Genomic DNA, 144179 nt, shown 5'->3' on the forward strand with positions numbered 1-144179 from the left:
GAATAGGGCATAGGCCTTAGTACGTTGCATGAGACACGTTCAAGATGCCAAATCCCACGAAACGTCACGCTATAACAAACCGTATTGAGCCTTTTAGGCTGGGCTGGCCCAGCTGAGACTACATTTCCCAGAAGCACTCGTTACCAGCGCCCGTTTTCTATCCTGGGAAACTACGTCTCCCAGCATTCCCTGCGGAGTATTTATTTGCCTTGGCTCCGCGGGTTCTCACCCGTTAGGGGCACTTGCGGGAGGGCGGTTGGAAGCCTTGGCCGCCCCGCGTAGGCATGGCGGAGAGCGGCGACGGGCGCTCCTCCTCCAGCCCGCTCTCCGAGCCCGAATTTGAGCCCAGGCCTCGGCCGCCGCCCGGGCCGTTGCCGCCGCTCCCGCGCTTGGAGAAGCCGCTGCGCCAGGCCTTCTACAACACGGGCGCCCTGGTGCTGGCGGGGCTGTGCTGCGGGGCGGCCGTGCTGGTCTACTTCATCCTGGAGGCCTTCCTGCGGCCCCTGCTGTGGGCCGTGCTGTGCGGCACCTTCCTGCACCCCTTCAAGAGCTCCCTCACGTCGCTGGGCCGGGGCTGGCTGCGGCACCTCCGCCGCTCCCGCACGCCGGTCCTCTTCGCCGCCTTCTTGCTGCCGCTCTGTTTTGTCAACACGGCGGCCGAGGCGCTGGGCCGGCAGGTGGTCCGGCGCCGGCGCCTCCTCCTCCTCCTGGGCGCCGGAGGGCCCTCCTTGTACGGGGTCTACGCCGTGGGCACCTCCCTGGGCGTCCAGGTCGCGTTGGCCCAGGTCGCCCGCCTCATCTGCCAGGGGCTGGAGTACTTCAGCAGCCTTTGGGTGAGTGAGGGAGCGCCGCCGGTCCCTGGGAGGGGGTGGCGCGGAGAGTCTCTGAGCCCCACGAGCCGGGTGCCTCCCACGGCGTGCTGCAGGGTAGCCTGTGCCGGAGGGGTGCAGGCCTTTCCTGAACTCCCTTCCCCTTATTTCCTCAGGTGTCCTTAGGCAAGGAGGACGCGCCTGTCGCTCAGGGGCAGCCCAGACAATCCTCCTCCTGGTTTTTTACCAATTTTCCTCCCTGTCCACCCAACTTCGTCACCCCCAAGAGCCAGGCTGCCCCAGTCGAAGCAGTAGAAGACGAAAATGATGCTGATCCACCCTCGAGGAGGGTCTCTGCTGTTGTTGTTTCGCCTCTCGTCCTCGGTGCCCACCACTGTCTCACCCAGCAGTGCAGTGGGAGAGCGTGTCAGAGGGCAGGTGGGGTGGGTGAGCAGGCAAAAGACACGGATGCTAAGAAGTGAATATTTTCTTTTTGTCTCGGGCAGTGGGAGGGCCAAACCTCTCATGGCTTTACCGCCACCCCTTTGCCTTGTGCTCCTCTTTCTCTCCTCCTCACCTTGTGGCACTGTGGTTGCTCTTCACCCTCTGTTTAAAGCCGTATGGATTGAATCCCAGCACTTTCTGTGTGAAGCCATATTGTGTAGCTAATGCTGTGTTATAGGAGTAGAGAGGCAGCAGCATAGGAGGGAGGAAGAGAAGGTTACAGCATGGTGGAAGGGAACATGGGCATATGTCTTACACTGTGTCAAATCCTTGGTCCCTTTAGTCCTGTACTGTCAGCATTGTTCATAAGGGATTCATGAAGAATTTGCCATTAGCACTCTGTGGAGGGGTTGGGAACTGAACCTTCTGCTTGTAAAGCAGGTTCTCTTCTGCTGAGCTACAACCAATTCCCTAATGGGAGGGAGGTATACTGTTGTAGATGAGGTGAGAGAGGGGCTAGAAGAAAAGAGGTGAGGCTGTAACACTCTGCCTCCCCTAATATCTCCCCATTTTCCTTCTAAGCTTTCATTTCAAACTGCTGGACCAAAGTTTTTATTCTCACTGTTGCACTTCCTTCTTCTCTACTTCTGGGCTTTCTGTCTGGTATCTGACCCTGTCTTTCATCCCTTAAAAATCAATTATGTTTGTCTCTTTCAGCAGGATCTTTCGCCTTTTGTACAGGTGATCATTTGCTCTTGAGTGACGTTGTTCCTTCAAAACCATTTAACTTCCTTTAATTCTACACCTCTAGATGTCTATTTGATATCTTGTCATAGGGTCTGTGTGTCGCAAACTGATTTTCTCCTCTTGCTTCCCAAGCCTTCTGTCCTCCTATTATATGCTTTAGCCACTGATAAATAACTTACTCAACCATATTTTGTTTTGTTCCTCATATTCAAATGACTATTGCCATGTTGCTCATCTCTTTGGTAAAAGTAAAGTCTTTTTTCTGTTGCTTTGGCAAAAATTCTAGATGTAAACTAGTAGGCAGGCTACTGTTACCTTCTCTCTAGTCTTCTCTTATTTCACTTTGGTTCATTCATGTTCAGTATACAGTATCAGCATTCATTTTCCAAAATCATAATGTTTATCCCGCTGACAGATTAAAAGCAGCTAAAAATGATTAGTCCAATCTAAAAGCCAAATAACCTGATGTGCACACCACTAGCATCTTTAGTATGCATGCAGTGTTCCCATCTTCTAGATTTCTTTATCTTGGAGCAATAGTGGAAGCACAAGAGCCTTGTGGCACAGTAGTTAAACTGCAGTACTGTAATAAAGACTTGGCTCACGACCTGAGTTTGATCAGGTAGCCAGCTCAAGGCAGACTCAGCCTTCCGTTCTTGTGAGGTCAGTAAACTGAGTACCCAGTTTGGTGGGGGTGGAGCAATGTGTAGCCTGCATAAATAAATTGTAAACTGCTCAGCGAGAGTGTTAAGCACTGTGGGGCTGTATATACCACTAAGTAAGCAGCACACAAGTGCATGATGTGCAGTTTGTATACTGCTGTGGCTGTTGCCTTTAATGGCAATACAGCAATACAGTACTTGCCTTCAGAAGTGAATCTATGAGCTGCAGCATATTGTTGCCGTCATTCCTCTACCAGTAGCATTCACTGTTGCTAGTCAGTGGATATGTTATCCAATACTAGGTGGAAAACTACATTAAGTTTGCATATGAAGAGGCCCCTATGTATAGTGAAGTAGCAGATGAGGGTAAGGAGTTCATTGAACATTTCCACAATGTCCTAATTTGCTGCTATCAGGGAGTTTTATTTCTTTGTTTTCCATGGGGGAGAATTTAAAATGGCATCCCCTGTACCAGTAATGTGAACTAGTGTAGTACAGAATACTTCGGCTTCATTCTTTTTGATAAGTAGATCAGATCTTACTGTGTGATTCTGGGAAATGGGATGAGCAACTGATGGGTTCACATTACCCTGCTAAGTACTTGAAAATATGTGGCCACAGTATGGATGTGTGGCTATCTGCACAGTAAGTTCCTGTGTTTCAGTAGATGAGAGTATTTAAATTAGAGAATTTGATTTTGTAAAACAGTAATACACCAATTAGCACTTCCTAAAACATGGAGTGCTAACTGAAACAGTGGTCAATTGGGGCATTATAACATTATACTTCATTGGGATAGATGAAAATACAAATGAAAGTTTGAGCCATTTTCAAGAGGAGGAGGGAGAGTAGTGAAAGGAGAAATATAAAAGAGGGAATATGTGTGATGTGAGAGGGAAAAAGGGGATAAGAATGGAAAGAAGGAGCAAAGCAGCCACCACAGCTGCCCTAATGTACTTGGTGCCTTTGCTGATTCTACCACGTGGAGAGAAATGAGGGACTGAGACTGTAGAAGAGCTGCCTATGGCTGACCATTTGCTTGGCTGCCTGCTTGTGCAGTCGTGTTTGTATATGTGGATAGCATGCTTGTTTTTCCTGGAAGAATGTGGGTGAATAGGAGCTGGGGGTCGAGAAGGGGGAGAAAGAGAGGGCAGTTTGCACCAGTGAAAGAATGGCTGTCTGATTATCTGACTGACTGTTGAGAGGGCGGTGAAACACGTGATAATGGAGCAGTGCTAAACAGGGCAGTGTTAAGCAGGGTATTATTATTACTATATTTGTCTGAGTCTTGTAATTAGATTTTTTGAAAATGTAGCATTGAGAACAATGATACAAATGTTTAGCCAGCTTTTCTAGTCTAATCTGTGCTTGGGTTAGTCAGTCAGTCAGTCAGTCAGTCAGTCAGTCAGTCAGTCAGTCAGTCAGTCAGTTAGTTAGTTAGTTAGTTAGTTAGTCAGTCAGTTAGTTAGTTAATTCAATATTCTGTTATAAAAGAAATCATGTACAGATCCATCTGAATAAAAAGGTCCTTGCCTGCTGATAGAAATATAACATGGAGCAAGTCAGCCTAGCTTTCCTCAGTAAGGAGGAATTCAGGAGGATGGAAGCAGTATCTCCTGGAGACTTCAGTGCTTGGGCCAGTTTTTATGGAACAATACAGTCCTTCAGATTGCCTGGATCCAAGCTATGTATTACTTTACAGATCAAAATCAACAATTTGAACTGGATCTGGAAACAGTAAAGCTGCTACCTAGCCACTAAACCTGCTGAACAAGGGAGTTGTGTGTTCCCTGTAACCAGCCCTGTTCAGTAGTGTGGTAGCAGCACTTTAAGACCAACTGCAGTTCCTGAGGCAACTGCATTTAGACCATATTATATGAATACAAAGGGGGGATGTAGCTGAGGCATGAAAGTGTAACTGGTGTGCATACTTTAACTCTGAAGCACAATTGTGCCTACCACCAGAAATTAGTTGAGAACTGAATCTAGTAATAAACAAACTGTAAATCTAAATCTTCAGAGAGAATGTAACCCAATACAACACAGGTTGGATCCCTGTTCTCCAGCCTGCCATTTAACTAAGCGTCTGCTCTTACCTAGCTCATTACTGAGATTGAGCTGATTCAAAATAAGAACTGCTTCTTTGGATTAGATGGAACAGAGAGATAGGATTTGATGTTGTCAGCACATTGATAGCACTGAACTTCCAAACTCTATAAAACAGTCTGGTTCCCAATATAGATCATCCACCAAAGTGGATTGATATTTTTGTAAGATAGGAAGCTGGCACTATTTGGTCTTCTTCTTGTAACATTTGTCAGGCCCTCTTATTATTGATGTTGGTAGTATAACTGGAGAGGGCCCAAGCGTCTGCTGGTGCATATTACTTTGCTTAAAGGTAAAGGTTCCCCTTGACAATTTTGTCCAGTCGTGTTCGACTCTAGGGGGCGGTGCTCATCCCTGTTTCCAAGCCATAGAGCCAGCGTTTGTCCGAAGACAATCTTCCGTGGTCACATGGCCAGTGCGACTTAGACACGGAACGCTGTTACCTTCCTACCGAGGTGGTACCTATTTATCTACTTGCATGCTTTCGAACCACTAGGTTGGCGGGAGCTGGGACAAGTGACGGGCGCTCACTCCGTCGCGTGGATTCGATCTTATGACTGCTTGGTCTTCTGACCCTGCAGCACAGGTTTCTGCGGTTTAGCCCGCAGCACCACCACATCCCTGATATTACTTTGCTTAGTGCTCACCTAATCTTTTTTAAAAGGATTTTGTGTTGACTTGCCTTAATTGGAATACTTTGTTACATTTACAGCCCATATTTTTAGTTATCAAGATGCACTATTGTAGTTGTAACAGGAACCAACAGAAGACTTTCTGGAAGCTCCAGTCAATTCCTTATGCTTGCAGTGAACATTCATTTCTGGCAGAGTGCTGTTAGATTTTTCCTGAGTGGTACCTTTAGAAAATATCTGTTTAGATTGGTGATTTCTAAGGGATATTCAAAAGCAGATGGCGTGAATTTTCCCATTTTTGCGAATTGGGAGGAGTTATGGAAAGCATAACTTCTGAAAATCCTGCAATGTAGTGTACATTGGCCTTTGCCTCTCAGAGGTTTTCAACAACTTTGCAGTGCTATTCAGAGGTATTAGACTGCTTTTACTGGTTCAGGGTTGGGTTGAAGCTGAACATAGCTCATTATAATCCTGCATTGTTATTAATTCGTTGTTGTTTTTCATTTTGTAGTCTGAAAGAGTAGCTGTAGTACTGGAGTATAATTTGTCGTTATCTCACATTGGAGGGCTGAGCTGAAAGAGAGTAGCTTATAGGAGTCTTGCAACGTAGTATATTATTAATAAATATTTCAGGCTACATGCAGGACTAATTACATTGCTCTCTCAGACTTCCTGCAATGGAACAATGCACTGAGTTGGGTGCAGAAACCTCCTGCTTTGTTGGCTTGCATGCACATGGTTGGATGTTCACACCCCTTCCCACCTCTGTATGTAAAGGAGGACCCAAGTTAAGAGAAGACTCCTATCCTCTAAGCTAAGTTTTTTTTCAAATATGCTTTTTCAGCACCCTCAGCTGTAGGCTTGGATGATACATGGACATTGAGGACACATTGCAAAAAGTTGTTGTAAAGGGCCTCCACGTTACTTAATAAAATTGGAATAATTGGGATGGTCAACATTTTCCTTGCCCTCCATATGGGGTGGCCAGAGCCAGCATTCACCTATATCTCTGCTTCACATAAACACTATTTTACCTTGCCTGATCTTGAATACAGATGTACACACTGCTCTTACTGAATCATACTCGCACAAATCCTTTCTCCAAACTGAAAGACAGACTCACATACTGTTTTCCCAGCTACATTATTTGGTGTATAGACCAATGGTTCCCAACCTTGGGTTCCCAGGTGTTACTGGACTAAAACTCACAGAAACCTTCACCACTAGTTTTACAGGCCAGGATTTCTGATAGTTGTAGTCCAAGAACCCTTGGGACCTAAGGTTGGAAACTGCTAGTGTAGACCATGACCTGAAATAGAGATGGGTGTATTTGTATATGAATATCCCCACACAGCTGGACTTAACAAGGGGCCTGGCCCCTGTGGCCAGCCTGTCCACTCATGTGTCTGGCAGGGCGGTTGCCTTGCTTGTCCTTCCAATCGCTCCCGGATCTCCACTCTTCCTGCTCAGCTAGCAACTCAGCAACCATAGAGGGAGACTCATTCTCTGTCCCACTGCCTGGAGTAGCTAGCTGAGCAGGAAGAGAGCGGAACTCTGGGCGCGATTGGAAGGATGAACGAGGTCACCACTGCCGAGTGGGTGAGTGGATGGGCCAGCCACAGGGGCCAGCCCCTCGTTAAGTCCAGCTGTATGGAGATACTTGAATTTGAATACCCCCATCTCTAATCTGAACCTATGAGGCATGGCTGTTGGGGGTATCAGCTAGGGAAAAGGCCTTCTGTTCTGGAACATAAGCATTTATTTACATATAGCCAACACATCCCATATAACCTCTGTAAAGGATATATTGTATTAAAATGTAGGCTGTCGCTGTTATCTGAAACTAGAGAATATTTTACTCTTCTGTATGCAGACAAAGTTCTTATCATAACAGTTTGGTAAGGCTGCCAGGGTCTTGTTAAATGTATTTGGACTAGATGCAGCTGGGGTTGTCAGTTGTTCTCCAGCCCTAGACCTATTCTGACCTTGGTTTGCCAGGAATGAGCATTGATTGCCTTTTTCTCTTTTCCTATCAAGATATGGACCTTGATAGCAGGCTATCTCTTAACTGTATTATTCAAGTGGAATCCAAGCACTGAACATTATTTGAGAATAATCTCTGTTCCTGTCTGGATTATACTGCTTTTCCATTTGGGTGAGTGCATATTCATATCTACAAGATAGGTGGAGGTGGAAGAATATTATTTCTTGATTATTTAAATATGCTGGCATACTCATCTTACAGAAGTAACAGAAGTAAATGTGCAGTTTTCTAGAACTGAGTGGTTCTGTATTCATTCTCAGGGATAAACTAGACAGTACAATTAAAATGTATTTAGAGCCGGTGGTGCTTGAAACAGGGAGAGATGCCTATTTGTAATAATATGTGTTTCTGTTCTCCCAATGTGATTTGTTTTGTGATTATTCATTGAAAGTAAATTTGCAATTAATTTTCAAGTCTACCAAGAAGGCACATATCTCTCAGTCTATCATTTTGTTCAAGGAAGATGAACTAATTGCAAAGAAGATACATTTTCCTTAATATCTCTTTTGACCCTGAGTGGGACAATTGAATTATTAACATTTTCCTTAGCGAATATCTTGATTCCTGAAAGTCTTCAGTTTCACTGAAAATTCTATATTCTTTTCATATACAACAAATGATGATTCAGTGACAGTGAATCAGTGGTCTCTTTTGTTTGTTTGTTCTATGAAGTATTTTATACTGTGTAGAAGCAAACACATAGTGACATCCTGCATAGGAGAAGAATCCTCAGGAAAATGTGCAGTCTTTAATTTTTGTTCCATGGTTAGATTTCTGTGAATATCTCTGGCAAGCATTTGTTTCCAGATTATTCTGTTTGTTGTTTTTGTTGGTATTTTATACATATTATGTATCTTTTAAAATATAGCAGTTATTAAAGGAAGGACCACTTTCTTGCAGCATCTGCAGCGGGATCTTGGAGAATTCCAGTATTTTTGGTTATAGTTGTCTTAATGACTGTCGGTATGTTGTATGAGCAACCAAGTGGCAATGAGTCTTCAGGTAAGAAACAGGTAATGCTTTAGGAATGTTGCAAATCATTGGATATAACTATGTGCTATAACAGGGATGCACACATTTTTCACTCTTTACTATCTTTGGTAAGCATCATAATTTTCTGGACATGAGTTCAGATTCGGAAAGAACTGAAAACCTTTCCACTTGGCATAGTGTAAAGTTACTCCTGCAGAAGTTTTCAGGGATTTATGTCCAGGTAGTCTGCATTCCATGCCTGATTGTAGAATTGATTGTATAACTAGTAGCACTGAAAAACTGCTTACTGGATACAACTTCTACCTTGGTGCAAATTTCACAACATGTTGCACAACTTTATGTGGACAATATAGGATTTTGGTCAGTATCATTAAGTGGGCAAATCTATATGTCATAGTTTATCAGTGCTTGCAGTAAACCCATCTACAAAATATATGATGGTAGTTATCCATACCAGTTTGGAGGTCAGAAGGAACTGAAATAGCCAGTATTTTTGCCCTTTTTAAGAAGAAAAGGTTGACGTTACCTTTTTTAAAATAAGGAAATATTGATAGATAGTTTCTTGGTGTTTTGATGTTTGACTATAGTATTTCAGTAATAAAGCTTTCATTGAAATCTTCCTTGAAATTTTTGCTTCTTCTTGTATTCTAGTTAGCTTGAAGAATAGTTGAAATATGATTGATAACATAATCATAGAGTACCTCTGAGAAGAATATCAGTTCTTTTCTAAAAGAATGTGAAAGCTATTTTGAAATTGTGAGAATAATGCAGCTTCCAGTTATCATCCTTCTAGGAAAAGAGGCCAGATTTTACTATGCTGACACTGATGAGACTTTTGAAGCATTGTGCTGCTCCAGCTTTCCAACATTATGCTTGTACACACAGCTCTGAATTCTGTCCATTTAACTGAAATATAATACTGTATAGTACTCTGTTCAAGCATTGCAACCTTGAAGCATATAGAACTTGACATGTAGTGGGGAAGGGGGAGAATACGCAACTCGTGTCCCCCTGTGCTCCCATCCCACTCAGTAATCAGGCAGATCATTGCATGTTCATGGCAATGGCTTACAGCAGTGCTTGCAAGAACATTTTGTTGTATACACTTGCAGTACTGTATTTCTATGATTGGGAGCCTTTGGTTATCGGGGCTCCCAATTATGGAAATGCTGTCAGCGCGTTCAGTAGAACATGCATTCAAGCACCACTATATAGCTTCACTATGTAAAGTTATGCCTGACTTCCAGGTGGGTTTGGATTTGGGGGAAGAATTTACAGTAGGACTCCTTTATCCATATTGGGATTGGTTCCACAATATGGGCATAGTTCCTGAATACGATTTGTTTCATTGAAGAAAGCAGAAGCAAGAATCAATTACAGTGGTGCCTCGCTTGACAAGGATAATCCGTTCCAGCGAAATTGCTATAGAGCAAAATCCTCGTCAAGTGAAATAAAAAAGCCCATTGAAATGCATTGAAAACCGGTTCAGTGCGTTCCAATGGGCTAAATACCTCAGCGTCCAGCGAAGATCCTTCATAGGGCGGCCATTTTTGGGTGCCTGTGAAGCAAAAAATCCGTCCCAAAGCACAGCGGGGAGCCATTTTGAAACCCGACGATCAGCTGTTTTGATCGTCGTAATCCGCAGAATCAGTTCCCGAAGCAGGGAACCGATCATCGGGAAGTGAAAAAAACCCTTTGAAACATTATTTTGCGATCACAAAAATGATTGCAAAAACCTCTTTGTCAAGTGGATTCGTTAAACGGGGTAATCGTTAAGCAGGGCACCACTGTACTAATATGTTATGGAACTTCTGGACTTTTCTTTTAATCCCATCTTTATTTTTAGGAGCAGAATTTCCTGGGCAGATGGTTTCCATTGCAGTGTCTACAGTCGCAGTGGCACTGTCATTTACAGGGTATGAACCAAGCACTGAAGAACAACCATCAGAACCCTCAGGTGACTGAATGTTCCATAAGAATACTGGAAATGTTTCAATATAGTGTGCATCTTTTAGGCCGTTTTTCGAATTTCTCTTCTTATAATTATTCTGAACAGATATAAAACATTTAACAAATGGAGTAGCCTAGACTTGGGATAGCGTGCACTAGACAGTACAATTAATATATAATTCTATATATTCTATATAATACAAAATATATAATTCTAAGTTGTCATGTTCCATTAACAGTGATTCTTCAATGTGGTTCTCCATGAATCCACACTAGTGGGTTCAGACAGCGCCTGCGCTGGCCTCTCGGAATTTTCTAGAGCTGCAAGAGAAAAGTAACAATGTTTTAGGCTACCCTATACCGCGCATGTCTAGCCCGCCAACGGCTCAGTTCCATTTTTCCGCCAGTGAAGTTGGGACCTCTCGTTTAGAGCTTCGACCTTCTTAGTTCGTTTTTCTTGCGAACTAGTTTTTTTCTTCTATCTTACTTGGCTACCCTGACCTCGGAACGTTTTTGACCGACTCTTTTGCCTCTGGTGATTCTACGGTGGACTGTGAGTGATCCCTGCCCTAATTGATTGAGGCGGCCTCCCGCTGGGGCCTAATAGCCCTTTACGGGCTTCCCGCTGAGGCGCCACGCGCCTATCGGATTTCTTCAATTATCCCTTATTGGACTTCCTTGCTTGTTCCTTTCGACTCGGCTCTCTTCTTAGTCGATCGGATCCCCTACTACGGTCAGTTTTCCTCGTTCCTCTTAGTCTATGCCTCCCAAAGAAAAGCCATCTCCCAGGAGAGGACCTTTCCGCCTGTGCACCGCGTGTTCCAGGAAACTTCCCTTCCAGGACGGACATTCCCTCTGTTTGTACTGCCTGGGAGAATCACACGCGGTGTCCCACTGCAGGCATTGCAAGCAGTTTACCAAGGTCACTCTCAAGGCGCGCCAGCAACGCCTGAAGTATTTCTTGTGGAAACAGACCTTGTCCGCTTCCCAGCCTTCCCAAATGGAAGTGGCACCCTCTACCTCCTCCGTGCGCTCGGAAGTCAAAGTCGTCTCGGCGCCGGAGTCGTCTAAGGGAAAGGGACCCAAGCAGTCTTCGAAAGACAAGTCTAGGAAGAGAAAGACTCCATCTGTTCTTACCTCCGCATCGGTCTCCCTGTTTTCATCGGCCGAGCCCTCGGTTCCATCGGTGTCGGAGCATCTGAAAAAGAAAAAGGCATCGACAAAGTCAACATCGAGGGCTAGAGAGCTTACCCTCGTCGTTCCATCTTGCTCGACGTCACTTCCCTCACCAATACTTGAAGATTCCTCTCGGGACCGAGAGTCGGCGTCGGACTTGGCTCCCTCGTTACCTCCCCGTCAAGAGCCACCGTCCGTTGTCGAAAAGTCACCGACAACGAGCCACTTGGAGAAGATAGTGGCTGATTTGCCGGGTGTCCCTCGTAGCCCCATCTTAACCGGGCTAGGGACGGGATCCCGGTCTTCCACACCGGGATCCCCAGGCTCCAAGTCTCCGTCCACACCGGTGAGACCTGTTCAGCCTGTCGAGGCCCCCTCTCCTCGGCTTCCAGCATCCGAGTTAGAGGAGGAGCCTGCGCCTAAGAAGCCCCGACACCACCGCAAACGTAAACGCGGTTCTGGTGCCGATAGGCGCAAGAAACACAGACATCGGGACTACTCTTCCTCCGACTCCGATGACAGCAGAGATAGGAAGAGGTCCCGTCGTCGGCGTCGTAGGCGGGACTATTCTACTGAGTCCTCCTCCTCGACTTCGCGCGATCGGCGTCGGCGTCGGAAGAGGTCTCGATATACCTCCTCTTCCTCATCCTCGACATCGCCGCCCAGGAAAGGTCGACACCGCAAGCGTCCGATCGTTGGCGAGGATATCCCCTCGGCACCGACTAAGCCGACTGAGCCTCCGAGTCGACCCAAACCATCTCCTCCTCCGGTGCACCCAGCACCTGCACCTGTACCTCAGGCACCTCGACCCCGTAAACCTTCTAAGAACAAGGATACCAGCTCTCACCCTAGCATCCTCCAATCATCAGATGAGGATAGCCAAGACCTTCACACCTCTTCTGAGCAAGAGGATGACGACACTTCTGAGGCTTCTCTGGACTTGCCACCTCCAGGAGAACCCCTCGGTTCAGACGCAGCGGATATTCATCCCTCCTCCCCGTCTGAGGACTTTTCGTCTTACCCTCAGATGGTCTCGAGAATGGCCGCAGCGCTTAAGGTTTGTCACACCCAGCACCTGCACCTGTACCTCAGGCACCTCGACCCCGTAAACCTTCTAAGAACAAGGATACCAGCTCTCACCCTAGCATCCTCCAATCATCAGATGAGGATAGCCAAGACCTTCACACCTCTTCTGAGCAAGAGGATGACGACACTTCTGAGGCTTCTCTGGACTTGCCACCTCCAGGAGAACCCCTCGGTTCAGACGCAGCGGATATTCATCCCTCCTCCCCGTCTGAGGACTTTTCGTCTTACCCTCAGATGGTCTCGAGAATGGCCGCAGCGCTTAAGTTGGAGATAGAGAAATCTCCTTCACGTGCGGACGACCTGATTTTTGGGGACATCCATAAGGACAGGTCTCGTCCCGTCAGCCTCTCTTACGTGCCTGAGCTCATGGACCTTCTCAAGGAATACTGGGAGCATCCTGCTGATTCTCCCACTATGTCCAGGCATACTGAAAACATGTACCGCGTGCACGGGGATAACACCTCGTTCCTGTTGAAGCATCCAGCTCCCAATTCCTTGGTGGTGGAGTCTAGTGTTTCCAGGTTACCAGCTAAAGGTCATCCAACTCCAACCACTAAGGAGGGCAAGGACTTGGAAGTTTTAGGGAGGCGGCTCTATTCTATGACTACCTTTGCACTCAGAGCTCTCAATTACTTAGTAGCTATGGGTGCATACCAAAAACAACTATGGGAAAGAGTCCTGCCAGCCCTACAGGTAGCCCCAGAGGACATCAGGCAGACTTGTCTCAACGCCCATGCTGAGGCCTTAACTGTTTCCAAGCACCAACGCTTAGCTTCTCGCCATGTAGCTGATGCGAATGCGAGGAACTTAACGTCCATCATTACTTTAAGGAGGCACGCCTGGCTACGCTCGGCTAACATTGTTGAGGACATCAAGGCTAGAATCAAGAACTTGCCTTTTGATGCGTCAGGATTGTTTAATGGCTCTACTGATGAGAACCTTGAGAACTTACATAAGAGCAAAAAGACAGCAAAATCTTATGCGGTGCAGCAGCAATCTAGGACCCCCAAGTTTCAGTGGAGGCCTAGATCCCAGCAACAGACCTATCAGCAACCTGCCCCTTCAACTTACCGTTCGTTCCGCTCTCAAGCAGCCCCCCGTTCTTCTCAGGCTTCTTCGTCGGCTTCCAGCTTCAAGCCTCAGGCCTACAAGCGTCAGTCCTTTAAGCCTGGGGGAAAAAAGTCAAAGCAATATCTTTGACTCTCATCAACTCATCCAGCTCATCAGTCCACGCACAAGACTTTCTCCTTACCTTCCAAACTGGAGAATGATTACCCAAGACACCTGGGTCTTGAACATTATAAGCTCCGGCTACCGCCTGGAGTTTATAGAGTTACCTCCTCTAGGCTGGATCAAGCCTACCTCGTTCGATCCCATCCTAGAGGACGAGATTCTTACCCTTCTGAAGAAGCGGGCCATCCAGGTAGTTCCTCAACGAGACATCCTGAACGGGTTTTACTCCCGGTATTTCACTGTTCCGAAGAAGGACGGCGGTCTGCTCCCCATACTGGATCTGAGGGACCTCAATTCTTACCTCAGGCCTCGCCGCTTCAGGATGGTCACTTTAGAAGGGATTCTTCACCTGTTGAAGAAAGGAGACTGGTTTGTGGTGGTGGACCTCAAGGATGCCTACTTTCACGTTACGATACACCGAAAATACAGAAAGTACCTTCGTCTCATATTCAAGGACACAATATACCAGTTCGTGGCTCTCCCTTTCGGTCTCTCCTCGGCACCGAGGACCTTTACCAAATGTATGGCCCCAGTGGCAGCTTACCTGAGGTTGCAAGGCATCCAAATTTACCCGTACATCGACGATTGGCTCATCGTCTCCAGCACCAAAGACAGGGCATGCCAGGACACTTGTTATGTCCTCAACACTCTTCAAGCCCTAGGCCTATCCATCAATTGCGAGAAGTCTCGTCTAGAGCCCTCCCAAACGATGAATTACATAGGGGCACGTCTCGATGCGGTACAAGCTCGCATGTTTCTTCCCCTAGAGCGCATCCACAAGATCCGGAAGGCAGTTCACAAGTTCAAGCCACAACGGACAGTATCTGCCAGGCTAGCTCAACATCTACTTGGCCTCATGGCGTCGACAACGGCCACCTTGTCTCATGCGCGGTTGAAGATGCGCTCCCTGCAAATTTGGCTCCTCACCCTGTTCGATCCAGAGAGAGACGACCAAAGAAAGCGTCTCAGGGTCACACCAGAACTGGCGAGTCAGCTACAGTGGTGGACTTTCCTCCCCCATCTTTTGGTCGGCAGGCCTTTCAGGCCCATTCAACTTACCAGACAAGTCACAACAGATGCGAGCCCGGTGGGTTGGGGAGCCCACTGCGAGGGTCATCAGATCAATGCCCTCTGGTCTCCAGAAGAATCGTCGCTGCACATCAACCATTTGGAGATGTTGGCGGTCATAAAAGCCCTCAGGGCTTTTCTCCCCCTGGTGAAGGGCAGAGCCATACAACTAGTCACGGACAACACCACCACGATGTTCTATGTGAACAAACAGGGAGGCACAAGATCAAAGTCCCTTCTGTTCCTCACCGTTCAGCTTTGGGAGTGGTGCTACCAGCAGCACATCTTTCCGGTAGCCATTCACATTGCAACAACAGACAATCAGCTGGCGGACGACTTGAGTCGCCGCTCATCTCAGACCCACGAGTGGGAACTAGATCAGCAGGTGTTCCTCAAACTTTGCCGGATGTGGGGTCAACCTCTAGTAGACGTGTTTGCGACCCACAGCAACAAGAAGTGCCTGCAGTACGTTTCCCGGGCCGGGAGAGGAAAGGACTCCCTCGGGGATGCTTTTATGATTCCCTGGGACGTGGGACTAGTCTACCTATTTCCCCCACTGCCTCTTCTCCAGAGAACTATTATCAGAGCCTTGCGGATGAAAGCAGAGGCAATCCTAATCGCTCCTTGGTGGCCACGTCGACCGTGGTTTTCCACACTATTTCAGAGTGCCGTGGACAACGTGACATTACCATTGCATCCACATCTCCTCACTCTGGACGAAGGGAAGATTCTGCATCCCGACCTGGAAACCCTCCACTTGACAGCGTGGAGGATTTCCCATCACTAGTTGAAGTCATTGATAAAGCTCGTAAACCAGCAACAAAGTTGCTTTATCAATATAAATGGAGAAATTTTCTGAAGTTTGCTAGGGAACGCAACCTACAGTCGTCCCCAATGTCTTTGTCTACTCTCCTACTTTACCTCAGGCATCTTTTTGATTTTGGATTGTCCAAGTCTACTCTGAAGGTTTACACAGCAGCTATTGTGGCTTTTCAACCTCAGGGTTCTGAGTCATCCCGCTGGTTTTCGCACCCAACGCTTAAAGCCTTCCTCAAGGGTTTAAGCAACATGAGACCACCATTGAAGAAGCCAGTGCCACAATGGTCCTTGCAGACTGTCTTACACAGCCTCACCAGACCTCCCTTTGAGCCTATGACCTCCTGTGACCTTAAGTTCCTGTCATTCAAAACCTTGTTCCTAGTAGCCATCACTTCGGCTAGGAGGGCTAGTGAACTCGCAGCTTTGCGTGCAGATTCTCCCTATCTTCAATTCTACAAGGATAAAGTTGTTTTGCATCCTGATGTTTCCTTTCTTCCTAAGGTGGTTTCTGAGTTCCACGTTAACCAGCCTTTGGTTTTACCAACGTTGTTTCCTGAAGCAGTGACAGATGTTGAGCGCATGCTTCATTCTTTGGACGTTCGAAGGGCACTTGCCTATTATGTTTCAAGAACTAAAGATTTCAGGAAGTCTCCTAAGCTGTTTCTTTGCTTCTATGGTCAGCAAAAGGGTTCAGCTGCTTCGTCATCCTCTCTCTCTAGATGGTTGGTCTCCACTATTTCTTTGGCCTATGAACTACAACACAGACCTATTCCTGAGGGCCTTAAAGCCCATTCAACTAGGGCTGTGGCCACTTCTACAGCTTTACTACGAGGAGTCGATATTCAAGAAATTTGCAGATCGGCTACCTGGTCTAATGTGTCCACGTTTGTCACGCATTATAAGTTGGACCTTCGGGCCAAGAATGAGACCAAGTTTGGAAGGGCTGTCCTTACGTCATTGCTACAATGACGGCCCACCATCCAGTAAGTTTGCTTGCTAGTCACCCACTAGTGTGGATTCATGGAGAACCACGTTGAAGAAGGACAGGTTACTTACCTGTAAACATGGTTCTTCAAGTGGATTCTCCATGAATACACACGTCCCGCCCGGCCTCCCCACATGTCCGTCATTGGAATCGAGTCCCAACTCTTCTTTGTGGCGGGCATATGGAACTGAGCCGTTGGCGGGCTAGACATGCACGGTATAGGGTAGCCTAAAACATTGTTACTTTTCTCTTGCAGCTCTAGAAAATTCCGAGAGGCCAGCGCAGGCGCTGTCTGAACCCACTAGTGTGTATTCATGGAGAATCCACTTGAAGAACCATGTTTACAGGTAAGTAACCTGTCCTTTTAGAGAAATATAAAGCATGGTTATAGTTTGTTTTTTTGAGGTAAATTCAGCTTCATTTAAAACGACAGTGCCGAAGTTACTAATTGGAAGTTACTAATTGGAAGTTACTAATTTAATTCATTGTCAGTTAAATGAATGATTATAATTCTAGCAAAGCACATTGATAAGAATTATTTCGTTCTGAGCAAGCCTCTCCTTGAATTTGGTAGATCATTTTTCTTCAATCAGCATTCTGGATTCTGTTTGTGTTTATTTGGCAGTTTATGCCAGTGTAGTCTAGTGCAGGGATCCCCAGCCTTTTTCAGCCCGCGGACTGGCTGGGGAAGGCGGGGCACCTTGTGTGCATGCACAAATGACTATGCGCATGCTCTTGTGCTTACGAGTGCGTGCATGTTCAAAGGGCAGTGTGGCTCTTGTGCAGGTGGGCACTTGTGCGCATGCACAAACAGCAGCGCTTATGTGCATGGGCATGCACAAACAGTGGCGTAGCACTTGTGCGCATGCGCAAATCAGCTGTGCAGGGGTGAATGCGTGCTGGGGCGGGAGGTCTGTCTCCACGGCCCAGTCCGGCTCAGGCCACAGACTGGCACCAGGCTGCGGACCTGAGGTTGGGGACCTCTGGTCTAGTGGATAGAGAGAATGATTAGCATTCAAGAGACATGGGATCAAATCCTCATTCAGCCATGAAAACTTACTGTCGAGTGGCAATCGGTGGATTAAAATCAATGATTTAAAAAAAGTCAAAATATTGTTTAAAAATTATTTATGTAGGATTTTTATACATCAAATTTATTTTAATGCTTGTCGACAAAAAATCTATCTAAAGATATTTTTCTGTTTAATATCCATTACAGTTCAAAGGTTGTTCAGCATGAAATAGAGCTTAGTTATGTAGCATGAAACTGTATATTCTTACAATATTTACATTTTAAACTAATTCAATCAATCCAAGTTATCCAAGCTGAGATAACATGCATTTTTTCACAGTAACAATGGAATAAAATGAACAAAGTTTAGAAAAAGACCTTAATCCCATTGTTGTTCTGCAAATCTATGTGCAAATAATAAATACATTGATGTTTAACCAAATACAATAATATTTATGTTATATAATGTTAGTGTTTTAGTTAAATAAAACAATTTTAAGTAGTTCTTCAAATATGAGCGATTAACGTACAAAACTAAAATCTGTTCTGATAGAATTGCTTTACTAATATGACAGATTATTATTCTAAATATGAAATCTTGATCTGGTTGTAAATATTAAAGATTATAGCTAATAGCAAAAATGAGTCTTTACATTTAAAAATCCTGATTTAAATCAGTGGTTCTTAACCTTGGGTTACTCAGGTGTTTTTGAACTGCAACTCCCAGAAATCCCAGCCAGCACAGCTGGTGGTGAAGGTTTCTGGGAGTTGCAGTCCAAAAACACCTGAGTAACTCAAGGTTAAGAACCACTGATAAATCATACCTTACTGACTAGTGATTTAAATCTTGATTTAAATCAACTTTATTAAAATTAAATCCACCCTGGTGGCAATGTTAAAATCACTCCTTGAACATCTCGCATACCTGGGAAACTCTGTACAGGTCACTGTAAATTGGATTATAAAAGTGAAAAAAGAGAAAAACATGATAGCACCTTAAAAACTTCTATATTTTTTAATGTGAGCTTTCATGGACAATGGGGACGTGGTGGTGCTGTGGGTGAAACCGCAGAAGCCTCTGTGCTGCAGGGTCAGAAGACCAGCAGTTGTAAGATCAAATCCACGTGAGCTCCCATTGCTTGTCCCAGCTCCTGCCGACCTAGCAGTTCGAAAGCATGTAAATGCAAGTAGATAAATAGGTACCACCACGGTGGGAAGGTAACGACGTTCTGTTTCTAGTTGTGCTGGCCATGTGACCATGGAAACTATCTTTGGACAAATGCTGGCTCTATGGCTTGGAAACGGGTATGAGCACCACGTCCTAGAGTCGGACACGACTGGACTAAATGTCAAGGGGAACCTTTACCTTTACCTTCATGGACAAGTCTACTTCATCAGACATAAGAGAAGGAGAAATAAAATGGCAAATATTTATACATGGCATCAAGCGATAGCAGAGATTGCTTTTGGTTGGTGAGAAAGTCACTGGGTGATGATAGTATCTTTGATGTGCAGGTCTTTAGTAGAAGTATTTGAGCTATAAAGAATGTGAGAACTTCTGTCATAAATTAACAATGGTAGAATAATAATGGTAAAATAACAATGGTAGAATAAAATGAATGCTAATAGATGGGCCCTTTACAGTTGTTGATGAACTTTTCTACAAGTTGTTCTTTGTAATCAGATGGAATTATAAATTGGATGTGCCTTGATAGAATATAACATACATTGCCCAGTAATCTTAATATTTCACAGCATGTAGCTGAAAAATTCTGAGGTGTGAGAAAAGCTGCATATTATTTTTTAAATAAAACTCTCATGTTTCTCAGGTTTTATTTTCATTCTGAAACATTGATAGACACATATCTGAGATGTGACCATTTGGTAGATTTTAAATGAGTTATTTTAGATTATAATGCCAAACCATAGCTTGAAACTTCAAATGTGCATTAATATAACATACCTGTACAGAACATGGAAAAGAAAATAAGTCTGCCATGTTGGGATTTTTTCAAAATTTGAAGTAATAATATTCAAATCAAGCAGGCCCAAATTCATTCTCAGTGCAGTGCTGTCCATGTCTGTGCAGAACTAAACCTCACTGTGTTCACAGGAACTTTCTTCCATGTAAGTGGGAGTGGAATGAAGAGTAAGTCTTGGAAGTAACTGGCCCAGTAACAAGTGTAGAATTCATTTTGTATTTGTCTTAATCAACATTTATTATAGAACATAGCAGTTATATCCTGTTACATCAATTCTTACTGATCACAACCGTCCCAGCATTTTCTAGGTATAAAGTACAGTGGGGTCTTGACTTAAGAACGGCTCGAGTTAAGAACATTTTGACTTAAGAACCGCTCTGATAGGAAAATATTGACTTGACTTAAGTACTTAGATTTGAGTTAAGAACTGAAAAAAAACCACGTGGGAGGCAGGGAAAGTGCAAAATTTGAACTTTCAGTTAACTGTTGGCCAGTGAAAAGGGTGCCTGTCTGCTTCCTCACTCCTCCCAGCGTTTAGAGAGTGGATTGGGAGACAGTCTTCAGACTGCCTGGTACTGTACTGCCTGGACTGTATTTTCCCTGCCTTCCCTGAACCTTTCTTGACCTAAGAAAAAAAGAAACAAAATATCCCCCTCTAGTGGTCGAAGGCAGAATAGCAGCTTCCCATTAGTTTCTATGGACGGAAAAGAGCAGATACGGATCAAATGGTTTTCAATGCATTCCTATGGGAAATGCAGATTTGACTTGAGAACATTTTGACTTGAGAACCGCCTTCCAATACGGATTAAGTTCTCAAGTCAAGACCCCACTGTACTCAGAGGTGGTTTGATAGTGACTCCTTTTGGTTGTGGTCTGGGACAGTGCAGGTTGCCAAAGTGCACACAAGTGTCAGGGGCTGTTATCCCATCTAGCATGCATGTTCTAGATCAGTGGTTCTTAACCTGGGTAATATCGCCCCCTAGGGAGCGATTTTGTTTTTCAGGGGGGCAATGGAATGAAAAGGGGTGACGTGGGGGCAAAGGAACAGAAGGGGGGCGATATGGGGGCGATGGAGCGAGCCAAACCTGAGAAAGCAGCTGTAGCCACGGTACTGGCAGCAGTTCCGGGAGGCAGATTGAGAGCAGCTGGTGCTTGCAGTGGATCCAGTGCTGCCACTGCAGGGAGGGGGCAATGATAACTTCCTCAATGGCTCAAAGGGTGTTTCTTTCAAAAACATTAAGAACCACTGTTCTAGATGATCTTGGCTGGCACCTCTACTAGAAGGCACAGTGGGGAGTCAAACTCTCAGCCCTTAGCTCTGCATCCAGGCTGTGGACCTCACTGAGCTATACTACCTCTATAGTGCAACGTATTTATTTAATCATCAAGAAAAATCCAGTAAAATCAAGAATAATTGAATAAAATGGGGCTACTTGGATACAGGATCCATTTCCTGTGACTGTGGAGAAATCCAGTCAATGTAGCACGTGTGCATGCAATTCATGCCCCACAATATGTATCAAAAGAAGATTTAGCAAATAACGCCCAGAGACCTTCGGGTAGTGTGGGTGGCATATAAGTTAAATAAATAAATAAATAAATAAATAAATAAATAAATAAATAAATAAATAAATAAATAAATAAATAAATAAATAAATAAATAAATAAATAAATAAATAAATAAATAAATAAATAAATAAATAAATAAATAAAAATAAGTAGCCTGCTTCTGGTCAAAAATAGTCGAATTATCTTAGCATTTTTATTTGTTTTAAATTTTACCTATATTTCACATATGTCCATAATTTTAATTCATGCAACACTCTGAAAGAAAGAAAGAAAGAAAGAAAGAAAGAAAGAAAGAAAGAAAGAAAGAAAGAAAGAAAGAACATATGCAGTGGACCCTCGACTTACAGATAGCTCCACTTACAGACTTTTCAAGTTAGACTTCTCTGGCTGCAAAATTTAGGTTCGACTTGCAGCCAGAGAATCGACCTACAGACCGAAAAAAACCCAAACCAAAATGGAACAAAAACAGCTGCTTACAGATTAATCATTTTTCAATGCATTTTAGGTCAATGGAACCTCGGCCTACAAACTTTTCGACCTGCAGCCACCATTCCAATATGGATTAATTCTGTAAGTCAGAGGTCCACTGTAGAGCTTCATTTTGTCTGTATTTGTCGAGAATCTTTTAAATGGATAAAATTTGCTACTTAGATAAGACATTGCATGAACTTAAATTCGATGTAAGCTGAGTAAAAAACAAAACATCAATAGTAAAACAAAATCCCCACAGCTGTGGGCATTAGTAAGTCGGTTAAATTCGGGACTACATTCAAACAAGTTATCAGCACCTCCTCCATTGAGAGACTGTAGCTCTATGGTTCTTATAGTACGTCTGTTTACTTTAAAAAAAGATAAAAATAAAACTAAGCTGAACTAAAATAGAAAATGCCCTAACTTTGTTGGCTAAGGACTCAGACTTGTTCCTGGCACTGTACACCAGCAATCAGTTTCCTGCTCAAATAGTAATATGTGAATAAAACAACCTTTTAAAATCTTAAAACAGTGGAGAGCCTAACCTGTGCATCTGTTCTTGTTGGCTAGGAGATTGCTACTATTGATCCAGAGACTGCATACGGATCACACATGCCGCATTTGTTTATCCAGCCTCTCTGAACAGGTTCTCATGAATAGGGGTGTTAAACCGGGTTGCGTCTTTACCCCCACCCTGTGTAACCTGTACATCAATGATCTTGCTCCTTCCTTGTTGGAGGTTATTAGTCGTTGTCCTAGACTGGGTTCCCAGGCAGTTCCCATCCTATATGCTGACGATATGGTACTACTATCACATACTAAGATTGGCCTTAAATGTCTAACTGAAAACTGTGTTAACTATCTTTCCCATAACAAACTGTTAATTATGGCAAATCTAAACTAGTCATATTCAGTAAGAGCCGGAAGTCTCAATCTTGGATATTCCATTGGAAAACTATCCGGCAGGTAAAAGAATTTAAATACATAGGGCTTACATTTCACTATCGCAACTCATAGGCTAGACATTGCAAATCCATTATTGTAGCGTTCACCCTTATTATGTTAAGCAGTCATGCATATTCATGTTGCAGGCTAATGTTGCTAAGAGGCGGCGCCAAGAGATATGTAATAAAGAAGTGGAGCCAGAGAGTGAACACTCAGTGAGTCAGGAGGGAGAGAGAGTGGAGAGATAGAGTGTGATATTTGGGAGATCTGAGGTGTGATTAGAGTGAAGAGTGAATAAGAACTGTTATAACCAATAGAAGGTTGAGATTGATGATTAATAAACCTGTAGAAGTTACCTATGATTAATAATCAAACCTGTAATCAATAAACAAGTTTTATTTAAAAGACAGTGAAGTTTCGACCTTCATCTTCGTCCTTCCATAATTAATGTTGATTTAGTGATTAACTGGTGGCAGCGGGTAAAATAGGAGTATTGGTTTGCCTTCGTGTGCTCTGTGTTTGGGAAGTCAGGCAGGGGCACAAGGTGCGAACGCCACAATTATTAATTCGGTAAAGCTGACAGTGCAAGCAAAACTTTGTTTCTTTCACGTATGGGGCAGTACACCTATTCCTGCTGCCCTACGGGTGTTCAAAGACAAGGCTGTATGGCTTAGCGATCTAGCTGGATGCCTTTAACTCCTCGGTGGAAAGATTCAAGGCCACTTTTCTTTGCAATATCTTTGTTGTGCCTCATTGTGTGGCATATGCAGCTCTATGCCTGGAAACAGGTTTAATCAGATTGGGAACACAAACATGGCTGAGACACTTTAAATATTGGCAAAGAATACAGTGGAACGGCATTCGTACGTTGAAAAGTTCATAAGTCGAAACACCATCTCCCATTGAAATGCATGGGAATGGAATTAATCCATTCCAGCATTTCCAAAAATAAAAAATAAAAATAAAAATAAAAATACAACAGAGCAAGTCCCACACTGGGACTGCAAAAAACCCCCCCAAAAAACAGAAAAACAAAAACCAAATCCAAAAACAAAACAACACAACACAGCACAGAAACATAATCCCCCCAGTTCAAACCCACTCTCCAAAACCCACTCAGAACAGTTTTTGTAAAAGGAAAAAGGAGCACCTTACGTGTCCGAAGCCTGTGACTGCTGCCTCTGGGAGGCTTGAGCCTGGCCGGGTTTCTTTGGTCGCTCGCCTCCCAGCTTGCCCTCCACTTGCTCTGTGCCATCCTCTGTGGGCCGATGGTGGGAAATTCAAATGGTGTAGGGCGGCGAGAAGCAAGCAGGAGGTGAGCCGGGAGGTGAGCAGCCAAAGAAACCTGGCTGGCTCAAGCCTCCCGGTGCTACGCTGCCTCTGCTGCGGCCAGGGATGAGCAGCCAAGTGCCTGGCCAGCTCGAGCCTCCTGGTGCTCTGCTGTCTCCGCTGCAGCCGAGGGTGAGCAGCCAAGCATCCGGCCAGCTCGAGCCTCCTGGCGCTGGGTAACAGCTGCCTTCGATCGCAGTGGTGGGGACCCCCGGGAGGTCTCCCAGGGCTTCCCCGCTGCCATCAGAGTGGTCCCTTTTCCTAACTGTTGGGGAGAAAGAGCAGCCTCTTCACCACCAACGGTTTGAATGGAACAAAAAAAAGGTAGGGGAAATTTGAATTTCCCTCCCGTTCCCCCTGCCTTTTTTTCCGTTCATAGGGCGAGGCTCCGTTCGCAAGTCAATGCAAACTTTTGCGAACGGAGCCATTCGTAGGTCGAAGTGTTCATAGATAGGGACGTTTGTAAGTCGAGGCACTTTGTGGACATTGATGACCCCTTAATTATGGGTGTCTTGTCTAATGCTTTACATTCTCCCGGTTTAAAACTGTTCATACAAAAGGCACAAACCATGGGTATCTCCCTAGACCAGTCCCCAACCTTTTAAACTCCACAAACTAGTCGAGGAAGGCACATGTGCAATGGGCGGGGGGGTGCTCGGAGGCCCCTTGCACACTTGCGAAGGGGTGGGGGCACTCGCGTGCACGCACGAAGGAGCTGTGTGGGGGTGGGAGTGCATGCGGGGGGTGGGAGATCTGTCTCTGTGGCCCGGTCCGGCTCACGCCACAGAACAGGGGTTGGGGACCCCTCCCCTAGACCACCTAAGTGCTCTACCTTTTGCTCAGTCTTATAGACTGCTGAAAGAGAGACTCCTGGATATCAGGAGGCAACTTACTGTGGCAGCCCGCAAAGTATGCTTACCTTTAAATCTTACAATTGCCATTATATATTAATAAATCAGTCTTTTATCTACATCGCATAGAGAACCCACATGAATGGTGGACCTTCACCCTAGCCCAGTGGTGGCGAACCTTTTTGGGCTCGCGTGCCCAAACTTGGGGGGGACGAGCAGTGGGTGGTGTGCCGCAGCAGCGGAACCAGAAGTGGCAGCAGAAGGGGGAATCCCAGCACGGAGATGCCTGGAGACTCCACTCTGGATCCGCTGCCAGTGCCTGCTGCGCCAGATCTGCCTGTTGAAGTGCCAGCACCGCGGCTGCAGCTGCCTTCTCAGGTTTGGCTGTGCGGGGGGGGGAGTAGCGATCCAGCGACTTATGGCTTGCGTGTCTGCAAAAGGGCTCCGCGTGCCAGCTGTGGCATGTGTGCCATAGATTCGCCATAGCCAGATGTACTGTACTTCCATCCAATGTTTTATATGGTAGATTTAATTTGCAACCTCTGGAAACACGGCTCTGCCCTTGTAACTCCGGGTTCATAAAATCCCTGGAGCATATGTTTCTCTATTGTGCAGTGTACAATGCCATTCACTCTTCAAACCTGGAATCGGTCCTTGTTAGTCTTACCAGATGGGCAGAGAAGGCAATCTTGTACAATCTTCTGCTAGGTGTGAATAAAACTTACACCAGACAGATGGCCAAATGTATTAGTTTATTAATTCAGCAGCGTAGAACCCAATTTTTAACAAACTCACCTGTCTAATCTTATTGGATGCAGTTAATTATTCCTTTCTGTTTAAGTTACGGCTCAAGGACATTGGCTAGGTTTTACCTGGAAACTATCTGTACACTGCTATATTCACTGCATTGAGACTATTTGATCTGTTTCATATGGGGTTCTATCCCCCATTTATCTGAGGACTGCTGTTTGTTATACATTTTTATGTTATGTCATGTTAAAACAAAACTTATTTGTATGAAGAATGTATTCTTAGTAAGCTTTTTGCACACCATTGCAGTGCTGTTTTCAGAATACAGTTCTGTGTTTTGATGTTATCTCTATTTTGCAGAAGCGAGCATTTGAAGGTATGGGTATAGAGCTGTTTGTCTGGTTTCTTTTTTTTTTCTTTTTCTTTTTCTTTTTGCCTGTTCATTACTTCTGTTTCTAGATAGCGTGACAGCTGGAAGTGGGTCAATGTCCATAGTGATTTATAAATTCAGACATCATGCCAAGCTGTGGGTGGCAAACCCATGCCAATCTCTTTTTTTTACTGTAATCTCTTTTTCCCCCCTGATTGTAAACTATGGTTTGGTGTATTGTCTGGAGTAATGTCTGAACAGATACAAATAAATTGCTAATAGGAGAACACTAGTTTAATATTTTGGTGTACCTGGATTACACTAGGCTTTTTCAACAGAAATCTCCTGCATGTTGAGCCAACCTATACATTTAAATATTGAAGCAAATTCATTAAAATTATTCAGTGGGAAATAATATTAATTTTAAACTTTGATTTTTTTTCTGTATTAGGAAATGCTTATTTAAAATTTAGTTGTGGGTATGTGGGGAATGATAGTGGACTATTACAGACATCAACATTTGCATAAATTTTATATAAGACTGACAGTGAGCCTTCCAGAACGGCAATAATGCTAGAAATGTTTGTGATCAATGTCCTTCTGAACAGCAGTTCAAGTTCAAGTTTGCTAATACACCAGAAAATATTTGTTCTTGAATATGTAAAATATGACATTTTCACTCCTTTTAGGACCTGTAGAAAGTGACAACCCTTCTTCATCATCCTCATCCACTCCAAGTGGCAGACAGAAACTTGTGATTGGAACACTTCTTAAAAAGAAGAAAACCAGTGACATCTACTTTATCCTGCTTGGATGGGCCATTGTAATAGTGCAGATCTGGTCAAATCTCTGGATAATTCAGCTGCTGCCAATACCAATTGCAGGTTATTCACTATTTTCTTATATTGGAAGGTAGAACAGGTTCAGCTAGATGAAAGGCCCCAAACCAATAAGAACCTTGCAGAAGATGGATCAAATAAAACCAATCATATATTACTAGTACAGTGGAACCTCTACTTACGAACTTAATCCGTTTTGGAATGGTGGCCGTAAGTAGAAGCACCCTTTCCCATAGGAATGCATTGAAAATCGGTTAATCTGTTCCGGCCGAAGAAAAATCACTAAAAAAATAAAAAGAGCACAGCAAGCCCAGTCGGAAGGTGCTCCGTTGCTGAGGCTTTAAGAAAAAGACTCAAAAAACAAACACTAGAGCCACCTCCGTTGCTGAGGTTTAAGAAGGGGAAAAAAACTCCAGAGCCCTGCAGACACACACACACACTCACTCCTCCGAAGCAGAGCACAGAAACATACCCTCCCTGCAGACACACACACATACTCACTCCAAAGCAGAGCCACTAACAACATAGCACAGAAACACCAAAACCCACCTAGAACAGTTTTTTTAAAGAAGAAAACAGGAGCTTACCTCCCTGCAGACACACACACAGGCTCACTCCGAAGCAGGAGGCTCTCCCAAGCTTCCAACTGCGACACACACTATAACTGCCGAAAGAGCTACAGCACAAAGAAGCAGCCTCGGCACCACCTACAGTTAGAAATTTGAATTGCCTGCCTTTTCCCCTGCCTTTTTCTGTTCGTATCTTGAAGCTCCGTTTGCAAGTAGAAGCAAAATTTTGCGAACGGAGCTGTTGGTAAGTTGGATCGTTCGTAGGTAGGGACGTTCGTAAGTAGAGGTTCCACTGTATTATTCTTTGTTCCAGGTATGAAAGTGGGAAAGTGGAGAATCATTTTTCATATTTTGCTGTCAGACGTCTTGATGTATATTATATACCAAAATTATACAGTATATATTTTCAGTAGTTCTTAACCCCATTTGCACCCCCAGTTCACCATGGCACTTCGTTTTGTGGTTAAATTGTGGTCCTTTATCTTGTGGGCTATTTCATTCCCTGTTTGTCCTTAACACATACCACCACACCCTAGACTAAAAATCCTTGTTTAATATTTTCACTTCCCTTAGCGTGTGCATTACATTGTAGTCTAAACTTGGCTCTTTCATCACTGTCCACTGGAACATAGTGCTGGCCACCTTCTTTATTTATTTATATAAAATATTTCTACCTCCCCTTTCTCCTTAAAAGGGTGCAAAAAGTGACAAAAGAATAACTACAGTAAGACAGTTAAAAAAACACTAGTTGCTCCCAGTTCTGCATCTGATAACTGTCTCATACACTGTAAAACAATGGTAGGCAAATAACTAGGTGAAGTACTTCAGAGCATACTGGGAATAGATTCTGAACATATGCGCTTGAAATAGAAATTCATTGACTGTCAAGCTTTTGTATTGCAAAGAAGAAATATGTAGATTTCTTTCATACAAGAAGTCTGGACTAGCAAATCATATGATCAACAAGGACAGACTTGCATAATGAGCATACCTCATTGTTGTGCCTGGCAATCTGAATGAATCAACTTAAGCCTGCAGGGTAGAGTGGGGGGTGGGGGTGGGAGCTTAATTACATAGCCATGGCTTTCAGAAGGAAAATGGAATTCTGGAGATAACTCCATTCAGCAGAGAATAATGAATATTTTTCTGCTTTTGACAGAACCTCTTGTTTCATTTGTAAATCAGATAAGATTAAAACTAATCTTAAGCATGTATTTGCTATGTAGAAAACTTGTTCATAGCTTTTCTGCTGAAGAAAACTGAAGTTGGACTGAAACTTTGCAGCTGATGTCCCAAAGTTGTCTTCTTGAAAAAGGATAAATAACTCATTGAACTTTCACATGATAGGACCCTGAAAGATACATTTTGGAATTTAGATTACAGTGGTGCCTCACTTAGCGATGTTAATCCGTTCCGGAAAAAACATCGCTAAGTGATTTCATCGCTAAGCGATTTTAAAAAGCCCATAGGAACGTATTAAAACGCTTTTAATACGTTCCTATGGGCTAAAAACTTACTTTAAAGCAAATTTCCTCCATAGTGGCGGCCATTTTGGGTACCTCTACAGCGAGGCAAAACAGCGGCAGCCATTTTTTTGCAGTGGCCATTTTGGAACTGCCGATCAGCTGTTTAAAAAAGTTCGCTTTGCCATGATCGCTTCCCTGCGATCATCGCAAAGCGAATTTTAGCCATAGGGGCCATCACAAAGCGATCACTCTTGCAATGGCCAAAAGTCCATCGCAAAGCGATTTCATCGCTCAACAGAGCGATCGCTAAGCGAGGCACCACTGTATCTGTATTGAATGCCCTGACTTGCTAATTAAGTAAGACCTATGCATCTACTATTTTTAGTTTTTAAAAATCCTAGCAGTGCCTGATGTGAATATGCAGTGAAAAGTCAGGCTATATTGGAGAGAAAGCAGAGGTCTTCCCTTTTCAGACTCATCCTCCTGCATCCACCAGTAATCTGTAACTGTCATCCAACCATCAGAACCTGCATCAACTGACTCATTAGTAAAATTCAGATTCATTTATTACAGCTATTACTTGCCAAAGTAGACTTCGCCTAAAACTCACCGCTATGCAGAAATCCTCCATCCGGCCGCCATTTTTGCTGCCCGGTAAGCGAGGAAAGGGCGCGAAAACACGGCGTGCAGCCATTTTCCCCCCCGGTGGCCATTTTGGAACCGCCGATTAGCTGTTTTTAAAACATCACTGTGCGAAAATCGGTAAGCGAAACGCTTACCAATCATCGCAAAGCGATTTTTGTCCGTCTAAAACATCGCAATGCGATCGCTTTTGCGATCACAAATAACTCATCGCTATGCAGATTCATCGTTAAACGGGGCACTCATTAAGCAAGGCACCACTGTATTCTAATAAAGTTTAGCTAGTGCAGAAATATTTAAAATGTAAGTGTTTGTTTTTTATCAATGATTTCAAATATAATGGCCCAATTTCAACTCAAGCAGGCTGTTCCTTTGCCATGCTGTTTATACTTGGTGTGGAGATTTTGCATTGTCTAACACAATGCAGGAACGAAATGGGCTGCTGCTGTATGCGTGGAATGTTGCTCTCCATCCATCTTCTGCTAGCCTGTTACATTTCCATGCAGAGCAGTTGTGTAATTCCGACATCCAAGAGGGGAGCTGTTGAACAAAAGGAATGTTTCTTCCCTCTGCCCTTGTAAGAGATTTATGTACCCTTCGGAATATCTATATTGTTGTTTTTATTATGAATTATGTATAACTAGTCAGATGGCATACAGTACTACAAAAGTTATACCCTAGACCAGAGGGCTTGACCCTGACCGGGCCGTGAAGACAGACCTCCCACCAGCCCCCCTCCCCCGCACGCACTCAGAGCGGCGGGGGCGGGGGTAGCCAAGAGCCAGAGTCAGCAAATGGCTGGGTACTCCGGCTGGTCTCTTCCCAGCAGCGACAGCAGAGGGGGTGGGGGTGGGCAAGAGCCGGGAGGCAGCGAAGACAAACCTCCCCCCCACGCACTCCCTTCCCCAGAACTGCTTTGTGGGCACGCTTGCCAGCGCGAGTGCTCCCTCCCCCTTTCATGCAAGCGCCCCTGCGCGCAAAGCAACTGTGGGGAGGAAAGTGAGTGCAGGGGTGGGCAGGAGGTCTGCCTTTGTGGCAGCGGCGGCGGCGGCGGGTGAGTGGGTGTGGGCCAGAACCGGGTGTCAAGAGCATGGCCGGGTGCTCCGGCTGCTCTCTTCCCAGCAGCGACAGCGGGGGGGTGGGTGGGTTAGGACTGGGCAAGAGCCAGGAGGTTGCAAAGACAAACCTCCCCCTGCCCCCCCCGCATGTACTCCCCTCCCCAGAGCTGCTTTGCGGGCGCGCTTGCCAGCATGAGTGCTTCCTCCCTCTTTCATGCAAGAGCTCCGTGTGCGCAAAGTAGCCCTGGGGAGGGAAGTGTGTTCAGGGACCGGCAGGAGGTCTGCCTTTGCGGCCCGGCAGCGGGGGTGGGTGGGTAGGTGGGTGTCGGCCAGAGCCGGGAGGCAAGAGCATGGCCAGGTGCTCTGGATACTCTCCTCCCGGCAGCAGCAGAGGAGGGGGATGGGGTAGCCAAGAACCGAGAGGCAAGAGTATGGTCAGTGTTCCAGTGGCTCTCTTCCCAGGAGCAGCAGCGGATGGGGGTGGGCAACAGCCAGGAAATCATGAAGACAGACCTCCCCTGCTCCCTCCGCATGCACTCCCTTCCCCAGAGCTGCTTCCTTTCATGCAAGCGCCCCGCGTGCACAAAGCAGCTGTGGGGAGAGAAGTGAGTGCAGGGGCGGGCGGGAGGTCTGCCTTTGCAGCGGCAGCGGCGGCGGGTGGGTGGGGGTGGACCAGAGCCGGGAGGGAACAGCATGGCCGGGTGCTGCGGCTGCACTCTTCCCAGCAGCAACAGTGGAGGAGTGGGAGTGGGCAAGATCCAGGAGGTTGCAAAGACAGACCTCCCCTGCTCCCTCCGCATGCACTCCCTTCCCCAGAACTGCTTTGCGGGCACGCTTGCCAGCGCGAGCGCTTCCTCCCTCTTTCATGCAAGCGTCCCGCGCGCGCAAAGCAACTGGAGGGAGGAAAGTGAGTGCAGGGGCGGGCGGGAGGTCTGCCTTTGTGGCGGCGGGGACGGGTGAGTGGGTGTGGGCCAGAACCGGGAGGGAAGAGCATGGCCAGGTGCTCCGGCTGCTCTCTTCCCAGCAGCGACAGTGGAGGGGGTGGGAGTGGGCAAGATCCAGGAGGTTGCAAAGAGGAGAAGGAGGAGCCTAGGCAGCTGTCTGACAGGGGCGATATTGCTGTTGAGTAGTGCTGGTAGCTAGGCGCGCGCAGAGCGCGCACGTGGTTCTCCATGGTGAAGGCGGGGGAGGGGGTGACAGCGGCCTCGGCCTCAGTAATTGGCAGCGACTGATGTCGCGGGCACTGGAGGCGATGGGTGCGATCTTCCTGGTCCGCGCTCGGTGCCATGTCCCGGAGCTGCTGCACCCACCTCCTGTGGGATGTGAGGAAGTGGAGTTTGGGGCTGGAAGAGCCCGGGGAGAGAAGTGAGTGCAGGGGCGGGCGGGAGGTCTGCGTTGGCAGCGGCAGCGGCAGCGGGTGGGTGGGGGTGGACCAGAGCCGGGAGGGAAGAGCATGGCCGGGTGCTCCGGCTGCTCTCTTCCCAGCAGCAACAGCAGAGGGGTGTGGGTGTGGACAAGAGCCAGGAAGTCGCGGACAGACTTCCCCGTGCCCCCTCCGCATGCACTCCCTTCTCCAGAGCTGCTTTGTAGTGCACGCTTGCCAGCGCGAGCGCTCCCTCCCCCTTTCATGCAAGCGCCCCGCGCGCGCAAAGCAGCTGTGGGGAGGGAAGTGTGTACAGGGGCGGGCGGGAGGGGGAATGCGCGAGCGCAAGGGGCCGCCCCACCTCCCTCAGAGGCTCCCCCCGGTCCGCACTACAGAAAAGGTTGAGGAACACTGCCCTAGACTATATAAACTAACAAAACTGGATCCCGATATGTTAACAGGCAGGTGAAACATTAGGAAGAAAAACCTTCAGAACACGACCAAACAGCCCGAAAAACCTACAATAACCATCAGATCCTGGCCGTGAAAGCTTTCGAGAATACATCGAACGCTTCTACGGGGAGGAAACAGTCAAACAGACCCAGAGACTGGAAACACTCCAAAGCAAAAGAGCACACCTACTATGTTCCTTAACATTTCTACTACGCCGCGGAGACAAAAAACATACCAGCCATCCTCAGGACAATAAGGGCCTTTGTTTTCCCACAAGCTAGCCACATCTATGACCACCTGGAACATGCCCTCCTCCAAGAAAGAATCCACACAACCCACAAAAAACGACTCCACACGCAAAGAACTACTATTCCTACACCTCAATATCAGCCAAAAAATGAGAAGTCATGATCGGGACAAGATCGATAGTCTCTACTACAGAAAGCTGGAAAAAGACATGGTGGACCACATAGCCAGGCAAAAACAGAAATTCAACAAAAGAACACAGAGTTCTAACTCCTCTGAAAATGCCAGCCACAGAAACTGGTGAAACGTTAGGAAGAAAAACCTTCAGGACACGGCCAAACAGCCAGAAAAACACAAGAACCATCAGATCCCGGCTGTGAAAGCCTTCGAGAATACATTTATCCTGCTATCTTTATCAAGCAAAATATGCCAATTTGGACATCTAACAATCAATTTTTTTATTTATTTTTTTTTAAACATAAAATACATAAACCAAAATACAAATAGACTGTGTTCCCCACCACCATAGACAGGACCTCTTCCAAAAATCTTTTTCCTCCATCTATTCTTCTGCTTTTATTGTCCTCCAGAACTGCATTGATTCTTGATTTGGAGTTTTCCCTTTTCCTCTTGTTGGCACATATTCCAAAAATCTGCCCCATATATCATAAAATTATTCTTTTTCATCTCTCCTTTCTTAACCTTTTGGTTACAATTTAACTTACAATTTAAAGCTATATTCCATATTTCATTGTACCATTCGTCCATTCGAAATTCAGATTTTGATTTCTGTTGCCTGGTTATTATTAGTCTAGCTGCTGTTAATAAATCAATTCTTTAGTCATCTTATCATATTCCACATTCTCAAATATTGGTAACAAAGCAATCTCAGGATTAAGTTCTATATTTTTTCACATATGTCATTTAATTCTTTAAAGATTAGTTTCCAAAATCTTTGTACTTTTTCACATTCCCACCAGATATGAAAGTATGTTCCAATTTCCTTCTTACATTTCCAACAGACATTCAGATAACTAGCGTTAATTTTATTTAATTTTGTAGGTGTTAAATGCCATCTTAAGCTCATTTTTTAAAAAATTATTCTCACTGACATAAATCTTAAAAATCTCATTTTCCACATCTTCCTCCGTTCTTCCTCATTTATTCAATCAAATTTTAATTTTCTCCTATTTTAGTTTGTGATACATCTTCCTGCTCCAGTCCAATGGATTGCAGTTATGCATCATGCTGTTTCAAAAGCAGGAAAATTAATTTCATTTTCTCAGTTTTGCCAAAGACTTTCATATCCCCCAGAACTACCTGTTTAGGATTCAGAGGAACTGAAATCCCATTTCTTTCCTTGATCTTCACAGTTTTATGAACACATTGGCTTATTTGCAGGAAACTGTCAGAGTTTTATAATACACAATTAAGTTTTTTAGACTATTTAATAGGGAACGTTTTGGAACAAAATCTAATTCTGTTTTTTGGGGTTTGTTTATTACTTAATTTGTGATTTATTGAACTGTTTTTACTCAATCTTTAAACGTGCCCCTTTGCATTTGTTTCATGTGGCCACCAGAAAGCAGAACTTCCCAGTAAATTTCATTGGATTTAAATCTTGCACAATCATTGAATATCAGAGAGTATTTGCCATGATGAAATCTTACTGCTAAATTGGCAATGACACATTCTTCTTTAGGAGAAACATAGCTCTATGGTTGATCTATTAACTATAAACATTGAATAAAAACCATTCAAAAGGCATTAATTGAAGTGAAAGAGGCCTAAGTGAAAGAGGCCTTGAATGCCTATTGTCATTTTGATTTTGGTTGATTCATGGTAGATGAACAGTTCAGTGGATATATGCCTGCCTGAGACTAGCTCTGATGTTGGCAATACAGTATATTGGTCTCCAGATGCTGGTAATTGTCCATTCTTCTTTGATATAGTCAGTACACCCATTACTGAGAGGTTATCGGGGTGTAGTCATGCAGCATCCAGAGGTCTATAGATTGCTCAATCTACTCAAATTTGTTTAACTACTGACTATACCTTATTAAAACAATCAGTTGGAAAGATTTGAGATATGATATGTGTTCAGAAAGTCCTGGTTGTATGATCTTTGCTTCAGTTGGACTGAACCTTTTTTTTCAACAAGCAAGCAAACAAAATACAGGTGTTTTGGAGTACTGCAATGTTGCTACAGTAATTCCTTCCTTAATTGCTCTTTTTTTTAATGGTTACAGTGTGGGTTGTCAAAAAAATTGTGGTCCATTTTGGAGTAATTACATTCTTGGTGACTCACTGCAGCGGTTGGTGGCATGTCCTGGAGGACTTCGTGAGAGAGCGTCAGGAAGCTCTTGCCCCAAGGCCAATCAAGGGGCTTGGAAGAGTCATCCTAAAACTTGACAGTAAGGTATTTAAAGTTACTTTTTAAACTTCTCCAGTTTAAACTATTTCTGCTTAGAAATACAATTGTATCTACATTTGTGAATATATACTAGTGTTGAAATCCTGATGGTAATTAAACAGATAGGGTTCTGAGGTTATAGATAGTATTCTTGTGTTCTTACATTCTATGGTTAGATCCTAAGTTCTTATAAGTGGAATTTAGTGTTCCCTCCAAGGGAAGTAAGGAAGGGAGATGATTGCTCAGTGATTTTCTCTATGCATGCTGAAAACCTTCTGTGGAGAATTTGAATACCTTTTGGAATACTGCTGGAGGCTATGGAGGATCCAGGAAAAAGAAATAATTGGCAAAATCATCTCCCCAATTCTGCTATTGTGAGCCTTTACTTAGAGTTGTTTTTGTGAGAGGCATTTCCTGTTTGCAGAAGACGAGATCCAAATCAGTTTCTGTTTTCTATAATCAAGGAATAAAACTGAACCTTGGTAGGCCAGAGGTTGGTTGGTTGGTTGGTTGGTTGGTTTATTTATTCTATTTATACCCCACCTATCTAGTCAATACGACCACTCTAGGCGGCTTAACATGCCCCACAATATTGAATGATTTCTGCCCCACTGATCTCCAGTCCAAAAGTCTAACAAGTTCCACACCTTAGAATTGCAGAGCTGGAAGGGACCCTATGGATCGAGTTCAGCTACTGTTAAGGAGGAACAGTGGGGAATCGAGCTCCCAACCTCTGGCTTCACAGCCAGATATCTAAACCACCGAGCTGTCGTTTTCCTGTCTCAGACACCTCTCTTGAGACTAGTAGTTCTGAACATTTCCTATAATGTGTTGCACTCATCTATCAAAGAACCCACACCGTCCCACCATGAAAGAAAGAAAAAAAAACTCACTTTTCCAAGAAGGACATTTATGTTTACAGATTTTCTGTTACAATATTTAGCATTTGTGCTAATTTTTAAGTGCATTGAAATCGAAGTACTATTGTTGGAAGTAGACATAAAAAACCAAAAATAATTTCACTAGTAACTGAAAATTGTAATGGGAATAATTGAGTATAAATTTTACTTCTGTTATAGTGGTGAAACAGATGATAAATAAAAATCCAGTAGTATCATTGTTAATTATGTTATTGCTGTGGCTAAAGCATGACCAAACAAAAGTAACAGTCCCATTATGTTATATTATAAAATGCGCTATCTCGTGCATACTATTTCTGTGTCCTACCAGTAGTGCATGTACCATTTATTGAGAATCACTGCTCTACACCATTCTCAGGGCTTCACTCTCCTTTCTTCAGAAGGTGGGAAATAGTAATTAGAATGGCGGGCCTGTTAACCTTAATTGTGAAATATGCTATAGCAGACCATAAAAGAATGGGGAAAGATAAAAGATAGCTGCCATGCACAGGGCAGCATACATTTTGCTTGCTGTAGTACTTGGCTAGCCACTGCAGGTATAAAAGGCATTAGTGAAACATTTGTATTCTAATCTGATCTATGTTTGTAACATTTCTATGCTGCTGTTCAACTCAACATTTTCAGGGTGGTTTTCCATTAACTGATAAAATGCAATAGAAATTTTAGGGCTTACTCCATACACAATGTATCAGTTTGTGTACACACAAGTGCCATCTTTTGTATAGGTATTAAACAATGCAGGCGCAGCAAGGCCTGAGATCTGATGCAGTGCAGTTGAGAGCGTTTGAGAAAGTATGACAACTGATACTTGTTTTCACTTTAAATATTTATTTCTTCTTTATTTATTCATTATTTCGACCTTCTATACATCCCCATTAGTATTATCACTATGTGGTTTACATACAATAAAACCATACAAAAGCCCCCACCATGTAATAAATACTATAAAAATACAATAAACTACAACAAACACTTTGGCTAGCTAAAACCTACCTTTAAATAGAAACACAAAACCCATTTGATCATTTCAAGTCACTAGTAGAAGGTTGCTTTATATAATTCTCTCCTATTTAGTTTCCTAAAAACTATGAGGGATGGCCATGGTGAATCCCTGCAGGAAGCTCATTCCAAAGGGAAGAGGCCACTACTGGGAAAGCTTGGTTCCTAGTGTTGGCTTTTTTGGCCTCCATGGGTGTTACAATTCTTAATACCAAGGACTTGACATTTTCCAGTTATGTAGGAGCTCCTCAACCCAATCCAAAAGCTGTATCGAGGGATTTGAAGTCCTTCGGGGGGTTGGGGTGGGGGCAGTGCTTGACAGGATCACTTTTGAAGGAATCAGCAAAAGATGTGCCACTAGAGGTCAGCATGAAAACCCACATTCTCACTCTTAATTCCAAAACAATTTAATGAATTACTGTATTTAATGAACACACATCTAATGAATTAAACATTTCCCCACCGCATGTAGCAGCAGCAAATTCCTTTCCAAAATATCAAGGGTACTGGCAGCATTTTAGCTTCAGGATAAACTTTTGAAGGAATTGCTGTCATAGGCTTTAAAGGAAACAGAAAATTTTATTAAGTTTTGAATTGCTGTTTAGAACATCACGGAATCAATGAAGGGTTGCCTTTCCCAATGGACCTGAACAAAGTATATCAGTAGTTGATAGAGTATATGATGTGCCGGAGCAAACACTGAAGTGGGAAACAAAAATACGTCTATTTCCATCACTTGTAAATGTCCTGTGCCTGGCAAATTTTATCTAATCACTGTGAAATTTGGTACTGTGATAGACTCTTCAGGGTCATTACAAACACCACATTTCAAGTTATAAATTCAACAGAGATTTTATAATGAATAGATTTTGAGTCCTGTAATGATAAGAGGCCAGAATCTTGTTGGATGTTATTGCATGTACAAGGAGAGTCATGCAAATGGTGTCCCGTGTGTATAATAACATGTCTGTCAGACCTTTGTGGGCTGTTGATTGCATGCTTGGTTGTTGTGCAAAATGCAAAAATCATTCACACAATTGCCTTTGCACATTCACTAATATCCAACAGAATTCTGGCCAGATTTTTTGATTGTTTTTATTATTATTTTATCCCTCATGTCATATTGTACAGCTAGTCCGGCTAGAGAAATGAGGGAAGGAATTGGGAAACCACAGTAAACAACAGTAACAAAGAGAACAATTGTGATGTAAACATAATTTCCTTATGACTGACTCTTAATTAAAGAGAGGTCATAAACTTTTAAAAATATATTATTCAGACAACATCCCATCAAAGTTAAATATGAAACTAAACTATGCTCTTTGTAATCAGAAAAATGAAGAAAAAAGTATAGGAAAGATTGAATTTGTATTTATCTTGCACATGGCAGTGAAATATATTATGTATGGTGGTGTGTATTCCGATACTATATAGAAAGTGACAGCCATAACCTGAAACCCTAGGGATTTTCAGTACATGGCAGATGTGGTGGAAATAATGTTGTGAGAAATCATATTTATAGCATACATACATGACATTTACAATATGGTGGAAGTAGACTGTTTAAATCCTTTGAGAAGCTGCATCATTTCAGCAGTTTATTAGAGAGAGAACATTGAGTTTTGAAATGTATGAGTACACATAATAATGGTGGGCATAGAGGACTATGAAACTACCTACCAAAATACAAAAAAAAATATTCACACTGTAAACTGAAGCAAAAGTCAATCTATAACATTCTGGTTTTCCATTCCGGGGGGGCGTGCGTGCTCCACTGGCCACTGTCATTTGCACTTGTGTTTAAATCAACAGTGGAGGACGTTTTACAGGAAGGATCTTGGGGACACAGCTATTCTGCTCTGTAGTGAGGAACAGCAGGCCATAGTTATAAGGATAGAAATTCTCAAGATCCTGAGTTTGTCAAGGAGTATTCCATAATACTGGTGTACGAACATGGTAAAAATAGGGAGAAGAGAATGATAACAAAATGCTGGAGGAAAGGAGGTCAGTGCTAATTCTTTGCCAGAAAAAGTGTGGTTGTTTTGGGTCTGGTTTTTTTTTACACAAGCATTCACTCAGCATAGGAGTTCGTTATCAGAAGCAGTATTCATGTCCAAAGTAAGGAGAGCTTTTCCACAGGATGATGATGTGTTTTGAACCACATTGGTGTATTGCATGATATTTTCTTAAGTACCTTATGCGTTTTTCTTTTTCTGGCAAGAGCAGTCTCTGGTGTTTAAAAAGGTTTGAAAAGGTGCTTGATAAAGTTGCTTGAGTAGGAAGGAGGATTGCAAATACACCTTTGGCAAGTGTATTTACAAGACATCCTTTCATTTAATTCAGCATCAGTTGTTTTCTTGGCATAACTGTCTGCCTTGATTTCAGTACTCATCATGGCCTGGAATTACCAGTCCATCTTTAGCAACTATAACCTCCTTCCCTGAGAGTATAAAACATGATCTAAAAGGTTATCTTGGGTAACCATTCAGCAGTGGGTGAATCTGCTGCAGGTATGTGTCTGTCTGTATTCTCTGTAGCATATCATAGTATCAGCAACTCAGCAGCAGGAAGCAGGAAATCTTCAAGCATTGTGTGCTTCCTGCTGGTGGTGCCCTGATTTGTAGCTCCGTGTATCTCATTGGTCTGTAGGCGTATTCATTTATCTCCCCATCTCTGATAGCTCATTTTTTCAAATCAGAGCAAAATGTTTCCACCCTGATAAATGGAATCCTTTTAAAAATTATTTCCAGACAGTGCCTCCCACAATTTGTCCTCTGTATGTAAAATGTCTGCATCTGATTGATTAACATTAGACATCAAATTAGAGCTCAAGGACACTAGTGTCAATCAGCTGTGCTGTGGTCTTCTAAATACACCTTGCTTTCTTTCTGGTTAAATATTTATTTGTTTTAAAGTTTTCTATGCCACTTCTTTCCTACTGTGATGAGCCTTTGAGTCTGGAATGGTTTTATTTCATTCCTTGAACAATGTTGTGTGTTTTGTTTCACTACAATTGCATTCTCCAATAATCCTTCCCTGTCTTCTTGTCTTTTTCTCTTCTCTGTTTTCCCACTTTCCTTTCCCCAAGCTGTGGCATTGGCTTAATAAGAAGGTAAATAAGAAGTCAGTTTGTTTACAATTAATATATTTTTATACTCTTTTTCAGCATGAAGAGTGTTTGTTGTGTGTTTGGAGTGTAGTTTTCTTTTTTGTTTTGTTTTGCAACATAGCTTGATTTTTATTTTGTATCATACCTGTTCTAACATTCCAGGTCATGTTTTAAGCTACAGAAGGTCATTCAGTGCCATGTATTTCCTCTGGCACACGTTGTGTACCAGTTATTTAAATGTGAATGTGCCATTAGCTTCAGAGGAGATCACCAAGCTCCATGTAGCTTATGGTGGTAACCAATTACATAGATATGAAATATTTGTAAATATTAAGATAAAATAATGGCTGAAATCCATTAATAAATTGCAACTAGAGGAGGCCTATCAAATCAATGGGGGTGTGTGAGCCAACTCCTCTGTAGGTTTCATTGAGTCAATGGATCTGCTCTAATTGTGACTTACTACTGGATTTCAGCCAATATGACCCTCATATACAGGCTTCAGAACTATACTGTTATGCCTTTGATTATTTCCAGAAGTGTAAATAGGAATGCAGCATTGTGAAAGGAGAATTAAGACAGCAAGAGTAGGGTGTTCTGACTCTTTGTCTTCCTCTTGTTTTTTCCTCTACAGCTGCTTCCTTGTTCCTCATCTGCTTTTCCCCACTTGCCCAGAAAACATTCCTGACAAAGCAGGGAAGAGGGTTGCAGAGGAAAAGCAATGGCGAGGGAAACAGTCCCCTCCCCAAACTCACGACTCCTCTTTCACAGATATCCCTTGCCCTTCACTTGAGAATTCAATCCTGTAGTTGCATCCATCATCCCTGATTGGAAAAGGAGTGTTTCTAAAAGAGAACATGATGGTAAAGTTTTCTCACTGTTGCAGATGTCATTTAAAAATGCAGAATATGAACAGAATTACCTTAGGTTTCCATTGTTAGCTTCTAAACTATGTGGGTGTCAGACAGGGAAAAAAAGAGAGGGTAGAGTTTCAGTTCATAGAAGTTTTTCTTTTTGTGGTGGAGAAAGGTGTTAAAATTGTAACTTGTAACAGATAACTAAAAATTTCTGAAATTACGTAGGTGCAAGTTACACATCTTACTTTATGACACCACAGGCTTAAACCCCAAGCATTTTTAAGGCATTGAGATGGTCCATGTGACTATGGTTTCTTCTATTTCCTTTCATGTATAACTTTTCAGGATACTCTTCTCCATAGGTGGTTGATCTGTTTCTTCTGGTACTGACTCCCCAGATTTCTGGCAGTGGAAAGAAAATTCAGTTGACAGCTAAACTGTGTAAAGTTTAACATGCACTTCGGAATCAAGTTGAGCCAGTGCTGTAAAAAGTAACTAATGGGCAGTGAGTGGACTTTTTGTTGACTTCATAATTGCTGACTGCTAATCAGGAAACAATTGGGTATACAGTATACACTATTAGAAGGCATTTCCGGGAGGAGGCCATATCTTCTCTCCATGTAGCTCCCATACACCCTACATAGCTGCTCAGGATGGATGGAAAACTGCACAGAGGTGTTTCAGATGAGCTAGAGGGCTGTTGAGAAAGGAAGAGAAGGAGAATGTCTTGTTGCCAGTAGGTGAGCACTACATAAGGAAGGAAACCACCCCCTACTGGATCCACTGATGCAGGTTTTTCCATCTGTGCATGTTTTCAGTGTGGTCTTCACTGAAATAAGAACACATTTGTGTGTTTCCTTACATACATCTTGTGCAATGGTGTCCAAATATTCCATTGCAAAACAACACATTGAGAATATCTTGCTTTTTAAAAATGACAGTGGATTTATAATATGTTAAAAATGCTTATTTCTGAGCAAACTGGAGTTTTATTTCTGTGACAGATTAAAATTAAAACTTTCTGCTGATTGAAATACCTTAATTCAGGCATTTATGGTCTTGTGCCACATATGATCTCCTACCATTGAAGCAGATTCAATCTGCATCTCTTATGCAGCGGACTCTTTTAAAGGGCTAGCTGAAAATAAAGAGTTAGTACAATTTCAGAATGATTTGGCTTTAACAGGAACTTGATTTTATTCCAGCCAAATATACATTTTCAAATCATGACACATAGAAACTACTGCATGTTTTAGGCAAAATCACGACACATAGAAACTACTGCATGTTTTAGGCAATCAAAAGTATTTGCAATGAACTCTTTCCTAGCATAGATATGACATCTGTACCTGAGAAATGTACACCGAACTCCCTTGAATGTCTTGGCATTAGTAAATCACTAGAACTGCTATTAAGTATCAAGCTGGTTACTGTCTTTTTCTGTGTAAGCAGTGGACGCACCTTTTCAGTTCCAGTCCTTGTCCTCATCACCTGTGCCCAAGAATCTCTGAGACATCTTCTGTTACACACTTTCTAAGTTCCTTTGGAGAAATTAGATTTATTGCCGTAGCTCAGTTCCCTGAACGCATCTATAGAGTGCTAAGTGCACTGCACAGCAGTGTTTCTGTAGAGTTTTGTTAGGTCAAACACCCAGAAATTCATGGCTGTTGAAAAGTTTCAGCTAACCACATGTTAGGCTTATGACTAAGCCTGAACAGTAGAAAAGCCAAAAACAGAAACACAAAATACATAGATCAAATATTGGGCTCATGGTAAATGATGGCAATGTTTTAAAATATCCCAATCACCTGAAAAGTGTTTCATTGCAAACAAAAATCCATTTTTAAAAAAAAAAACTCTAGTTTATGAGTGTGAGTTCTTGTGCTTCTGTATTCATGATTCAAAGCACTGAGAAATGGCCTGATATTGTTGCATGATATTGTGCCTATGTTGCCTGCAGAAGAAAAGATGCCAAACTTTCCCTAGCAAAGGGCAGCCTGAAAGTAGGGATGACACCCATGTCAGCAGTCAGGCTGGTCTGCAGAATGCCCTCTTGTGCTTACTATCACAAAGAGAAGATCACAAAGAGACACTAAGCAGGAAAAAAAATCCCTGAACATAACTGCTTTTTTCATCATTTAACCACTTCTCACCCAAACACAAAGCAATTGTCAGAGTGATCATCAAATCCAGCCTGTAACCTCTGACTCTTCAGCAAGATACCTAAACCATTTAGCTATCCAGTAGTTCTCTCTGCATGTATATTCTCTCTCTGTCTATCTCACCGCACATGAAATATAGTAAATAAATCAGAATTGAAGTTATAATAATTTATTAAAATTTTATCTTTATAATTTATGTTGCACTTTAGCAGCAAATCCAGTATGTTTGTATCAAGTTATTAAAATTCCTTGTTAAAGAAAGATTTCACTGAATGTTAACCTGCTGTTTTCCTTTAATGACCTTCTGTGGCTTAAATGTTTTGTTTATCTAAAACAGAGATTAATTATGGCAACTTTTTGCAATTATTAAGAACAGAATTAGTTAACTGAAACTAAAACACTAATCTGAGGAACATTTCTAATGAGTTGGCAGGGGGAATCCAAACACTGGCTAAAAGATATAAATAGTGAACAAGGAAATAGTCTCTTATATATGAAATGTACAAATTTAGATGTAGGTACCAAGATCATCAGAATCATCAGTAAGCTGCAAGATTGTCTTTGAAAATAAGGCCAGAGGGGTAGTTCCTGCTAGTATCAACTTGAAAAACGGGGCAGTAGACATATACTTATCCTGATCTCTCAGTCATAGTAAGGGGAATGTATCTGTAGGATAAAATATCCTTCTTGCCTTCTACATTCCATATAAATTTCCACTATGACCTTAACCATGACTAAGGGTTATGTCCATACTGATTTTAAATGATAATGAATACTAACAAAGATTTGATGTTAATCAGAGTTTGAAACTGCTTATTCTTCCTTGTGCTCTGTGTGTGTCACACATATGCATCTTAACTTCTGCAAAGCCATGTTTCAGAACCTTTTAAGATGAAGAGGCGTTAATTTCTAGCTGAACTGATCAGAAGCATTATGTACTGCTCAGTCCTTAGTTGTACCCTGAAAATCATGAATATCTTCCAAAATCTTGGCCTAAATTGGAACAGAGACAAAATATGAGCAGCTAAGTATTAATGTGACACCGTTGTTTGCTTATGGTAAGATGGAGCGAATACACTATGAAATAACTCATTTCTTGGGTGACAAAATGTAGCCAATTGGTACCATTTAATCAACTTGTCTGAACCTGAGAAAACTCCACAGTGGAAGAATGAGCCTGCTAAGCAGCAGCAGAACACTTGAGTATTGGAGAGGGAGGGATGGATAGACAAAAGTCAACAACCCTTTGGAGGGTTACATGTTCTTCATCTCTGCACTACATCATGTTTTTGGGAGCAGGGGATGCTTTCTGAGACTGCTATGTACTCTTGAAGGGACAGACTCCACACATTGCTCCACAAGTCTTAAACTGCTACACAGTAGAACTGAGGAAGAATTCAATTCCAAGTGAAATTTTATACTCTCACACATAGTCACTGTCACTCTGTCTTGTCCTTGTTTTAGTACTTTCTACAACTTTTGCTTTTTTAAAAAAATTGCCCATTACACCAAAGTGCTGGTAGTGCGGTGATTGCTTTTTCAAAAGTGGAGGACAACTTACAATGACTGAGTTACATGACAACTTTCTTTTTTTAATTGTATAAAGTCTTGCTTGTGCAGGATGCTCTGCAAAAGGTCTCTTTCCAAGATAATGCACATTCCCTCTTGTCTGTATGTAATTAATGGTTGCTTCCTTGTCCAAGTACTCCAGTGAAAGCTTGGGTTTCTGAAGTGCAAACTTCAGAATATTCCTCCATATATTCTCCAGCTTTGTGACAGGGTCCTGAAACAAGTATATCTTCATGCTTCTCACTACCACAGTTTTCATGCCTGCACTCCCAGTTATTTGTCTCTGGGTTGAACATTTCTGGTGTAATCTTATCAATACCACCAAGCTGAGTGTTAAGGAAGGCAGCAAAGCTGTCTGGGTGTATTCCTAAGATCTATAGTCGTACACTAATTCAACAAAGAAATCAGTCAAGTAAGGCTACAGTTCTGTACAAACATGCTTAGGATTAAAAAGTACAAAGTATAAATGTACAATCAAAGATGCTAGTCAGTCACTTGGGATTTCATGAATGAATGAATGATGCCTTTACTGGTTTTTTAAAAATAACAATTTTGGAGACTAGATTTTATCCTGGCAAAGTAATATGCCTGAAGATATTTGAATAGAGGACAAAAACTGCCCCTATGACCTGAAGTGAATTTACAGAAGTTGCTGCACTGTGCTCCATATTTCTCTCCCCAAAAACAACTAAAGGTAAATGGCAAATGAAGGTCTTCATATGGTCATTGTTATAGTAAAAAACCTTCCTGTCTCCTTGCTGTAGCTTGTTTCCCCTTCCCCTGGCCACTGTGGCCTCCATTCATCAACTGAGCAAGAAAGAATAGAATTATCCTGACTGGCTTGCAGGTGCTCCTCCCTTCTTGTGTCAGGACTGTGCATGTGTGTGTACGCCTGCACACACATGCACACACTCCCTTTGCCTCCTTTGAGGAAGCTTATAAATTGATAGAAGTGAAAGGCGGTGATTTCGCATGAAATCTTGGCAGAGGAGGGAAAGTATAATGCTCCCTTTCCACTCACTAACCCATCTGAAGATGTCACACACACCCCTCTATGTGTTTAAGATGTTTAAAACACTTCCTTTTGGAAGCAACAACTGAGAAGCTACACCACATCCTCTTTCTGAAGTCTGTGGGCATAACAAATCTAGTAATACCACAACAGAAGAGTCTTTGGTATGTCAAAATGAAGAAGGATAACGGTAATATGTATTGGCAATATATTTTAAAATCGTTTTGTATTATGAAAAGTTTGTGGAGTCATTCAGTGTGTACATGAGTTGTGTTTAAATGCTGAGTGACTTCCTGTCAATTCTTAGGATGACCATTTTAAAGTATATTGTTTGCTAAACACTGAAGAATGTAGGAAATCAATGGTGTAACTTGTCCAGACAGGATGGATAAAAACCACTACATACAAGGAAATCAGGGATTCCAAATGTAGATGGTTGGTTGAGAGTGTTTGGGTGGAAATAAAAGGAGTAGAAAATAGTAGCAATATTACTGTGTCTGTTATAGACAGCCAAACCAAGTAAAAAACTTGGAGGATGCCTTCTGAGATCAGATTTCCAAAGTGAGACATACTGTAGTAGTTATGGGTGTTCTGTTGTGCAAATAAATTCTGCCACATCCCTGTTTAAAATTCTGACAAATTTTTAACAAATTTGTTACTCACCATTTCATCTCACACAAATAGAAGAGCAAGGGATGGGCAGCTATCTCAGAACTGGCCTTCATCAACAGGGAAGAATCAGTTCTTATTGTGAATGTTTTTGGCTTAGCTTTCATAATAAAAGAAAAGCTGTGTATTCAGCATTTTAGGAAACTGGATTTAAGAAGCTTAAAAAATACTGGGTGCAGCCTTGTAGGCAAGCCACTGAGTAAGGTGGAATATAAAATAGATAAAGACTGAAATGCCCAGGAACAAGAGAATTCAAAATAGATAAGAGTTCTTAAAAATGAATTGATATAAAGGCAAAATTGCAAACAGACAAGAAAAAAAATGAGAGGTCTAAAGAATTCAGAATGGCTTCAAGAGAGTTTTTCACTGAATTCCACTTTACAAAAGAGGTGCTTGAATGGGAAGTAATAGATCAAATGATGAAAGAAAGGAATTAGAGAACAAGACAGAATGACTACAAGCAACAGATAGCCCCTCTAAAGGAGTTCAGACCTTCAAAGTCTGATGAGCTGCACATCCCAGAGTGCTAAAGGAGTCTGCAAATGTAATCCCACAGTGCCTTCTGTAATTTTTCAAAATTCTTGGAAAACATAAAGTGCTGCAAGAGTGGAGGGAGTTGGCCCCCAGTAAAGTAATGACTAGTGACTAGAGATGAGGGTATTTGTATTTTTATACAAATACGAATATCCATGCACAGCTGGAGTTAACGAGGGTTAACGACTGTCCACTCACACGTATGTTGGCACCGGCAGCGCCTCCCTTCCAGTCATTCCGGAGCACTGCTCGGCTAGCCACTCGGCAGCCTTGCAGGGGAGACCTATTCTCCCTCTGCCAGGAGTGGCTAGATGACTGGGAAGAGAATGGCGATTGGAAGGATGAGCGGGGCCAGCAGCGGCAGTGGACATGTGAGTGGATGGGCCAGACCCTTGTTAACTCCAGCTGCGTGGGGATATTTGTATATAAATACCCTATCTCTACTACAGTGGGGTCTCTACTTAAGAACTTAATCCGTATTGGAAGGTGGTTCTCAAGTTGAAAAGTTCTTATGTTGAATCTGCATTTCCCATAGGAATGCATTGAAAACCATTTAATCCGTATCTGCTCTTTTCCGTCCATAGAAACAACAGTGGAACCTCTACTTAAGAACTTAATCCATTTTAGAATGGTGTTCTTAAGTTGAAACGTTCTTAAGTTGAAGCAAAATTTCCCATAGGAATGGACTGAAAACCAATTAATCCCTTCTGGCTGTTTTTTTGTTATGTAGAGGTGCGTTCGTACATTGAAGCATTAGTTCCCATAGGAACTAATGCAAAGCTGGTTAATACGTACTCTACCACTAGGGGGAGAATTTTTTTTTAACCTAAGATGACCTAAGGTTAAAAAAAGAGCAGGAAAGGTTTTTTTTCCTGTTCTTATCTTGGATTTCTGTTCTCAAGTAGAAGCAAAATTTAGCAAATGGAGCTGTTCTTAAGTTGGATTGTTCTTAAGTAGGGACGTTCTTAAGTAGAGACCCCACTGTAGTGACTTTTATATTGATGCTTGGAAAGGTTCTAGAACAAAGCATTTAAACATTAATCTGTTAACATTTGGAGAGGTGTGGGAGTGCTGTGATCAACAAAGTTAAGACAGATTTTTCAAGTCGCACCACACTTACTGCATCTCTGTTTTTCGTCTGACAGGTTAAGGGACTGCTGTAAATTTAGTATACAGTGGTGCCTCGCTTAACGAGCGCACCGTACAACGAAGAATCCGTATAGCAATCCCTTTTTGGGGATTGCTATACAGAGCTGCCCCAATCGCCGCACTCGCTTTGCGACGATTGGGGCGTCCGGCGGCCATTTTGGAGCCGCCGAACAGCTGATCGGCGGCTCCAAAATGGCCGCCGGATGACCCGAAATGCCCCCCGCAGCGTTTTCGCGACCACTGCGGACGACCCGAAATACCCCCCCGCAGCGTTTTCGCGACCTCGGTAAGCAAGGGGAGGGCGCGAAAACACTGATAGGGGGCCATTTCGGGTCATCCGGCGGCCATTTTGGAGCTGCCGATCAGCTGATCGGCGGCTCCAAAATGGCCGCCGGACCGCGAAAACATCGCTGGAGGGGTAAGTTTGGATGCTTATTGGAACACATTAAACTAAGTTTAATGCGTTCCAGTAGGCTTTCCTTGCCCCGTACAGCAGTGTTTTCGCATAGCGAAGGTTAATCCGGAACGGATTAACCTCGCTATGCGGGGCACCACTGTACTGTACTTTGTTCCTATCAAGGCTAGCAAGCGCTCCCACAGTGTTCTTTGTGGGAAGCTGGTGAAACATGAACCAAGGATGCTACTGTTGTGGATGAAACAGAGTTGTCTTTTGTGGCTTTAAAGGATGGAACAGATTGCCTTTGAAGAGGATACTCCCCTTTTCTAGGATGTTTTAAAGGACATGTTAAATGTTTTTCTATTAGGGATGCCGTAGTAGTTTTCCTGCATTGCCAGAGATCTGGGCAAAACGAGTCCCTTCTAAGTCTGTGATAATGCTTGTGAACTGTATTTCCATTCAATGTATACACTTTATTATTAGAAATAGAATTTTGAAGGTCCTATATGTTTATACTGCAATAAAAGCAGAATGATTTATAACTATGCCTATGGGTACTGCAGTAATTCCTTTTCTCATCTATTTAGCTTAAAACAAAGCCTTAAGGGTGATGTGTGGTTAGAACTGCTGATTTTAGGCCTGGTAAATGCCATTTTTTACAGTGAAGTTGTGCATACCTTTGATTGTAGAGTATATCTTGGGGATTATTTTGGTGCTGTATATTAATGACTAGATTATTAGAGTGACAAAGTGCTGTAGAGTTACTAAACTGTTATGCAAAGTCACTTGAGATCAGTAAAGTTCAGCTATCAAGTTGTTTACTAGCCAAGTTAGGGATTTAGCCAGTGATCAATTATTTTGATTAATTACACTTCAACTGTAGTAATAGTCCTTATACAGTGGGGTCTCTACTTAAGAACTTAATCCGTATTGGAAGGTGGTTCTCAAGTTGAAAAGTTCTTATGTTGAATCTGCATTTCCCATAGGAATGCATTGAAAACCATTTAATCCGTATCTGCTCTTTTCCGTCCATAGAAACAACAGTGGAACCTCTACTTAAGAACTTAATCCATTTTAGAATGGTGTTCTTAAGTTGAAACGTTCTTAAGTTGAAGCAAAATTTCCCATAGGAATGGACTGAAAACCAATTAATCCCTTCTGGCTGTTTTTTTGTTATGTAGAGGTGCGTTCGTACATTGAAGCATTAGTTCCCATAGGAACTAATGCAAAGCTGGTTAATACGTACTCTACCACTAGGGGGAGAATTTTTTTTTAACCTAAGATGACCTAAGGTTAAAAAAAGAGCAGGAAAGGTTTTTTTTCCTGTTCTTATCTTGGATTTCTGTTCTCAAGTAGAAGCAAAATTTAGCAAATGGAGCTGTTCTTAAGTTGGATTGTTCTTAAGTAGGGACGTTCTTAAGTAGAGACCCCACTGTACAATCTTCAAAGCTGAATTTACAAGCTCGTGAGGAGTGTTTTTTTAATTAATTTTTTTTGAGTTCTCATTTAGATTAGATTTTAAAATGCAGCTATAAGTTCTAGTTCATACCATAGCACCAAAGCACAGATATTGTTCTCTTTTTGCGTGCTAAGCTTCCACATACTTCTGTAAGTCTTTTATTTTTCTAGGTCATTTACACACTTAATTACAAAAAGTATTCTTTATACAAAGCCATGCAGCTTGTGGAATCCTATAAAATCAAAATAGTGATTCCTTGTTTAGAGGTAGAGTAGTGGCTGGTAAATGTACCAAGTGATGTTGACAAATGGATGAAAAACATCAGAATCCTGGCCATTTGCTCAAAATGTTGCTTCTGCTGACTGAAGAGAATTTGAAGACATACTGATTTTCAAAATTCTTTAGGCTTACCAAGGCACACATTTAGCTTATCACATGCCTTTCTTTCTGTGAACAGATAATGGACAGTTGCTTGTTGTGGGTTTTCCACGCTGTTTGGCCATGTTCTTAAGGTGTTTCTTCCTAACGTTTCACCAGTCTCTGTGGCTGGCATCTTCAGAGGATAGGAGTCAGAACTCTGTGCTCTGGTGCAGTTTGTTGGATAGTTAAGTATTTATAGCTTGTGGGATCAGCTTTTGCCCTTTTCAGGAGATTGGGTTATTATGGTGATCAGCATGTTTTTTGTTGTGGGTGTCTTGTTGTGATAAGGGGGAGAGATGATCTGTTACTGTGATTGATGGGTGTCATTAGCTGGTCTTTTGTGTGCAGTGATCACTGGTCCTTGCAAAAGATCATTGATCTTTTGCAGGCTGTATTTTTTTCAGTGCTGGGAGCTAGGCTTTTTAGACTTTCTTCTTTTTTGTTGAAGCTCTGCTGGTGTTTGTGGATTTTAGTGGCTTCCCTGTGCAGTCTAACATAATACTTGTTGGTGTTGTCCAGTACTACAGTATTTTGAAATAGAATTTTGTGTCCAGCTTGTTTCAGGGCATGTTCAGCTACTGCTGATTTTTCCGGTTCTTTTAGTCTGCAGTATCTCTCATGTTCTTTGATTCTGGTATGGATGTTGCGTTATGTAGTTCCAATATATACCAGGCTACAACTGCAAGGTATTCAGTATATTGCAGTGGTGAGGGGGTCCCTTTTGTCCTTGATGGTAACATTTGTTGTATTTTTGTGGTGGGCCTGAATACTGTTTGTACAGTAGGTTGTTTTTTCAAAAGTTTCCTCATGCGGTCCATGACCCATTTGATGTATGGCAGAAATACTTTTATTTGTGAGTGGCTGTTCTTCCTTTTCAGTTTGGTGTTGCTTTCTTGGTTTGGTGGCTCTTGTGATTTCATTCTTGGAATAGCCATTTGCCTGTAGGGCCAAATTCAAATGGTTGAGTTAGGTGCTGAGAAATTGAGCTTCACAGTTCCGATTTGCAGAGTCTACCAATGTTTTGATTATGCCTCTTTTTTGTTGTGGGTGGTGGTTGGAGTTTTTGTGTAGGTACCAGTCTGTGTGGGTGGGTTTTCTGTAGACCTTGTGTCCCAGTCGGAGGTCAGTTTTGCGTACGACCATGACATCTAAGAACTGGAGTTGGCCCTCTATTTCTTTTTCCATGATGAATTGTATATTTGGGTGGATGCTGTTGAGATGGTTCAGAAATTCTTCCAATTTTTCTTCACTGTGCAAAGGTGTCATCCACATATTGGAACCAGACTGTGGGTGCGAGGGGTGCCGAAGCCAGAGCCTGTTTTTCTAAATGTTCCATGTAGAAGTTTGCTATACAGTGGTGCCTTGACTTACGAACTTAATCTGTTCCGGAATGGTGTTCGTAAGTCAAAACGTTCGTAAGTCAAATCATCATTTCCCATAGGAATGCATTGAAACCTGATTAATTCGTTCTGGCTGTTTTTTGCAAAACTGGTTAATCAGTCCTCTATCACTAGGGGGAGAATTTTTTAAAAAACCTAAGATGACTTAGGTTTAAAAAGGACAGGAAAGGAGGGAGACACAGAGAGAGAAGACAATGGGGGAGGGAGAGAGTTTGGAGTCTAAAACACATGCTAAACCCACACATTTTACACCAACATACAGTGGACCCTCGACTTACAGACAGCTCGACTTACAGACTTTTCGAGTTACAGACTTCTCTGGCCGCAAAATTTAGATTCGACTTGCAGCCAGAGAATCGACTTACAGACCAGAAAAAACCCAAAATGGAACAAAAATAGAATAAAAACTGCCAGTTATGGGATTAATTGGTTTTCAATGCATTGTAGGTCAATGGAGATTCGACCTACAGACTTTTCGACTTGCAGCCACCGTTCCAATACGGATTAATTCCGTAAGTCCACTGTATGTTAAACCAAGCCAGTACAGACCCTTGCAGAAACTTTTCTGATTTGCAAGGGAAGCATGCAGGAACCATAGCAAAAGCACAGAAAACAAACGGAGCAGATCTGAAATGCAAAGAGAACGAAGCAAGAAAGCAATGGAAGCATGCAGGAACCATTGCAAAAGCACAGAAAACAAATGGAGCAGATCAAAAATGCAAAGAGAATGAAGCAAAAAAGCAAGGGAAGCATACAAGACACATCGAAAATGGGGCAAAACCCAAAAAACAAACACACCCCCAAGACCCATCACAGCACAGAAACATAACCCCCCCCAGCCGAAAACCACGCTGCAAAAATATCCAGAACAGCTTTTAAAAAGTATAAAGCAGCGCCTTACCTTAGCAGGCAACCTCCTTGCATTGCACACTCTCTAACTGCTGGGGCAAAAGAGCTACAAAGAAGCAGCCTCATTGCCACCTACAGTTAGCTATTTGAATTTCCCGCCCTTTTCCCCTGCCTTTTTGTGTTTGTATGTCAAAGCTCCGTTCGGAAGCCAAAGCAAAATTATGTGAACGGAGCTGTTCGTAACTCAAAATGTTCGTAGGTGAAGGCGTTCGTAAGTCAAGGCACCACTGTAACCGGGCTGAGGGGGCTCCCCATGGCCACTCCATCTGTCTGTTCATAGAACTCATTATCCCACTGAAAGTAGCTGGTCGTTAGGCAGTGTTGGAAAAGGGCCTTGATGTCTTCTGGAAAGATCTGCTGGATGAGTGTCAGAGTGTCCTTTATTGGTACCTTGGTGAATCGGGATACAATGTCAAAGCTGATCAACCCCGGGGTTGAGTTTTAGGGTGCTGATCTTGCTTATGAAATGTCCTGAGTCTTTGATGTAGGATGAGATAATGGATACCTGCTTATTCAGTGGAACAGGATGAAAAGAAATGATAAAATGATTAGAATCTGATAATGAAATGTTAAACTTCTAGGTGTTCTTCTGGGTGTTTGCTGAGTAGGAAAATCACTCTAGTCTTCTCATGCTACTTAAATGTAAATTATGTTGGCATTCAATCTTATGATCAATCTCTCTAGAAGTGAAGGTCTCAGAGAGCCCAAAATATTGTAAAACTCTTAGAGTAGCTAACTACCACAGGATTTTGATTTCTTAATACACCGTTGTTTTTTCTGCTCTTTTTGTTCTTCACAGATGATTGTGTGGTTGGAGAAAATGCTTGATAAAATCATTAGCATATTCATTATATTTGTGCTGGTGATAGGCACGCTCCTGCTAGCTCTGCTCCTCACAGCTAAGGTACAGTGTCCCATTAAACAGCATGATTTTTTATATCTGTAAAACTTACTCAGATCTACAGTGCTTAATAATTTGTTTCTGTGTACAACTAGAGTGTGTTGACCTGGCTGTTTGACTTAATCAATGTGATACTTTCTTTTAATATAAATAGGTGACTATATCCTACAGAAATATATCATTTAGTACAATGTAATTCCAAAACTAGAAATTATTGCTATTGAATTTTTGTCCATGGATAGGTAACTAAACTAATACAGCGTTACCTCAGTTTATGAATGCTTCAGTTTTAGGTAATTTTCAGTTTACAAACCGAAATCCATAGAAAATAATGCCCCAGTTTATGTTTTTCCCTTTTTTCCTGCTGTACAAAAGGGTTTCCCCAGGACACATTGCGCCTGGACGTTTCTAGCGCCACTCCCATTCCCAGTACAATACGTATTTTGGTTCATAAAATTTCCGCATTACGTAATGTCCTGGAGGATGCATTAATTTCGTAAACCGGAGTACACCTGTAAAAGCAACAAATTACCCTGTTTCCCGTAAAATAAGAACTTACCTGAAAATAAGCCCTAGTATGATTTTTCAGGATGCTCATAATATAAGTCCTACTCCAAAAATAAGCCCTAGTTAAGTGAAATCCCGCCCTCCACCATTGTGCAGCAACCAGAAGATAACATAGATGACATGACTGTATTTGAATAAATGTAAGTGGTTGTACATGACAAAAATAAAGCAACCCCTGAAAATAAGCCCTAATGCGCTTTTTGGAGCAAAAAATCAGGGAAGCAGGGTAGTTAGTTGAAGATAAGGGGCATAGATCAGTAAATCTTCATTACCATTATTAGTTATTTGTAAATTATCTAAATTTTTCATGCAACTACTGAACACTTCCCTAGAGAAGTCAGACCTGGATTTCAGACTCCTAATATGCTATTAGTGTGTAGGATTCAAGGGCTGATCTCCCAGCCAGGGTCCATCTCAAGGTGCACCATCCTTCTGACTGGAAATAGCCACATTTATGGTTCCATAATTGCCTGTTTGCATTTAAAAAGTGAAAGTAGTTGGTAGTCTGTATCATGTTTTAAGAGAAAACCATTCCTCCGAATACTTTCAGGAGCAGCAGCTTTTCCTTTTTTGAAAATTACATTTTCATCAGGAGTGTTCAAGAAGATTGTAGGACCGTGGAAATGTGCAGGGAGCTGCATGTTCCCTAGAAACTATAAGTTGCCTGCTACTAGACTTCTATAATACACTTTTTGTGGGGCTATCCTTGAAGGCAATTCAGCTTAGTTGGACAATTCAGAAATACAGTGGTGCCCCGCATAGCGAGGTTAATCCGTTCCGGATTAACCTTCGCTATGGGAAAACATCGTAAAATGGATCCAAAAAACCCATTGGAACTCATTAAACAAAGTTTAATGCGTTCCAAATGGGCCCAAAACTCACAGTTCTCCGATGTTTTCCCTTGTTCCGGCAGCCATCTTGGGTGTACCGGCGGCCATTTTGAGCGTCCCGACGGCCATTTTGGGTGTACCGGCGGCCATTTTTTGTGTTCCGGTGGCCATTTTTTGTGTTCCGGCGGCCATCTTGGGTGTACCGGTGGCCATTTTTTTGTGTTCTGGTGGCCATCTTGGTTGTACCGGCGGCCATTTTGAGAGTCCCGGCGGCCATCTTGGGTGTACCGGCACCCATTTTTTGTGTTCCGGTGGCCATTTTGGAACCGCTGAACAGCTGTTCCCCCATTGTAATGCGAGCATGCCCTCGCATTAGCGATGGGGAAATCCGCATCGCAATGCGGATTCATCGTTCAACGGTGCACTCGTTATACAAGGCACCACTGTATCAGTGGGGTTTTCCCATGGTGTCGAGGCATTGGTCCATATTAAATAATCATTTATTAACTTCACTGATTAATACTTCTTTCCTGATTCAATAAAAGCTTCTGCTTTTGATCTTTACTGTCCTCAAAGGGTTTTGGCCCAAGGACTACATACAAGCCAGTCTGAGATCTTTGTTCAATGATGAGCTTTCTTCTCCATGTTGTCCTGCAGAGTCTAATGTGAGTAGGCAGGCATGAGAGAAAAGACCTTCTCAATTTCAGCTGTGGAATAACCTTCTTAGAAAGAAGGGTGTGGTCCCATCCTTGCCCATTTTTCAGTAAAAATTTGTAAGCATTTAGAATAGAAAGTTAAATAAAGGCAAAACTGGGATAAAGGCAATATTGATGCTAATTTGGACTCCAAAGGGAGAGTATTCCACATACCAAATACTGCAATTCATAAAGTCTTCTCCAGCTTCTCCACATAGGATACTGTAGTTAATGGTGGAACACAGGAGAGACCCTCTTCCTCCTGTCCATAAGATCTTAATAAGTACAGTATGCAGGTATATATTGAGGAAGATACTCCCTCAGATACCAAAGCCTCAAGTTGTTTAGGAATTGGTAACCATCAGCACCCTATGGGTATTTGTCCTCTGTTTTGTTTTATTCTGTTAAATAGTTTTAATACGTTTTATTTTTATTGTCTGCACTACGCCTTAGTTTGCTAGATATGTGTGTGGCAGGATATAAATATATTAATAGATATATGAAATAAATAATAGTATTTTCTGTTCCAAGCTTTCTTTTTTGTTCTGTTTTAGTATGTTCTGAACATTATGCATAGAGTTTGCATTAATTTCATTTAGCTTTTCCTTAGGTGCACCATGAAAGTGTACATATGATTGAAGTCACAAGCAGCTTGATCAATGAAACAGTAGCCAATCATCCAGAATGGGCCAAGTAAGAATATTAAAATTAATGTGATAGAATTTTAAAAGAAAATTGCATTTATGGTAAGTGTAAATTGACAAAGAGGTTATGGCTCATCTTTAGCTTGAATGTAGCAGGTCCCTGTTTTGGAGAAGGGTGAGGGCTGATAATGTGCTGTGACTTTATGCCAGAATCCCTCATGCCAGCTGTTGCCACTGATTTCCAACCATGTTCATATCTGGACAGTTCTGAGTCACTGCTGGCTCTGTATCTTTTGAATAGCCTCACCCATGACCTCACCCATCACTTGGTCAACCAAAGTATGACTAAAATATTCTATACTGTCTGTCTATGGCTAAAAAGTTCTAACTGGGTACAATGAAGAGCAGACTTAGACAGCAATTTCAGGTCATACATACTGGTAAATAAACTGCAAAGAGAGATTCTTTGGTTTCTTCAGCTGCTTTTTTTGTCAGGAGGAGCCAGATGGAAGCAATTAAGCAGTAAATGCTAACTCTTAGTCATTCCCACAAAGCAGAATTCTTAGTAATTCTTGCTTATTATGATGTGTGAATTAGGCCATAGGGCAAACATATGAGTTTTGTTTTAAGTCATACAATTGTCTGATTTTTCTTGGGGCTTCATGATGGGCCTTGAGATACATTGTTATGATCACTAAAAAAGAAGAAAAAACTTACATAAAATCCAAAAACAGTGGTGGAGAGGACCTTCATCAACCACTAAAATTGTTGAATGAATATTTCAAACACCAGGCTTCACCCGAAGGCATGCAGAATCAAGTCCACGAGCAATAAGTGGGTACTGGTAGTTCGGCTGCTGCCCTGAGCTCTCTACCGCCTGAGGTGACTGTTTCATTCCGATTAATAGATGGGCTAGCCCAACCCCTAGCTCTGCAGTGCCCAGCCTGATGGAAAGACCTGCAGGATCTGAAAGTCTACTTGGTTTGGATGTTTTAGAGATGCGTATGAATAAAAGTAAGATCTTCTCTTGGCATTAGTTTATCTTACATTTATTAGATAGCTTACATTCACAAGACTTGAGGAGGCACAGGAAATTTATAGCTCTTACTGCAAAGTATTCACAGACCAGCATTGGTGCTTTTGAATTCTGAACATACTTTGGCTGATATCTTGTTGCTGAGCTCCATCTGGGGAACCTGAGGATATACAAGTGGTAGGGAAAACTGTTGAGGCAGAAGTGATATTTCTGAAGGATATCTGCAGGCATGTTGCACAGGAGTAGTGCTGTAAATTGCATCATCAATTGCTGAATCAGATTGCATGATGTGGCTTGCCTTGATGAAATGTCCCGCATGCCTCCACAGATCTAACTTTATGTTACTATGGGTAGAGAATTCTGCTGAACACAAAGGTTAGACTAAGATTCACTTTTGAGAAAAGAGTGAGAAGTGAGAAAAATAGCAGAACTGCTGAATATAACAATAGTAGTAATAATAATAATGATGATGAATTGTGTTCACTGTAGAAATATCATATTTCCCCTTGACCTATATTAGTCTGACATTGTTAACAAAGTGTACATGTACATATTATAGTTTGGTGGCCAGGAGTTTAAAAGAAACATGTTATTGGACAAAGGAACTTTGGGCTGATTTATCTTTAGCAGTAGCCCACCATGTTCAGCTTTAAAGCCACCTTTGAAACTGAAGAGACCTTTAAAACGTAGCTTGGGAATCTGCTGTTCAAAGAGAGTCATGCCCAGCCATATTTCTTTATCTCAGTAATTTGCTACATTACAAAGAATTTGCCATGTAACTGGAATGTTTTTTTTTAAACTAGCTGGCTTCCTGAAGCTCAGGTTATTCAGAAGGCTCTGAATTCTGCTGCTAATAATGTCTATCAATACGGTCGAGAATGGATAACACATAAGGTAAAGTAAAACTAGTCCTTGGATATTGCTCTTTTGATCATAGCTTTTTTCTCCTATTTTATTTTTTTTTAAATGCTTCTGTTATAGATATTAATATCTTTAAAAAATCAGGAATAAAAATTGAATTTGCAGTCTTTTCCATTATGGTCTTAAACCATGGTGACAACACAGCCTTTATGTAACTATGCTGTGGAAAGACTAGTTGCTCTTCCACCCGTATAACATCACACTTAGAAAAGAAAATATTAAAAAAATCCAGTGAAATAGGCAGATCAATTTTTTAAAATGATCATATAAGTAAAATAATGGGTCTAACCCAGAGAAATATCTTGAGGAAATGCCATGCTCCAGTGGAAGATATTCCTCTGGATTCGGACCCTCACCAAGATCCTGCTAGTTCACTATAAGTAGGCAAATGCAAAGCAAGCCTAGCCATGCTATTAGTTGGTAGGTGGCAAGCAGCAAAAGGGAAACTGTGCATGGTTTCTCAGAATAGCATTTTTACTTAAGGATTATGCTTTAAGTTAATTCACTTTAGGTTCCTGTCCACATAAAACAACATTGCTGGAACAAATTTTCACAACTTCTTTGTGAAATACAACAGTCACAGGAAAATATTTAGCATATTTGGGAACCTGAAGTAGTTCCCATTATATCTTTATAGAACTGATCCAATATCTTTTGATTCTGAGATAATATTAATGGCAGAAATCCTGTTGGTGTAACATACACTGCATAAGGCTGATAACAGCATCAGCAGTGGTGAATTTTTGAAAATTAAACATTTGCAACTTCCATCCCAAATTTCCTGAGGGACCTCCCCCATGCATTCACTTTCATGATTTATGAGCTGTGGAGGCCGCAGCATGAAAGGAGAAAGACTTTAGCAAAAATTGTCGCCCGTAGTATGAAATGAAGGCCATTTCAGTGGCATGCCTGTTCAGTTTTATCCTGCCTCGTGGACACAAGAGGATCCTCAAGGCAGCAAAAATAAAACAGAATTATCATGCTGCTTTCTTCGAATTCCTGAGATGGCAGGTTGTCACAGACAAGACAAAGATTAAGGAATACTGTTACTCAGTTGCTCCTTGGTTGTTACTTTTTTCATACCACCCTGAATGCACCCTGTCTTGTCTGATTTCAAGAAAATAAGCATTGGCGACGGGCCTGTAATTGCCAATATCGTCTGCTGCCAAATTCAGTTTCTTTCTTATGGGCCTAATGAGTGTCTCCTTGAGGACAAGGGGAACCCTGCCCTCAAGGAAAGACCGATTAATTATTGCTGTTGCCTATTCTGTTGTTATTGGCCTGGCTGCTTTTATTAGCCAGGCCGGACAAGGGTCAAGGGAGGAGGTGGTGGCACGACAGCGATCAAGTGCCTTGTCCACAATCTCTGGTGTCACCGGCTAAAAATGACCAGTTCTCTCTGGGCAAGGCAGAGTACTGGACATCTTTGCTTGACTCACTGTGCCCAAAAAAGGAGAAGGTTCCTGGTGGATGGCCTCCACTTTAGATTTTAAAAATGCTGCAAATTGGTCTGGTGAGATACTAGGGGGGAAGCCCACCACCTAGACCAATTCCGGAGAGGTTGTGAACTTTGCGGAAAAGTTCCGCCTGCTGATTTGAAGCTTCGCTCATCCGGTCAGCGAAGTGTGCTCGCCTAGCAGCCTTTACCTTAGTAAGGTAAAGGTTAGTCGCGACCCTGACAGCTACTTGATTCTGAACCGTCGAGTCTCTTCTCCACTTGCACTCTAGCCTTCTCCTAGTTTGCTTCATCACTCTCAGGTCCTGGTTAAACCAGGACGCAGACTGAGCTCTGCACTTGAGAGGCCATTGAGGAGCGATCGTGTCTATAGCCCTGGTGGAGGCAATAAACCATCTGTCAATCAGATGTTCAGATGTCACCACAGACTATTCTATGAAAAAGAAATAGGCTATAATTATTTTATCTAGAGGGACGTGGTGGCGCTGTGGGCTAAACCGCAGAAGCCTGTGCTGCAGGGTCAGAAGACCAAGCAGTCGTAAGATCGAATCCACGCGACGGAGTGAGCGCCCGTTGCTTGTCCCAGCTCCCGCCAACCTAGCGGTTCGAAAGAATGCAAATGCAAGTAGATAAATAGGTACCACCTCGGTGGGAAGGTAAACAGCGTTCCGTGTCTAAATCACATTGGCCATGTGACCATGGAAAGATTGTCTTCGGACAAACGCTGGCTCTATGGCTTGAAGAGCAGGATGAGCGCCGCCCCCTAGAGTTGGACACAACTGGACAAAAATTGTCAAGGGGAACCTTTACCTTATTTTATCTAGAGACACGTGGATAACTGCATGTCCTGTGTCCCTAAGACCTGGGCCTGGGCCCAGTTTCATGCGATCCCTTCAGTTACTTTATTTCCTTATAGAGCATAAGCTGCCTTGCTTAATGTGTGGTTGCTTTGGCCATAGTTTTATAAAAGGCAGAGGTGAAGTTCTGTTAAAAAAATAAACTTCCAGTTTTGAAAAGCAACAACAAAACTCACATGAGGTGAGGATGGAAAGTGAGATGCAGTCTGCAATGGCTCCTGAGAAGTCAACATAGATCCCTGAACTTATCAAAACCTTGACATGACTTGACTTTTTTGTGTAGCAAAACAAATTTGTTGCTAGAACAAACCATGGATCCAAACGAGTCCTTCTATGTAGCTTTTTGGATCTCCCCCCTCATTCCTTCTGTCCTCATGATCTTAAAGTTTGCTTGCCTTAGTTTTCCTTTTCTCTATGTTTTGGGCTCCTCTAGATTCAGAAGATGGTTCCCACTCTGGTGATCTTGACCTCTACCCCACCATATGTAGTGGCACCAGCTAACACCACCATCAGTAGCCACCCCGAGTAGACGTAGTAAAAATCGAAAAATAAATAAAATAAATAAAAATCTTCCCATTCTATTCATTTTTGTGTATTCCTTTCCAGTTGTTCTGGCAGAAAGCTTCATTTTGTTTGTTTGTTTGTTTTGTAGCTCCATAAAATATTAGGAGAAAAAGTGAACAACACCGCCGTGATTGAAAAACAAGTTCTGGAGCTCTGGGACAGACTATACCATACTTGGTTTGTGAAAGTGAGTATCTTAGGTATCCTGCCATTTTACAGATTCAAGGTGATTTTAATGTTAACAGTTTTATTGATAATAGTCATGGGACCTATTTAAAAAGAAAAGCCCCGTTTAGAGAGCTTGGGCAGATCTCACCATAAAAGACATTCAGGGTTTTTTTATTTTCTAATGTCATTGTATCTTCATGAGAGAAATTGGGTAAAAGATGTATGGGCTAAAGCAGGGAGGGCAAAATACGATCCTCCAGATACTCTTGGTCTGCATGTTTCTGTATTCCCTAATATTGCCTATACTGGATAAAGTGGTTGGAGTTGCAATCCAACAATATGTGGTGGGGGGGCTGCACTTTGCCCACACAGGGGATAAAGGTTCATTTCTGGTACATCAGTGAGCACAAATTGATTTTCAACAGCTCTTGTCTGATAACGTCTTAAGCAGAGTCAATATAGCAGAGTAAATCATAATATGTTTCTTATGTCTATACATATCCCCTTCTAAATAATCCCTAGGACATTCTAGTCTTGTTCAGTCATATGAAACTGTAGTGAACTGTATCATGTGGGGTGTTCTAATTCCAGCCCCCCTGTCACTGTCGTTGGCTCCCTATATACAGAGGATGATGAATCTGGAAAATGGAAGCCATTGCTATCCACAGGAGTCTATATGTAATTTGTAATTCTGAAAATAAAAGGTCCAAGCCCATGTGGAAATCCCACCTTGAAATAGAAGACCTCTCTCCATACTTGTCACTTTTGACATAGAGGAGGATGATGAAACCAGGGGTGGAGGGGAACACAACTAACATACTCCCCTCTGTGCATGATTATTCTACTTTGAATGACTTAACAGGAGTTTGTGAATAAAGGGTTAATGTTTCTCTCTCGTTTTATAGAATGTTACTCACTCAGGAAGACACAAAGGGCATAAATCACATCTAAATCGTCAGAACAGTTGGCCAGGTGATATGCTTGATTGGCAAGATGTTGCCTCCTTCGTTCATGAGAACATCGAAACATTTCTTTCGGTATGATGTTTTTTATAAGGGCTGACATCGTCTTGCTTAGCATAGTAAGTTGCACTAGAGTAGGCCTCTCCTTAGCTAATTTTGGCAATTTTGTTCCCCAAGTTTTTTAAAATGTTATCTAAAAACAGAGCCTATTCTATTGCATCCCTTGAGGTGCTCCATACATAATCCCTACGCTATTTTTCTGAAAATAGATTAAAACAAGTATATATTTACCATGATGACTCATTGAAAAAATGTTCAACCTAAAAAATTACTTGCTGAAGCAATGTAATAACAGTAGTGCATATTTTAGACTTCATTCCCTAATGATTTTGTTCCTGTGTATTTGAAATCAATTGTTATTTTTAGTTTGAATGAACTATTGTGGTTTCTTAGGCTTGATGCCCACTGTTTTAGGTTCTTATTTTAGATGGCTTCTGTTGAGAACATGTATCCACCTGAAGCAATATGTATTGAAAGCATTTTTACCTGTTTAGGATAGCTGGTGACTAGAGGTTAAATCTTTATTCTGTTTCAGATCCTGGAATCCCTCTGGATATTGATGAGTCACAATATGAGTCTTCTTTTCACCACAGTTACAACTTTAATGACAATAGTCTTCTACAGTGGTACTGCTTTGCTCAATTTTGTTCTTTCAATGGTGAGCATCTTTTCTTACTGTTGATGCTTTACAGCAATGGTTGCAAGCCTTGGATCCTCAAACCTCCTTGAACTAAATCTCCCAAAAACTTTCACCACTGAAAGGTTCTGATGGATTGCTTTGTGTTCCGGCATATATACCACATATTTTCACCAAGGGATATGTGCCTAAATTCATGCACTGGACTGCCATTTCCTCAGGACCATAAAAGTGCTGGGTTTTTAGAAGGTTCTTCCTTCCAGGCAGAAGGTGTTTTGTGAGAACTGGGTACTATTCAAGAACTTGAGGCTTGAATAAGGCACTCCCAGTATGGTCTTAAGTTTCCTCCTTATATTTTTATGTGTAGTCTTCTTTAATGACATTTTGAATGAGTTTTGAATTTGTTATGTTTCAATTATAGGAGCTGCATTGAAGGTTTTTGTGTGTGAAAATGGTGTGCAGATATGAATGGGAGACAGACTGTAAAAACAAAGACGAAATTCTGTATTGGTTCTTAGTCATAGTGCAAAGTGAGAACAGTGTTTGGCTGTCCCTATTTATAGGAGGGGGGCTTAGAGCATGTGTGGCGGCTTCTGAGGGACTTTTGGGGGACTATTTCTCCCTGTCTTGGACCTATTTCTCAAAGCCTGTAGTGCCCCACACCTTCCCACATTTTAGGGGGAAATGCTGCAAAACTGCAAAAGCAATTGCAGATTTCTGAAGAACAAAATTTGCCCATGAAATATAATCCCCCCCCCATCTTAGAATTTAAAAGCCAGTTGTTATGAACGGGACGTGACAACTTACCAATAGATATCAGCTGCATTTAATACAACAGGAGCTTTTCATTCTAGCCTGAATTATTTGTTAAATCATGTGAAACTGATTTGCATTCTTTTTTAAGATAATATTCTCTGTTCTTAATTTAAAATATAATATTCATTTGTTTCCTTCTTCCCTGTTTTGCAGGTGATTTTCCTGACCACATTGTTCTACCTTTTAAGTTCTAGTGATGAATACTACAAGCCAGTCAAGTGGGTGATCAACTTAACTCCTTTGTCACAACCTGGCCCTTCCTCAAATATAGTCAGCCAGTCTGTGGAGGAGGCCATAAGGTATACTATTTACTTTCTTGCTAGTTTTGAAAACCTGTATGTATGGTGAGAAGGGGTAAGCATTGAATGACTTCTGAAGAGTGTTTGTTCCATGAATTCACATTGGTCATTGAAACATTATGCTGACATAACTCCATTGGCATAAAATTTCAGCAGTGAATTGTTGCAGGTTAAGAAGTCAGCATAGGTGTTTGCTGTATCAACTGGTGTGTGAAAGTAAATAACTACATTGAGTTCTTGACTTGAGTCAAACTGCTGCTAAAATTTATGCCAACGGAGTCCAGCCAGCAGGCATAACTATCAGGATTCTGACCGTTAGTTATTGGAGAAGTCAAACAAAACCTGCAACCCTGTTCATTTGGTACAGATAGGCATTTGGTATTTTGAATTGTGCTTCTTGTTATCTGAACATACAGCACTCAGCGACATGTGTCCACAATACAACACTTTGGCTTTAAACTATTTTGCTTTTGGAGAAAAAGCCACTTTTGTTTACACCTGCCACTAGAAAGAGTTTTTCTTAATATTGTGTGTTTGCATTTGTCAGCTGTAAATCTTTCAAGGGCCCCAGCTTTGCTGAAAAACTTGAATTTGAAGCATAGGTTCTTAGTCTTGCAATCTGCAGACCCTAGGAATCCTGTAAAGAGTGCCTGAGAGGGACTTGATGTTAGCAGTGCATAGTGCTTTGTGAAAACTAGCATAGAGGATACTTGTGAACTAGAAGATGGAAATCAGTGAAGAAATGCGTAAAAACCTGGAAGAGATCAGAACAATCTCTAATATAATAACAGAGGATGTATGCCTCTCTGTCAGAGCCCTAGCTCCAAGGGCATGGCATCTAAACACATGAGGTTTAGCAAGAATACTAAGGGAACTGTAGAGATTTGCATGTCAAAGTATTTTTGTTTTTAAAACATCCATTAATAGTAAAGAAGTTACATTTAAATTTAATTACAATTAATGTTTGAAGTCTGCAGTGTTAACCATTAGTCGCTAAGGGTGGCAAACCTTTAGCACTCCAGATGATTTTGGATTACAACACCCACAGTCCTTTATTAGTGAGAATACAGCCTGAGGATTACAGAAGTTATAGTCCAAAGTCTCTGGAGGGCCACAGGTTCACCACCCTGTGGAACATCTTTCTGATGATCACAGAACTGACTGCACAGCTTGCAGTCAGCAGCTTTTGACACTGAGGAAGTCAGAGGGATACAATTTCCTCTTTCCCTTGCTTGGAGCAGTCCTCCCCTGCTAAGGGCCTGGATTACACAGACCCTTCCCTCAGGGAGTTGTAGGGCTGAGTGAACATGAGGGGGAGCATGCCTAGAAGTACAGACTACCATGGATTCCTTCAGGCAGGCCTGGCACAATATGTCATTAGTGACGGCTTTTTAACTTTGCTTGCAGGCTAAGCAGTAGTGTCTTAAACTGTGCAAGAACATAGCTAGTTTCATGTGTATATTGTCAGATAAAATGGTTTGCTACAATTCTTTACAGTTTTTTTTAAGAAGACACATTTGCTGACTTTCAAGAAATAATAAATCCAGTGAAGCTTTTATAAAATGCAGGCTACAGTATAGAAGTCTAGTAAATATAAGAAAAGTGAACAGTATTTGCTTTCTTGGCACTTCTGGGTGTTAAATATTGAACTCTCACGTGTGCTACATTTTTAACTACATGGCTAACCAAGATGTGTGGTATCAGTCCTCAGCTTTGAATAGTGTCTGTACCATCTGAAGCCTAGGCAAATTTACTACTTTCACATATGCTTGAGAGAAAAAGATCACAAGTGTTGGCAATATGTCTATTTTAATTTATGTCTATTTTAATGTGATTCATGGTCTTGCAGAAAGGGAAAGTAAGCTCTTAATTCTGCAAATTGTATATAGGTTATAGAGAGGAAATACTTTCATGCATGTTGATATGAAATGGGAAGTATGCATGGCTGCAGTGGGCATGTCCATACAAAAGAGTTTGCATGACCCACACAGGCAATGAAAAGGTTGCCCACCCATCACAGTTCAACTCATCCATGCTGTAGATTTATAGGATATGAGATCATTACATAGTCAGCATGAAAGGACAGCCTGCATCCTCATGGCATATAAACAGTATGTTTAGCTTTTTAACGTGGGCACTGTAGACTCCCCACTAGCCAAGCGAAAATAATGAAGGCAGTGCCTTACGTTGGAGAACCGCCAGAACCCAAATTTCTAAATGTGCTGCTCTTGTAAACATTTTCAGGAATCACATATTTGTCACTTAATGCTGTATATAAGAAATACATTATCTTTGTTAGTACTTAAAATAAGTTGTTAATACAGCATTTTGATAGTTTGGACTAAGTGCTGGATCAAAAAATACATTATTGGCTATTAATCATAGCTCTAAGCTTCCCTCTTTAAAACCTTAACTGTGATGGTTCAGATGACAACCATCCATCTTTATTGCCACTATGCAAAAAAAAAGTAGCTTTGATAATATTATTCTTAAAACTAGCTGAACGGTGCCTAACCTGTCTGGTTTTCTACATGACTTGAGCAGAGATCCTTGACTTTATGTATCTCTGAGTTGCATGCACACCTTTGCCTGAACCATTGTCTTTCCCCTAAGTGGCATGTTCTTCTCTTCCTGAATGCACCAGACCCTTCTTCCCTGAAGCTCCCATTCTGCTTGCTCTGGTGGGGATATTGCACATTACTAAGTTGCATGTTGTCACGGCCTCAGTGCAATTTAGTGTGTGCGATATTTTCACATGAGTGCATGCACACGGGTATGGCTGTGGCTGAATGTTTATTGCAGATTATATTTCTTGACTGAGATGAATGAGTTCTGGAGGAGCCCCACCCATGTCAATAATTTGGCTTTGAATTTGTTGGCCAAAGCTTCGGTTTTCATCAATGTTTTCTGTCTGAGAAACTTTTATTCCTTACCTCATTTTCGTCATCCATTATATAATAAACTGCTGTACTCAATGGGCTGAGTTGCCCCCTGATATTTTAACAAAAATCACATTTCTAAAACAATCTTACAGATTTTTGTGCTACACCAAACTTTCATATAGGTCCTAATTAGATTCAGATAAAATAGTATGTATTATTGAAATTAAGTTATAATTATTAGGCTGAAGTCATTAAATAAACTGTAAAGCATGATGATGGAAATGATAAGGTGATACATTCTTCTGAGAAAACCATTTATCTTCCAGCATATTAAAATTTTGAATGCATAATATGCTTAAGAAAACCGCTGTAAATGCTTGATATTATTAACATCAAATAATTGGACAAGTTAAATGATGTTGGTAATCTGCATGTTCCCAGGCTATGGTTTATTTAACAAGGGCCAGATTCCTGTTGCTCTGCAGAGTGTTATCCTCTGCCCATGTCTCGTGAGAATCACTGCCTCATTATTACACAAATGGAGACCACCCCTATTCAGATGAATGAGGCTTATGTTTGCATAAGGAGATAACTAGATACCTCCTTGCACCGGACCAGAAAATGTCAGTCTACTTGTGTAATTGGTTGTTGAACACATAGATCAAACAAATAGGATTCTGGCCAAGAGTAGGACCTAAAGCATTACAGTGGTGCCTTGCATAACGAGCGCACCGTTTAATGATGAATCCGCATAGCAATGCGGATTTTGTGATTGCTAATGCGATCGCATACCGATGTTTTATCGCATTGCGATAGGGGAACAGCTGTTCGGCAGTTCCAAAATGGCCACCGGAACACCCAAAATGGCCGCCAGAACACCCAAAATGGCCACCGGAACACCCAAAATGGCCACCGGAACACGGGGAAACATCGCAGAACGGTGAGTTTTGGGTCATTGCGTTCCAATGGGTTTCCCCGTTCCGTTTAGCGATGTTTCCCCATAGCGAAGGTTAATCCGGAACGGATTAACCTCGCTATGCGGAGCACCACTGTATTTCATTGTCTCGTGGTATGCTGTGTTTTATGTGTACCTATATTTATTTATTTATTTATTTATTTAATTTAATTTAATTTAATTTAATTTAATTTAATTTAATTTAAAACATTTTAACCCTCCCTTTCTCCCTAAAAAGTACCCAAGGCAGCTTACATCCTTGAAAGTCAATATGTAAAGTTGAAAACAATGAATGTACAATAGTGGTTTACATCATTAAAAACAATATTGTTGTTTAGTCATTAAGTCATATCCAACTCTTTGTGACCCCATGGACCAGAGCACGCCAGGCCCTCCTGTCTTCCATTGCCTCCCAGAGTTGTGTCAAATTCATGTTGGTAGCTTCGATGACACTGTCCAACCATCTCATCCTCTGTCGTCCCCTTCTCCTCTTGCCGTCACACTTTCCCAACATCAGGGTCTTTTCCAGGAAGTATTCTCTTCTCACGAGATGGCCAAAGTATTGGAGCCTCAGCTTCAGGATCTGTCCTTCCAGGGAGCACTCAGGGTTGATTTCCTTCAGAATGGATAGGTTTGTTTTCTTTGCAGTCCAGGGGACTCTCAAGAGCCTCCTCCAGCACCACGATTAAAAAGCATCAGTTCTTCAGCAATCAGCCTTCTTTATGGTCCAGCTCTCACTTCCATACGTCGCTACTGGAAAAACCACAGCTTTGATTATGCGGACCTTTGTCGGCAAGGTGATGTCTCTGCTTTTTAAGATGCTGTCTAGGTTTGTCATTGCTTTCCTCCCAAGAAGCAGGCATCTTTTAATTTTGTGGCTGCTGTCTCCATTTGCAGTGATCATGGAACCCAAGAAAGTGAAATCTGTCACTGCCTCCATATCTTCCCCTTCTATTTGCCAGGAGGTGATGGGATCAGTGGCCATGATCTTAGTTTTTTTGATGTGGAACTTCAGACCATTTTTTGTGCTCTCCTCTTTCACCCTTCTTAACGAGGTTCTTTAATTCCTCCTCACTTTCTACTATCAGAGTGGTATCATCTGCATATCTGAGGTTGTTGAGATTTCTTCCAGCAATCTTAATTCCGGCTTGGGATTCCTCCAGTCCAGCCTTTTGCATGATGTATTCTGCATATAAGTTAAATAAGCAGGGGGACATTATACAGCTTTGTCATACTCCTTTTCCAATTATGAACAAATCAATTGTTCCATATCCAGTTCTAACTATTGCTTCCTGTCCTACATATAGATTTCTCAGGAGATAGATAAGGTGGTCAGGCACACCCATTTCTTTAAGAACTTGCCATAGTTTGTTGTGGTTGACACAGTCAAAGGCTTTTGTGTAGTCAATGAAGCAGAAGTAGATGTTTCTCTTGAACTCTGGCTTTCTCCATAATCCAGCGCATGTTAGCAATTCGTCTCTAGTTCTTCTGCCCCTTTGAAATCCAACTTGTACTTCTGGGAGTTCCACATACTGCTGATGCCTACCTTGTAGGTTTTTGAGCATAACCTTGCTAGCGTGTGAAATGAGTGCAATTGTACGGTAGTTGGAGCATTCTTTGGCACTGCCCTTCTTTGGGATTGGGATGTAGACTGATCTTTCCCAATCCTCTGGCCACTGCTGAGTTTTCCAAACTTGCTAGCATATTGAGTGTAGCACCTTAACAGTGTCATCTTTTAAGATTTTAAATAGTTCCACTGGCCTTGTTTTTAGCCATGCTTTCTAAGGCCCACTTGACTTCACTCTCCAGGATGTCTGGCTCAAGGTCAGCAACCACACTATCTGGGTTGTCCGGGACATCCAGATCTTTCTGGTATAATTCCTCTGTTTATTCTTGCCACCTCTTCTCGATGTCTTCTCCTTCTGTGAGGTCCCTGCCATTTTTGTCCTTTATCGTGTCCATCTTTGCACAAAATGTTTCTTTAATATCTCCAATTTTCATCAACAGCTCTCTGGTTTTTCCCTTTCTATTCTTTTCCTCTCTTTCTTTCCACTGTTCATTTAAGAAGGCCCTCTTGTCTCTCCTTGCTATTCTTTGGAAGTCTGCGTTCAGTTTTCTGTAACCTTCCCTATCTCCCTTGCATTTTTTTCCCTTCTCTTCTCTGCTATTTGTAAGGCCTCGTTGGACAGCCTCTTTGCTTTTTTGCATTTCCTTTTCTTTTGGATGGTTTTTGTTGCTGCCTCCTGTACAATGTTATGAGCCTCCATCCATAGTTCTTCAGGCACTCTGTCCACCAAATTGAGTTCCTTAAATCTGTTCTTCACTTCCACTGTATATTCATAAGGGATTTGGTTTAGATTATACTGTCTATATTGTGTTAAAAACAATATTTAAAGCTAAAAACAGTGAGTATAAAGAGACAGCTTACAAAATTAAAAGATAATAAGGATGGAATGAGTATATATAAGACAATAAGTATGGAAATGCTAAAAAGGAACAAACAAATATCAGTCTGACAGATGGTGAACGCAAATAGTACTAAAGACCCAGTCAGAACGGCAATACATAACAATCCATCTAAAAGTTACTTAAATACAACAATATAACAGTCCAATTTTAAAGAAAAACCTCTTAGACAGCGAATCATTAAAAGAAAGCTTGCCTGAAGAGAAAGTTCTTTACCTCCTTTTGGAAGGACAGCAAAGATGGGGCCAGTCTGGCCTCCTGTGGGAGGGAGTTCCAACGTCTGGGAGCAGTGACAGAGAAGGCCGTCTCCTCTGTCCCAGTCAAATGCACCTGTGAAGGTGGTGGGACTGAGAGAAAGGCCTCACCTGATTATTTTAATACACGAGCCTGCTCATAGATTAAAACTAGCATTTTGAATTGTGCCTGGAAACTGACAAGAAGCCATTGGAGCTGCTGTAACGGAGGTTATGTGATCCCTGTAACGAGCCCCAGTGTTCTGGCCGCTGCATTTTGGACCTGACACTTCCATTGGTAGCCCCACATATAGAGCGAGTTACAATAATCCAGCTGGGAAGTAAATGGGATATATGTGACAGTGGCCAGAGCTTTCTAGCTGGCTAACTAGTTTTAATTGTGCAAATGCACTCCTGGCCACTGCCAAAACCTGGACATCCAGGCTCAGAGATTAATCCAGGAGCACCCTCAAGCTGTGAACCTGTGTTTTCAGGGGGAGTGTAACCCTATCCAGTACATACTGCATTGCTATTCCTTGATCTGCCTTTAATCTGACCAGAAGCACTTCTGTCCTGTCTGAATTAAGTTTCAGTTTATTCACCCTCATCCAGTCCATTGCTGGTGTCAAACACTGGTTTAGAGCAGAAATAGCTTCCTTGGATTTAGGTGGCAAGGAGAGGTAGAGTTGGGTGTCATTGGCGTCCTGGTGACACCGAACCCCAAAACTCTGGACAATCTCTCCCAATGGTTTCATGTAGATGTTAAATAACATAGGAGACAAAACAGAAGCCATTTACATCAAGTACGTTCTTATTCCCTATCCAGCTTTTTGAAGTTACAACAAGATCGGAATATATCTGAATAAAAACATTCTGGTTTCTCATGAATGTTTATACTTAAATCTTTTCTGAAACAGTATTGTAAAAGCGTTTCAGATAGCACTAACTGCTATCTGATTCAGACTCATTGAGAAGGTAAACTTGTATCTCAACTTTAATTCAGAAAACATTAGAAAAGGCTATATAGTCCTTACGTAAGACAAATGCAAGAGCAAGTGATACCTTCATTAGACCACTCAAAATTTGAACAGATCGCTTTCGACCTTAATCCTTCTTAGCTGTGCATGAAGATTTTCTGGATAGTGCATTTCAAAAAAACCAAGTCCCAAAAATTCATGGCAGATAATTGTGCCAGATCTGCTACTTCAAATGAGTTTTAAAAACAAACTGAGAACTGTCAGTGGGGGTGGGCCTCAAACTCCACCCCAGGAAGCAGTTGGCTAGTTTTCTCATCCCAGTTATTCAAACAAGGAACTGCCAAATGACCTGCATGTCTCCCCCCCCCCCGGGTCTCCTTTTGAAACTCAGTGTTCCTATTTGGCTGGGGAAAGGGTGATACAGAACTCTGGCAAAGCCCTTTAGAGAACTGAGATTAAAATTTATGCTACCCACTAGGACAGGGGTGGGCAATTAATTTCTATAAGGGGACCACATGGAAAATCTGAAGTGTGCTCGGGGTAAACCAACTTTACTTAAAAATAAAATGGAACAGTGATGTTATGATTGTTTTTATTTTAAACTTGTTAATCTTCACAAATACTAAGCAACTGATCAACTTTAGACAAAAAGCTATAAATGGTTTTGATGTTCAGAACTGTCCGTGGGCCAGACAGGAGTGGTTCGCGGGCCATATGTGGCCCTCAGGCCGCACTTTGCCCAGGTCTGCACTAGGAGAAACTAGTTGAAGTCAAATTAAAGTCAGATGGAATGTATCAGTAGAGCTTATCATTTTCTCTTCTCTCTAACCTGTCCTGGGGTGGAGGGGTTTCTGGACTTGGGAGTTGACTCCAGTTGTTTATTCCATCTCTACTTCCACTTTGCTCTCCAGTCATTGAGGAACTGATTACCTTTGTTTTGCAGACTCATTCCGTTTTTTCCACTGCTTCATTTTCCAGGACTAAAGAAAATAATGGTTTATTGTCAACTCTTTCATTTTAATTTCCTTTCTTCAAAAAAAAAGTCAGAATTTACTCACAATTTATAGGATCAACTGTGAGCCCTTTATGTAAGGGACTCTAATCCTACAGGTCACTTCAGACCAAGCCAATCTGTTCTTAATTCTATTTATGTGTCCTCTTCTGATTCTAGAAAACGATTCTTGACTTCTCTGATGCTAAACAAGTAGTATTTAGTAGCCCCCCATTTCTCCCAGCTATTTTAGACCAAGCCTGAAAGGCAAGGGTGGGCAAATGTAGTACTCCAGATAGTTTTGGGTCATAGCTGGTATCAGCCTAGATAGCATAGCCAGTGAGGAGGGACTGTGGAAGTGCAGCCCATAAACAATAATAATGAAATTAATGAAATGGAAAAAGAAAGAAAGAAAAAGAAAGAGCAAAAATACAGTGCGGCAATGAAACATAGCAGCATTTACATGCTATGAGCAACACAGCACCCCATTCTTATCCATCTCTCTCATTTAGCAGGAAGACATTTTCTAGGGCTGCTCACAGGCTTTGGAACCCCCTGCTAAGGGAGACTAAATTGATACTCTCCCTGCTGTCTCTGCTAATAGGCAAATACCTTTCTCTGCAGGTTTTTGACAACCGAATGAGCCACCTTCATTTATCTGTCCTTGAGTACTTGAAAAGCTCAATTCAACAGAGACATACTTCATAAAATTGAAACATGCCAACATTTTCTCAAACCCCAAAACAGAACCCAGTATTTTTTAATCAGTATGTTGATGTTGTACATCTTATTTCAGTGCATACAAGATAATTATTTTGAACTGTAAGCAATAAAATCTCAAAAAAAAATTAGTACAGTTTTGGCAGGACTGAAGTTTACATAAAAACACAATTGGGATCCATACAAAAACTGCACAGCAACTTTAGCTGTAAATACTTGGATAACAGAATATTGCCCATTTTTTCTATAGAAAAATCTTACCAGCACTGTGACTTCTCTGAATATTTGCTATGAGAATCTGTACTTGGGAATGCCAGAAGCCAAACTCATGGAAGGCTGCTCCCAAGTATTTATAGCTTGATACCTGATCTGTAGGATTCCCATTTATTTTCCATGTGCACTTAATCCTCCTCCTAGTGAAAACTAAAATATTTAAACATTCCTTGAATGAAGTGTCCTCAGAATTTGCCTTAAATTGATGCTAGTTAAAGATAGCAACACAGCATCATCAGTATAAAGGAGGATTGAAACTAGATAGGTAGTCAAATTAGGAACATGAATATCAGGTTTTGATAAACTTTTAAATATTAGGTTGATGTAGAAGTTAAACAGTGTAGGGGCTAAAATACACCCTTGTTTAAGTGCTTTAAAGGTGGGGATAGGTCTGGATAACAACCCTGCCCAGTTGCAAACATCAACTAAGCAATAGCAGGCATCTTTTGTTATTCTCAAATTTGTTCCAAATAGGTTTACCTCTAGAAATAATATTGAACAGTGACTTGAAACCCATAAAAGCCACAAAAAGGGCACCACCTTTTGAGTGAGGCATATTTTTCTACCAGATATTGAAGGATAAATTCCTGGTCTACAGTAAATTTTCCTATTCTGAATCATGCCAGTTCTGCCCCAATGTTTTCTGTGTGTAACCAACCTAGCAGTTTTCCAAGCAGATGACGCACATAAAGTTCGCTAATTGGAAGATAATTGGTGAGATCTTGTGATATAATATAATGATATACTGTATCTTGTCTCTCTTTTGAAGATAGATACACTAGATGATCACATCAGATATCTGGGATTTTCCCACTACATGAATGTGACCAAATAATTTAACAAAAATTTGAACCCACAAACTACCTTAATTTACCGTATTTTTCGCTCCATAAGACGCACCTTTCCATAAGACGCACCAATTTTTTAGGAGAAGAAAACAGGAAAATATAATCTGTTTTCTTCGCTCCATAAGACACACAGACTTTCCACCCCCCCTGTTTTGTGGGGAAAAAGTGCGTCTTATGGTGCAAAAAATACGGTAATCAGAGGGCTGACATCAACCTCCATAGCCTTACCTTACTTATGATTACCGACTAGATTTTTGATTGCAGAATCCAGGACTGGAGGCCAGACTGTTAACTCTGAAGAATGCACATGTCCAATTCTAAGAAACCTTTGCCTGCTTCTAAACCCCTGCCACTTCCTTGTCCCTCAAAAAAGTCTGCTTTGAAACTCTCATGCTAGGATTGAGATGAAGTGGGCACAGTAAATGCTGTCTGCAAGCTCCAGTGCCTCCATTTATTTATTTATTTATTTGATTTGATTTGATTTGATTTGATTTGATTTGATTTGATTTTTACCCTGCCCCTCTAGACAACGTCTACTCGGGGCGGCTTACATGAATTAAAACAGATCAAGAAAACATATCTAAAAATACAATTATTACAATTAATTCTAAATAACACATTTCCAAGATGGCAAGACTCAAGAAGAGGAGAAAAAAATTAACTTAATTGACTGGAGGGAAAGCCTGTTAGTTACTTCCATTAGTTCCAGAAGATTCCTCACATTTTTTTCTGATGAACTGTTAAACATAACTCTTCATATTTAAATTGCCTATCTGTCTTTTTATATAGCTTCCAGTGTGACCTTCAATTATAAAAGCCTAACCTAGATTTACAGCAGTTAATCTCTTAACATACGAGTTGTTGTTTACTTCATAGGTTTGTATTCCTGATCAAACCAACTATTCCTCCTTACTACTAAGGTATCAGAAATTTTATTACTAGACTAGATAAGTAATGGTTTGAGAATTTTTCTTACAAATCTTACAATATCAACATATTCCACCAGCAAAAGCCATATTAAAGTCTTCAGATAACAGGGACCAACTTAATTTCTGAGTAGCTATTGAATTATATATTTTGTACCAATTCAGATGATAAAACGATTCCTTTATTTCTTCCTATTAAAGTACAAACTAAAAATCACATGATCACTCTCTGTCATTTATTTAATATCAAAGGGAATAAAACTCAGGTCTGTGTGTTAAGAACCAGCAGTTGTAGTTTTATTCCAGATCATATATATGAAAGAGCATTATGTACCATTTAAAACATTTAAATCAAGGGTGGACAATCTCAGAAGGTTTGGGGGCCAGATTTTTGCCCCAGATCCCCTGCACACTGCAGAGTACCCAGAAATGACTGTTTACTACCATTATGGTTTATATCCACAGAGTGACATTTGTTTTTTGTCCTAGCCATGGCTCAATTAAAATAATGCAGGCACTGAAACAGAAGCAGCATGGTGTAGTGGCTGGACTGAGTTTGCAAAATCCACATTCTGATTCCCACTGAAGTGTAATTTGGAACTCATTTGGATAATCTTGAGTCAATTATTGTTGCTCAGGCTGACTAGACTCCCAAGTGTAGCGCAGCTATTATGCCACAAGGGCTCTGCTTCATTGCCATTAAAGCAGATAGATATAGATATACGGTAGATAAATTTATCTCAGCATTTACTTCTGTCATACTATCGTAGCACCATTGAGAGTGTCCTAACCTATGGCATTCTGTCATGGTTTGGGAGTAGCTCTGTAGCGGACAAAAAAGCTCTACAGAGAACCATTAAAATTGCCCAGAATATCATCGGGCTCCAGCTACCAACCCTGGATGACATCTTCACATCCTGCTGTCTAAGGAAATCACATAGCATCCTGAGAGACTCTTCCCATCCTGCTTATAACTTTTTTGAACTGTTACCATCTGGCAGAAGATATAGAACAATTAAGACTCGGACCACACGTTTTTTCAATAGTTTTTATCCCAGAGCTATAATTGCAATTAATAATGAGCTTAAAGACCACCAGTAGTGAATAATTAGTTGGACTGTGTTACTTGGCCTGCGGTGTAGATGTTTGTATTTTTAGTGGGGGACTTTTAGTGGGTGGGGAGTGTTTGGGAATTTTATGTGTGTGCATGTGTCTGGTCTCTGGGTGTCTGTGAATTTCGTTGTATGTATATATGCTTACAATGACAATAAATTATTATTATTATTATTATTATTATTATTATTATTATTATTATTATTATTATTATTATTATTATTATTATTATTATTATTATTATTATTATTATTATTATTATTAGATACAGATACAATGGTTAACCACTTCTAAGTACTCAGTACATAGAAAACCCCGAAAAGGATCACCATAAGTCAGAATGGACTTGATAGCACATAATATTTAATAGATACAGATACATGTGTACATCTTGTAAAGTGATAAGAGGGCTATAGTGTTCTTTACTTTAACCAATGAGAGCCAAATACAAACACTCAATAGAGCAGAGACCCAGAATGTCTTTCATATTCTTTCTTGTCATATGAGTACCTCATACCTGAAACTTCAGTTTTTAAGTATTCACTGTCTTCCAGTAATAGCAATAAAGTACAAAAATACAGCCCTCCTTCTCCACAAACATATCATATTCATTTTCCGAACAATATCTGGCCTACTAAATTATTTATTTGCAATTTCTAAGTCCACATTCCCCTACAGGCTTCTGTAGTATGGATTTTAATGATGCATAAAGCCAGAGAACAACACAGAATCATCAGTATATCCATTAAGTCACTTGCAAACGAAATACTACCTTTAACTTGATTCCCTATTATTTTGTACAATAAAATATGAGATAAGATATGAGCCTCGTGGCGCAGTGGTTAAAACGCTGTACTGCAGCTAAAACTGTGCTCACGACCTGGGGTTCAAATCCCAGGTAGCTGGCTCAAGGTTGACTCAGCCTTCCATCCTTCCGAGGTCGGTAAAATGAGTACCCAGCTTGCTGGGGGGGGGGCAATGTGTAGCCTGTATAATTAAATTGTAAACCGCCTGGAGAGTGCTTGTAGCGCTATGGGGCGGTATATAAGTCCAATAAATAAATAAATAAATACAATCTCATTAAGAATAGCTAGAGAGGTTTCTTAAGGAAGCAAAATGTGACATTAATCTGTTTTCTCCCTTATATATATCCAATTTTATCACATTTAATCTATCTCCCATATCATGTATCAATTTGCCCAGGTATTTTGTTATGTTATGTTTTGTACCATCTAGTTCCTTATTCCCATTGCTATTAAGTTATTTTTTTATATTCTTTCTCATCAGTATAGATTCTACTTTATCCACTCTTGGCTTGGGATTTTTTTTTATCTTCTAAACACAGGGAGTCACTTAATGGGTCTCTCACTTTGCAGTGCAGAAGTCAGAATAGGTAGTTAAGGACTTTTCACCAATCCCATCTCACCCACCATCATATACACCCCTATTCTGATATCCAGTCTTTTAGGGTAAATTTTGTAAAACAGATTGTTTACATATTGTTTCAATAGAAAAATATTCTGTGGAACATGGAAGTTTTAGCTTTGGCAAAGAAAGTTTTTTCTTCATTAAGAAGAAGCATCTAAAAACTTTAATGTTTAGAATACAATAGGATGGGGTTTACTTACAAAGGCACCATCTGCCCAAAGTAAGAATGAAACTACTATAGGACAGTTAGTTTGGAAAAGTTACATTTTTGTATTGTAACTCCCAGAATTCCCCAGCTAGCATTGTCAGAATAGCTGTAGGATTCTAGAAGTTGTAGTCCACATAATTAAACTTTTCCAAACTCTGCTATAGGAATATGTATCTAGATTAAATTTTCTAATGGTAAAAACATATTTTGAATCTAATAAATGAGGTGTACTTTAGTCGGACAAAGACTTTCCTTTTTAGTCAGGCTTCTGAGTAGTAAGTGGGAATCTAGGCAATGCATGTTTAATTTTGGTTTTAATCTTAATGTTTAATTGTTTTTAAATATAGTTTTTGTATAGTATCTTAAACCTGTTACTACCTTACAGTGTTGTTGTGAGCCACCTTGAGTCCCTTGTGAGGAGAAAGGTGGTATATTAAAAAAATACTTACTTATTCACTCCCTTACTTCCCTTGATATTAAAGACCAAGCAGTTTTTGATCTCCTAAATTATGTGTAAGAAAAAAATACAAATGAGCCCACACACGTTGGTTAATCTTCAGTTACATTGCTCGAAACTGTGATTAACTATGTGACTCTAACAGCCCCTTTCTAAAACTATCTCTCCCAATAGAAGTGGATGTGTGCACTTCATGTGTTGCTGTAGCATGCACCTCCATGTGCCCTGTAATTCAGTAGACATATGAAGGCAGCCTAGGGTTTCTCCTGCAAGTGAATTGTTCCTAGAATATTCTCCTCTCTTCGCTGCATGCACAGATGATTTCTCTGTCCCAGGCACAGATGATTTCACCAATCTTTGAATGAAACTTCCTTCTGCAATCAGAGCTGGAAAGTAGAGATCCCCAACCCATCTTTTCTCCCCCGTTGATGTCAGGTGCACTTAAGTGCAAATCTTGGGAGTCATAATTCTCTGGTAAATCAAATCTTGGGAGTCATACTGTAATTCTCTGGTAACATCTTCAAAATATACAAATTTGGTAGAGTCATTGCATGCATGTGTAGCATTTGTATAACATGCTAGAATGTTAAAGCTGTTTAACACAAATTGTCTTGTAATCCATACAACAAACTTGTAAGGTACATGAGTATTATGAGGAACAGCGTTCAATCTCCTGTTACCTATTATACTGCAGAGACTTTAATATGATATAGCAAAAATACTTGCACTGCTAGAAGGCTGTTTAATGGCAAACTGCCAAAATTCACAGATGCTAGTCCTTTGTAGGAATGTGTACACAAAAGGTCAGATATTAAAATATTAAAATAAATAAAGGCACCATGTATGTAATCTCACTGAAGTGCAAAGGATACAAATCAAGCGTCTGTCTCCCGCCACCCCCCAAGATTATATTGCATTATTTCAAGGTTAGATTTTTCAATTTTTATTTTAAAAGATAGTGATGAATTTGGGAAGATACTTCATCAAAGAGAATTTAACACCCTGATAGGATTGATGCTTAAGATTGACATTAGTGGTGTATATATTCTGTGTGATTAATATTTATCAAAGACTTAATGATAATTTGTGTGACAATCTGCTAAAATTATTATTAGCTAATGCTGAATTCAGTACAGTACAGTAATAGTATCTATCATTAACTTTTGAACTTCATTTTACTTTCCATCATACTTATACTATCAGTAGCGTATCGCCAGTACAGGAGTGGACAACATCCCTCTCCTCCATTGCAAATTTGATGGCGCTACCCTAAATGACAAGACATTTTTGTGGAGTAAAATAGAGCACATAGGGAATACAGGCTAGTAGAATTACATTCTTGAAAACAAGAAACATGACTCCAGTCTAAAGCATGTTGGCTGAAATCCTGTTGCACAGTTATGCAAAGAGAGAAACTTTTAGAAAATTGGAAGTATTTGTATCTACTTCAAATTGCCATATTAAGGAGATGTAAGCCACAGTTCGTCGTAATGCGGGGGTGTTGAGTCTCTCACTTTGCAGTGAGAGACCCCTAGGGGGGTGTTGGGCAGGGGATTGCCCTGTGGACCCACTGAAGGTGGTCACCTCAGTCTTTGTATATGATCATTTCCTTGAACCCCAAAAGCAAGTAGAATTTCTTCACCTTAGGCAGAATTTGTAGCACACAGCTTTGGTTCAACATATTTATTTGTAGCATCTCTTCAAGATGGGATTACCATGTGCCATAATGAGTAGATTTTATAATGACTTTCTTTGATTCTTGTAGAGGTGTATTTGATGCATCACTCAAAATGGCTGGGTTCTATGGACTGTACACCTGGCTGACCCATACAGTCTTTGGAATTAACATTGTCTTCATACCTTCAGGTGAGAACTAAGATGGTGATGAACTTTTTATTTTAAATAAATTATAATAAGTTTTGGCCCAAATCATGACTTATATAGTAATATAACACAATTATTATATATTTCAGTGGCAAATTAGCTTACATTCTTGCTCTAGGGCTTCATTAGATATACACTGGGGAATCAAACTCCCAGCCTCTGGTTACACAGCCAGATGTGTAAACCACTGAGCCATTCAGCAGTTCATACATCAAATTTCAAATATTCACATAGGTGTGATTTTAAACTTTTATACAGTGGTGCCTTGACTTACGAACTTAATCCGTATTGGAACAGTGTTCGTAAGTCAAAATGTTCAGTGCCATTTGCCATAGGAATGCATTGAAAACCAATTAATCCGTTCCGGCCGAAGAAAAAAATACCCCCCCAAAATAAAAACTGCAAGCCCCTGGGGCTGCAAAAAAACAAAACAATTCCCAAAATAAACAGAAACATAACCCCACCAGCCCAATCCCACCCTGCAAAATATTTTAAAAAATACAGTGGTGCCTCGCAAGACAAGTGCCCCGTTTAACGACGAAATCGCATTACGCCGAACTTTTTGCGATCGCAAAACGATGTTCCCTATGGGGTTTTTCCGCTTTGCGATGATCGGTTCCCTGCTTTGGGAACCAATTCTCGCAAAACAACGATTTTCGGCCAGCTGATCGGCGGCTTCAAAATGGCCGCCGGGTAAAAAAGTGGCTCCCTGCTCTTTTCTGGGACGGATTCCTCGCTGCACGGGCAGCGAAAATGGCCGCGCTATGGAGGATCTTCGCTGGACGGTGAGTTTCAAGTCCATAGGAACGCATTAATCGGGTTTTAATGCGTTTCTATGGGCTTTTTTATTTCTCATTATGACGTTTTTGTTCTACAGCGATTTCACTGGAACGAATTAACGTAATGCGAGGCACCACTGTAGTTTTAAACAAGCAAAAAGCAGCACCTTACCTCTGCTGCTGGGCCAGGGCTTCTCCACCGCCATGGAAGGCTTTCCCGGGGCTCGCCACAAGCGCCACCTTTCTCTGCTGCCATCTGCTGCCGGGCCAGGGCTTCCCCGCCGCCATGGGAAACCTCCCGGGGGTCCCCTGCCGCTGCCGATAGCCGCCTTTGGAGACCTCCCAGGGCTTCCTCGCCGCCATGGGAGACCTCCCGGGGATCCCCTGCCCCTGCCAATTGCCACCTTCAGAGGCCTTTCAGGGCTTCTCCGCCACCATGGGAGACCTCCCATGGGTCTCCCGCCAGCGGCGGCATGAAATATTACACTTTATGTAGATAGTCCTCAGGATTTAGGTGCGATCACATGTCGTGAAGAGATGCAATATTTTTGTATCCTGTTTCAAGTGCAATAACTGCACTGTTAAATTTTCCTTTCTAACTTCAAACTTTGTCTGCTCTTAGCACTGGCCGCAATACTTGGTGTTGTTCCATTTCTGGGAACGTACTGGGCAGCCATACCTGCAGTTCTGGATCTTTGGCTTGTACAAGGAGAAGGATGTAAAGCTGTGCTCCTCTTGGTTTGCCACCTGTTGCCAACATATTTTGTAGACACAGCAATCTATTCAGATATATCTGGGTGAGTATTTCTAAACAGCTCTCTTACCATACAGTATTTGGAAAATGCCTATAATGTACCAGATGATGGTGTTGCAGAGTCCAGAACATTTCAAATAGCCTTTTAAACAGAGGCATTGTGTTATGCAGCATTGTATCACTCTTTCTAGATAGCAACGGGTATGACGGTTAACCTTGTCCACACTATTGATAAACCACTTTCTTCCAGGTAGTGATGTGTTCAGGAGCTAACAGTTTCTCTAAACATTCGATTTGCTTGAAATCAAGTCATTACTTGAAGTTTAGCATGTGCAACCTGGAGATCAGGAACATCAAGACCTCCTTTTGCCCTTTGGTTAAATAGACTACAACATGATGTGGCAACGATTTTGGCATGTAGGGTGCCATTTCTGTAGCACACAAACCTCTAGGTATCTTAGTTATATCTACAACAGACGAGCTCAAGCTCTGCCCATATTCTGCGGTCTTATTTTTTTTATTCAATATTTATTGCCTCATAACCTTGATTAGAGAATCTGTTAGCAGTGGTTCACAACCTTGAGACCCCAGATATTTTTGGACTACAACTCCCAGAAATCCTGGCCAGCACAGATAGTGATAAAGGATCTGGGGACCCAAGACTAGGAACCACTGTGTTAGAGGCTTCCAGGCTGCCAGGAAAGAGAACAGATCTCTAGACCAGTGATGGTGAACCTATGGCACGCGTGCCACAGCTGACACACAGAGCCCTTTCTTGTGGCACGTGAGCCATAGGTCACTAGTCCATCCCCCGCGTGCGCCTCCTGCACAGCCAAACCTCTTCCGCCGCCACTTCTGGGTCCTCCAGGTCCATCGTCATGATTCCCCCTTATACTGCCACTTCCGGTTCCGGTCTTCCGGGTCTGGATCTGTTGCCACTGCTATCGCAGTGGTGGCCCGCCAGCCATTGTTCCCCCCCATTTTGGGCATGCGAGCCCAAAAAGCTTCGCCACCACTGCTCTAGACAGTTGCAAAAGGGAGCCACAATCTAAAAGTATGTTCCCTCACTGGTTAAATGAAAGATAGCTACTCCCATGAACATGCCAACAACTCTGTCTAGTCAGTTGACCTATGAGATTGGTATAAATTAGCTTTGTAAAGAAATAGAATCCAATGCTGCAGTGTTCCCGCTAAAGGCACATCAGTTGGATAGAATAGTAACTGACCAACTTTGTAATACAGTGGTGCCCCGCTTGACGACGATAATCCATTCTAGCAAAATCGCTGTAGAACAAAATTGTCGTCAAGCAGGGAAAAAAACCCATTGAAATGCATTAAAAACCGGTTAATGCGTTCCAATGGGTGAAATACCTCATCATCCAGCGAAGATGCTCCATAGGGCAGCCATTTTCCTGTGCCTGTAAAGCGAAAAATCAGTCCTGAAAACAGCAGGGAGCCATTTTGCACAGCGGGCGGCTGTTTTGAAACCCGACGATCAGCTGTTTTTAGATCGTCGTAAAGCGAAAAATCAGTTCCCGAAGCAGGGAACCAATCATCATCAAGCGTTTTTTTCCTATTTAACATTGTTTTGCGATTGCAAAAACAATTGCAAATACATCGTCATGAAGCGGATTCGTCATGGAACAGGGTAATCGTTAAACGGGACACCACTGTAATTTTTTTTTGACGTTCATCCATCTTCCATACCATGAATTCTGCATTGTTTAGTCATTTTGCCTTAATTCAGTCAAGTTGTCAGGCACCTCTCTGAGATTTCTTGTAATTCTGCAGATTTTCTTGTAATTCTACAATATTATTATCTACAATAATGTAAACAATACAAATTATTGTTCCATCCTTCAGAGCCATGGAGTCATTGTGTCCTTTGATCTGAAGTCTCTAACTATTCTACAGTTTGATCACACACTGCTTCCCCTTGCTTTTGCTTCTTGGGATTTGCTTGCTGTCACACAGCTCCAAAACTGGGCCAGGTTTCACTTGTCTTCCAATGTCATTCCTCATGCTCTTTACCTGATACTATATCTCATTTTAGGATCATCTTTTCATGTCCCTTGAACTTTGTTTGCTACATTGGACAATCAGAATGAAAGCTTTACCCCACTGGTAAAGCATCTGTTAGGTCCCAAGTTTACTGTACATCATGGTTAGTCTCCGGGCTATATATCTTCCCTTTTATTGTTTTAGAGGGCATTACACCTACCATATGAGTTGTTGGTGCCGGGTCTAGTGTTGTTGGTCAGTCAGGGAATATAGAAAGGTTTGAGAAGCTGTTACAAGACAAGATCTCAAGACAAGAGCAATGATAGCCATTTTCTTAAATCTTCTAGTCAGTTTTTTTGTTGGTTTCCCAACACACACACATGCATACAACCTTGCCTCAAGTCTCCTTGCTCCACTCTGAGTTTACTAGTTTCTTAATTGTAATCAGGATTTAAGAGGAAGCTATTTTGACCTGATTTTTCATGACTGTGGTGTCTGTAATAGTTACGAGTCTTCACTTGATCTTCCTGTCATTTTGTTCAGAAACTTCTCTTTTGGTTATTTGGAAAATGTGGTATATCCCATTGTTGCTGTAACCTAGATTACTGAAAATTACCTATGTCCACTGTATTTTTCTAAGTATCTGTAACTGACCCAGGAAGTAAGGTATTTTGTGTTCCCTTTACTCTGAAACAAGGTCACTTTAACCTCAATCTTATAGTGGTCACTCTATATCCCTTAGGACACTTCAAGAGCTGCAGCAGCCCACTATTTTCATGTTCTAAGAAAGTTTCTGGATACACATGACTGCTGAGGCACTCTGGGGAAATAGGAAATGATTTTCTGTGCACTGCCCTGGGAAGCCAGGTTGGCCCCATAGTTTTCATCTTTTCATTGACAGTCAAAGACCTCACTTTTTAGGCAGGGTTTTAAGTAACTTTGGGAAGTAGGGGCTGTTATGGATGCTATATATTCAGTATTTAGATGTTTATGGTTTTCAGATTTCTAATGGTAATTTTTAATATTGTTATTTATTTCATTGCTATTAATATATCATACTGTATTTTAAATTGTTTATTATGTTGTTTTAACTGATTGTGAGATGTCTTGAGTCCCCTATTTACTTTTTTTCTCTCCGATGAGGAGAAAGGTAGCATGTAAGTAAAACAGATAAATTAACGATGAAGAAACAATACTGGGCTGCTGCCAAAATGCTACGCTTTCTCTGAAGCAGCATTCCAGATGGAGAACAAAATATAAGAGAAGTTAGACTGGTTCCCTCCTTGATAACCTCTTGGCAACTAGGCAAACTGTACTTGCCCATATGGGTTTTTTATTGGCTTTTTAATGTGGTGTTTAATCTCTTTTTAAAGAGATAATTATAGCACTAAAGAATTCTGAGGAACAAGGAGCCTCACTAAGTGTTGTTCTGCAGCCTTGGAAAGGCATCATGGATGGTTAAGACAGACATTGTAGCACCCTAATTAGGTAAATTGTGTTTGCAGAGGAGGCCATCCATATCTGACAGGCCTTGCAGTAGCTGGTGGAGCATATTACCTGGGTGTAGAAGGAGCCATCATAGGACCCATACTCCTGTGTATACTTGTGGTTGCTTCTAATATCTACAGTGCGATGCTTGTGAGTCCAACAACCTCATTGCCCACACCATCACAAATGCCTTGGCCTTTGCAGATATATCGGTAAGTTACTATTGCAACTGGTACAGATTATTGCCACATATTAAAAAGTATCTCTTGGTGTGTGTATTTTGTCCATCCCCCCCCCCCAATTCCATGATGCATTGCATTGTCTTTAACAATAAGAAGAGGTAATCTTAAATTTGTATTACGACATTATTTTTTATTAGAGCAAGAAAACAATTTCTCTAATTTGGATTTTGCATTCAGAACACAGTCAAAGAGCCCGAAAAACCCACAACAACCATCAAAGGAAAATCTGTCATTGCCTCCATATCTTCCCCTTCTATTTGCCAGTGGTACCAGTGGCCGTGATCTTCAGGGTTTTTTATGTTGAGCTTCAGACCATTTTTTGCGCTCTTCTCTTTCACCCTCATTACGAGGTTCTTTAATTCCTCCTCACTTTCTGCCATCAGAGTGGTATCATCTGCATACCTGAGGTTGTTGCTATTTCTTCTGGCAATCTTAATTCTTGCTTGGGATTCATCCAGTCCAGCCTTTTGCATGATGTATTCTGCATATAAGTTAAATAAGCAGGAGGCACCCTATGGACATTTTAGGATATTTTTTTTTCACTACAGCTACCACAATTCACAGAATTCTGGCAGCTGTAGCCAAAAAAATTCAAGTCCTCAGAGGAGTTTCAGCACTCAAACCTGAGGTCAAGCATGTTCTTCTCTACAGCCATTGCACAGGCAGAGAGTGGATGGGACTTGCCAAACTCCATGGGAAATACAAGGAATTGTGAGACTACTCGTCTCCCTGCTCATTAGGCTTTGCACACAGTGGTTCTCAAAAAACTACCTACCAACCGCTCTCTCCCTTTGCTGTAGCTAGCTTCCTACAGGGGCAAAACCCAGATACATCTTCCTTCCAGCTGCAGAAGTTTTATGTCTCAAGTACCAAAACCACTAGGCTTGCCAGGGAAACTAGGAAGAAGCAGGGAACATATGGGAACTTCTCACCACAACAATTCTTTCACTTCTCTTCTTTCATCCTCGTTTTTCAACTGGCTGGCTGGTTTTAAAAGAGAGTGCTAAGACTCCCTGTTGGAATGCCAGTGTTGAATTTGTGCCCCAGCCCACAAATCTTTCATGCCCAGTATTGGGTTCTGTGCAAAGACTTTGTGTACTTACGAGGCAGAAAATTGAGGCACATAGAAATTACAGCAAAAGTAGAAATTGCCTTGGGAGGATAGTTTGTTCTCCAAAGTTGCTAGAAAAGTAAATGCATAAAGATAAACAAAAGCTCTGAAATGACTGTTTTTGTGCATCAGCTACTTGGAAAAGGATGAAGTATTTTTTGCAATAACTTGTAGGTACTCAGATGGAATAGTTATGTGCAAAATATAACTAGGAAAGTAAGTAAGAAAGTAGAAACACCAGAATGTCTAACTGATTGATGTTTCTTTCTTCCCTCATTGATTGTATTTCTTTCAAATAATTGCTAAATTACAACAATCTTTCACAAATATTTACCACTCTGAATCCTTTTTTCAAGCTAATTTGAAGTAAAATATTACAACCAGAAAGAAATCTAGGAGTATATGAAGTCAGTTTTAACAATCCAGATTAGATAGATAGATAAAACTTCATTACGGTCAAAGACCAGCCACGTATATTTGTCTTGATCTGAGAATATAAAAGACTGCAATTGATATTACATCACAGAATAATAATTAGTGGATTTTATGAGTCTTAAGTAACACTCATAATGGAATTTCTAATCTCTGCCACCCACCTTTTTCAGTTTGTTGCACCTTGTAGAAGTGGATAATCTGTAGCATTTTTTCTGTGTGTTCATAAATATGGTGTCCTTCATTTTTCTGAAAGAAACCTATCTTCCTTTGCAGGCCTTCTAGAGAAAGTCCTGAAGAACTGAAAATTGCTACAGAATGAAATACACAAGATTTATTCTGTTCTGGGGAAGGAACTCATATTTCTTTTGTGAGCATGAAGCTCAGGAGAGCAGTGGCCTTTGATCCTTTCTCCAGCTGTGCCTAAGGACAGCCTTTACTGATGCACTGAATCTTCTTTTAGGAGCATACTTGTTGATGCCATAGTTTATTATTTGTGATGCCTTTGCAAGTGGACCTATTGTTTGCTTATTGCACAAACCTCTGATGTGGGGGGTTCTTAATTTGCAAAACATTCCCCCAAAAACACACGCCAAATTTGAGTCATGTTTTGTTTATCTGAATCTTGGTTGTAGCCTGCTGAAATCATTATTTATATTTTTGGATGTGTAAATAATTAGATTTTAGAAGATAAAATTCCATAGCTTTTTCTCTTAGAATATTCTCTTTAAGTTGTATTCAGGCATTATTAATTTAAAGGAAATAAACACAGAGTGAGGGGGAGTGTGCTCACCCTATGTTTATTCTGTTCACATTAGCAATGCCTGAACATGACTAATGTCTGAAGGACATCCATATTTGTATACATATATTTGTAGACATTTAAGTCTAGCACCTGCTTAAAGCTGAATATAATTTCATGCTGCTCTTTATTGATTGTCACAATGCAATTTTATCATAATCTTTCAAATCAATGACACCATTACTATGTCAAGAACACATGCACAGAATTTGTCAGGATGCATTATTAGTAATGACTTCATAACAGACATATAGAAATGTATCCTTTATAGTTTGGGGAGGACTTTTAAAATGACTTTGTAACTTATTCTTTTCATCAAAACTCAGTTTTCAAAATTGCTATAGTGACATTTATGTGAAACCTCATTGCCCCCAAGTCAAAATGGTGTATTCAGAATACGGTTAGCAGATTTGCCAAGTTTTTCAATAATTTCCAGAAAATGTAGCATAACAGTGCATGATTGTAGGTGGAGAGTTTATGAATTATAAGACTTGAAATACATGCAACTGTCAGATTTAGCAGTACTTTATTGCAACTTTGAAAATCTTCATTTGTGACAAGCAGTCCATTGTTTCACCTTAGTAGCTTACAATGTAAATAAATAATTTTAATGACAGAACAAGATTTTTCAGCCTTGTCTTTTAATCAGACCTTGACTATATTGTGTTCATCCATTCAACAAAAAGGATTGAATATTTTCTTCAGATTGCAGTGCCTTGAGGTAGTTGTGTTTTCTGAACTTTTCAAATAAATAGGGGGAAAAAAATCCTCTGGTATGTTATTTGGCTCTCAGAATCCTGTGAGTGTTGATTTCGTTTTGTATTGATAATATTTATTATGGAAATGTTTCCAATACTTCCTGGTGGATTCAGTCATTATTATGTGCCCCAGTGGACTTCATAGGATCGGTGTGTTCTTTGATATTCGATTTTCTGGCAGACATAGCTAAATATTTTTAAGTCATATTTCAAGACAGAGTTCTCCTAAGGCAGTTTGCAACAACTATAAACTATGAGCTCACCACTGAAATAATACAACAAAATTTAAAATCACAAATTACTGATTTCTAATATTCCAGGAACCACAGACTGTACTTACACCAATTGCATTATTTAAAGAATAGCTCATTTGAAAACATTGGCAATCTATACATAAATGATCCAGTTGAACCATTTGAAACCAGTGTGATGTGACTGCTAAAATAGCTAATGCAATCCTCAGTTGGATTAATAGAAAGATGTAGTCCATATCACAGAAAGCATTAACTAGGCCATATTAGGTATACTGTGGTTACCAGCTTTTTAAAACATTAATTTTTGGGTGCCTTTAAATTTTTGAAAGACTGTTGTGCATCTTAAAGAGCAGACTTTTGTTGATCCAGAGATCAAGACTGGAATCAACAGGTATATATTGTCTGAAAGCAGCTTTCAGCTAAACCCTAAGAGGAACTTCCTGACAGTGAGAACTGCTCTACAGTGGAACAGATTGCCTTGGAGGATGGTGGTTATCTTCATTAGAGGTTTCTAAGTAGATGCTGAACTAGCCATCTCTTGGGGGTATTGCAGTTCCATCCTTTGTTGCAATGGCTGCTCTGAGCTGAATTAGATTCAATTAGGTTGAATTAGATTATCTCCAAAGTCCCTTCCAACGTTATGATTCATTGAATTATCCACTACAGCAACTAGAAGCTGTTTCCATCTCTAAATCAGTGTTCATGCCAGATGGGAATCCAAATAAACCTCATCCTGCAAGACCACCTGAGGTTGAGAAGTCACAATTATACACATCCCAACAACTTGCAGAGAGTAGAAACTAGGCAATAATTATTCCAAATCATAGGACTCAGGCTCATTTTCTTCAGAAGGGTCTAACTACCACTTCTGTCAAAGTCACATGACTGAGTCTTCCTTATTTAACATATTTCGGGTCTATATCTAGTCCAGCCCTAGCAGATTTCAGTAGCCAGGATGGACAAGGGTCTGGCAACATATGGGAGGCTTATTTTCCCAAGCAGTTTGTTCACATCACCAGGGTGACCAGACTGAAACATGTCCATAACAGTGCTCTGACTGCAGACACCTCTCTCAGGTCTGGGAATGGCACCCTTTTCCTCAAGAAGTGCTTGGACAGGGACCTGTCCTCATAGAGGGCTATTTCTTAAATCACATTCTCAACCTTTTTTTTTTTTTGTCTACAACCCCCCCAGGAGGTCTTCTCAGGTTCCCCCCCCCCCCGGTCAAACAAGGATACAACATGAATAGATAAACAGAAACTCATTTATTATTGAACATCAAGAAAGCATGAACATAGGTAAAAATCGAATAAATAAATAAAATAAATAAATAAAAACTTCTTAAAAATGTCATTAACCATCTATTAGGCCTAATGCAATCCTTGAGCTTGGTGCTTCTTTGCAAGTTTCATGTGCAATATCAGGCACAGACAATGACAGTTGGAAGTCACCTCTTGTCGCAATATCAATTCTGTTCTTGGATTTTGTCAGGGAAACTACCTTGCTGAATCCATTCTCAACCAAATATGTTGAAGGAAATGCAGTAAAAATGTTGGGCTTTCACCTACAGTGTTGGAAATTTGTTCTGCAAAACAGTCTTGATCCAAAACTCTTTTTGAGACTATTTGAACTGACAATGCACAGTTAAAACGCTCTGAAGATCACCCAAACTCTCCTGAATTTTTGCCTCAACTTGGGTACTTCAAATGGATTCAAAATCTAATCTGCGCTACTCAGGTTTAACAGTTTCTTAAGAAAAGAAATAGCGGTTTCCTTACTATGTGCAAGGTAACTGTTTTTGCCCTGTAAGGTCTTGTTTAATAAATTAACTTTCTGAAAAATATCTGCCAGATAAACTATGTCTGCCTTAGCATCAACAAGTTTTTCTTCCTTTTCTTTATCAGAAAGGCACTGAAGGCAGTTTCTCTTGGAAAGCCACCCACCTAATCTTGGTGTTCAGCACCAGCATATGGAAGTCTTCATTATTTTCTTCACACAGCTGCCGGAAAAGAATCCTGAAGGGCATGGGATTTGATTAAGTGCATGGCCTTTATGACAACTGAAAGCAAAGTTCTGAAGTGTCCTCCCAAATTTTTAGATACTACTTGCTCCCAGTGAATGATGTAAAGACAGACAGTACAGTGGAACCTCTACTTAAGAACTTAATCCGTTTTGGAATGGTGTTCTTAAGTTGAAACGTTCTTAAGTTGAAGCAAAATTTCCCATAGGAATGGACTGAAAACCAATTAATCCGTTCTGGCTGTTTTTTTGTTATGTAGAGGTGCGTTCGTACATTGAAGCATTAGTTCCCATAGGAACTAATGCAAAGCTGGTTAATACGTACTCTACCACTAGGGGGAGATTTTTTTTCAACCTAAGATGACCTAAGGTTAAAAAAAGAGCAGGAAAGGTTTTTTTTCCTGTTCTTATCTTGGATTTCTGTTCTCAAGTAGAAGCAAAATTTAGCAAATGGAGCTGTTCTTAAGTTGGATTGTTCTTAAGTAGGGACGTTCTTAAGTAGAGACCCCACTGTATAACCTTTTTTTAGATGGGCAGTGAATCCTCTGAATCAACCAGGCACAGAAACAGCTCCAACAGTTGCATGAGCAATTGTAGTCTCCATTGGAATATTGTTCTCAATCAGTAACTTTTGACTTCTTAAAAAATAGACAGTCTCTTATCATCCATTTTAATCTTCCTGGCAAACAATATCTCTTGCATCTGTTTGTTGCCATTCTAGAACCTCATGTAAGCCATCAGAAGAGTGTTGTTATCTTATAAAATAGTTTCATCTCATTGTAAAGAGAATTTCTTGGGTTGGACTGAACTGACCAATCTCTCTTCAATGTCATGTGCCATCTCATCGATTCTTCTGGCAACAGTGGAGTTGCTCAAAGGAATTGTTTCTTTGGCACTCCATGGCATCAGATATAATTATAGAGACTGAAGGCAGAATAAGCAGTTCACCAATGTTGTGAACATTTCCAGTTTTAGCTATCAATTTACTAATTTTGGATGATGCAACAAGAACCTTGTCTAATTTCTGTGACGTTTGAGTAAGAATTTGTTTCAGTGTTGGCCTTCTCTCAAAATTCTTTTGAAGGTTTTGAAGAAATCCAAGGGTTTATCTTTTCTTCTCTGGATGCAAGGTATCCAAATGTGTTTTTTTTTCAATTTGCTTTCATTTGAAAATAGTCATGCAATTCAAACACATAGACAAAGATGGGTTTTGTGGAGATGCAATGAAACCATATGGTAAGTATTCCACAGAATACTGCCAACATTATTGTTTTGCCAAAGAACTCATGGGTAAGAAAATAGGAAAAATTTAAAAAAATAATGGACAAATGCTGTATAATGTATACTTGTGTATAAGAAAAAATGTAGGTCTTAAAATTGATCCTGATAACCTTGATTGACTTATGCACCAGTGTATATGGTCTATCTGGTCACAGACTTGCTCTTAGAGCAAGCAATGAAACATGTTCAGCAGACCTCTTGCCCCTTAGAGGCAAGAGAGGCAGAAAGAGGCCCCTAAGAGAGAGTGCAACCCGCTCCCACCATCCCACCTTCTCTTGCCACTTTTCCCACCATGCTCTACTATTGGCTTTCTGACTCTGCTCACTCCACACACACACACACAAATAGAAACCGTTACATACGCACTCACCTGCATTTTCTGAGCTGCACACTGTGGTTTGCATCAACACGGACCTGTGTAGGTTGAAGCAAAGGACACTAGGTATGGAATGGAATGTTCCATTCTATTGCAGCAGCTTCAACTGTGTTAGGAGCAACACCAGCCTGGCAAGGATGTGCAGGCAGGGGAGGAACAGCCTCACCAGACCTAATGAGTTAAAAAAACCAAAACACAAGGACACAACAATGTAAAAAAGAAAAACTACCTTTCTTTTCTGCACCCCTCCTTTCTTCTCCAGCACAGTCAGTGAGTTAAGTTGCACATACACACACACACATTACAACACAAGAGAAGCAACTGGCAGCCAATTTGCTGTACACATGGCTGGCTTCCAATAAAAACAGGCAGGGTGCCTGCATCAGCAATCGCTGGGGAGGCAGCTGACAGAGCTGCCTCAGCAAGTTAGGCTGCAATCATGGCTAGTTTCCATTGAAAAATAAGCAGGGTGCCTGTTTCAGCAATTGCTGGGAAGGCAGAGTTGCCTCAAGTTAGGTTGCAATCATGGCTGACTTCCAATCAAAAACAGGCAGGGTGATTTGCTTCCAATGAAAAGAATGTCATAGTGCCTGCACCAACAACCACTGGTGAGGTAGCAGGCAGAGGTGCCTCTGTTCTGTTCTAAGAAAGCCATGAAAACAGCAGGGAGCTGGCCTCAGGCATCTTTATAATCAATTCAGTTATCAGCCCCCCAAAAAACCCTTGGAGCTCCCTTTCTCAAAAATTGCAAACTGTGACCCCCTTCAAATGTGCCAGGGCCCTCTTGAGAATGGTTGCCTTGAATAAATAAGCAATGCAAAGTGGATCTGCACACCACACAGTTTACTGGCTGACTAGTCTACATGAATCCCAACAGCCATGGCAGATTGCTACCATGTTCTTCTAGGAAATCTGCGAACCTGTGAACGCTCTTCTTTTAACTGCCTTCGTAGCACATAATAAATAAAGAGTTTATTAGTTCAGCCAAGCACCCTAGCAGACCACTACTTATGGATGGTGTTTTGCCTTAGTGGGTCAATAGTTGTGCAGGCCACGGAAAAAAATTACCCAGAAGGAAATATGGTTTGTGATGTGATGTCTGGTTTTGAAATCGGAATAGATGATTCAAGGAACAGAAACTTAGAAAAAAGAAGAAAATGTCTGGGTTGATGTTTTGGAGCGCCACACAGAAATATCTGTGAGAGTATAGCAGATCACCACCTCTCATGTCATTAGTTTCCCATCCCCCCCCTCTCTCACACACACACACACACACTGTACAACTAAAGCTTGGCTTCACAATTTCTGGAGCTCATTATTAGTCAATTAGTCATTTGTCAATTTTGAGGGGGGAATATAGGAACTACTGAGCTCTGGACTTTTTTTCACCTTTTCTTTCTTTCTTTCTTTCTTTCTTTCTTTCTTTCTTTCTTTCTTTCTTTCTTTCTTTCTTTCTTTCTTTCTTTCTTTCTTTCTTTCTTTCTTTCTTTCTTTGGCTTCAGGCCCACAGATCCTTCAGTACAGATTATTTACTGATGGTGGCCCGTAATGATGGTAAGCTGCCCATCTGGTGACCTGCGCCATAGCAAAAGTCTTTGGTGACCCATTAACATAAAGCAGATTAATATTTTGCCATCATAATGTTGTCCTAAAAGGCCCATCTGAGGTTGGCCCTTGAAATGAATCCCCATCATGATTTGAATACTTCTGTGTTGTATGATATGGCTCTAAATTGAGGGAAACTATTTTAACCTCTCTGTTGCACCGTAATTGCCAACTTCATTTCAAGATAAATAAGAAGGAGCTATTTCGCTTACCATACCACAACTACAAGACGTATGGATTCCAGAACACCCTACAGCTGTCAACTGAGAGGGCCTCTAGTTTGAATGGCTTCTTCAGTGACAATATGGAACTACCAACCCTGGATGACATCTTCACATCCCGCTGTCTGAGGAAGTCACACAGCATCCTGAGAGACTCTTCCCATCCTGCTTATAACTTTTTTGAACTGTTACCGTCTGGCAGAAGATATAGAACAATTAAGACTCGGACCACACGTTTTCTGAATAGTTTTTATCCCAGAGCTATAATTGCAATTAATAATGAGCTTAAAGACCACCAGTAGTGAATAATTAGTTGGACTGTGTTACTTGGCCTGCGGTGTAGATGTTTGTATTTTTAGTGGGGGACTTTTAGTGGGTGCGGAGTGTTTGGGGAATTTTATGTGTGTGCATGTGTCTGGTTTCTGGGTGTCTGTGAATTTCATTGTATGGGTATACTGTGTATATACTTACAATGACAATAAATTATTATTATTATTATTATTATTATTATTATTATTATTATTATTATTATTATTATTATTATTATTATTATAGGGACCAATGTTGTGACTGGGTATAAGCAGAATGGTGTACTGTGTGTAGAAGAACTTGGGAAAGTTACTTTCTGATATCACAACACCCAGAATCCCCTAGCTAGGATCCCTCTGACCATCCTGTTGGAGAGAATCTGGGAAATAATGCAATGGCTTCAACCTCTGCTCCAAACTAAAAAGACTTCCATTCTTCAGCTAAATGAACTAATGGTCTGACATCATATAGGCAGGTGGTCTATCGTGTTATTTTACATTCTGTGCCCAGGCAACACAAAGTGAGGGCCACAGGAAGACAGGAAAAGGAAAAGGAAATAGCTGCATTCTGACCTGCTTAAAATGATGGAAATAGAACAAATATGCATAAACTGTCATTTTATCTAATCCACAATTTAAATTAATTTCTGTGATTTATTTTGATTGTAAAGGTGGGAAAGATGTTGTACGGGACACTGAAGTCCTGTTGACAACCACTTACACTAATTTCAGCTTTCCATTTGGCTTCTGCACGTGCAGATGTGCATGTGGATATGCATGTATGTTTGTGTGCATTAAGAAGCTGAAAATGCAGCAAATACCATGATAGAAGGAACATTGTAACAAAATATGTCCAATAGTTTCCACTTCTTTACAAGAACGCATGTGAACCCCATGTTATCTCCCTTCCGAAACATGCAGAAGGGAGGATACTAAATTGAGCTAAGGTAGATGCTTTACTGATTTAGGGAATTAATAAATTAGCTAGGTAGTTTCCTGGCACAGACATTGGATCTCAGAGTATATGTATTAACAAGGCTTAAATCCATAGGTCTGTAATTTCTGCCTTTTTTATTTTGACAAAAAATGTCTGTGCATCAGTGGTACAAACCCCGTGAGGGGAAAGAAAAGCTTTAGCCAGAAATGTATTCTACGTATACGAGTATGTTTAGCTTTGATAGAAACTGAGCTTGTCTCAAGGCCCCATGCTCCATTAGAAACGCAAGGTGCAATTGTACCTATAGCTCTCAAGGACTTGGTTTGTAAAATTTTAGACAAGCCCAAATAACCATTAAGTACACAGCTGGAACCCATATAACCCCCCAGCTAGAGTTTCGGCTACAAATAAATACTTGAATGGCTAAGGGGATATGTTGTTGTCCTTTGTTTAATGGGTCAAGCAACTTGTCAATCTTGAGCTGTTTAGGAGTCTGTCTGTCCTTGAATGCTTGAGCTTAACCTAGAGTGCTTTTTGCTATAATTTAGAGCTGCAATTGTTTAATGGAAGCTAACAGTTCCAAATACGTTTTCAGCCTACCAAGTGATAGGTTGTCATTGCTATAATCTCTGCTCTCAAAATAGAATAGCCACAGAGGAAAACAAAATACAATGAATTCATCATATGAGAAAAATCAGGGGAGAAATGGGAGGCAGCTGCTAGCCTGATTCCATCTTGGCTCTTCCAACATGTGCTCATCAAGGAGACGTTAGTATCTTCTGTCCTGAACTGCTGGTGTGTTTGAACTTGTGATTTTGACGTGCTATGCTTAATTGTTGTGTCATGAATCCAGATGTTGTTAAAACCAGTATGCAAAATCTATGGGAATCAGAGAAAAAACTGTGATATGTGAACATGAATAACAGTCAGTAGAACTAGCCTGTCACCACAGAGAGTATCTGCTAACATGTCAATGCATTCTTTTTGTTCCTCTTCTTATTGGAGGAAGAACTTGTGGTTGTTTTGATTTTGGATGCAACACACCATTGTTTAGAAATGCCACATCCAAACAGTCTCTGATTTTTCCAGCAATAAACCAAAACTGACAGACATTTACAGAAAAACAACAACCAAATACAAAAACCAAAAGGAGAATTAATCTGAGTAGCAAAGTATAGACTTTCTTCTATTTCACCAATGTATTTTAGCTCTCTCTAAAATTTGGGGGGCCTAGCCCAGGGGAACTTTATGATGAGATTTCTGTCACAGTTTCAAGGAAAAATAACCATCCAGAGTTTTTCAGCCAGTAATTTATTTGACTTTGAGTGATCAACTGTAACAATCTGTATCTTTAATTCTAATTTGTCAGTATATGATCAACACATTGTAGGTTTCTGCATTTTAATTGCTTTATGGTTGCTTAAAAGGTAAAGGTAAAGGTTCCCCTTGACAATTTTTGTCCAGTCGTGTCCGACTCTAGGGGGCGGCGCTCATCCCCGTTTCCAAGCCATAGAGCCAGCGTTTTTTCCAAAGACAATCTTCCATGGTCACATGGCCAGTGCGACTTAGACACGGAACGCTGTTACCTTCCCACCGAGGTGGTCCCTATTTATCTACTTGCATTTGCATGCTTTCGAACCGCTAGGTTGGCGGGAGCTGGGACAAGTGACGGGCGCTCACTCCATCACTTGGATTCAATCTTACGACTGCTTGGTCTTCTGACCCTGCAGCACAGGCTTCTGCGGTTTAGCCCGCAGTGCCACCACGTCCCTTACTTATGGTTGCTTTGTCTTTATTTATTTATTTTATTAGTTCTTTATAATTCTTTCAGTCCAAGAAATTCTTAACATCCTGTAATTAAATGCACATTTCAAATGTTTCTTTTTTATAGCAGTGTGTGTTGAATTCCCAATTCTGTGACACACAAAAGAACCAAAAATACATTGTGCTGAATAATATGCCCTCTCAGAGCCACCTCATCATCACTTTAAAGTTTGTAATGCATATATTCTTTATCTTAAAGAAGTTGCTCTGAGCCATCCCTGTTCTTGCATTTTATTATGGGGCTGTGATTCCACTGTTCATTCAACCAAATTCAAAGGTACATACACACACTGTATAGGGGTAATACTGTTATAATAAAATAATTATGTAATGCCAAATCCCTGTTCACTAAAGTTCACTATCCCTGTTCACTAAAGTACCGGTAAAGGACACCCTGACACTCATCCAGCAGATATTCCCAGAAGACATCAAGGCCCTCTTCCAGCACTGCCTTACAACCAGCTATTTCCAGTGGGATAATGAATTCTACGAACAGACAGATGGAGTGGCCATGGGCAGCCCCCTCAGCCCGGTCATAGCAAATTTCTACATGGAGCATTTTGAGAAACTTGCCCTGGCTTCGGCACCCCTCGCACCCACAGTGTGGTTCCGATATGTGGATGACACCTGTACAATCTGGAGTCATGGAGAAGAAAAACTGGAAGAATTTCTCAACCATCTCAACAGCATCCACCCTAATATACAATTCACCATGGAAAAAGAAACAGAGGGCCAGCTCCCGTTCCTAGATGTCATGGTCCTACACAAAACTGACCTCCGACTGGGACACAAGGTCTACAGAAAACCCACCCACACAGACAGGTACCTACACAAAAACTCCAACCACCACCCACGGCAAAAAAGAGGCATAATCAAAACACTGGTAGACCATGCAAATCAGAACTGTGAACCTCAGTTTCTCAACACTGAACTCGACCACCTGAATTGGGCCCTCCAGGCAAATGGCTACTCCTATAGGGACAAGGTGCGGAAGGAGCTGGACGAGATGCTTAGGGAGAACATAATCGTCCCCTCTTCTAGTCCTTGGTCCTCTCCGATAGTCCTGGTGGACAAGCCTGATGGGAGCATTAGATTTTGTGTAGATTACCGGAAATTAAACCGCGTAACCACTCCTGATGCCTACCCAATGCCCAGGCTAGACAACCTGATTGAAACCATAGGGGGTTGTCGGTTCATTTCATCGTTGGACCTAGTAAAGGGTTACTGGCAATTAAGGATTGATCCCAGGGATCAGGAAAAGACCGCATTTTGCAGCCCTTTCGGTCTATATGAGTTTAGAGTCCTTAGTTTTGGTCTCAGAAATGCACCAGCCACATTCCAAAGGCTGATGGACCAGACCTTAGCAGGGCTCAGTGACTTTACTGTGGCCTACATTGACGATATAGGGATCTTCAGCAATACCTGGGAAGATCACCTGAAACACCTGGAGATAGTGCTGCAGAGGTTAAGTGCAGCAGGGCTAACAGTAAAGGCAAGCAAGTGTCAGCTGGGTAGCCCAGAAATAAAATACTTGGGTCACATAGTAGGGGGAGGAGTGATCAAACCCCTAGAGGCCAAGATAGAAGCCGTTCGTGATTGGCCCAGACCCAACACCAAGAAAAAAGTCAAATCATTTCTTGGGTTGGTGGGCTACTACAGAAAGTTCATCCCGAGGTTTAGCAAGATGGCGACTCCGCTGACCGATCTGACGCGGAAGAAGACTGATGACCGCATCCCGTGGACCAGCGACTGTGAGGAGGCGTTCCAGAGGTTGAAGGAGGCGCTCATCCATTATCCAGTGCTGCGTGCTCCCGACTTCGACCGGGAGTTCATCATCTACACCGATGCGTCTAACAGCGGGGTAGGAGCAGTTCTTTGCCAGGAGGATGAAAATGGTGACCAGCATCCAGTGTCCTACCTGAGTAGGAAACTCCAGAAAGGTGAGAGACATTTGGCAACCGTGGAAAAGGAGTGCCTGGCCATAGTATACGCGATTCAGAAGGCCAAACCTTACATCTGGGGAAGACATTTTGTTCTGTGCACTGACCACTCACCACTGCAGTGGTTAAAGACAATGAAAACCCATAATAGTAAACTTATGAGGTGGGCTTTAAACCTGCAAGATTTTGACTTTGAAGTGAAGGTGGTCAGAGGGTCAATGAACTGTGTTGCTGACGCCTTGTCAAGAAGACCCGACGAGTGAAGACGGCGAAGAAACCATGGACTATGTATATTTTGGTGACCAAAAGTTAAATGTACCTGGTTATTGAACAGGCTTGGTTTGTATTAATAAAGGTAACTTGATGTATTGCAAATATTAATGTTTAAATGCATAAGTGATATGTTTGACCTAGAGTGAGTAAGTATGGGTTATGGGATTGTGTTATAATGTATAACTGTTTATGTGTTTTGATCCTGGTTGTTTTTTTGGAGAAAAGCACTTTAGCTTTTCCCCCGCAAAACAACTTATAAAGAGGGGAGGTGTCACATACAGCACTGATGGTACCTGTCTGTCATGGGTTTGGAGGGAAAGTTCCATCCTATGGGGAGTGGAAGGCGGGACATCAGGGGGGAGGAGCTGTACTGTATATATATTTGGAGCTGGTGTGGAGAAGGGGAGTAGGAGTCTGTGTGTCAGACTGGGTACATCTGTTCGTCAGATAGTACATACCTGATAGGTTCAGGTTTCTATCTAGGTAGCCAGAACTGATAGGTTCAGGGTCTGTGCGTTACCTTAAAGTGTTCCGTGAGAACCAATCTGCTGTATGTGTATGTTTGGGACTATACCAAGTTCCAGTTTCCTATTTACCTGATCCTTTTATTTACCCCATTTGTTGTTTCAATAAACCTTGTTCTTTTGTTTATTAAAATCCATTCCTGGTCTGTGTGACTCCTTATAGGGAATGGTTGGTGGCAGCATAACTACAGGGTGGGATACTCCAGTAGGTCTGGGGTTGCCACAGGTACCTACACAAAAACTCCAACCACCACCCACGGCAAAAAAGAGGCATAATCAAAACACTGGTAGACCATGCAAATCGGAACTGTGAACCTCAGTTTCTCAACATTGAACTTGACCACCTGAATTGGGCCCTACAGGCAAATGGCTACTCCAAAAATGAAATCACAAGAGCCATCAAACCAAGAAAACAACACCAAACTGAAGAAGAAAAACAGCCACCCACAAACAAAGTATTTCTGCCATACATCAAAGGGGTCACAGACCGCATGGGGAAACTTCTGGAAAAACACAACTTACAAACAGTATTCAAGCCCACCACAAAAATACAACAAATGTTACGGTCAGCAAAGGACAGAAGGGACCCCCTCACCACTGCAGGAGTATACCGGATACCTTGCAGTTGTGGCCAGGTATACATTGGAACCACAAAATGAAGCATCCACACCAGAATCAAAGAACATGAGAGACACTGCAGACTAAAACAACCAGAAAAATCTGCAGTAGCTGAACATGCCCTAAAACAAACTGGACATGAAATTCTATTTCAAAATACTGAAAGACTGGACAACACCAGCAATCATTACGTCAGACTGCACAGGGAAGCCATTGAAATCCACAAGCATCAACAAAACTTCAACCGGAAGGAGGAAAGTCTGAAACTCAACAAAACCTGGCTCCCAGCTCTCAAAAACACAGAGTGCAAAAGGTCAACGAACTCCACCCAGCCACAAGGTCAGGGGATTACTACACACAAAACACCAGCTAATGAGACCCATCAACCGCAGGAACAGATAATCTCCCCTCCTTATCAAAACAATACAGCCACAACAAAACATACTAACCATCTCCTGATAGGACAATAGCCTTCTCACAAACAAGCCTTCTCACAGCCATAAATACTCCACTCTCAAGCCTTACCCAGAGCACAATTTGCTGTCCTCTGAAGATGCCGGCCGCAGAGACTGGCGAAACGTTAGGAAGAACCACCTTCAGAACACGGCCAAGAAGCCCGAAAAACCCACAACAACCATAATGCCAAATCATTTTAATCACAACATTGTTGTGGTTGTGCGAATAAAGTGGAAAGAAGATGCATATTGCCTTGCATATACAGTGGTGCCCAACATGACGACGATAATCCGTCCCATTGAAATAGCTGTTTAGCGAAATCGTTGTCATGCAAAAATCCTTTCCTCATTGGAATGCATTGAAACCCAGTTTAATGCATTCCAATGGGGAAAATGCCTTGTCGTCCAGTGAAGATCGCCCATAGGGAAGCCATTTTGCGAGCGCTGATCAGCTGTACAAATGGGTGCCCTGTGAAGCATGGGTCGAGAAAACAGAGGGCAGCCATTTTGTGGAGCCAACAATCAGCGGAAAAAATCGTCGTCTTGCGAACAAACAGTTCACGAAGCACGGACCTAATCCAACATCCAGCGAAAATCCCCCATTGGAACGACTGTTTTGTGAATCACTATAGCGATCACAAAAAGTCATAGTTATGCGGATTCGTCGTTTAGCGGGGTCGTTATCTTGCGAGGTACCACTGTAACAAAAATGATCATGTTGTAGTTGGAGTTCTAATTGTTCCTTTATATCCTGTCTTTCTACAAAATACTCAGAGGTTGCCAAATCAATTCCATGAACTCAGTGGTCTGAAATATTGGCATGAACACCCATGCAAAATTTAGACAAGGGAACAAGACTTTCCTACAGTTGGCCTTAGAAATCTTCACAATTTCCCCATTGTTTTCATTAATGTTTCCCCCACTCTCCAAGGAGAATTCTCCTTAAATTTAGTCTATTACCACCTACATATATGCTCATTAAAATCCCATTGTGTTTAACAGGTATTTTATGTTCCTATTGAACTCAATGAATGAATTCTAATTAGAAATACTTGTTAAATACTTTGGCTGGGTTGTAACTGAAAAGTTTGATCCTTTCTCCCACCCACCCACTCCCATTTTGTCAACAACTTGCACTATTATCAAGCAAAACTATTTAGCATATGATCATTTTAAGAATTAAATTATATAGCCATATCAGTGATGAAAAATGCATTCATATATGTCATTTATTATATATAACTACTTTGAAGCAGCAAGTTAATGTGGTTATGGATGCTTAACATGAATTACCTCTTTGCAGAGTAGACTTTAACAAAATAGGCAATTTCCCATCTTTTTGAACTGGTTTCCAAGAGAGGTTTCAGAGCAAAAAAAAATTACCATTTGAGTTATTTTGACCAAACTCCAGGAGGCAGTGGAAGACAGGAGGGCCTGGCATGCTCTGGTCCATGGGGTCACAAAGAGTTGGACATGACTTAACGACTAAACAACAGACATAGAAGCAAAGCTTGAGGTTGGACAATACCTTTTACTGATCACTAAATGTTACAAATAAGGAACTTCCAAGTTCTTCCCTCTGTAAACAAACGTCTGACCAAGAGAATAAAGGATGAAAAATGAGACCTCTGTCACCTCAATCACATGTGGAATAGCTGTCTGGTTCCATGAGTCAAGGGTACTACTTCTAATCAAGTTTTTAACTGCTTGGCTTAGCTCCATTTTTACACTATCTGTAAATCCCATCTTACTTGTAACTTTTTAGTGATCCAATGGTATAAAAAGACCCCTTGGGCAGAGCGCCTTTGCCCATGCGGAATGGAGCAGATCGAAACAACTGAACATATCCTGTTGTGGTGTACATATTACAAGGATGTACGTGAAGAACTTGTTTCCCCTTTGACTGGCCGATTTTCCTGCTGTACAGAGCAACAATGTATGCATGTGCTGCTGTCTGATTCCAATCCTATGTTTACATATAGTGTTGCCAAATTCTTTACTGCTGCTATGGGCATTAGAAAAAGGATCCTAAAAGTGGATGGGCCTCCGTAGTCAGAGCATGGTTTGATAGACATTTTGGAATTGCTTCTGGGGATATGTATTGACACTGTTGTTGTTTACCTGAGAACCAACTATTACTTTGCATTTGATCCCAATATTTTTGTATATTTCTGTATATTTATATATTTTAGATGTTTTATTTGTGGCTGGTCTTTTGATCGTAATAATGTTCTATCTATCTATCTATCTATCTATCTATCTATCTATCTATCTATCTATCTATCTATCTATCTATCTATCTATCTGTCTGTCTGTCTGTCTGTCTGTCTGTCTGTCTGTCTGTCTGTCTGTCTGTCAGTCCGTCCGTCCGTCCGTCCGTCCGTCCGTCCGTCCGTCCGTCCGTCCGTCCGTCCGTCCGTCCGTCCATCTACTTGTAACTTTTTAGTGATCCAACAAAGGTACTGATCAACTAAGAGAGAATGGTAAAATCAGATCTCCCTGCAGACTCTCAGTGCCCCCTTATTATCAGTGCACTTTTATCTCTACCACAACAAAACAGTCAAAACATGATGTAAGTAACAATTTATGAGATTTCTGCTTGGATGAAAACAACCAAAGCTTCAAGTAATGTGTGTGAGAGAGGGGGAGAGGGAGCCAAAGAATCAGAGAGGTCTAGTAAGATTAACAAAAAATGGTGGAGACATCACATTCCTAGGTTGTCCCTCAGTTTTACCAAAGCAAAATGTTTTTGGAGAAAATTGGAGTGTCTGCATCAGTGAAGTGTCTGAGGTAAAGAACAGACAGTTTTCACACAAGTAGTATGATACCTCAAGAGATTTCCACACATCCCTAACAAAAATTCCTTTGATCAATCCTGTTTGTCTTGTGTTCCCTTTTCATAATTGTCTCACAACCAGATGCCAGCTAGTTATGGATAGATTTCCAGGGTGGGAATGTATTTAGAAGCAGAATGCCCTGTTAGATCAACATTGGATGCCTCGGCAGTACAGTTTTTCCCGTGATTAACAATCTGAACCGGATCTGTCAAGGAAGATCTGCTTCCTAAACTGTTCATTTCCACTGCTGGAACAGTTTGTTACAGAATTTTGGACATCAGTATGCCACAGGAATCAGAATGTTGGAAATACTTAACAGTTTTAATAACAAGCAGCTACTACTCTTTCTCTACGATTTCATACAGGGAGGAGAGGACAATGGTTGGAATCAAAGCAATCAAGATCCATTGACGTGTGACTAAATTTATCCAGCCACAGACGGCTTTGGAAAACTCCACTCCACCTTCTGCCTCACTTAAAAACTAGTCTAGACACAACATCAGTAAAAGGACTAATGAAAACTATTCTGCACAAGCCAGGAGATTAACCCAATGGGTTTCTTGGCTTTTCTGTAATACCACATCTTATAGTACTGTGAACAGTAGCAGGAATATCAGCCGTTGCAGGTACTCAAAATTAGGCAGTGAAATAACTCTTTGAAATCTCAAGGTTGGCATCTTTGGGCCCCTAAGAAAAAAAAGAATCCTGATTTCTTCATGTGTGTGTGAACAAAGTTTGAGTATGGAAGAGAAATAAGAAAGAGAGAGAAAGATGAGAGTGAGCCGTCCCCTCAAATAGATGTCTGCTTAGTGGAGGGAGGAAAAGGGAAAGAGGAGGAGGAGATAACTCTACCTATGTGGGAGGAGGATATAAAAGATCAGAGGAGAGGGGGAGTTTTCAATATATCCAGGGGAGAGAGAAGGAAAGAGGAGAAAAGGAGAGAGAGAGAAAAAAAGGTGAACAGATATATGAAAGAGTGTGCAGATTATTAGAAGATTTCTCTAATTTGAAGGTAGGAAGATTACTACCTGACCCCGATTTGTCAAAGGGAAAGGGGACATTGACAGCGGCACTAGAATGGACAGGGACCAGGTCACTTGAGGAAGGTGATCTGACCAGCCCAATCCTTCAGCCAACCACCACCGGAGGGAACAGAGTGCTCCAATGAGGAAACCCACCAACTGGGAACATTTTGGACTAGCCCCTCAGTGAACCTTGCCAATTTACAGATGCAGTTCTCATCTTCACACTTTGGACAATTGCCAGATCTCACTTATTATGAACCCATAGAAGTTGTAGTGGAATCACCAAATGTTAAACCAAATAAATTTCAAAAGAGGCTCAGTTGTCATTTCCCGCCAAAAGAGAGGAGCTGCTTCAAATTTCTAATGAACCCAATCACATTGGGAAAGTTGTGTTTTGGACTAAAATGCCCCAAATTCCCTTGTCAAGTTGTTTCTTTAAAACTGTAGTCCTAAAAAGTAACTTGTCTAACATTTGAGAAAAAGATTCTCCTCATATTCACAAATATTCTATTAAAAGGAAGCAAATTGCATTTTAGTTTTTCAAAATGTCTTTGCCCCTAAGACACTGAAACTGACACAATAGTCCTCCTACAGAAACCCACTGGTTCTGTAGATTTTTACAGAAGCAAAAGGTTTGGATTTTGAACACCACAAATCATCATCACTTGAGAAGTGCCAATAATTTGAGGTGTTTAAAATCCACACCTGCTGCTTCCTTGCTGTCCTAAACTTCATGCAGAAATGATAAATTTATTTATTCATGAATAGCTATGAAAGCAATTCCACATGGAACCACAGGAATCCTTGCAACATACCTGTGAAATAGATAGACCAGTATGTCCTGCTACTGCAGATGGGGGATTAGGGTGAGCGATCATGATTTGCCTAGATCCATCTAGTGAGAGGCTGGAGAATTCTTAGGAAAACAGTATTCATTAATAGTCTGAGTTCTACACTGGTGGAATGCAATGTGGTTCGGGGATGTGGTCATGAATTCCATTCACTTTCAGGAAATTGTCTGACCAGTTGGACTCCTCTCTTGACCATTAGGGGGGGAAAAAGCCTATCAGCCATCCTGTATCCCAAATACCATATTATAGGCTGCTTTTCCCCTTTGGTGAAATTACAGGCACATTTTCATCAAGTGCTTATTTAAAAAACCAAATAGATTAAATGGGTAATAACAGAGGTCCCAGGTGATAACAGTTTATACTCAGCTCACCAAGCTGCCACTTTGTCTTCCAATATGATTAACAACAACAACGACAAAAAGTAAAAGGGGCTCACTGAGAAAATGACTCAATGACCTAATGTGAATTTATTACAAACCTTGGGGAATTCTTGTTCCATGTAAAATACTTTCAGTTAGTTTGAAATATGCTGGAGATTTAATTGAAAAGTGATGTCTGGAACTCTCTGTACCCAATTAAGTTACAATAAATTCTAACCTTTTAAGAACAAATAGCTCTGGAGAACTTGTGCTATAAGTCCTCAGATCTTGAATGCAGCTATTTGGTTATGGTTTCAGCCTCCGGGCATACCTGTTAGAAGTAAGAGGAGAGTGGAGAAACAGCATTCATTAACTAAGGTGTCTGAGAAGCTAATAATGAACAGTGAGGCACAGATTTAAAGGGCAAAGTGGTAGTGTTAATAAGCTAATCGCTTGGTGATAATGCCTTAGTACAGTTTGTTAGGACACAGAACCACGTCATGACAGAACTGTACTGTCCCATATATAATAGTTCTTGCAGACAGTGCAAATTGTTCACCCCCTCTTGGTAACAAAGCTGCTTCTCTTTAGGAAATTATCCAAAAATTTTTAAAAAAACAAAATAAATCCACTTTCCTACTGGCAATTCTCTTTAAGGGATTCATTTTGGTTTGTATGAGTTTTAATTGAGCTCTCTACCAGTTCTGGGGCATATATATGGGAAGGAATTGTAATGAGGACCTAGCAATAAGGTGATAGGGTGAACTAGTGCTAATCTCATATACGCAAGAATTAAAAAAAAAAATCAAAGGATGATAAGGCGAAAGAATGCAGGGGCATATTTCCCTGAACCCCAACTGCCTATGCCACCAAAACACCACCTACAGATACACATCATGTCTTTACAAGAACATATCACAACAATCTGCATGGGGGGAAAGGCCATTTGAATTGTTCTGGCTTGAAGAAGTAGAAGCCTCCCATGACAGCGGAAAAAAGGCTACGTTGAGAACAAAAAGGGCTGAACCAGTTCAAATCAGTCTTTGCATCATGTGGTCTGTAGGAAATATGTCAAATTTAGTTGTTTTATAAATGGAAGAAATCCCACAGCATTTGCTCATGTAGTCACAGCTTCAGATAAGAAGCAGAAAAATACCCCTTCTCCCCAAATTAGAAATGTTTCCACCCCCTGCTGCTTCTCTCTGTGTGTCCAGTTTTAAAGGTGAGTAGTTGATTTAGGGACGGAGTTCCATTCTCTCATTTACTTTCTTTCCTCCTTCCCTCACACCACAAACACATACAGACCCAGAGAGCTCAGCATTTAGGAAACACAGGCTTATGCTTGTGCCCCTCTGCTTCCAGTAAGGAGGCACTCAAAAAGGAACCAAAGGACGAGGAGTCAGGCTGGAGGCAATCTGAGCTTGAGAAAGGCAGCAGCCCACTTAGCCCAGAAGCCCAGCCTGCACGTCACCGGAACAAACTATCAACTGGCATATTTGTTGACTTTCTAACAGGGCACCACAGGCATAACCTTGACTGGGTATAACTGGGCTGAGATGAATTGACCCTTGATTTTTGAGATGCGTTGACTCTTAAGAAGTGTTGCATAATGTAGTGCAGTTTTGACTGGGCTATATTTTAATTCAATAAAATGGCCTTTTTAAAATATATGCTGCTGTTTGTTTTTCTCATATTCGGTAGTCCTGGACTCCCTTTTTTTATTTCTGAATATGACTGATGGTACAAGCAATTGGTTTTAATTTTGAGGGAACAGAATCATTGTTTCTATACTTCTAATCATGACATTTTTGACATGTATATTTGTTTTAACCATATCAGGTTTAACTGGTGGTCCACACAGGTGGCAAAAAGCTGTAGAAGCCAATGCAACTGGTTTTTCACAGTCCTACACTGTTAAAAAGGGTCATGGTTTGAATTATGCATCTCATTCCTGCCATTTCTCCCTGAAGCTCCTTCAGTCTCTTCCTGAGACAGAGAACTCACATTCTTTGTGGGTAATTGTCATGTCTCATGGCCAGTCTGTAGAAAATCCCCCTATGGGGACAGGTGAGAAAGTAGCAGTGATATTAACTCAACATCACTGGAGTGGAGGCAGATCAGCTCAGCAAAGATGTCGCCCCTCCAGTATTACTTATGGTTATGACCCAGTCTGTTTGTAATTAAAATCTGGCATGCACTACACCAGCTGCATTATTTCCTCCTCTTGCTCTAAAGTATTCTGTTGTTGTTATGTGGCACCAAGTTGCTTCTCATTTATGGCAACTCTATAAATTAGTGACCTCCAATAGGTCCTGTTGTTAATAGCCCTGGTCAGCTCTTGTAAATTAAAACCAATGGATTTCTTTATTGAATCAATCTATCTCATGTTCAGTTTTCCGCTTTTCCTAATGTTTTCTATTTTCCACAGTATTATTGTCTTCTCCAGCAAACCTTTTCTCCACATAATAAGCCCCTCAAAATCATAGCTTCAGTTTAGCCCATTTCCCTTCTAGAGTGGGGGTCAGGCTTGATTTGATCTAGCACCCCCTTATTTGTCTTTTTGTTAGCCTGTAGTAAACAACCCTGCATTTTGAATGAACTTTTTTTTCTTGTCAGCCTTTCTCACTGCCAGCTTTTATATCAGCATGTATTAAGTTGGCATCCCATACGATGGATGATTTGACCTTGGTCTCCAGTATCACATCCTTACAGCTGAGGATTTTTTCTAGTTCCATTATAGCTATCCTTTTTTCAGTTCCTTCTATAATCTTCCTCAGTTATTATTTTCAAGTTATTGCTGCTTTCTGCCAATGGCATGTACAGAAAAGATTGGATGTCTGTGCATGTTCCTTTCTTTTTTCCTGACCGTTGGCTGCTATAATCTCTTGCACTGCCTGGATGTTATCCATGCAAAGGCGTACCTGTCCCCTTCCCCAGGCTACCCAGACTCAAAGGATTCAGCGGGCGGAATGGGCACCAAGAATAGCATCTGGGTCCAATCAGGGAAGCAATTTGTTTCTTCGAAGGTTGAGGCCCATGTGTAGAAGGAAGAAGCCAATAGTTCACTACTGCATTGTCTTTCTGCGCACTTATTGGCCCACTTCTGGAATAGTCCACTCCAAATAACAATTTATTCTGTTAATAAGCTCATGTGCAGAGTATTGACTCCTATTTCCTGTGACCCAGTGGAAACCCAAAATGCATCATCTACGTGCAGTTGTTTCTAACTCAATCATCTCATTACTGTTCTTTCAACCATTCATTTCATATACATTAATTAAAAATATGGCCGGATTCCTATCACAGTAGGACTCCCTTATTCACGGGATCAATATGCCACTGATCCACAGTCTGATTATATTAAAAATATTAAAAGAAAAAAAATCCAGAAAAAACTGTTTTACATGTCTTACCAGAACCAGCTGTTGGAGCTTGCTATGAATACTTGTTAGTGAAGAATACATAGCAGGTCTGGTAATGCATGTAAAAATTGTTTGTTTGTTTGTTTGTTTGTTTATATACCGCCCATCTGGCAGTCAAGGCCACTCTGAGCAGTTTAAAACAAGTAACATAAAACAACAAAGTAGCAAAATAGCAAATAACAGCATAAATACATTAAGGGTGCAAATCAAAAGTCATAAAAGGCAGTGAGGATAAAATTACAATACAATAAATACAATTAAAAGCATAGAAAAATATAAAAACATGGAGCATAGCAGTATGATAGATGTTATATTATCAGGCACTACTGTATCAGGGCGTTGTTTGTTCATGGAAGGCCTGTCTAAATAGCCAGGTTTTAGTAGCTTTTGGAATTTTTTTCCTTTTGCCATTTTTAATATATAATGTTTGTTATTATCCACGGTTTTCAGTATCCACAGGGGCTTGGAACCAATCCCAAGTGGATATGGGGGTCCTACTGTACATATCTTATACTGGCATAACTCCAACACTGCAAATTCCAGCAGCAAGTTGTTTCCAGTTAAGACATCAGAATTTGTTTTTCCTGTTGCGTGCCAAGTCATGTTGTATGACAAGAAAAGCAAGTGCCAACTTCTTGACCCTTGGCAGTTCACTAGCTGAAATGTATGCCTTTGAAGTTACATTGGTGGGTTTAAATAACAAGATTCCAGTCTGCACTTGGCTGCTCATCCTCTTTTTAAGAACTTGACTGCTGACAGAACATTCTCTACATGACAAAGATAGAAATGTGTAGGTACCCGTTCACCAAATCAACAGGTTACCCACCTGTAATTGTAGTTTTTAGAGTGGACCTCTGTGATTCACACCCTGGGTAATCCACGTGTGTGCGGAGCCTCATTGGAAAATTCTAAAGCTTCTGCGGTAGCAAAAACACATTAAGGCCCCTCCCCCCTCGTATAAGTACCTTGGTGCCAAGGCTCACCTTTCAGTTGTGTCAAGTGCCGCTAAATTAAGCAGAATGGTGTGACAGTGGGGAGGACGGGAGGGTTGTGTGAATCATAGAGGTTCACTTGAAGAACTACAATTACAGGTGGGTAATCTGTTATTTTTCTTCATGGTCTCTGTGAATCACACCCTGGGTGACTAAAAAGCTGTCTTACCCGGAGGCAGGGTGTCTCGCCAAGGTAGAGGCTAGAACAGCACATCCAAAGGCTGCATCAGACTTCTGCCGGAGATCAAGTCTATAATGCTGGATGAAAGTGGACAGCTGTGCCCAGGTGGCAGAGGCACAGACATCTGGAAGAGGTACACTGCGTAGGAATGCCATAAAGATCACCATTGCTCTGATGGAATGAGGGCAAATCACCTTTGGGACTGGTTTTCGTGCCAGCCTATACGTGAGGTGAATGGTTGAAGTGACCCATCTAGATATAGTTTGAGATGTCACTTGGTAACCTTTAGTAGGTAGCTGGCGACTTATGAAAAGTCAAGGTGAATGTCTGAAAGGTTGGGTGCGTTGGACGTAAAAGGCAAGAGCTCGCCTAATGTCTAAGGTGTGGAGGATTCTTTCTTGAGTTGTGGACTGTGATGGGAAGAAGGAAGGAAGGATAAATGGCTGAGAGAGATGGCATTGAGATACGAATTTGGGGAAGAAAGAAATATCCATGGATAGTGTGACTTTGTCTGGAAAAAATGTAAATAAGGATAGCTGTGACATAAGGCTGCTAAATCACTAACTCGTCAAGCTGAGGTGATGGCGACAAGGAAAACTGTTTTAAAGTTAAGTAGGCATAAATCAGTTGAAGCTAAAGGTTTGAAAGGAGCTTTAGTAAATTGCTGCAGTAGTAGTGTTAGTGACCATTGCGGGGAAGGCGGGTGGGTATCTGGGTAGATATGAGATAGACCTTTAAGAAAACGTTTCAATGTTGGATGCTTGAAGAAATTGGCTGCCAGAGAGTTACGCGGCTGATCAGAAACTATGGCAGAGAAGTAAACTATCAAGGAAGAGAAGGAAAGGCCGCTAGACTTGAGATGAAGCAAAAATGTAGAACAGTAGCAAGTGATGGGTTGATAGAAGGCAATGAAGAAGCTTCAGTGAAAGATTTGAATCTGTTCCATTTATACAGGCAATCCTTTCTAGTGGAGGGCTTCTTTGATTGATGGAGGATGTTCATTAGTGAGGCAGAATCCTCCACATTGGCAGGCACAGAACAGATAAGTCTGGGTGGAGTACTTGGGAGTTGTTCTGCGTGAGGAGGTGGGGCAGGCAAGGGAGGTGGTGAATGTCTGATGAGAAATTGTGAAGACCTGGAAACCAGGGTTGTCTCAGCCACCAAGGACTATAACGATGGCATCAGGTTTGTCTTGTTGTAGGCAAACCACAACCTTGTGGAGAAGCGGGAATGGCGGAAAAAGGGTCTTGGGCCATCGGCTGACGAATGCATCTCCTTGGGAGTGTTTGCCAATGCTGGCTCGGGAGCAGTATCGTTTGCACTTCCAATTCACACGGGAGGCGAAGAGGTTGAGAATTGGTCTGCCCCATCATTCACATAGGTGAAGAAAAACTGATTGGTCTGGCTCCCATTCATGAGCTTGAGAGTTTGTGCAGCTGAGTAGATCGGCCAAGTTGTTGTCATGGCCGGCAATGTGTAAAGATGTGAGGCAGATATGATGTGCTAGACACCACTCCCAGAGGTTAACTGCTAAATAGAGGAGACTTGGAGAGTGGGTGCCACCTTGTTTCAGAATATAGTACATCGCTGTGGTGTTGTCGGTGGCAATTTGTTCCATCTTGCCAGCGAGGAGATTTCTGAAAGCTTTGAAAGCTTTTATAACTGCCAACAGTTCTAATTCGTTGATGTGAAGCAATTTCTCTCTGGAAGACCACTTGGCAAGGATTTTGAGAGATTTGCAGTGAGCTCCCCATCCTGTGAGGCTGGTGTCAGTGGTGACCTCTATTTGTGGTTGTGGTTGCCGGAACAGCCACCCAACTGATAGGTTGGGAGGAAAACGCCACCACTGAAGTTGGGAGGCGAGTTCTGGGGTGACCCTTAAAAGAGTGTGAGGAGGGTCTGTGAATGGGTCAAAGAGGGCATGAAATCACGACTGAAGAGATCTCATCTTGAGACATACATGCTGCTCTACTGAAGTCATAAAACCATGGTGCCAAGTACATGTTGTACAGTCAAGGCAGGTACCATAGCATGAGGGGTGAAAACTTGAAGTAATGGGATGAGATTTTCTCTCTTGTCTGGAGGAAGAAAGACACCAGTTCGTGTGGAATCTATGCATGTGCCTATATAATAAATAATCTTTGTAGGTTTCAAATTTGATTTTTGTTTGTTGACAGCGAGACAGAGATTGTGAAGGAGGGTAAGGGTGAAGTGAGTGTCTCGTTGGGCCTTGCGACGGGAATGAGCTACGAGGAGCCAATCATCAATATATGGAAATATGAGAATGTTTTGCAATCTGAGGTAGCAGCTACCGATGCCATGCACTTGGTGAATACCTTTGGAGCTGTTGCAAGGCCGAAAGGAAGCCTTTTGAATTGGTAGGCTTGTGATCCTAGCTGATACTGAAGGAATTTTCTGTGTGAGGGATGTATGGAAATATGGAAGTATGTGTCTTTGAGATCTATGACAGTGAACCAGTCATTTTTGCGGAGTAAAAGGAAAACTGATTCGAGGATAACCATACGGAACTTTGTGGTAATGATGTATTTGTTTAACTCCATAAGTCTAATAGCTAGAGAGAAAACCTTTGTTGTGCTGTGAGATGGGTTGTATGGCATCTCTGAGGAGGAAATTTTTTATTTCCTCTTGTAGGGTTGGAGATGGTGGAGTGATGACGTGTGCTGCTGGAGGAAGTTGGGAGAAATGGATGTGGTAGCTGTCACGGATGATGGACAGTACACATGCTTCTGTAGTGATGAATTCCCAGACAGGTAGATGTTTCCGGAGGGCAGGATGGGTGGTGTGCAATCTCAGTCTTGGGAGCGTCACACGTGATGTTTGGGCTTGCGGTCATTGAGCCTAGTAATGAGTCATTGGCGAGGGTTTATTTCTATGATTTCTGAAATAGGGTGTATAAGATGTTTGTTTTGGAGGATCATGTTGGAATTTTTGATATGCGTTGTATGGTTATCTCCACTGATTTTGTTGGGGGCATTATGAGTATGACGGATAAACTCCCCAACGTCCAGCTGCTGATCTTTTCTTTTGCACATTTTCCAAAATATAATCAGTTTCAGCATTAAAGAGGCCTGTCCCGTTTAATGGAAGGTCTTTGATATGTGCACGGGCATCCTCAACCAGGCCAGCTGTCCTTAGCCAAGAGAAACATTGTAAGGCTACTGAAGTGCCCATTGACTTTGCTGTGTTGTCTACCAGATGCCTAGCAGAAAGTATCTGTTGTCTGGCAACTGAAAGACCTTGTTGAAAGGTATGGGTGAGTACTTTTTTATCTTCTGGTAAAGATTTGACAAAGGTTGACATACTGTCCCAAAGGAAATGTTGATATGCACCTATGGCTCCCTGGTAGTTAGTGATGCTAATGGTAAACGCTGCTGATTAATAAAGCCATCTTCCCATTGATTCAGTCCTTCTATTGTCTTTATTTGGTGGCATGAGGGTTTGTCGATGTCAAGATGTGGATTGTGAGGCTTCTACAAAAATAGAGTGTGGAGCTGGTTGTTTTTGAAGAAATAGAGCTCCAAGATCATGGGCTCTGTAGAGGTTATCAATTTGTTTAGACATGGTATGGGAAGAGGCTGGCTTTGTCCAGGATCATTGAGTTGTGCTGAGTAGAGACAGAAGCATTGAGATGTGTACTGGGGTAGTTGTATCTTTAGAGATTGGGTTGTATAGATGATTGGCTGGTTCTGTTGAAGGATGATTTGGAGATTGAGAGACTTAGCCATACAGATCACAAGTTGGGCGTAAGTTTGGAAGTCTTCTGCCAGTGATGATGAGTCAGCATCAACAAGGTCAGATTCCGGTGAGTAAGTAATACTGATGGCGTCTGAGGTCTAGATCCATGATCGAAATAACCAGGATCACATCGGGAGTCGATAGATTGTTGATTGACTTCAGTGTCGATAGGTTGAGTGTCATAGTATTGACATTTTTGGCGCGATGTAGATGGAGCCGGCATGTCCATGGGCATTTGTCGGTGTCGAGGATTTTCAATACTGAGAGATGTCATCTGAGTGTCCATGGACATTGTTTGATATGGTTGCACGTCGGTGTCGAACTCAGGGTCATAGTGATGTCGAGTTCAATGGCTTGGTTCTATCAGGTGATGGAAATTTTGCTTCGATAGAGGGACATGACGAGTGTCCATGGACCAGGATGGATATAGAGGATCATCAATATCAGAGCCTGTGTCTCAGTAATGTCAAAACGGAGGTTGTTGGCGAGCTGGTTAAGCAGTGGAGTATATAGACTCTGGAGTTGCTGAGCGAGAGGAATAATTTCCCTCCTCTGGATTAGCGGTAAAATATCGGGAGGCTGGAGCTGTAAAAACCTCGCGTGTAGAAGAAAATTGCTCAACCGCCCGGATCTTTTAGATACCAGGTAGGGAGCAGGTTGGAGTCCATGTGAGTCATGTTGATATGGCCGTTTCAAGAGTGATGGCTGTCGAGATCGAAGCCCGCCATGAGAAGGTATGACCGAGCTGGATAGAGCAACTGGCTGATTGACAGTTGCAGTTTGTCCAGTTGAGCACTGGTCAGGACAAACGGCAACCCGATGAGAGTGCTGAACACAGGTCTGAGCCACGCGTGATGAAATGGATGGCTCCAGGGACTGTTGGGGCCGATGTCTCTGAGGAGGTCATGGTGAACAATCAGATGTTACCGAATAAGGTATGGTCTCTAGTTGTTGTTCGGAGTTGACCCTGTCAGGTGAAGCAATTACGGAAGGGTTGCTCAAAAGAAGAGAGTGTTGAGGACTGGGGAGAGAAGATGTTAATCGATCAACTTTGTCATACCATTCCGGTGATTGGGAGCAGGGTTAATGAGTGGGGATTCCGTCATCATCAGAAGGCGAACCAATAGAGATCGATTCAGCTGTTGAAGCTGCTGAGAGAAGAGTGCAGCTTTAGATTTATGCTGTCAAGGTTTTTAGGTGGAGAGGGCTCCGGGACCAAAGAGGCTTCGATGGACATTTGACATTTAGCAGAGGGCTTCAATATCGAGCATTTTGGTATCGAGCACTTCGATTTATGGGTTTTTGAATTTTTAGATGAAGTCAATGGAGCATCGGAGGATGGTGTGGTCAATTGACGTTGTTTTGAGGCTTCAGAAAGAGCCTTCTCTGTTGCTTTGGTTTGTGAGGTGGCCTTACAAGGAGATTGGGCCATTTTGGTTGGTTGAAAGGATTGTTCCCAAAGACAGAGTTTTAATCTGGATAAGCAAGAACGGAGGACTCAGTGTTTGAAGTTCTTAAAATGCTGACAAGAGGACATCTGGTGTGCCTCTTCCAAGCAAAGAAAACACTTGGTGTGGCTGTTGGAAAGTGGTATTTTGTTATCAGAAACCACACAGTGTTTAAATGGGCCCAAAGGGGCCATGAATAGGAGAAAAATTATTTGAGGGGAAAAAATGATGATTGGGGGGGGGGGTGCGGCCAGAGGCCAAGCGAAGCAGAAAGGAAAAAAATCTCTGATGATAATGAATTTGATCTAAAAATTTACAGGAAAAAAGATTGATAACGGAATCAAGAATAAACTCTCTTTCTCTTTTACTCACAGAAGCAGAACTATGAGGCTCTCAATGCGGCAGTTGAAAGAAACTGAAAAGGGAGCCTTGGCACCAAGGCACTTATACAAGGGGGGGGGGTATTCTAATGTGTTTTTGCTACCACAGAAGCTCTAGAACTTCCCAATGAGACTTCGCGCAGGCACAGCTCACCCAGGATGTGTTTCACAGAGGCCACAAAGAAGTTACTTAGCCATTGACACTGTGGTTTGCAATCTACCTTCGATGCTGCCACTAGATCACAAAGTAGCTCTCTAATCTATCTGACTGGTGCTATGGTGGCCTTGACATACCTGACCTGCTATAAAGCAGCAATGACAATTTTATTACTGCAACATCATATTAGCTACATTTTTATGATAGGAGCAATTTATTCACATTATGAACACATTCCTATTTATCCAACACCCATATTTTCTAACTTATTCTCTGTGGAACTGATGAAGTGTCCTTGCCATTTGAAATCACTACCTTGGCAACATTTTTCTGAATTATTTCTGAAACACATGAATGAAAAACTTCAGTGGTTTTGATCTGCTTTATCCCAGCTATTATTGGCTGAAAAAGTCATTCTAAAATATTTACATGCCCTGGAATGCAACATTTGTGTATATAAGGGGATGGGGGCTGTGACCACAGGGATACTAAAAAACCAATTTTCCTGAAAAAGAGAATGGATAAATACCTGAAAAAATATCTCCACAAAATGCCTCCCAAATGCAATAAAATACCATTTAAAGATAAATTTTGATATTAGATAATGTTACCTATACAATGAAGAGACTGAAATTGACCAGTTCTATGAAGACTTACAATACCTTCTAGAACTGACATCAAAGAAAGATGTTCTCTCATTATAGGGGACTGGAATGCTAAAGTAGGGAGTCAAGAAATAAAAGGAACAACAGGAAAGTTTGGCCTTGGAGTTCAAAGTGAGAACAAGTTGGTCATCACAAACACTTTTTTCCAACAACACAAGAGGCGACTCTACACATGGACATCACCAGATGGTCAATACCGAAATCAGAGTGATTATATTCTCTGTGGCCAAAGATGGAGAAGCTCTATACAGTCAGCAAAAACAAGACCTGGAGCTGATTGTGGTTCTGATCATCAGCTACTTGTAACAAAAGCTTGAACTGAAGAAAGTAGGAAAAACTACTGGGCCAGTCAGGTATAAGGTAAATGTCATGGTTCCCCTTGACATTTAGTCCAGTTGTGTCCGACTCAAGGGAACGGTGCTCACCCGCGTCTCCAAGCTGTAGAGCCAGCGTTTGTCCGTGGACAGTTTCCGTGGTCACGTGGCCAGCGTGACTAGACACGGAATGCCGTTACCTTCCCACTGAGGTGATACCTATTTATCTACTTGGATTTACATGCTTTCGAACTGCTAGGTTGGCAGGAGCTGGGACAAGCGATGGGAGCTCACTCCGTTGTGTGGATTCAATCTTACGACTGCTGGTCTTCTGACCTTGCAGCACAGTGGCTTCTGCAGTTTAACCAGCAGCACCACCACGTCCTTCTGCCAAGGTATAATCTAAACCAAATCCTTTATGAATACACAGTGGAAGTGAGGAACAGATTTAAGAAACTAAATTTGGTTGTCAGAGTGCCTGAAGAACTTTGGATGGAGGCTCATTTCAATGTACAGGAGACAGCAACAAAAACCATCCCAAAGAAAAGGAAATGCAAGAAAGCAAAGTGGCTGTCCAATGAGGCCTTACAATTAACAGAGAAGAGAAGGGAAACAAAATGCAAGGGAGATAGGGAAGGTTACAGAAAACTGAACACAGACTTCCAAAGAATAGCAAGGAGAGACAAGAGGGCCTTCTTAAATGAATAGTGCAAAGATATAGAGGAAAAGAATAGAAAGGAAAAAGAACAGAGATCTGCTGATGAAAATTGGAGATATTAAAGAAACATTTTGTGCAAAGATGGACATTATAAAGGACAAAAATGGTAGGGACCTAAAAGAAGCAGAAGACATCAAGAAGAAGTGGCAAGAATACAAAGAAGAGTTATATCACAAAGATTTGGATATCCCAGACAACCCAGATAGTATGGTTGTTGACCTTGAGCCAGACATCCTGGCGAGTGAAGTCAAGTGGGCCTTAGAAAGCATGGCTAACAGCAAGGCTAGTGGAAGGGATGGCATTCCAGTGGAGCTATTTAAAATCTTAAAAGATGATGCTGTTAAGGTGCTACACTCTATGTGCCAGCAAGTTTGGAAAACTCAGCAGTGGCCAGAGGATTGGAAAAGATCATTCTACATCCCGATCCCAAAGAAGGGCAGTGCCAAAGAATGCTCCAACTACTGTACCATACAATTGCACTCATTTCACATGCTAGCAAGGTTATGCTCAAAATCCTCCAAGTTAGGCTTCAGCAGTATGTGGACCAAGAACTCCCAGAAGTACAAGCTGGATTTCGAAGGGGCAGAGACCAAATTGCTAACAAGCGCTGGATTATGGAGAAAGCCAGTTTAAGAAAAACATCTACTTCTGCTTCATTGACTATGCAAAAGCCTTTGACTGTGTCGACCACAACAAACTATGGCAAGTTCTTAAAGAAATGGGAGTGCCTGGCCTCCTGAGAAATCTGAGAATTCATGCAAAAGGCTGGACTGGAGGAATCCAAAACCGGAATTAAGATTGCCGGAAGAATTATCAACAACCTCTGATATGCAGAAGATACCACTCTGATGGCAGAAAGTGAGGAGGAATTAAAGAACCTCTTAATGAGGATGAAAGAAGAGAGTGCAAAAAATGGTTTGAAACTCAACATCAAAAAAACCGAAGATCATGGCCTCTGGTCCCATCACCTCCTGGCAAATAGAAGGGGAAGATACGGACACAGTGACAGATTTTACTTTCTTGAACTCCATGATCACTGCAGATGGTGACAATAACCACGAAATTAAAAGACGCCTGCTTCTGGGGAGAAAACGATGACAAACCTAGACAGCATCTAAAAAAGCAGAAACATCACCTTGCTGACAAAGGTGGGCATAGTCAAAGCTATGGTTTTTCCATTAGCGATGTATGGAAGTGGGAGCTGGACCATAAAGAAGGCTGACCACCAAAGAATTGATGCTTTTGAATTGTGGTGCTAGAGGAGGCTCTTAAGAGGCCCCTGGACTGCCAGGAGAACAAACCTATCCAATTTGAAGGAAATCAACTCTGAGTGCTCACTGGAAGGACAGATCCTGAAGCTGAAGCTCTAATACTTTGGCCATCTCATGAGAAGAGAAGACTCCCTGGAAAAGACCCTGATGTTGGGAAGTGTGGGGGCAAGAGGAGAAGGGGACGACAGAGTACAAGATGGTTGTACAGTGTCACCAAAGCTACCAGCATGAATTTCACCAAAGTTTGGGATGCAGTGGAAGACAGGAGGGCCTGGCGTGCTCTGGTACATGGGGTCACGAAGAGTCAGACACGACTTAATGACTAAACAACAACAACAACAGCAACCTATACAGTTGCTTCATTCCTGCTTATTACATTGGATTTGAAATTTTCATTTTCCTTCAGTGTGACTCATTACAGAGTGAGTATAGATAGATTGCTTGTAACTAATTACTAGTGTTTCCCAATCTGCAAGACTAGGGCATCTGTGCTGCTTCCTCTGTTGGATCCTTGAACATTTCAGCCACTTTTCCTGTGCCTGGAGGAGGAAGGGGTGGAAACTGCTGGTGGATTAATGCCCTATGCTGCAGCTTCCTCTTCTTTGCTGCTGCATCCTGATCTGAGTTGGTCACTCTTGCAAGTATGGGTCCTTTGCACCATGGGAAGGGGGAGTAGTAGCAACAATATGACAACAATGCCACCGACAGTAACCTCTCTCTCTCTCTCTCTCTCTCTCTCTTTTTAAACTTAGAAATGAAGGAGGAAATGAAACCAGAGTCTGCCTTGCATCTCCAGGAGTGGGCAAAACCCAAACCTGCCCTCAACTAATCACTGATACCCAATGTGGCATAGTAGATAAGAGCAATGAACTAGGCTGCAAGAGATTTGCGTTTGAATCCCTGCTCAGCCATGGAATTTCACTAGTGGGGGTGGAATGGGTAAGATTATTTTTAAGTACCTCAGTTATTTGAAAGCCCTGTTAGAGTCACTGTAATTTGGTTTTGACTTGATGGCACATAACACATAAAATCAAGGGAAAACCTGCACTGTACGGACTGCTAAGCTTCTCTCTCTAGTTCTGAGTCTGTGCAGAGTCCACCCCAATATGAATCAAAGTGGAGGGCAGTGCAGGTCCAAATCCAGCCCAATTTGGTCCATGCATCTGAGTTTATGCCTGGAGTAATTTGGATCCCGTTCTTTTAATGTTGGGGCAGCAGCCTTTCCTACAGCAACACTGGACACATCTCCAACAAGCAAATGTAGAGCTTGGGATCCGGAGCTGTCGACCAGCATTTGAAACCTCTATCCTACTACTGCAAATGTTAGCTGTACTTTAGACAGGTTTTTCTTTTTCTTTTTTCTTTTTTTCTTTTTCTTTTTGAAGTGAGAGGGCAAGGCATAAAAGAATCAGGATGCTTCACTGCAGCCATAGTTTAATATCCTCCTGCTGCCACAAGACTCACACCCGCTTTAATTCCCAAGTGCATGAGCCATGGCTGTGTGGTTCAATGAAGCAAGTAACACATCGGAGCTATCTTTGCTTGACCTTCCTTCCCAAGTGAATGGGCCAGTCACGCCAGGTTCTCATCATCCTGAGATGAAATGACTTTGAAAAATGACAAATCCATGATTTTGCATTGTGAACATGATGACGCTTTTAAAGTCGTGGTGGTGCAATCATGTTAACTAATGTTCATTCATGTTAACGCACCAGAGCTGCTACCCAAGAAGCTATGGAACAGTGAAGGAAATCCCAGATTGTCTGGACATGCAGAAAATTAATCAGGAGCAGTGGATTGCTATGGCCAAATGGATGGGAAGTTACACATCCCGTTGAAGGAGTAAACATGAATTGGACCAAATTCAGAGTGTTAGTATCATCCACTTCTCCATTGTGGGCAAAGATATTACTCTCGGAGGTCTGCAGTGGGAACCAACAACACTCTAGATCAGCCTCTCAGGCAACTGGGGCTTTATGGGGGTGAGACAATACCTGCTTTTGATGCTTAAACAATCAAACAGCTCTAGATTGGGACAGGGAGATAATGATTGGGAGGGCATCTCTTAGCACCAAAATGTGTCAGCTAGGGGTCTGCAGGTAAATATGTGTGCTTGGGACAAGGGGAAGGAAGAATTTGCCCAAGTGAATTATGGAGGGAAGGAGAACAGAAACAGGTTTCACCTCAGCTAAAATCCTGTGAAGATTCAGTTGTTTGAGTTCTCCTGTCTAAATTATAAATGTGGCACCATCCTCCAAGTCTTGCTTCTTTATTTGTGGTCTCTGTTGTGCCACTGCTGCAAAAACGCATAATAATCTGATGCAGAAATTCACTATTACATGGTTTGATATGCAAATTTGTTCAGATCACCATTCCAATTCATAATATAAATCAACCATCTTCCCCCACATGTGCTGTATCTTGGAATGTTAAATTGGAATTTGCAAATATGATGCCAAAATTCAGCAACTGAGGCAGAGATAGTCAATTAAATATAGTTTCCCATGAACCAGTTAACTCTCACCAATTGTTGTGAACTAGGTGATCAAATCTTCTACGGGAGCAGATTTTTTTCTGTGTTAGTCAAAGAAGTTTTGTAGGCCATCCTGAGAGACATATTCCCCCTTCACCAAAGTGAAGCTGCAGAGTAGCCAAAACCATCACCTTTATTTAAGCAAAGGAAGCAAGAAAGGCTTCAAGCTCTTCTACCCATCTCTAATGGTTTTTTAAAAATTAATATGTTGTTGCTCCTTTATCGGTCTAAGTAGCAGGTACTGGAATGTTGTTCCAGTGGATATTTTGTGGTTGGGTGCATCACTCTCCTCTAGTCAGCTGGAACAGGTAAATTTCATTGGACTATCCTACCTGGAAGTTGCCATTCCGAGCTGTTTTTCCTCAGATCAGTTTTCTGCCTGGAGCAGGTACTGGAATGTTATACCTGTGAATGGTTTGTGGCTGGCTGTATTCCAGTCTTCTAGTCATAGATGTGTCGTGAATTTGGTTGGGTTTTCCTACTTGGAAGTTGCTGTTCTGGGCCACTGTTTTCCGTTCTGGCATGTTTGGAAGTAATAAAGGGTTAATGGGAGAGTAATGTTCATTGGGTTTGAGGTCTAAAATGTTGTTCTGATGTTTGTCCATGACATTCCGCTATTCTTAGCATCAGTACAGTATCTATTAAGAAGTCCCTGTTCCATTCCCTTATGGCTTTTACATAATCTCCTCCTTTAGGACGCTCAAAATCTGTAGCCTCAGATGGTTACCTCATTCCACCTAATGGTAGGGCTGAGCTGGGTGGGGCTTTTTGTTTAAGCAAAGCAAAGTGTGCTGCTTATATACTGCCCCATAGAGCTTCAAGCACACTCTGGGTGGTTTACAAGTTCATTATGCAGGCTACACATTGCCCCCCCCCCAGCGAGCTGGGTCCTCATTTTACCGACCTCGGAAGGATAGAAGGCTGAGTCAACCTTGAGCTGCTACCTGGGATTGCACTCCAGGTTGTGAGCACAGTTTTGGCTGCAGTACAGTGGTTTAACCACTGTGCCACGAGTGAAATGAAATTTAAGCACCACAGAAATAGTTTTTCAGTTTGAGTTACTTCTCTTCACTAATTCATGCAAAGCTTGATATGTGATTGCTGCCCCCTACTTCCAGATGTAATAGCCTCTCCCTTTTTCTCTCTCGGTGTGTTGGAACAGGACAGCAACTCGATCTCCAAATGGCTCTCCCCTACAACTGAAGCTGTGGGATGTCTCGAGATGAAACCAAATGCCAAATCCCAGTGACACACTGTTGGCACTAATGGTTAAGCGTGATAATATGAGGTAAAAGAAATCCCCACACCCCATACATATATTCAGCAAGCTGATTCAAAATGGAATCAAGAGGAATTCACCCATTACTAGCTGAAACATTTAGCATATGTCTGTACTTGTCTGCATTACATTTTGGTCTTTTTTTGTATTTTCTGGTTTAATTCACAACAGAATTTTGCATGCATTTATTAATATAAAAACATAACACAGAGTCACCATTTATTAATTACAAGAAATGCTGCGTATAAGGTCAGAAAAAGTTTAGGATTTATGTAGATAGAAAATTTTATAGAATAGATCAGGAAGGAGAATGAATAAGAAAAGAAATGGCTAACTAAATAGAAAGAATGATGGTTTTGTAGGTAAGTGAAGATAAGCCCAGGTCCATTGATTTTGATCTACTTATTAAATGCTGCTACCTTTGTACCCTAGAAGTTTCAGATATCGTCCATTATTGCTGCTGTATCTGTAACTGATTAATGTTGCTTCAAATCAATATCAAAATTCTCCTTTGAAAAATAATTGGTTGTGGCCTAGCTTAGGCATATGGATTTTGTTAAGAGATATTGTATCTTTCCAGTTTGGAAGCATTTTGAATTTACTTTTTTAAATGAAATATCTATATTGAAGAAACCTAAACCAAGGCTGATTTAATCCAAAGTATCTCAAAATAGCTGCTGTGAAGAAACCACAGAATGTGTGTGTGTGTGTGTGTGTGTGTGTGTGTGTGTGTGTGTGTGTGTGTGTGTGTGTGTGTGTGTGTGTGTGTGTGTGTGTGTGTGTGTGTGTGTGTGTGTGTGTGTGTGTGTGTGTGTGTGTGTGTGTGTGTGTGATGGAACTCTATCCATAAGTACAGTAGGATTTCTCTCATTTTCTGATATTCAGATTGAATTTTAGAAATATGAACCCCATGAAATTTAAGCACCACAGAAAATCTACATAAACTGTAAAGTGTCTTTGGAGATTTCATGCAAAATACCTATGAGATACTGCAGGAAGCCCAATTATTTTCTATTAAATTAAGGCAAAACTAGATCTGATGCATGAGATGGGCTTCTGTGCTAAAATCCATGCCCTGAATCAGCATCCAGAGTATTAGACATTTCACTATAGCAGACCCACGAGGGTTGATCTCTAGGTCACTGTATCTGCTGCCCCTTAAGCACCCCACCAACGCTACTGCCACCACTGACATCCCAACTTCAGGAACATGAAACTACCTGGACACAAGTGTGGCATTATATTGGTCAATACAGCACTGTCACTGGCTGGATAGATCCGTGGTTTAGGTCAGAGGTTGAAAGTTCAATTCCCCACTAAGCTTCTTGGTCGAAGAACCAGCCTGAGTAGCCATGGACAAGCTGCATAGTCTGTGGAAGACCCCAGAAGAAGGGAATGATAAACCACGTCTGAGTACTCTCTACCTAGAAAATAATGGAAAGGCTTGCCATAAGTCGGAACTGACAGTGCACAATTATTAGTAATGACAGCACTGTCCAGAAAGCTCTTTTGCAAGTGTGAGGAGAAATGTGGTGGTTGCTGCAATAACAAGTGGCTGAGCACTGCTTACCTCCCACTAACATTGAGGGCCTCCTCCCCTGAGCCCCCAAGATTCTAGAGCCAATCCTGAAGAAATATTGCAAACTCTTCAGTGAAACATTACAGGACTATCTACAGCAGGGGTAATCAACCCCCAGTCCATGGCCCGGTGCCGGACCATGGATTAGCTGGAACTGGGCCGCGGACACAGATCTCCGCCCCCCCTCATGAGGGTGTGTGTTGCGCTTGCTGGTGGGCGTGTGGCCTTCATGCTAACCCTTTCCCCAGTGCCCCTTGCAGGACAGCAGCACCCCTTCCCTGGGGGAAAGCCACCATGGGGCAGCCAGCCTGGGAAGTGCCCGGATGCACGGCTTTGCTTCTTTGCTTGCTTGCTCGCTCCCCACCCTCCCTCTCCAGGGAGCAGCCAGCTAACAAGCAGCCACTCTCCCCACCCCCTTGCCTGCCTGTGTCCTCCTTCATCTGCAAGAAGCCAGGACGTGGAGCTACTTACGGGGGGGGGCAGCAGGAGAGACGGCAATAGCTAAAGCCAAAAGGGGGAGAGAGATGGAGCTACTTTGCAACTCTTGCCTCCCGGAGGCAGTGCTTACTCCGTGCACCCAGCCGGCCTGTCTGCAAAGTTGCTCCATCTCTCTCCCCCCCTTCTGGCTTCAGCTATTGCTCTCTCTCCCACCCCCTCCCCACAAGTAGCTCCACATCCTGGCTTCTTGCACATGAAGGAGGACACAGGTAGGCAAGGGCGGCGGGGGGGGGAGAGCAGCTGCTTGTTAGCCGGCTGCTCCCTGGAGAGGGATGGTGGGGAGCGAGTGAGCAAAAAATCAAAGCCATGCATCGGGGCACTTCCCAGGCTGGCTGCCCCACGGCAGCTTCCCCATAGGGAAGGGGCACTGGGGAAAGCGTTAGCATGAAGGCCACACACCCACCTGCAAGCGTAACACATCCACCAGCAAGCATGACACGCCCATCAGTAAGCGGGGGTGCCCCACCCCCCCAACCAGTCCGTGCATGGAGCACACACACCCCAAATGGTCTGTGGACCGAAAACGGTTGGGGACCGCTGATCTACAGGGTTTTCTTTGCTTGCAAACTAAAGTGGGAAGAGTTCCCTACAAGTAGAAAGTTTCAAAACTTTTTACCTGCAGGGAAGTCTTCCAGCTTCAATTTTGCATAAGCCAGAAAATACCCATCTTTTTGCTAATAACTGAATTATTAGACGAGAACTCTTCATTAAACATTGCATGCTGCAAACCAAATTATTTGCCCAGCTGTCCTACTGTGAGTGAAAACCAGAACTTAATGAAAAAGATTGTTTTCCCCTTTAGCGACTGGTACCGGTCAAATTAAAAGTGTCCCCCCCCCCCCCATCTATAAACAGACGGAGCATGACTCACTCCCCCATCTGTTTCCCTTTTATGGATTGTTAGCACATGAATCTGTGACTGTTTTAGATTCTATATTTGTCAACGCAGCCTAATTTCACTTGACCTTTACGTTTATAAGACTGAAGAAATATGTAAGGTGAAACCTTTTATGGGAAGAATGGCTCTTGGTGAGAACGTGAATGCTTTCAAGCTTTATTCTGCCATGAGATCAGCCTGTTCTTAAAGCAGGTGGCACAATGCTGTTTCTCCACACAGACAACTGTGCAAGGCATCAACCTAAACTACTATTGTGTTTTAACTTAAAATACATTACATGTGTGCATTCATGTACACTTGTCCATGGCTGAAAATTACAACATCTATGTATGAATATAATATGTATTATAAATGAAGCACATGGAGCTATCATATCAGATACCTAACAACAACCAGGGCTAAAGGGGCTGATGAGAGGGGTAGTAAATTTCCCTACCTAAAGCATACATAGATTTGCACATATTAAACAGAGTAGCTAACAGAGAATTAAGATAAACTACTTGAGTTAGCAAGACAAAGCAAGAAGTGAAGAGGGACAAAGGCCAGGAGTCATCAACAAGAAACCTAAACCATTCACAACCAGTTTTACAACCGGCAATTGCTAATACATTTGCAAGTGACCCTTTCCAGGGTTTTCGAGCTAGAGTATACACAGGTTTACCGTTCCCTTCTTCAGGGAACACCCTGGAACTGTGCAGCTTTCCCATGACTACACAGGGCTGGCTTTTCTCACAGGAGGCACGGGGGGGGGGATCAAATTCTAGATACCTAAACCATTGAGCTATCCAGCCAGCTATTGGCAATTAACGTCTCAATTTAACAACAAAATTAAAGAAGAGCTGAATGAGATAATTAATTATATAACTTTGGTGAGCTGCTGCTTATATACCACACTTCAAGCACTCTCTGGGCAGTTTACAAGTTAATTATGCAGGCGACACATTGCCCCTGTTCTCACACAATTCTTCTACACAAGTATTGTGATCGGTGAACTGTGATGAAATCTTGCTTCAGACTGTCTACTAGAGCCTGTCAGTGCACAAAAGACCACCTTCCTTCCTTCCTTCCTTCCTTCCTTCCTTCCTTCCTTCCTTCCTTCCTTCCTTGCTTCTCCTCCCAGTTACATCACCTTGATATTTTCCTTATTTGATCCTACAGGTCTACTTTTTCACGCCTATTGTAAACATCCAAATGGGGAACAAATTCATTGTACTGTATTGTGCAGGACCTGTCTCTCTTTGAGACAGATGTATATGGCAACTTCTCCTTTGTGAGAATGTGGTTTTCTTAGAGAGCCAGATAGATCTGGTTGGAAGAAGCTGGTTTACTTTATACAGTGAGTCTTAGATGCTATGTTTCTTTATTTCTTTATATGGTGGGATTAAAAATTATCTTGAAGTTGCTCAGTAAAGATATGCTTTCTTTTCCTGACACTGAAGTCTATGTGTTGATATGTTTCATAAAACAGGGAAATTTCCAAAATGGGGAGGGGAGGAACCACTTCATTTTAAATCAAAAGGTTTAAGAGGTATACCTCAGAAACCTAGGAAATTCAGGTGCAGATAAATATTCCCCATCCTCACACAAAATACAGGGACATAGACGTACCCCTTTTGTAATGTCTATCTTAAATAAACACTACATCATAATCCCACTCATCTGCATGTGGGGGAAGGATGCCTTATGGTTCTTAATGGCTTTAGTGTCCTAGACAATATTATTGTTTTTTTTTTCCCTTTGGGGGAATCAAGATTGGAGCTCATCCTTTGTATTTATCTGGGTGGAAATTAAGGTACAAAAAGAGTGTGTCAATGGTTTCATGTTCTGAGTGAAGATGACAGAAGATTAGTCTGCCATCTACATTTCCTTGTTTTGGGAGATTATGGCTTCAACTATAACTTTTTGCTTTAAATCAAAGAGATCCTCCCCCTTATCTGGGAACAGAAATCCTATGATGCAGAAATGTCAACAAAAACCATCTAGGGGCTGACTCACAAACAAGGAAAGACAGAGCCTTTGGGGATTTCTGATTAGGATAAAAGACAAGTGAGTGATTAATTTGGGATAGGCCATGTCATTAGGGCTAAACAAGATCTAGTGATGCATGACTGCTGAGAACGGCCAGAGGAGTAAAAGTAGCAGCAGGAAGACAAAACTTAACATCTTGCTGGCCAAGAATTCATGGGCCTGTGTAGAACTAAAGACAAATCAAACACAAGTTAATGTTAAGTCTACTTCATCAGATTAATTAAGATGTTTCAACTCATTACTCTTAAACTGGGTTTGGATTTTCTGGCTCTCCAGTTATTAAATTATGACAAAGTCTAAATATGCACACTTCCTTGAGGTAAATTTGGCAGAAATTTGGTGAAACATAGTTCTCAGTGGAAATATATCAGATTGCACTGAAGTCAAATAGCACTGGTAAGACAAAAACAGCATGTTAGTAAAAAATATTTGAGAGAGTAGGCTTCTGCAGGGACGTGGTGGTGCTGTGGGCTAAACTGCAGAAGCCTGTGCTGCAGGGTCAGAAGACCAAGCAGTCGTAAGATCGAATCCACGCGACGGAGTGAGCGCCCGTCGCTTGTCCCAGCTCCCGCCAACCTAGCGGTTCGAAAGCATGCAAATGCAAGTAGATAAATAGGGACCACTTCGGTGGGAAGGTAACAGCGTTCCATGTCTAAGTCGCACTGGCCATGTGACCACGGAAAGATTGTCTTCGGACAAACGCTGGCTCTATGGCTTGAAGAGCGGGATGAGCGCCGCCCCCTAGAGTCGGACACGACTGGACAAAAATTGTCAAGGGGAACCTTTACCTTTACCTAGGCTTCTGCAGCTGTTTTAAAATTATATTGATGGTAAAGCTATCAAAGAAAATTTACAAAATACAGACTTTTGTTAATCTAATAAATTACAAACTGATCTATTAGCATTTTCTGTCATGTCATCCACTCTGGTCCTGAGTTCCCCTTTCATGTATGAGGGGGGAATCACTCTACCTGTGCTTTTGCTGAAGATGGGAGACAAACTCCACAAGCACATTACCTCACATTACGACATTAATTTATATAGTGGTGGAGCTCAGAAGCTGCTGAGACACCCTTGACACCCTTGATTTGATAAAAGGCACTCCTTACTTTTAGGTTTGCGGCCACAGACGCTGAAGCTACCTTTAAATTTTTAGATAGATTAGGCATCCTAGAGACTATGGTAACGTGCTCTGTATAGACGACTTGGAACAGCATCCAGGGTGGCTGAGAAGGCCAATTCCAGAGTGACAATCCCTTCCACACTGAAGACAAATACAATCTGTCCCCTGTCCAGCTCCCTGGTTTTGCTGCTTTCGTGACTGCCTTTTTGCCTCGGCCTGCTGGACAAGGGTCTCTTCAAATTGGAAGAGGCCGTGATGCACCGCCTGCCTCCAGGCTGAACGCTCAGATGTCAGGGTTTCCCTGAGCTATCTTATGTATGTAAGATACTGCCATGTTCCACATCAGACTATTTGCTGATCTAATAAAGTATGCCACCATATTTATTGCATTACAGGGTGGATTTGGGATACCACATACCATTTGTGTCCTGCTCATGTAAGACTGCTTCTGGATCCAGCCTACTTTATTGAATTAAGATGTGATTAAGTGTTGATTACCCCCAAGAATATCCAATCACAAGTGTCCTCAGGCAAATGCACATTTATTAAAAGTCAAATTGTGTCACATTTTAGCCCACTAAAATGTTTATCTCTTTGGAATTTTCCGTGAGAAGTGCAGGAGGCTGAATTTTATGTGTGCATTATATTTTTTTTAATGTGAGGTACCATGTCACTGGCTGAAAACACAGACACACTCACAATCAAATCATAGGCAAATAGTATATCTTTCTATCCACACACCTCCTTTTCTTTTCAAAGACACCCTAGGACCTCCCTGTTACACTCTTGCCATGTGTCTTTGATTATTATCTCCCTGTTTGAAATTGCATTTATCAGAAGTTGCAGGATTATAGATCAAGTAAGTCAATTCAGGACACTTTGGGAACAATTTCTTCTTATTCCATGAGGTTTGGGTCACCATAGCGTAATGGAAAATGGATGACAGGAAAGACAGAGAGGGGAGAAACCAGGTAAAATTCCATGCCCCCTCCTGAGACATGTAATAAATCACATCAATATTCTTTTTTGCTTTTAAGAAAATTCCTTTTTCCCCCCTCTCAGATAATCCGATGTTCACCTTGACATTCAATGATACTGCTAGAAGAGTGGAAAGGTAATTGCTTTTAAAAAAAAATCAGGAAAGGGTAAGATCTTTCTTTTTTAAAAGATCAGTTGTGGTATCTTTTTTTTTACAAGAGAGATTGGCACAGTTGCAAAAAGCTGAAGCGAAAGGACTCTACCGGTCATTGTGAAAGACAAGAAGGCTAATTTCCTTCTCTAGAGGGATTCTTCATGAGAACATAAAATGATATGGTGCTAACAAAGAGAGGAGGGATCTCTGAAATGGAGACGGAGTAAGGAATCAAGGAAGAGTTTAAGCCCAGTAAATCATAAGAAGCATTTCATCAAATAGTTCAGAAAGACTTAAATTCTAAGGTAGTTTTCCTACTGACATCTGTAACTGATAATCTAACCAGAATTCTTTCTGGCTCCTATTAAACCAAAGCCACAGTGGCAATCTTTAAAAAAAAAATCACAGATGAAACTGAGGTTTGAAAGCTCCTAATTAACATCCCAGAAACCCAGAAACCATTTCAGAGCAATCCAAGACAGAAGAGTCATCGCTTGTTGGTGTATGGTTACATAAGCAAACCAAAGACATGGCTAGAGCTTTCCTCTTTTTTTTCACTCTGTCTTTGAAGTTACTTAGAAAAATAATTTAAAATATGAAAGAAGAAGGGATGATATCTGGCAAATATGGCCTAGGCTTTATAACCCAAACTGTAAAATATGCAGCCAAATCCAACACATTTTTTACTGGGAAAGCTCACTATAGATTCACTGGTTTCCTCATTTTTCCCAGATTCACTGGGGTTTACCCTAAGTAAGCAAGCATAACATTACAGTCCTAGTTTTGAAAACTGGGCATACACTGAAAGTCTGAGGCTCAGGCCCAAAGGAGATTTCCGGACTGTCACTGTGATACAGTGAGTGAGATCTGCAGGAGGAAGTATGCCCCTGTTTCAGTGCTGGTCCAGCCCCACCAGAGCTCCCGATGCTCAGATTCTGTGGTTATCAGCGTATAAGATGCTGATTCCGTATCTAGGAGCCATGTACTCTTGAGAGGAAAAGTCTGTTTATTCTAACAAAGCTTGCCTCAATTTGCACTTGGCAAACTATCATTCTTGTGTCTTGTAATCAGTCAACTGAAAGACAGCACAGATTCCTTTGCATGCCTGATCTCTCTGGCTCATAGATGGATGGACAGTATTATAGGAGGAGGAAATACGTCGTTGCTCTAGAGTGGTATCTGACCCTAAAATGGTGAGATTGGATGATGAAAAGAGAAACTGAACAGGATTAGAGCCTGATGGAACAGGGCAGAATCTCTTGGTACCTTCCAGGTGGTGGGGAGAAATGGACAACCCCAAATAAGGAAATCCTAACTGAAAGAATCTGAAGAAAACCAGGCACTTTTGGATTTACTGAAAAGGCTGCTACCTGGCTGACCCCAAAACTAATGAGGGACTTCCCCAGAAAAAACTAATTAAACCTGGACATTTCCCCCACAAACGTCACTAGCTGACACTAATTAATATTATCTGAATTTCAGTAAGTTTTAAAATTCCTGATTGAGGTGACATCTTGAGTTTAGGCACCCTAAGTGTAAACAAGAGCAAAGAATTTAAGGAATTTAACATCCCTGTTTTTTCTAGAAGTTCCTGGTATGGTGTAGTGCAGTGGTCACCAACCTTGGGCCTCCAGGTGTTCTTGGACTACAACTCCCAGAAGCCTTCACCACCACCTCTGCTGGCCAAGATTTCTGGGAGTTGAAGTCCAAGAACATCTGGAAGCCCAAGGTTGGGGACCACTGGTGTAGTGGATAGAATGATGGACTATGAGACCTGGGTTCAAATCTACAGTCAGACATGGAAACTCCTTGGAGAGGGATGGAACTGATAAGTTTTACCTCATTTCTCTGTGTTTTAATTACCTCAAAAGCCCTATTATGGTCACCAGAAGATGGTGGCAGCTAGACAGTATAAAACACACCAAAGCTTTTTCTAGAAACTATGAAGAAAGGATAACGTCCAAACTCTCTATTAATGTGGATGTACATGCCCTGAGAGTGCAAAAGCTACTGTGTGCACGTTGCTGGTAGCCAGTCTTCTGGAGAAGTGAAAAAACTTTGGAAGAGAACAATATGGCACACACCTGACTTCAAATAAAGGAAATATGATTTTCCCTTTAAAAATATGTACAGCTATCTTTACTCTTAAAGAAATTAGTCTAAAACATCTATTTTACACACAGAGAAAATAGAGTACATATAAACAATTCTATACTGGGAAGATTGCTCTTGCTGAAAAGAAAGAAGGTGGTGGCAGATGATGATTTGCCTTAGCAATTACAGCAAATTCCACACAATTTCAGCTAAATTACTACATTTTGATAAAAAAAATATTCAGTTGTAATGCCAAGGATGCAGCTTCCAGGATATTAAAATTAAGTTTAAGATATTTTTTTCTATAAATAGCACACATATTCAACAGGCTATCCTGCACCTTATTGATTATTCTCTTACAAATTATTTCAGTACCTTATAAAGCTCCTTTTATCATTTCAAACCCTCTGAGACTCAAACCTGGAGAGTCATGGCTTAAATCTTTAGACTGGCTGGATTCAGATTTTCATATGAGAGCAGTACTGTACCTTTATCTTTAAAAAAAAAACCTACGAACGTTTATTTCAAGCTTAGGCAGGGGTAGGTGGATTGTTATAGTGTAGCAAAAATAGCAAAGATTATGCAATCCTTTCCCCCCCTCAATTAATTATCTAGGCATTTCCCCTCATTTTGTTTCATAATCTATATAGCATGCACAATTGCTAAACTATGGCCCTTTCCTAACTTGAAAAGGTTAACACTTGGGATTCACATCTGTGTGTTTCACAGAAAAGCATTGTCAGAATCACTCTATATTGCTCTGCAAATTTCCATCATCCATTCATTGCATGATCTCAGGCAGGGAGGGGTGTGCATGTTGCAAGGGTGTAGTGCAACATCACAATCTATTGCTTTTCCATTAACAGTCATGGCATGGATAATTGGCTGAGATTTCCCTTGTGAGTAAAGTATGGAATGGAATTTCAGTACAATGTCGTGCTTGGATGCCTTTTTCTCCAGAGAGGGCAATACCAAACTGTTATCTAGAGTGTTGTGCAGGAGTCCTAAACAAAGGCCAAATGACTTCTTAAAGTCTAGTGCAGCTGGGGATTCAGAAATTCAGGGAACAAGTGTGGCAAAGGCAGTCCAAGATCAAATGCAAATCAATATTTCAAAGGCAAGTCTCAATCAAGCGACCAGAGAGAGTTCAGAAAACAGGAGGGATAAAAGACAGTCCAAAATTGCAGATAGGAGTTCTGTCTAAGAGAAAGCTGGGCACGGTGAAGTGGAAATAGCAATGTTGTTCCACTGCCAGAACCTAATACTTTCTCGGCTGTATTCTCTTCAGAGCTTCTGGAAGAGGTCCTCCCCATTAGAAGAACCTTCTTCTTAATGAGTCCTTTGCTCACAAGATCTTTTGGTGTGGCCAAACATTTCTCCTGAATGTGAGGATCTTGGTCTGACTATGTAGGCACTAATACTCTTGGCAGTGCAGTGGCAATTTCCTCCTGGTCTCTGAAGCAGATGTCTGAGGTGTATATGTGTGTGTAAATGCTCTCTGCTGTTCACCCCAAAAGATTGGGTTCCTCATGGGCCTCTGGCAGCAATATGTCTGCAGGTTTGTCACATGCTGGAGGATCCAGGTCCTCCACTGAGGTAGCATCTTCTAGTGAGAAGACACTGAGGTAGCATCTTCTTGTGGGAGGATAATGTTTGCCACCAGGATTTCTCCTAATTTAGGGCTCTTTTAAAAATATGGCAAATATAAAAAGAAAAGCCTTGAAGAGTAACAAATTTATTTCAGTGTTAGCTTTCATTTACAACCTACATCTACATTTGTTATATAAAGTGCACATTTATCCCTTAGTACAGCTCCATCAGTAGTAGTGGAAATTGCTTCCAAGTAGAAGTGAGCAAAAACAAAACAAAAGGCATAAAACATGTTTTAAATTGTACCAACTAGTGGTCAAGAAGTAAAGGTTTCATAGTAAAGGATATTGTGCACAGAGAACACAAGAAATAAATCCAGTTATTGTTTTATCTCACTGGCGTGCCCACATATGTTTATTACTTCATGGCAGCTTGGTTGCTGTCATCATTGCTTGGTGTCCACAATAAATTCATTGCACTGTGTGTTATTAATAGGAATACATGAACAGGTTGCATAATCCTCCCCAACAGGCCATAACATCACAAAGGAGTGCTTTCTCATTCCCTTTAGTGGCCAAGTTCTGAAATTTTACCTTGGAGATATTTATAAAAATATAAAAGATACAACTAGATAATACTTCCACTGCCTTTGGGATTGATAACAACATGGCACAAACACTGAAAATGTTACATCAAAATGCATCTAAAATGACTTAAATGCCCTCACCTAAGTTAAGTGCAAGTCATTACACTTGAAAAAGAATTTTGTAACTACATTCCTTCTTATCCCCAAAGTAACCAATCACTTGTAATTTCCAAGTTCTGCTTTGCCTCATTTTGGGGCTTTGAAGGAGTGGGCAGGTGGGTTCAAAGTTTAGCAACTGGATGAGGAAGGCAAGCACAGGTTGTGGGCTTCGGCTGTTGACTCAAATGCTTCATCCTGCAAAATGCTGTGTTTCCTAGTGAGCATACACATAAATAGGGTCAGGCTATTGGTCTGCAAACACAGACATCATTATTTGATAACAAATTGCACTCAGATAAACAAGTATTCTTTGATATTTGTTGGAACATCTCTCCCAAAAATCAGCCTCTTATGTCACTCCTTCGTTGATGGAAGCCAGAAAGGCAACAATTACGAGTTGGGCTTTCTCAGAATACCCCCCACTTTATGGAATAAATTACCAGTTGAGGTGCACCAGGCGCCATCCTTCTTAGTATTCAAGACATTAAGAGTTATATAAGGCAGCCTTTAAGGATATCTTACCCTCAAATGATATTAATTTTAACGTTTCAGTTGCAGGTTTCTGTTAGATTACTGCAGTCAAGTTAATTATCTCACTATTATCTCACTATTTTGATTATGTTTTTATATATTTTATGGGAATGGAGTGGGTGGGGGTTGTGGGGGATTTCCTTCTTTGTACACCCAGCATAGTGTGCATTCACTACTCAGGCAGTATATTAAACCAACTAATCAATCACTCAATTACTCAATCAATCTTACTTGGTGCCTGCTATACTTGCACTATACAATAACTATCAGCATCTCTGTTTCTCAGTAAGTATATTTACTCTGCAAAACTCTCATTATAGCCATTGGAACAATTCTAGCACATGTTGTTCCAAAAGAAAAAAATATTTCCATGCTTGAAAAATATAGTACTGCCCATCTTCCAGGATTTGCTGAAGAAGAAGAAAACGTTTCAGCTGTCCACTTACACAGCTGACTTGGGTCGTTGCCATAACTTGGACAGAGTTTATTTTCCTTTTCAGCATGAAATGTAGTCTAGTCTTCTTTCTCCAGCCAGGAAAGCATCCAAATCTCACCAAAACAGAGACATGATGCCCACTTCTAAAGCCTCATCTTTTCTCTGGAACTGGAATATTTCCACTGAAAAGGACAAGATATGTTATTTCTGGAAAACAACATGACTTTGTCGGCAGTGAAAGAGGAACTTATTTTTGTTAAATGCTGTCTTAAAAATTAGTGTCTGCAGTACACAATGCAAGTTATCCAGCTGTTATGCGGACAGCCAGTGAGAAGAGTTTACTGAACAGACTGAGCTGTGGTCCAAAAAGTCCAGAATTCAAATTTTGATTTTACCATACATTTACTCATTTGATTTCCCTCTGTTTCTGTGTATCTGGCACTGACAGGGCTAGGAGGGGCTCCAGCATGAGGTGATCCAGTGGCACCTTTGGGCTTCCTCCTTTATTCACTTATGCAGTAGCACTGCTTCTCTGATTAATGGCAGGAGTTAATCACAAATGTTTCCTCAGAATGTCACCAACATAGGATCACACTGGACTGGAGCTGTGCACTAGTTACTTGATCTCTGTTTGAATACCGACATGTAGGTTGGGATCTGATTCAGTCTGTGTCCTCTGAGAGATCATCTGACTAATTTTCACATCTGTGCATTTCTGAATATCTAGGACCCTCACCCCCCCCCTTCACTGGAATAGTAGAACACAAATGGCTACAATTTTGGGGGCTGTTACCCAGTGCCGTGAATTTTGGGGTCCTGGTATACTATAAACAAGGCATTCAGCATCTCTTATTGCAGACACACTGTTTTTCAGATGTAGGTGCCAGCCACCTTCAACATATGATTCTTTCCTTCCTCTTCTTCCTTTCTCCCCTCCTTTTTTAAAAGTACTGCTACTGCTAACTGCTCAATCGTGTCAATTCAGGAACAGTGTCCTTTGTAGATAGTTAAGTTGCCTGGAAGATCCTACATTATGCTGGATGATAGTACAGTACATCTTCATCTAGCAATCTCCTTCCTGCTATTTTTATATGAACATGTATTGTATTGTATATGTGGTATCTGTGTTGTATTTCTTGAAATCTGACTGTGGTACAATTGCACCAACAAGAAACCAAAGTTGATGGGGCAGGGAGAAGACAGGCTCTGACAGACAAAGATGAGGTACTGAACTAAATACTCAAAACCTGTGCAAGAATGCAAGCACTGCACTTGTGCACGTACACACACAGGCTATTAGGGTTTTTTAAAATGAGAGAATGTGCAAATGCAATAGATTAGGTTAGGGTTAGGTACAGTATTATGGTATTCATGCTATACACACAAAATACTGGTACTGTTCCTCACCTAAAATTTAAACCAAATGCTATGAAAAGTGGCTGCAACGACGTCACTCAGAGGCCCTCCCTGGTGCCACAATGATTGGAATGTGCAGGATAAGTCCCTGGGTTTTGTGTGTGTCTGTGTGTGTCTGTGTGTGTCTGTGTGTGAAGGTATCAGTTTCCATGTCTGTTGGCTGCTTTTGTGTCTTCCTGATAAAGGATTGTTTTCTCTACCTCCTTCCCTGTTTTTCATCATATTACACTTTTTAAAAAGACATTTTAAAAATGTGTGCATTCCAGATTTTCTTTGAACAATTTGTGAGGTTGCTGATGCACACCTTGAGTAGCCTGGGGCTCTTTGCTCTAATTTGTGGTAGACTCCAACTGGCACAAATTGCCCAATTTCAGTAAGTGTTTCAGTATTTGTTGAATTCAATGCACAGCCCTGCTCTGAATTATGCTGTGAAGTTCAGATGATGGCTGTCAGGCTGCCCAGTCCTGAGTGCCAAAACTAATTGAAGAAGCAACTGAGGAAGGTATTAGTGATATATTTTCTTGGACTATTGGGGACCTTGCAGGTTTCTGACAAAGTTACATGACGATGCTATGCCTAGTACTGATTTTCAGAGGAAGCTTTGGTGTTCCGTAGACATCTTTCAGTAATTCCAAAATGCAATCAATTCTTGGGAAATAGTTTGTGCTCCATTATCAGTCTCCTTTTAGAACCAGGACTTGAAAGTGAGTCTTAAGTGTGCTGAACTCTCAATTTCTTTTGGGCAACAGTAATGCATTATACAAACAAAATGTGTGGCCCAGAATTTCCTGCATGCAGGAGTTCAGCAGAAGATTTTCAACGAATATATAGCAATTAGGAAATTTTTCCCAAAGATAAAAATGTTGAAAACTATTGCAAAAATTACAGAAACTGGTCACTTGAACATTCATAAAATATTTGATTGTTTAATATCGTACTAAGTAGACAGAGGTTTCATATAGTTAACTGGACTAATAGCCACTGAAAAAATCCACTTAGGCTCTCTGTATTTATTTATGTATTTAAAACACTTATTACTCAATCTCTAGCAAAAAAGACTCCTGAAAAGTAAGGGGGGGAAACAGTTCTTGCTCTCAACTTTATCTATTAGGTAAAAGTGATGGGAATGGAAGAGAGAAAATAGCAAATTCACTTGCCAGTTCTTAAAATTACAGAATTCTTTCAAGAAGTAGTTTATGGATCTCTAGTTCAGTGGTAAAGGAGCCAAAAAGAGCCAGTTTTTTTAGCAGAGCTGATGGAATCATCCTTCTTTTCTTCTCCAGTGGCTTCATGGAATAGCATTGCATGACAGTTGAGAGGGGAAAGTTGCTTTCAGCAAGACACAGAGAAGTTGAAACAGTGCATATAATTTGTACTCCTAATTCTAAGCAAACCCTTAGCCCTGGGCAGAAAAAGGATGAAGGCATACTCAATCTTTTGGAAGAATATGGCCATAGCTTTATGACAGACAGCATATTCTATTCTATTATCTGGGTCTCAAGTGGAACAGATGATGCCTTCACCTCTGGGATTTCAACAAACATTGAGGGGGCAAGTCTGTACCTGTTGCCACTGCTCCTGGAACTGACTCACTGCTTGTAACTGCTGTCTCTCACAAAAAACTGTTATAGAATTATTACAGGAAAATGTGTTTGTGAACAGTAATGCAGCCATATGCATACAGAAACACCAAAAACATGATACATGGAAGGTGGAAGGGAAGACTGTTAAGGAAGAGAGTGCCTGTGGCCAGTAGGTGTCTCTGTCTAAATACTAAAGCAGGTGGACTACAATGATGCCTGCTTCCCTTAAGCACACCTGCCTTGGCCCTGCCTCCCCAACCCTGCCAGCCAAGAAAAAGTCCTTAGATGTGGTGCCAAGGCAGCTGCTTCAGTGTCCAACTCAAATGTACATGGATGCCAACAGGCTGCTTGGCAGCTGACTGTGTTTCTCAGGTCCACCATGATGAGTGCAACACTGGGAGCAGCAGGTGTATTTGGGCCCAGTATTTTTACACTGAGGAAAGAAGTAACCTATGTTTATAAAAAAATGGACAAGTTGTATGTTACTTCAGTAGGCTGAACACTCTCAATTGCCAAATAAATGAAGCATCTTATTAATAGCTTAGTACTTTGAGTTTTAGACAAAGGAGTTTCTGAAATAATTCAATGAATAAATGATTTAACCTTTCCCAAAGCTGAAAATACTAGACAATTTGAAGGCTTTTTCAGACAGGGAAAGTTCAATCCTTCTTTCTCCCACTTGGTAATCAGTACATGCAGAGTGTAATAGGGCTGTTGCTGAAACCAAAATCTCAGTCTACAAGCACTTATCTGAACGTAGTTTCTCATACAAAATCCTTTAACATCTTTCAAAGATTTCTTAAAAACCAGACCAAACCAACACCTTTTTTTCCTGCTTTGGAGTTTCTCGCCTTGAGGCATTTTTGGAGTCTTTGTAGTATTTGGAAGATAATTTAAGATTTTCAACTAGGAAGCTGATGGCAAAAATGAACTTCCTCTGGGAAATGCCATAGCATTAAGCTCAGCCTGCTCAGAATGAACTGACATAAAAATGGAAGCAACCTTCAGGAGACGGACCAGATTTCATCACCACTGGAACCAATTCAAGCCTTATGTCATATGGATTGCAGAAAAAAATAGTGATACAGTAAACGCCACATCAGGTACAAAATGGACAACAAATGTTCCATCTGGAGGGGCCCTGCGTTGATTAAAATTCAGATCAGAACAAAAAACAATATTAGAATGATATGAAGGCACTAATTTATACTCCACAAAATATTAGGACCTGTGGCAGCTGTTTTGAAACAGAAAAACCCTTTGCTAATGGGAAGGCTTGCCTATACAGCTTACATTTTTTTTTACAGCTTGCCATTTTTAAAGCACCAAAATATCACAGTCTTTTCAGATCGCATTGACAAGATGTTAAAAAGTTGAAAACATTGGAAAAGTTTGTCCAGGTAAGGAAGCACAGTGTAGGAAATAGTGTATGACTCACATAGTGCAACAAGTAAAAACGTTGTTGGATGGCCTATTTTAATCAGGCTCTGTATTTTTAAAAGAACTTCATCCTTCCTAGACAATAAACATAATTATTCATGGGACAACCACTAATTTTAAAATAGACTCAGGAACTGACATCAGAGTTGTGACAAACCCAGACCTACTGGGATATGTCACACAGTTACACTAAGCTGCCACCAACCATTCCCTTTAAGAAGTCACACAGACCAGGGATGGATTTTTAAACAATAAAAAGAATAAGGTTTATTTTAAATACACACAGGGAAAAATAAACAATCAGGTGAATAAGGTAAAGTAACGTGGCTTATTCTCACTCATACAAGCATACAGTTTGGTTCACCCAGAACCCTTAACTTGAAGCACAGACCCTGAACCTATCAGTTCTGGCTAACCAACAGACACCTGAACCTATCAGGTTGGTACTCTGACACACAGAAGTACCCTGTCTGACACACAGACTCCCACAACAGCTTCTTCTTCCCAGCTGCTGCTTCGTCACAACCCAGTGTCTCTCAGCATCATCTCTCTCACCACACAGGCATCACATATTTATACAGTACAGCCCCTCCTCCTGATGTCCCGCCTTCCACTCCCCATAGGATGGAACTTTCCCTCCAAACCCATGACAGACAGGTAACATCAGTGCTGTATGTAACACCTCCCCTCTTTATAAGTTGTTTTGTAGGGGGAAAGCTAAGGTGCTTTTCACCAAAAAACAACCTAGGTAAAATACACAACAACAGTTATACATACCATATTATACTTACTTATACTTACATTCTAAGTTAACCATATCAAATAGGTATTTAAACATTTACCATATACATTACATCAATTTACCTTTATTCATACAAACCAAATTCAAAACCAGGTACATTTAACTTTTTGTCATCATTATATACACATATATAGTCCATATTTCTTTCGCCGTCTTCATTCTTCAGGTCTTCTTGATAAGGCGTCAGCAACACAGTTCACTGACCCTCTGACCACCTTCACTTCAAAGTCATAGTCCTGTAGGTTTAAAGCCCACCTCATAAGTTTGCTATTGTGGGTTTTCATTGTCTTTAACCATTGCAATGGTGAATGGTCAGTACACAGAATAAAATGTCTTCCCCAGATGTAAGGCTTGGCCTTCTGGATCGCGTAGACTATGGCCAAACACTCCTTCTCCACGGTTGCCAAATGTCTCTCACCTTTTTGAAGTTTCCTACTCAGGTAGGACACTGGATGCTGGTCACCATTCTCATCCTCCTGGCACAGAACTGCTCCTACCCCGCTGTTAGACGCATCGGTGTAGATGATGAACTCCCGGTCGAAGTCTGGAGCATGCAGGACAGGATAGTTGATTAACGCCTCCTTCAACCTCTGGAACGCCGCCTCACAGTCGCTGGTCCACGGGATGCGGTCATCAGCCTTCTTCCTCGTCAGATCGGTCAGCGGAGCCGCAATCTCGCTAAACCTCGGGATGAACTTTCTGTAGTAGCCCACCAACCCAAGAAATGATTTGACTTTTTTCTTGGTGTTGGGTCTAGGCCAATCACGAACAGCTTCTATTTTGGCCTCCAGGGGTTTTATCATTCCTCCCCCTACCATGTGACCCAAGTATTTTATTTCTGGGCTACCCAGCTGACACTTGCTGGCCTTTACTGTTAGCCCTGCTGCACTTAACCTCTGCAGCACTAACTCCAGGTGTATCAGGTGATCTTCCCAGGTATTACTGAAGATCCCTATGTCGTCAATGTAGGCCACTGTAAAGTCACTGAGCCCTGCCAAGGTCTGGTCCATCAGCCTTTGGAATGTGGCTGGTGCATTTCTGAGACCAAAGCTCAGGACTCGAAACTCATAGAGACCAAAAGGGCTGCAAAAAGCAGTCTTTTCTTGATCCCTGGGATCAATTCTTAATTGCCAATATCCCTTTACCAGGTCCAATGATGAGATGAACCGACAACCCCCTATGGTTTCAATCAGGTTGTCCAGCCTGGGCATTGGGTAGGCATCAGGAGTGGTTACACGGTTTAATTTCCTGTAATCGACACAAAACCTAATGCTCCCATCAGGCTTGTCCACAAGGACTATCGGAGAGGACCAAGGACTAGAAGAGGGGACGATTATGTTCTCCCTCAGCATCTCGTCCAGCTCCTTCCGCACCTTGTCCCTATAGGGTCCCGTTACTCGGTATGGGGATACTGCCTGCGGGGGTGCATCCCCTGTGTGGATCCGATGCATCACTCCCTTCACTATCCCCGGCTTGTTGGAAAACACCTGTTGATATTTACTAAGCAGCGTTTTTAGTTCTTGCTGCTGGTCTTGGGTGAGTGCAGGACTGATCTTTACCTCCTCTGGGTTGTATTTTACTTCCCCTCTACCCTCCCAGAAGGGCAATTCCGCTTCCTCACTCTCAGCTGCTTTTATCGCGAATAAAACCCTCTGTTCCCCTCGGTAGTAGGGTTTTAGGGCATTCACATGAACCACCCTCCTTGCTTGGTTCTCCTCCTGCTCTATTAGGTAGTTCAGGTCTGACATCTTGGAAATGACCCTATATGGTCCTGCCCATTTGAGCTGCAGTTCATTCTCTCTGCAGGGCCTAAGCCAAAGCACTTCCTCCCCTGGGTCAAAGTGCCTCTCTCTAGCTTTGTGGTCATACCATGTTTTCTGTCTGACCTTCTGAGCTTGCAGGTTTTCTGCTGCCAGCTCTAGATTTCTCTTTAGGTCATTCATCAAGGTGTCTATGTATGTCACAACGTCTTGTGGGTCATCCTGGGTGATCTGCTCCCAATTTTGTTTGATCAAATCAAGGGGCCCTTTCACCCCTAAGTGTGCAGCAAACATGTCAGAGTGACCCCTTTGTAAGATCATGGGGCGATACTTTTCAGGTACCACCAGCTGACTTCTGATCCCATCTCCCCCTTTTGAGATATTCCTCAGGGTTTCTCTATATAAAATCCCCTTTTTCTCCAGAAATCTCACTGGGGTTTCAGGTGTTAGCTGGGCGTCAGTCACCTGTTCAAAACACTTTTGGAGAGTGGCGTCTGCCTTTTGCTCCTGTCCAAATCTGCTGTCTGTGGTTAAGGTTTCCACCACAGCTTCTGAACTCCCCTCTGCTTCCGTCTCTGGCTCATCATTACCCCCCTGAACTGTCCCTGTGGTGGCTTGTGAACGTGTAATCACTAGCACCCGTTTCACATGTTCAGCCAGGTCATTTCCTACGAGCACGGCTGCTGGCAGAGTCGATGAAATCGCTATCCGCCAATCTCCCCTCCAGCCTTGAAAGTTGACCGGTACCTCTGCTACTGGCAGAGAGATTACCTGCCCCTCAATCCCTGCCACCTTCATGCTCTCATTTGGGATTATAAACTCCCTAGGAATAATATCTGGATGGCACAGGGTTACCTGGGAACAAGTGTCCCGCAGCCCCCTATACTGACGGTCAAGTATTCCTACGTCCACC

The 144179-nt window shown here is 41.6% G+C and overlaps 1 protein-coding gene across 2 annotated transcripts; it reads left to right on the forward strand.

Annotated features, from left to right (window-relative positions):
* Positions 1–209: 209 nt before the first annotated feature.
* On the forward strand, positions 210–88652 carry TMEM245 (transmembrane protein 245). Of its 2 annotated transcripts, XM_020804914.3 has the most exons (18): positions 210–833; positions 7438–7555; positions 8345–8446; positions 10284–10394; positions 26723–26917; positions 34919–35088; positions 40090–40113; positions 53447–53551; positions 56251–56333; positions 58124–58214; positions 61207–61305; positions 62192–62323; positions 62844–62966; positions 63915–64060; positions 80303–80403; positions 81823–81997; positions 85461–85655; positions 87505–88652. In XM_020804914.3, the coding sequence occupies exons 1-18, from the start codon at positions 285–287 to the stop codon at positions 87548–87550; spliced, it is 2565 nt and encodes an 854-aa protein (XP_020660573.3). In that variant the 5' UTR covers positions 210–284; the 3' UTR covers positions 87551–88652. The 2 variants fall into 2 exon arrangements, with proteins under 2 accessions (XP_020660573.3, XP_020660574.3); XM_020804915.3 differs by lacking the exon at positions 40090–40113.
* The last annotated feature ends 55527 nt before the right edge of the window (positions 88653–144179 follow it).

Source organism: Pogona vitticeps, chromosome 6 (assembly GCF_051106095.1).
Source record: "Pogona vitticeps strain Pit_001003342236 chromosome 6, PviZW2.1, whole genome shotgun sequence".
Taxonomy (NCBI): domain Eukaryota; kingdom Metazoa; phylum Chordata; class Lepidosauria; order Squamata; family Agamidae; genus Pogona; species Pogona vitticeps.

Bases quoted from the DNA above. Each gene is read 5' to 3' on its own strand.
- TMEM245 (XM_020804914.3), top strand. From the start codon at position 285: ATGGCGGAGAGCGGCGACGGGCGCTCCTCCTCCAGCCCGCTCTCCGAG. The intron at 26,918-34,918 runs GTTATTCACTAT...TAATGGTTACAG, and splicing joins GCTGCCAATACCAATTGCAG to TGTGGGTTGTCAAAAAAATT. The intron at 61,306-62,191 runs GTGAGTATCTTA...CTCGTTTTATAG, and splicing joins ACCATACTTGGTTTGTGAAA to AATGTTACTCACTCAGGAAG.